General features: G+C 46.5%; 2 protein-coding genes and 1 long non-coding RNA gene across 9 annotated transcripts; 1 reads left to right on the top strand and 2 right to left on the bottom strand.

Annotated features, from left to right (window-relative positions):
• Positions 1 to 12,333: 12,333 nt before the first annotated feature.
• Cxxc5 (CXXC finger protein 5) lies at positions 12,334 to 46,477 on the bottom strand. Of its 4 annotated transcripts, none has more exons than XM_071612315.1 (3): positions 46,310 to 46,477; positions 14,740 to 15,840; positions 12,334 to 13,384 (listed from the first exon to the last, which is right to left on the bottom strand). In XM_071612315.1, exons 2-3 carry the CDS (start codon positions 15,679 to 15,681, stop codon positions 13,340 to 13,342), a joined length of 987 nt encoding a protein of 328 aa, XP_071468416.1. In that variant the 5' UTR covers positions 15,682 to 15,840; positions 46,310 to 46,477; the 3' UTR covers positions 12,334 to 13,339. The 4 variants fall into 4 exon arrangements, with proteins under 4 accessions (XP_071468416.1, XP_071468415.1, XP_027783642.1 ...); XM_071612314.1 differs by lacking the exon at positions 46,310 to 46,477 and adding an exon at positions 45,733 to 46,011; XM_027927841.3 differs by lacking the exon at positions 46,310 to 46,477 and adding an exon at positions 45,472 to 46,011.
• A 9,840-nt stretch (positions 46,478 to 56,317) lies between these two features.
• On the bottom strand, positions 56,318 to 121,524 carry Ube2d2 (ubiquitin conjugating enzyme E2 D2). 3 transcript variants are annotated; one of them, XM_027927556.2, is made up of 7 exons: positions 121,056 to 121,524; positions 82,028 to 82,091; positions 79,642 to 79,673; positions 79,484 to 79,561; positions 79,295 to 79,400; positions 70,310 to 70,403; positions 56,318 to 57,065 (listed from the first exon to the last, which is right to left on the bottom strand). In XM_027927556.2, exons 1-7 carry the CDS (start codon positions 121,077 to 121,079, stop codon positions 57,053 to 57,055), a joined length of 411 nt encoding a protein of 136 aa, XP_027783357.1. In that variant the 5' UTR covers positions 121,080 to 121,524; the 3' UTR covers positions 56,318 to 57,052. The 3 variants fall into 3 exon arrangements, with proteins under 3 accessions (XP_027783357.1, XP_027783356.1, XP_071468417.1); XM_027927555.2 differs by lacking the exon at positions 56,318 to 57,065 and adding an exon at positions 66,692 to 67,617 and having other exon boundaries at positions 121,056 to 121,521; XM_071612316.1 differs by lacking the exons at positions 56,318 to 57,065; positions 121,056 to 121,524 and adding exons at positions 66,692 to 67,617; positions 115,049 to 115,072.
• On the top strand, positions 94,896 to 96,760 carry LOC139705774 (uncharacterized). 2 transcript variants are annotated; one of them, XR_011707596.1, is made up of 2 exons: positions 94,896 to 95,240; positions 96,027 to 96,760. It is a non-coding gene; the product is annotated as an uncharacterized lncRNA (long non-coding RNA). The 2 variants fall into 2 exon arrangements; XR_011707595.1 differs by having other exon boundaries at positions 96,030 to 96,760.
• Positions 121,525 to 121,896: the final 372 nt, after the last annotated feature.

Below are 121,896 nucleotides of genomic sequence, written 5' to 3' on the forward strand. Positions count from 1 at the left end.
TACTGGGAATCAAACCCAGGGCCTTGTGCATGTGAGGCAAGCACTCTACCAACTGAGCTACATCCCTAGCCCTAAAAAAAAATATTTTAAAAAATAATAAAATAGGGTTGGGATTGTGGTTCAGTGTACAGCACTTACCTAGTACGTGGGAGGCACTGGGTTCAACCCTCAGCACCACATAAAAATAAATAAACAAAGTAAGGCATTGTGTCCTTCTACAACTAAAAAATAATTTAAAAAATAATAAAATAAAAAGGGCTGGGCATGTGGCTCAGAGGTTAGGTGCCCCTGGGTACCAAAAAAAAAAAAAAAAAGAAAGAAAGAAAGAGAAAGGTGTTATCCCAGGGACCCCCACAAGAGGCAGAATTTATGCCCACACCGATCCCCCCACTCTCTCCCCCAAGCTCTCCAGTGCCCATACAGGAGCATCCCCTCTGTTTACCTCTTGCAAAGACAAAACTGGGCTCCAGTGGACAGCCGGTTGCAGCCCTCACCCTCACCAAAAGTCCTTCACGCAGCCTCCACCCAGGGCCACCTCTCATAAGGATTTTTTTGCGGGGAGTGGTACCAGGAATTGAACTCAGGGGCACTTGATCACTGAGCCACATCCCCAGCCCTATTTTGTATTTTATTTAGAGACAGGGTCTCACTGAGTTGCATAAAGCCTTGCTTTTGCTGAGGCTGGCTTTGAACTCACGATCTTCCACCTCAGCCTCCCGAGTCACTGGGATTACAGGTCTGCACCACCGCGCCCAGGTCTCATAACTTTTAATACAAGGTAATAGCACCAAGTAGCGGGCATCAGCTTCATTTTTAATTATCTAATTTACATTTAATTTTCCCCACCAATGTGATGCAGTTTATTAATGTTTTACCTAAGACCATCCATTAATGGACTGAAAATATGTTCACAAAACTAATGAACATTTTTGGAGGCCCCTAGTTCAGAGTAGGGGACCCCATCTGGAGTCTCAGGCCCCTAGATCCAGCAGCCAACACAGTTCTCAGCACTATAATAATTAATAAACAAATGTTCCAGAATTCTCTCAGAGAATGCTTCTTTCCTGCCAGCCTTCAGAAATAACGATTACCCTGCCAGACATTTTATGGGAATATCACATTCATTTCTTATACCTATTCTAGAACCTACCCCTAGAGACAGGTATTTCCCCCCTAAGTGCTGGTAATTGAACCAGGGCCTCAAACATGCTAGGCAACTTCTGTACACTGAGCTACATTCCCAGCCTGACAAATACTATTAAACACCTGTTTCATAGGTGTGACTAGGGAGTATGACTCAAAGCCCAATCTCTGTCCTGCAGGATTGAGTAACCTCTTCAGAAAGTCCACATACTGGTCTTGCCAGTACCAAATCCAAACTTTGAGACATTGGGTCTGTGAACAAGGGTGCCCTGTGGTTTTCAAGATGTCTAGGGAAAAGAAAAAGATGTCTATGGGCATGGTGGCACATACTGTAATCCAGGTGACCTGGGAGGCTGAGGCAAGAAGATTGCAAATTGGAGGCCAGCCTTAGCAATTTAGTGAGAACCTAAACTACTTAGTGAGACCCTATCTCAAAAAAGGCGGGGGGGGGGGGGCAGGAAGCTGGGGATATAGCTTAGTGATATTGTACCCCTGAGTTCAATCCCTAAAAAAAAAAAAAAAAAAAAAAAAGATGTCAAGATGTCCCTGGGCTGGTAGAAAGAAGAATAGGAACCCAGTGACTAGGGATCCACAGTGGTAGATCACCAGACTTCCATATTCCCAGTGCCCAATGTGACTTCCATGGTAGATTTTCCCTGGTACTCCCAGGAGGGTCCCAGAAGTTGTGTGTGCTCCAGCTTTCCTCCACTGTCACCAAAATGAAGCTAGGTCTCCTTTAAAGCAGAGACAATGAACAACTTTCCAAGAAGGAAGAGAGGATTTGAAATCCAAACTGAAATCCTGAGCCCAGGGCTGGTAGTAAAAAGGCTTAGACCCAGGGCAATGGACAGTGTAGATTCCCCTTGACCACAGCTCCAAAGGCACAGGGTGAACCCTCAACCCAATGTCAGCCAGCACCAGGCAGACAGGCAGAATGCACACTCACCCCAGCCTTGGTCCAGCCCAGGCAGTTGGACAATACAGATATTCATTCTGTGCCTTGGCCAGGCCTTGCCTAAATGGACGGTGAGCCTCAGACTCCCTGATGAAGTGGGATTGTGAACCTTCACCTGGGCCTGGGCAAAGCCCCTGGCAGATAGGAAGAGTGGGTGATCCTCAACCAGACCCTGGTAGAAGTCACCGTGGACTCCCCACCACATCTCAGTCATGCTGGCAGAACCCAGAACTCAACTGAGATGTCATCAACTAGGCCCCTGTCCCACTATGGACACAAATCTACTTTTCTTTTCTTTTTTTTTTAGTTAGACATAATATCTTTATTTTATTTATTTATTTTTATGTGGTGCTGAGGATCGAACCCAGGGCCTCGCACGTGCTAGGCGAGCGTTCTGCTGCTGAGCCACAAACCCAGCCCACACAAATTTGCTTTTCAACAAATACTTAGAGGTTTCAGAAATACAACTGGCCACTTCTGGGCCAGAGGGCCTCCATGGAACCCAAAGGCTTGGATTATCATCCCTTGAGCCCCCTTACCTCTCTCTCCAGCCTCATTGTGCTCATCTGGAAAAAGGAGATTCTGACTCAATGAGCTGTCAGACTGCTGTGATAATGAAAGGTGATGGGGTAACCGGATTCTGGATTCTTAATCTTCCTCAGCCTCCCCTCTTTCCTGTATCTTCTTTATTATACAAAAAGGAAACAAAGGACCAGAGAAGTCAAAGGACTACCCCAAGAGCACACAGCAAATCGGGATCAAAGGTGAAAGTGGAGCCTAGATCTCTTAAAGTGACATAGAAGAGGAACTTTGGGAACCTCCATAGACCAAAGCATTGTGTGGTTAAGTGGCGCAGTCTGGTCCAGTGTGCGCCTGGGCATGTGTGTGTATGTGTGTGTGTCTGTTGCTTGGGGGGGGGGGGTGGTAGGCAGGGTGTTGGGAGAGCTGCTGCCACCGCCTCCCTGGTATTTTTAGAATGAGCTGAGCTCAGGGCTCTAAGCTCCCATCAGCAGTGAGGGAAATGGGAAGGTCCCCACCACTCTCCCTCCCCCCATCAGCCTGTAGCTGGGTTGAGAGAGAGTGGGCCTAGAAATGGAAAGGGACCCTAGGGACTGGGGACTGGCAGGCCCTGACCCCTTGCACCCTAGCCCACCCCATTGAGGTCATCCTTCCAATGGCCCCTTCCCGAGGGGGAATCCAAACTGGCAGAAACAGGCGCTCCCATCTGCCTGGCTACCATCAGCTTCCCTGCTAGGAGCTCCAGGCCAGCTCTCCTCTGCACCAGGTCAGAGCTGCAAGGTTCCCATGACAACGGATGACAGCAGCAGAGGCTGCTGGCCACTAGGTCAGGGGTGAGGGGGTGTGGGTGGAGGAGCAGGAAAAGAGAGGTGACCCAGCATGAGGGTGGAGGAAGAGCTAGAATGAAGGACCCCTAAATGATAGCCCCCTCCTGAGGCGTGAACCCCCGGGAGAGTCCTAGAACCGCGCCTGATTGATGCTACAAGGTACTCCAGGCACTGATTAGGAAAGCTGGGCGCGGAAGGGCTGGTTATGCTTTTGGTCATGAGCCATGAAGCCAGCTAGGGGTGGGGCTTAGAGATGGAGCAGCTGTGTTCTCAGTCTTCCTCAGCTTCCCCTCTTCCATGTAGCTCCCTTATTATACAAAAAGGAAACCAAGGACCAGAGAATTCCAAGGACTTCTAGAAAATGGAAATCCTAGTTCCCCTGCCTCCCAGCCCATATTCTTCTTCTTCTAGTTCAAGCTCCTAGACACTCATCTCCACCTCCAGGAATTGAAAGGGTCCTGAAGTCCTCCAACCAGCCTGGACATTCTGTAACTTGGATTCCCTATCCTATAATGAGTGGTCAAGGAAGGCCCCCAAACAGACAGGTCATTTCCTGTTAAGTCTAGTCCCCAAATTCCGGAATGTTTTGGTTCCCCTCCAAAGAGATATGGCTTGGGTCATGGCCTCTGGCTGACTCCCCACCTCAGCCCCAGGGGCCCAGAGTGGGATTGGGAAGTTGCCCCACAACCCTGGTTGACCAAAGGCTTCCTTCCAAATTTTAGCCCCTCCAAAGCTGTCCAGTTTGAGAACCATCATTGGTTTCCACTGTCCCCAAGATAAAATACACCCACTTATCCTAGACCTTGATATTGAGGCCTGTGGTCCTCTGAGCTTTCTCCAGTGTGGTGTCACTGCCTCAGAAGTACCAGTCCCCAAACCTTTTAGGAAAGTGGCATGGTCCTTCCTCCTCTAGGAAGCTCCTTGGGTCTTCCCACCCAGTCAGTCTCTTGCTTACTTACCATGGAGTATGAGCCTAGAGAGTTCACAAGATCTTTCACACAGGACCTCTTGTTCCAGCCTCATTGTGTCTCTGAGAAGTGACATCACTGACCTATGAGTGAACTGTCTGCGGGGGAGGGCAGCCTCTTGCAGAAGGTCATATAACTGGTGAGTGATGCCTGGCTCTAGACCCTCTTTTCTTCTGACCCTTCTTGGGGCACCCCCTCGACTTCCACTTGGAAGCTCCGGCCTGTGGCACTGTTCCTCAGATCCTCAAGCTCAGACCGAACAGTTCTTTCTCCAGTGCAACAGGCGTTGGCCTCCTCCCCCCGTGCATCTACTTATTCAACATGGTTGAGCACCTGACGCTTGCCAGCCAGGCAGGTCCCTTCCCCCAGTCCTCCTAGCTGGGAAGACAACAAGCAAACAGATGAGTTCACCCAGTGGGGTTCCAGCAGGGCTGTGAGGGGGCCTCTGGGGCACTGGGTACACAGAAGGCCTGTAGGCCCAGATTTACCATCAAGACAGACTCCGCCTCCCTTAGGTCCTGTCTGCCTTGTCCTCAACCCCACTTGCTGCAACCCATAAAGACTTATGAGGGGATAAGTGTCTGAGAAAGGCTTGTCTCCAGGCCCTGGACCCCGTGGCTGTAGCAGCCAGCACCCTCACTATTTCTGCCCAGGATCCCCTCTCTCTATTATTTCCCCAGGGCCCCCAGGACGGGCAGAGGGGGCTAGCTGAACAGCAAAATCATCAGGTCCATTACGCCTCTCTGAGCCCCCCATGTAAACACTTTGGATCCAGAAGGTTTCCTGCAGCAGCCCCCAGCCCTAGCTCTGCTTTGGGGCCAGTAGAGCCATGGGAGACCCAGGGCCACCAGGGCCCTCAAAATGTTGGCAGGCAGGCCAAGGTCAGGCCCTCCCCCTCCCAGGGCTGTTAAGCCAGATTGGAACAGGGGGAGGGAAAGAAACCACAGGATTGCTGCTTGCTCCTTAGGGTCCCTCAGGGCCACCAGGAAGGGAAGAGAAAATGAGAAAGAAACTCTGTCTGGGCCCCCAAATTCCTCCCACGAGTTAGACTGGGGGCTATGGGAGCAGGGCAGGTTCCTGACACGGGACCCAGAGCCCCTCCTGGGGATGGGGGTGTTGAGCCCTGGGCGCCCTCGTGATGAGGCCGACTGCAGGGCGATTAATCTTGTGAGGGCTGCGCGACAGCACCCCCTCAGCCTCCCATGGCCAACCCCGCCCGCGCTGCCCCAGGAGTTAATCTCCGCTCGGGGGACTTCTCAGCCGCTGTCACTGCTGCATTAATTCTGAGGCAGAGGGAGGCAGGAGGGAGGGAACGTGGTTGGGGGGTGGCGGTGAGTAGGTTCCTTGGGAAGGTTTTGTTATCAGCAGCTGGTGAAGAAGGGTCCCAAAGGGTGGGACCTGGGTCTCTTTCGAGGTCCAGCCCTAGAGGAGAGGTGGGGGGCATCCATATTACCCCCCTCAAACCATCAGAACCCTTGCACCCCTGGCCTCCAGCTCTGGTAGTCCACCAGCTGAGCCCCAAATGCAGTTTGCAGTTTTGACAGCAGATGTCTCTGCTATTATGATTTATCAAAACGCTTAAGGTAAATAATACACACATATTTATAAGGAAGGAGGGAATGGTAGAAGGGGAGGAACTGAATGGGTTAAGGGGACTTTGGGGGGCACCCCTGCCTGTTCTCTGTCCTCCCTACTCAGACCCAAAGGCTGACCCCAGCCTGGCCCTGGGATGACACTAAGCCTGCCCAGCTGCTAGCCTAGCTCCCAGGAGGGCAGAGTCAGACGGCCAGTGGCTGGACTTGTCTTGCTGGGCCCCCTGCCAGGCTTGGGAGGTGGCCACCTGGGGGAAGTGGCTGAGCCAGCTTCACACCTCAGCCATGTTTCCATGGCTTCACTGCGTCCCTGTTCCTGAGGGCTCCGTCACCTTACCAACGCGCAGCGGGCACTGCACTTGCCCTCGCCCTCGCAGCCACTCCCCCAGGGCCCCAGCAGCTGCTTGTGGATCCTATTGCTGCAGAGCCAAACCTCAGCCCCAGGGCTGCAGCTCCGGGCAGGCTGGGTGAGGGGCTGTGAGCCAGCGTGCGGGGCTCCAGGGAGGTGGAAGGGCAGGAGCTTGTGTAGACGCAGGCTGTGCCCACCGTGGGCCCCCAGAATACCCAAACCCTGTCACACTCGTCTACTTCCTCATCTCCTACCCTTCTGCCACACAGTGCTCTTTGTTTCCAGACCTTTCTGGACTAGAGAACGTTTGCTTAAAGAATTTATTGGGGCCAAGCCTGGTGGCCGCATGCCTGTAATCCCAGGGACTCAGGATTACAAATTCGAGGCCAGACTCTGCAATTTAGTGAGACCTTGTCTCAAAATGAAGGTGTCTGGGGACAATTCGGAGGTAGTGCCCCTGGGTTCAATTAATTCCCAGGACTGCAAAAAAAAAAAAAAATTATTGGGCATTCTGATTTGAAAAACAATATACAAGAAAAGGGGGAGACCCCAAAAGTCAGAAAATGCAGAAAAGTGTAAGGGCAGGGACATAGGTGGCATGTCAGGTAGGGTGGGGGAGTCCTTGCAGCCCACCCCCAAAGCATAACCAGGTGTTAAAGGCTAGCTTTGAAAAGCAGAGGATCCTAGCTAAGTGACCTTGCATGGGTCTCTCTACCTCTGAGCCTCAACTGTCTCATCTATAAAATGGGGATAACTGATCAATGCCCTCCTCACAAGGTTGTTGGGCATGTGTGAATCAACAGATTGACCCCATTTTTGGCCCACAGCCATAAGTTCTATGCCCTGGGAGGCAGGATATGATCAGCGCCTCTAACCAAGAACTCCTGGAGGTTCCAGGGGTTGGGAAGGGAGGCTTGTTGGGGGGGCTGGGGAACAAGCATGGAGCCCTGTTCATGCTACCAAGTGCTCTACCACAGAGCCCCAGCCTCAGCCGGAGGAGTCTGTATTTACTAAGTTTCTCTCACCTGTCATCAGCACCCCAATTAGAGTCAGAAATGCACAGGGGGGAAAAGGCCCAGAAAGAGGAGATGATGTTTATTTAGCCTACAGAGGCTTTCCACCCCTTCTGTGTGTGAGCTGCCAACACTTCCTTTACTGAGCCACAGGACCATGGGTTACCAAGGTGGTGCCCTCGATGGTCAGCCCTGTGATGGCAAGGGGGGCTCAGGGAAACCTGACACAGCAGGGGTCAGGAAGGTCTCGCGGTGCTACCTGAAGTGGGAGGAAGGCTGCCATAAGGACAAGATGGGGACAGGAAACAGAGGTGCATCTCATTGAGCATTGGAGGCTGGGGTAATGGCCACCTGAGCCCCCAGATGAGGTCCCACCGGCCCAGTGGCTTTGCACCCAGGCTAGAGCCCTGGAGGACCTGGCTCACCTCCCCTGGGCCGCCTTGTCTTCACGCCCTGCTGCCTGGAATCTGAGGCAGCCCTTGTTCTCCGGCAGGAGCGGAATTTAATGCCGCTCAGAGATGGCAGGTCGACAGGCGGAGAGAGATGAAAGTGTCCGCTCTGGCAGCCTGGCCAGCCTCAGGGGACCCTCTTATGCCCCCACTATCCTCCCCAGCAAGAAGAACCCTCAAGGCAGGTGTGGGCCTCCAGGGACAGGACTCGCTGTGAGGCTGTGTGACCTTGGGGGACAGCAAGTTCTCTCTGTGCCCCACTGATTCCCTGTCTGCAGGGCGTTTGGGTCAAGGTCTGTATTATCACCATGCTGGTGGCTGCCTGTTCCTCCCCCAACCTTGGCTGTCCCCAGCAGTGGCTTGTCAGCCCAGGGCTGTGGGCGGGCAATGAGGGGCTGGGGGGGGCTGTGCAGTGACCTCCATCTATCCATCTCTGGCACCTTGAGGGGTGGGAAGCTGGGGCTACATCGAGTCAGATGCAAATGGACTTGACTACATTCAAGCCGTGGCCATCACCATCTCCTCTGTGACAATGTGAGCTGGGCTGAATCTAGGAATGGAGACTGGACCCTCAAACCACAGTCCCCCAGGCCCACCAGCCTCATGTCCCTGCTGGGAAAGATGTGGGTCTTGGCACTAACTGAGGTGATCTTGTTGCTCTGCAAAACACGCTGGCAAGGGCTCTCTTCTACACCCCCTGGCTATGTTGTCCCTCTTTCCTGAGAACACAGAGGCAAGGGCATTTGGCCAAGATCATCCAGCAAAGACACACACACCAAACACACATGCACAAAATGCAGTGTTGACATGATGACCAAGAAATGAGGGGGAACCCATGTCCAGACTCCCATGCCCCCTCTGCATTCTCCTGGAAGGAGCTGCTCCTCCTCCCCTAGGAGCTGGGAGCCTGGGTTCTAATTAGGTCTCTGACACCATCTTGCTTATGGGCCAGTCACTTAATTTCTTGGACTTCAGTTTCTCATCTATAAAATGGGTAATAATCCCAGTACTGATGACTTCTTGGAATCAATGAAGTAAATTTACTTCGTAAACTGAAACTGTCCCAGACTAAAGTCTGTGCCTCCAACAAGCCTTGGGCCAAGGGGAAGTACCCTGACAAAGAGCCCAGTTCAAAGCCAACAATTACCCAGTGCAGCCACAGAAGCTGTCCTGCTTCCTTTTTCCTGCAGAGATCAACCATAGCAAGCTCAGAGCAGAGGTCCAAAGGCCCTGTCTGGAATCCTGAATCAGGCCCCAGAGGTCTCTGATAAGGGTGACTAGAGACTAGGTCAGGCCAGGCCTGGCTGCTGTGGTGGGGTAATGGGGAGGGGGTGCTGCCAGGCGATGGGCAGGCCAGGTTGAGGGAGGCCTTTGGCGGTCACAGAGAACAAAGAGGTTGGGGTTGCCAGGATTCTGTGTAGCTGAAGCAGGCGGTGATGGGTCTGGGAGAGGGGCCGCAGCAGCCGTGGGAACTGTGCCTGCTGCCCCCACGCCAGCTCCCCCATGTCGACTGCGCCTCAGGACCAGGCGAGGGGGCAGGCTGGGGATAAGAGAGACAGCCAGAGCCCTGCTCTCCCTCTAGAGTTGCAGGCTGTCAGGGCAGAGACCCAGGAAAGACAAGGAAGTTAAGACATGGCAACAGTGTCCCCATCACTGAGGATCACAGGTGCACACTGACATGGTGTCATGGCACACAGCCAGCATTATTTAGGTAGTATCACATGGTCAAACCGAGGTCACACTGACACAGAGAATCCATGTCAGTCTCAGGGCCACATCCATGAATGGTCTCATGGACACAGTGTTACACATTCATATAATAACCCAGTTTTGTCACAGGGCCACACAATGCCATACAACAATAATGCTGTAATCAATGTCACACATTTAGTTGTCCACCCTGGTAACACACTGGGTCTCTTATAGGATTGCGTCAAAGGATCACACAAGCAATGTCACAGAACATCCCAAAGTGTGGCCACTGGTGTCATATACTAACCTGTGGTCACAGGAGGTCCCATATCATAGTCTTCCACACAGTCACACACCCATTTTCACATCACACTTGATGCCAAGTATAACCACGTTGCTGTGTAAGACCTCAGGGGCTTTTCAGGGCTTCGTAGCATGTCTCCATCTCTTTTACACACACACAGGGTCCTCACAGGAGCTGGACTTAGGTCCAGAACATCCATACATCCAGCCTCTCAAACCCCCATTTTGCTGGGCACGGTGGTGCATGCCTGTGGTCCCACAGCTGGGGGGGCTAAGACAGGAGTAGGAGTATTGCGAGTTCAAAGCCAACCTCAGCAATGTGAGCCGCTAAGCAACTCAGTGAGACCCTGTCTCTGAATAAAATACAAAAATAGGCCTGGGGATGTGTCCCAGACCCCCCCACACCAAAAAAAGAAAAAAGAAAAAGGTCACTAGGAGGTCAGGCTCCCAGCTGCAGCAAAGGGGAATTGAGGAACCCTGGAGGGGATGGAAAAGGGCACACTACCCCCAGGGAAGTCTGCCTCTAAGTGCCTTGTGAGGCAGGGGAGCAGCGGGTAGGGTTTGTAGGCTTGCAAGATGGGGATGGAGTTGCCAGCTACAGAGAGGTGTGGAGCCAGGAGAGATGAGTGCCACACAGAGGTCAGAGGTGTCAAAAGATGAAGACACTCATGACACATAGAGCCAGAGACCATCAAGTTGGAGCTGCAGACAGAGGCAAAGGAAGCGGGGCGAGCTCGGCGGGCTGGGGCTGGGGCTAGGGCTGGGGAGGAAAGGCCTCAGCTGGCCACACCATGGAGGTGGGCGGCCTGGCTGGCTAGGGCGGCAGGGAGGATGCAGAGTCTGAGCAGAGGTGGGAGACGTTTTTGGAGAGGTTTAAGTAGTAAGAGCAGCTGCCATTGCCTGAGTGCTGACGGTGGTTTGTGTGATCTCAGTTTCCCCTCAGGCCACTTTCTGTGGGAGAGATGATTATTGTCCCCTTTCCCCGGATGAGGTAAATGAGTCCTCATCACATGTTCAGCCTCACAGCTATGTCCTCCTCCTGGCTTCCTCCAGACCCAGGAGGCAAGAGGTGGGAGAGGTGAGGGACTTTGAACTTTGGGTGACTAGGCTAGGAGGTGGGTCCATGCGACTCAACTGGGCCATGGGCTGGCACACCAAAAGCAGGGCCGGCTGAGTCACAGCACCCCCCCATCGGGACTGGCACCAGAGCCATCCACCCCACACCTGCAGGCGTGCCAATGAGGGCCAGCCGAGGCCATCTGCAGCCAGTGTGCTGCCAGCCCTGGTGGAGGCAGGCGGGGCCTCCAGCCAGCCCGGTGCCCCCTGCTGGCCGGGCTCCCCCTCCCACAGCCCTGGGGGTCCTCCCCACCCCCTTGAGATTCTGGAGGTGCTGCAGTCTGCCTGTGCTAAGGGTGAGGGTGCCCCCCAGCTGCCAACACCTCCCCCTACTCCCTGCTGGACACCCCCCTTAGGCAGAGCCGCCTGGAGAGATCACAGGCAGCCACATGAAAGGGAATTTTCCCAGGCAGAGATGCAGTTGAAAGCTGCCTCCCCGCCCCCGCCTGCCCCCGCTGTGCCAGGCCAGGCTGCTGAGCCCCTGGTGCTCCAAGGGAGCCTGTGACACCCGGGAAAAGGTTGGGGGTCAGCACCCCACCCCCCTGCTTTCTCCTTCCCGGAACAATGGCAGACAGCCCATTTCCCCCACCCTCACCACCCACTCAGCTTTAGAAGTTGCCCCTTCCTTTGTTCTGAAATCCCTCACCCACCTGAAGCAGGGTTTTAACATTGTCAGGAAGTCCTTCCTTAAGTCTAGCCTCCATCTCTGCCAGGCTCAAAAGCAGCTGGGTGAAAATAATGCTTTCCCCAGTGGATGGATAGGAAATATCTTTCAGGCTGGCCTCTGTGATATGTAGAGAAGGGCATGCAACTGCCACTCCTTCCTGTTCAGGCTAGAGCATGTGGCTTCCTAGACCCTGTGGCTGTGTGTGATGACTTCCCCAGAAGTCAAGTCTAGTAACTCTTAGGCCTGAAGAATGGAGGGAGGGGTCTCTGTGTGCTTGGATACAACCTGGCCACCGTGAACCGGGGCTCAGACTGGAGCAGTCTCCCGGGGAACAGAACAGTGGCTGGGGAAGTACTAGATCCCTGCCATGGCACAAGAAAGGAATGGGATCCCAAGAGGCAGCCCAGACCCCTCCCCAAGACTGCAGGTTGCTTTGCACCATGAGGCCTGATTAATCTAGGGGAAAAGAGAACATGGCTCCAGGTGAGTGAGGATCCTGGCGGCCCAGGTTCTGAGGTCCGGGATGTGAGCAGGCAGGTGGGGCGCTTCAGTATTAGCCCTTTCCAAGTGGAGGCCATTTCTGTCCTTTCTCCAGGCTGCTCCTTGATGGATCCAGAAGGCCTCTCTTACCAAAAGACCTCACTCTAAATATCCCTGGGCCACCCTTCTCCCCCCTCAAGATGGTCCCAGAAAGCCCCAAACCAGCCCCCCAAAACCAGAGAGCAAGAAGCCAGTGGTGCTTCAGTGACACAAACATGCATTCGTTTTATTCACAAAACAGCCTGGTTTCCTAAAACAATACAAACAGCATGTTCATCAGCAGGAAGCTGGCCATGGGCAGGGGGCCCCAGGCCGCAGGGGGCCCCCTGGGCACCCACCCCCACCGGCAGGGGACCACGCAAAGAAGCCCTTTCTTCTGCTGCTATTAGCGAAGCTGAAAAAAGGACTTATTTTCTCTAAGGGAAAGTAGCCAGGATTGGAAATATCAAGACACGGGCCCCCCCAGATCTCAGTGGATAAACAGACAGAACTTTCATCTTTCCAAAATCATCACGATTGGGGTGGGGGGATCCCGGTCAGGGACAGTGGGTGTAGCATGGCTGGCCTGGGCCTGGGGGTGGGGCGGTGCCCCCTCCCCGCAGCGAGCTCCCACCGACAGCTCTGCACACGTGGATGGATACAGAAGGGGCTTCTACACGGCGCCATCAACAATCTCTTTATAAACGTGAGTGGATTCTCCAGGCAAACTATGCACTATTTCATGATCGGAAAGAATCAAAGGAAGTTTAAATGAGGGTGGAGTTAAACTGTGCTAAATTACAGTAGTGCTTATTAGTAACTAGATTTCAAAAGGTTACAGAAAATTTACATTCTCTACACAAAAACGGCATCTCCTGCACAGACAACATCGACATCGACACAGGAAGGAGACTGATTGTCCATTCTTTGCCCAGGAAGTCTCGGTACTTTATAGATTCGTCTTTACCTCTTTGTTGTTGCTGTTGTTCTTCCGAAAAAGCAGTTAAATTTTTTTCTTTTCTTTTTTTTTTCTTTTTTATACTAGGGACGTGGAGATGTTAAAACGACAACAAAAAATATATATATAAAAACAGGAATGAAATCTGTGAGAGAATATTTTTGGTTCTAAAGACGGGTGCATCCGTTTGTCTTCGCCCGAATCCCTTGCCGGAGACCACGCGAGCAGTGACATTGCACGGAGAGGGCAGCTTTGGGTTCCCGCCGCCGTCACTGAAACCACCGGAAGGCGGCTCCCGTCGGAAGCATCACCTTCTGGCGGGGCGGGAGACAAAAACAAGGAGAGAGTTCAGTCAGGGTCCAGGTGGGCCAGGCGCAAGATGCTCCCCGTGGACGGCCTCATGGCGGAGGGGTAGGCCTGGAGTAAAGGCAGCCACCCCGCAGAGTTCCTGCTATCCTGGCCAGGCCAGGCCAGAGAAGGAGCTGTGACCGCTGGAGGGCCCAGAGCACCCTGAGGCCTCCCGAGCCACTGTGCCCAGGAACCCTCTTTCCATAGGAAAACCCCTTCCCCTGGCCCAAAGGCACCGAGCACCCGGTGGCCATGCCGAAATCTGGGGGCTGTGTCCATGTTTCTGTCAAATCAGCGTGTGCACTGGCTATGTACAGGGGGTGTCTGTCGCGCTCTGCTAGACTGTGCCGTGCATGTGGAACGGTGTGGGGAAAGAGGGTAACTGGTGGTCAACAAGCAGCTGTGTCTATAATGAGATATGAGGACCAGGCAGGTGTGCGTGCTTCTCTACACCGGACGAAAGTGGGTGCCTTTGTTTGCACATAGGCAAACACACCCATGAGGTCTGGGGCTGGAGGGGGTGGCCAGGGGCCATGGCCAGGATACCATTGTTGTTTTCTAACCATTCTGGAGATTTGCGTCAAGCCCACTGGTAGAGGGGCGGTGCCAGGGGCAGGGGACAGAGCAAGCTGAAAAGATGCTTTGTACCCAGGCCTGGCACTCCAGCTAGGTTGTCACGTCTGGGGGCACAGAGACAGGCCCTGCCACAGAGTGGAGAGAAAGCAGCATGGGAACTTCTATGCCTTCTCTAAACCCACCCCATGGTAGACAGGCCCTTGCTGACTTGCCTGTACTATATCCAGGCTCATGGCCACCCCAGCCCAGGCCCCAAAATCCGTGAACTCGGTGCACAGATTCAGGAATCTTCCAGGCCTCAGCGTAGGGCAGACTAGACTGGAGCTGCTCTACCCTTGGGAGACCTTGGGGGAAAGGCTGAGCTCTATGGGTACATGGGACAGAATCCCTCAAATGGGACAGGGGACAGTTCCAGAATCTCAGATCACGGACTGGATGCTGTAGGACATGTCTCAGAGAAACGGGACCTATATGGTAATGTCAATCCTTGACCCAGAGCCCAGGTGGGGCATCGGTATCCCAGTGCCTTGCAAACTACAGCCTGTTCAGGTTTCAGGATGTGGCTCTGACTTTTAGGGCAGTGAACTGGTTGGTGTCTTGAAGCCAGACCCCCAGGCCCCAGGACTGGCCGGGCCTTCCCCCAGACACTCGCCCAGGTAGGAAATTTGGGCTCCGGGGCTGGGGGATGGGTTTGGACTGCCAGACGGATCAAGAGCCCACACACCTCCCTCTAAGGAGCCGTTACCTCCAGAGCAGCGGAAGGCTTCTTTTTGAGTTCCTCACATTTTCTGAATTTGCAAATCTGATGGCCAGTCTTTCGGTTCCTACAACTGCTGCACTGCTCACAGTTGATGCGCCGCCGGCAGGGCGCACACATGCCGCAGCGTTTCCGCTTCTTCTTGCCCGAGCTGATGGCAGAGGCTAGCTCTCCCTGCATGGGGTACTCGGCCAGGCCGGCCATGTGCAGCGCGCTCTCGGCCAGGAACACACCTGCGGGGGTCATGATGAAGAGGCCCGGGTTGATGGGGAAAGCGCCCAGGTAGGGGAAGTCGGACTGGCCATTGAGGGCCTCGGCGCCCGCCACGGCCTCCATGTCGGGCAGGCCAGCGCCCGCCTCGCTCATCAGTGGTAGGTGCTCCTGCACCACGCGCTTCAGCATCTCCGTGGACTGCGCGAACTGCTGCAGCGTCAGCTGTCCCTCAGCTGCCAGCTCCGAGGCCCGCTCTGCCTTGCTCAGCAGGCTGGCCACAGCACCACTTTTGTGCTTTGAGGTAGGGTTGCTTTTGTCCACCGCCATGGCTGCCGCCAGGTCGTGACCATTGGCCAAGAGGGAGGCCGCGGCCGCAGCCGCCGCTGCCTTGTCAGCAGACTCCCCGCCCATCAGGCTGCCACTGCCACCACTGCCACCAAAGGAAGAGTAGTGGGAGAGGGGGCGGGAACGACGCAGACTCTTGTTCAGGGGTTCGCTGATGATGCCACTCTTGTTCCGACGCTCTGGGGGTGGTGTGTCATCTGCCACCGAGGCTGACGCAGCAGTTGCCACTGCCGCACCCTTTTCAGTTGCTCCTGCCTTTGGGCCACTGCCACTGCTGCTGGTGGTGGTGGTGGTACTGCTGCTGCTGCTGCTGCTGCTGCTGCTGCTACTACTGCCGCCGGCCTCTTGGGAGCCACCGCTGAGGCTCGACATGGTGGGGCCCAGGCCCGGACCCTGCTGCAGAGGGAGGCTGCCAACTGCTGGGGTTCACAGGCAAGTGTTTGGCCCTGCTGCCCACAAAGGAGGTGCCTGGTGGGCCCTGCTGCTCAGGGCCGGCACATGGTCAGATGTCCCCGTAGAAGAGTCTTTACTCTGTAGGGACAAGAGGATATAGGGTGAGAATAGCAACAAATCCCTCCTCCTTCAACTTCCCCACCATCACCACAGTAACAACCACCAGACTGATGAGGCATTTATTAAGTGCCAAGCCCACCTTGGTTAAGGAATTTTTTATTTGTACTACTTCAGTTAAGACTCAGAAGAACCCTGCAAAGTAGTGGCTGGTGATCCTCTATTTTACAGATGCGGAAAACAAGGTCTAAGAGTATTACTAGCCCAGGCTATGGATGGGGCTCAATGGCAGAGTGCTTGCCTAGCATGCATGGGACCCTGGGCTCCATCCCTAGCGCTGAAAAAGGAAAAAAAAAAATAATAATTACTAGCCCATGGACACATGGGTCTCAGGTGGCACAGTGCAGGCTCAGACCACAGCTCCAAGACATGGATTTGTCCTGCTTTGTTCTAGAACACCTGATAGAGACAGGCACTCCTTCCTTGCTGGGGTGGAAAAGAACTGGAGATACTTATTAACCTTGGAGGATTAGGGTCACTTCTACTTTCTAAACTTCCTTCCCTGGACCTTCCTAGGGAGAGGAGTGCTTAGGATTAGGGTCACTTCTACTTTCTAACCTTCCTTCCCTGGACCTTCCTAGGGAGAGGAGTGCTTAAAGGTATATACCAAAAAGTCTGGGAAGCTGCTCTTGGATTTTCGTTTGGAGATTTCTAATATACATCTGCTATTTCAAGGCTCTGACAAGTACTAGAGGAAAAGGAACCTGGTTGCTATGTATAAACCAGAGTCCCCAGAGTCTGCCAACAGAGTATAGAAACCTTCCTTTTCTTTCCTTCCTTCGTGTGTGGTGCACGCGTGTGAAATCACGAGTGTTCTACACTGAGCTACATCCTCAGCACTTTTTTATTTTTAGGTAACAGGGATTAAACCACAAGGGTGCTTAACCACTGAGCCATATCCCCAGCCCTTTTCTATTTTTTTTTTTTTAATTTTGAGACAGGGTCTTGGTAAATTGCTGAGATTGGTTTTGAACTTGTTGTCCTCCTGCCTCAGTCTCCTAAGCTGCTGGGACTATAGGCATGAGCCACTGTACCTGGCCACTTTTTATTTTTATTCAAGACAGGGTCTTACAAAGTTGTTAAGGGTCTTGCTAAGGTGCTAAGATTGGCCTCGAACTTGCAATCCTCCTGCCTCAGCCTCCTAAGTTGGTGGGAGGACACAGGCCAGGTTTAGAATCCTTATTTCAAGGAACATCTAACTTCCTACTAGAGAGCAGGCAGCACTGGACCAGAGGACAAGCCTTCCCCTGAGAGGGGGACAACATGCCTATGCATATACTTCTTCCTCAACTCCCAAACCACAGTCATTATCATCTCAGACTCTACTCTCATGTCTACTTGGGCCTCTGCTGTGCTCTGGCCTGGCTCCCAGATATGGTAGGGGCAGAGGCCTCACAAGATCTGTCAAGAGTCTGGCCTGGGTGAGGTCCACATGAGAACCCAGGGGTGGACTGCAGGCAGGAGGGGCCCCTGGCTGGGGCAGGCAGGAACCAAGGGCAGCTGTGACCCTAGAGAAGTGGAGCCACGTAAAAGCGTGTCCTTCAGCCGCTTCCACGGGTGCCCCTTCCCAAGAGAAGGCCTCTGCACGCGGGCTTCAAGGCTAAGGCATCTGAGCAGCCAGCCTCCACAGCTGGAAGGAACTGGCCCACATGGAGCAGGGTGGCAGTTTCCTCATCAGTTCTGGCTCTCTAGTGTCCCTTCTCTGCCTGCTTCTAAGTCAGCACCTGTCAGAAGAGGGGTGGGAGGACAGGGCCCAGCAGCTGGTGGCTCAGTGGGGAGGCACACATCTGGTAAACCCCGTCCTGTCCTGGGCTTGAAGGAGGGAACACATTGGATCTTTGTCCCCAGACAACCCTATCATCCCCCAGTCCAGCTGCCCCCGACACTCAGCCTGTCCCAGAAGATCATCTAGTCCTTGGCATTATAGAGGGGGAAATGGAGACCCTGAGCAGGCAGAGCCTGCCCCAAGACTGCCAACAAGTGACCACAAAGAGGGGCGAACATGGTCAAGGAAAAAGCTCCACAGTGAGGCAACGCACGCTGTCGTCAAGAGCCGCAAGTTCCTTGGCCCTCCCCAGCGACATGAGCCCACCAAGACTCCTCCCTAGTGAAGGCAGATGCCTGAGGAGGAAGAGCCAGGCAAGCTGGCAGAGTCCAAGACAGACCCAGGAGGGCCTGGCAGTGTCCTGGAGGGGCTAAGGGGTCAGAGGTCAGAAATGTAGTGAGAGCAAAAGGACCACATTATGTCCAAGGATCAATTTTTCAGCTCAAAGACTGGTGGCATCAGAGACCCTGGTTAGGGGTAGCAGACCAGGGCTAGTGGAGATGAGGGTGGTCACCACCGAGTCACCTCTCCTAGCTCCTGCTCATCTGAAAGGCCAACATGCCCTGGACCACACCCCAGCAGCTCCAGATACAGCAGAAGGGAAAAGGCAGGAGAAGGCAGGGTCTTCACGCTATAGAGGTAGGGCGGGGAGCACTCTGCACCCCGGCCCCTGCATGCGTCCCCCACTTCTGTGGCCTGCTGGCTGGTGGCAGAAATCAATAGCTGCATTAACGCTGCTCTTGCTCTGCTCGTTGGCTCCCTCCCTCCTCACAGCTCCAGAATCTGGCTCTGCGTGCGGGGCGGGCAGGTCAATTAGAAGTCAGCTCCCTTCAACAGCCGGCCCGCGGCCCGCGTTGGTTCAGGGCTGGCGCTCTGGCTGAGCCCCTGCTTTTGTCTCCATCCTGAGTCTCTCTTGGTGGGTACAAACTTTCTGTTCTGTTCATTGCTGGCCCCCTCTTAGAATTTCTCTGACCCTCTACTTTACTGTCCTTCCTCAGGGACCACCTGGCCTTAGCTCCCCAGTTCCTGGAACATGATCATGAGCTTGGGACAGAGAATGTGATGTTACTAAACAGGTGCTGCAGGAAGAACATTGGTGTGTCAGCTAGCTCCAGAAGCTGAAGGTAGGGGAGGATACACAAGGGGGACTGGCCCCAGGGGGTTAATTGTCCTCAAAACCCCAGAAAGGGCAGACAACTGCATTTAGTTTTCATGGCCTCTTCCTTACGCTTGTTCCAAATTTGCCCCTGAACCTGCTTATCTCCTTCAGACCTTGGGAAAAGCTGATGCCCTGGTCCCAGTGGACCCCTGATCACAGACCCCGTCTGCCCTACTCACAGAAGGGGAGGACATGGAAGCGACATTCTCCTAGGACCCAGCCTTCTACTACAGGGCACACAGCAACCTCTCCCAGGCCAGTAAGGGCCTGGCAGTGCCCAGGCAAGCAGGGGAGGAGCTGGGGCTGCGTTGAAGCGGAGCGGGAATGAGCGGGAGGGAAAGCTGGCGGGCAGGCGGGCGGCGGCGGGCGCATCCATCATCGGCCCTGCCAGGAACGCATCCAGCCCCCAAAAAGAAATACTGCGCCTGAGGAGGGACAACAAAGGGCTCCGTTTCATCAGCAATGCGGAGCCAGCGCCCCGCCGCCCCGCCAGCCGCGGTCAGCCCACAAAGGACCCCTTTGTCCATGCAGGAGCCGGGCGGGCGAGAGCTGGGACCAGGGGCTGACGGGCGGGGACAGAGCCTAGGGGGCAGGGGAACAAGTCATGGAGAGATGGGGACACAGGAGGACATAGCGGCAGAAGAACAGAGACAGGTGGTAGGGATAGAGAATGGAGAGACAGAGGTAGGTTTGAGAACAAGGGACCTGGTGAGGAGGGGGCAAGGGTCAAAGTTAGAGGACAAAGGGCAGATAGGGGACCAGAAACTGGGGTGATGGGGCTCAGAGAGATCTAGGGATCCAAGGTACCTAGTCTGAGCTCAGGTCTTCAGCGTCTGAGAGATCCACAGCCCTGAGAGTCCTAGACTCCAGGGGCACAAGGACCAAGAGAAGCAGTTGGACAAGTCTGCAGAAGGAGACCAGCTGAGACCCACCAGGCTTGGGGAGAAGAGAAGGAGACAGGAGGATAGAGGGCAGTAAGTTCTTGGCCACAGGGCCAACACCTTTTGTGGCTACACTGGGAAGAGAAAGTCCGAATAGGGTCACCCTGCTACAGGGGACGACTCCCTGCCTCTACCCTAGAAGGCACAGACCCTCTACTCCCGGATCCAGTGTCAACCAAAGTTGGCACTCCGGTTCCCTTAACTAATCCTATCAGCTTGCATTTATTGAGGACCTACTGTGTCCCAGTGTTCTTATGCTTCACATGTTAACGGAACCCAAGGAGAGAACTATTAACCAATTTCAGAGATGAGAAAACTAAGGCTCACTGAAGTTCAAGCAGTCTGCCCAAGGTCAAAGAGCTGGTGCCCAGTAGGGGCAGAGCTTGAGCCTGGAGCCCAAGTATTACTCACCCTGCTTTGTGACTGCCTTTGTTCTATTTGGGCAATTAACAAGAATGGCCCAGGGCAAGGTGACCCAGTTACCCAACACCCCCCCACCCCAGAACTGTTACCATGCCTGACCACCTCTCTGTGGTCAGGGGCGAGCTGTCACAGACCCCAGGGGAGTGCCCCCACCTGGGGGCTTGGAGATGCACAGGCAGGAACTCAGAATGCTAGACCAGCGACATCATAATGCCAGCAGGCAATGAGGTCACTGGAGGTAGTGGTGGTACCCTCGCTCCACCCTCAGCCCCAGAAGAGCTTCCCTTCACTCCTGTAGGGCTGGGTTCTGAACCCTACAGGCTGGGCAGCGCGGGGGAGGAGATCATATCCTGAGATGGGATGGGATGGCACTGTGTGCCCAGACATACATGTACACAGGTGGTCCACAGCTGGATGCTCCAGATGCTTGGCTGCACACAGACCCTCTACCACCTACCTGTTCCAGTGGCAGCCCTTGCCCTGTGATACTTGAGGGACAAAAGGACTCAGACTCTGGTCTTGCCCCCAGGAGTGCACGGGAGTTGGACTGGTGGCCACATGAGCCAGTGGGAAGCAAGAGCTGGAATGGGACAGAGCAGGGCAGGAGGCCTTCCTGGAGGAAGGGGCTGCCACAGAGGTTTCCAGAGAGGATGCCGCCTGAAAGCATCACTAAGAAGCAGGGAGGCAGGTGTGAGGTGTGGCCAGGAGCTTGAATGGGTCCCAACTGAACAGGGCCTTGAGACCAAGGGCATGATTTTTAAAAACAGCTTTATTGAAATATAGTTTACATACTATAAAATCTGCCCATTTTTAAGGGTGTAATTCGATACACCCTTATATATAAGATTTTGAGTACATTTTTTACTGTGCAATAGTCACCCTTTTCAAGTACAGGGCTTGTCCAAGACACCTACCCTCCTTGATTCCTTGCTAGCTGTACCAGTCTTCCAGGTCTTTCCTGCCTGCAGATGAAAGGCTTTCTGGAGGAGACTGCATTTGGGGACCCCAAGGCACTGGCCACCTGGATGATAGTAGGTGGGCTCTGCAAACCCACATGCCCTGGCACAAGTCAATTTCTACAGTTGCTGAGAGCCCCACCACAGCCCTCCACCCACTTTGGTGAAGTGGTCTCCTTGGTCTCCAAGGCGAGATGGACAGACAGATGGCATGCAGACCTGTGGTGGCAGGAAGCGCAGGCCACAGGCTACGATGGGTGAACTAAGCTGAGCAATGGTGTGTGCGTGTGTGTGTGCGCGCGCGCGCTCTGTCTCTGATCTCCATGATTCAGCCTGGGGAGTTTCCAGAGGGGAAAAAGCCCCACTCAAGTCCAGGAGAAACACCCTGTGACAGTGATCTTGGAGACAGAAACACAGCCCCAGCTGATACTATAACCCCAAGACCAACCGTCAAGGACAGAAAGGGCACTGTGGTCGCACTTCCTGGACTCTACCCTGACATCTGGCCTTCCTCTTAAACCCCTTCTCCTAGGGCAGGTGCCACCCCTTTCTTAGCCTGAAACAGGCTGAGACACAAGTTTCCAGAAAAACCGCAGGGGCATGTGGGCCTCTGTTCCTCTTCTAGAGCTCCCCAAAACAGTGGGCGAAGAGGCTCAGCCCATTCATGGAGTAGCACCCTAAAGCCCCAGGCAGCAGGTGTGCTCTTGACCTGGGTTCTAGGGAGTGGGACGATGAGGAGCCTAGGATGCCTCTGAAAGACAGAACCCTCCTCAACTAACACCTCCTTCAGGCCGGATTCTGAAGGCTTTAAAGGATTGGGCAAGTCTTTCCTTATTTTGTGACTTTGGCATACAGCCTTTGAATCCTGTTTCCTCATGTCACATAGGACCACAAGGGTCACAACTAACACACTCCTTCCTCTGTGCCAGACATCATGTATGCTTTACCTCACACCCACCCTCTGAAGGAAGAAATGGACTGCCCTGTTTAGAGCAGGAAATTTGATGAGCAGTTGTGATGTACATAAAATGCTACCCTGCCTACTGGTGACCCCTGGATCTTGGGGAGTGCTCTGTCCTTTGGAGTTCCTGTGTGAGGTGTATGTTTGTCTGCAGGGTGGGTGGCACCTTTCAACAGGAGTGGGTAGGAACTGGAGAGGTGTGGGTTTGTGGCCCTGCCCTTTCCCATCTGAAAAATATGAAGAATGGTTCTTTCCTGGGCAGGGGGTGGGGGTGGGGATAAAGGGGAATTGAACTCAGGGGCACTCAACCACTGAGCCACATCCCTAGCCCTATTTTGTGTTTTATTAGAGACAGGGTCTCACTGAGTTGCTTAGCTCCTTGCTGTTGCCGAGGTTGGCTTTGAACTCACCATCCTCCTGCCTCAGCCTCCCAAGCCACTGGGATTACAGACTTGCGTCACCAAACCTGGTAGAATGGTTCTTGCTCCTCAGCCCAAACTGCAGGAATCATGACCCCACAGGGTCCCATGGGGAAGGAGAGAGAGATACAGGGCGGGCGGGGGGAAAGATTCCAAATAGTGACTCCCCATCTACCCTCCGAGTCTCAGAAGGCCTGAATCAATGATATGACTTGCAGGTAGGGAGGCAGACCTGAAGAGAAGGGTTTTGAGCAAGTCACATGGTTTAGAATGAGCCCCAGATGATGCATAGCTTACTGGGGCAAGTGCGTGCTTCTCCAAAGGACATGACAATGGCAGGTCCGCTAAGAATGAGCACTCACTCTCTGCCAGGTCCTATGCATTTTACCAATGGATTCTCTCTATTTCCCTTTATTTGACTGTCATCATCCTCATTTTATAGATGAGGCAACTGAGGCTTAGGGAGATAAAGTTACTTAAGGTCACGAGGTCAGTAGGTGGCAGAGCCAGGACTTAAACCCAGGTCTGTGTTATTCCAGGGCCTGGCTCTCCAAGGACTCCAAGGAAAATGGTGAGAGGGATGTCAGCTGGAATATGAGGCCCAGTTCAGCTCTCAGCCTGGGGTTGCCCCGAAGTTCCCCATGGGTCTTCGGGGTGGTTCTCAGGCTTTGGGCAAATCACCTTAGGGCACTGTTGCAGCAAAGTCCTCAGCTGTGCCTCAAGGCCCAGGAAGACAGGGGAAGGGGCTCTGGGTGGGCCGGACAGGCCAGGCTGGGCCAGAGCTCCGGGCATTCCGGCGGCCTCCGCAGGAAGCAGAACGGGACGGAAACCGGCTCCTGCTGCCTCCCCCAGAATCCTGTGGGCAGCCCAGCCGGCTGCACAGAGGCCCTCTTTGTGCCTGCCCCAACCCGCCACCAGCGGCTGGCCCAGGGTTTTGAGTTTCCTGGGGGGTGGGGGCCCAGCCACCACTAAGCCTCCAGCTACCTCCCCCTCTTGGGGGCAGTCACAGCAGTCCACAGCTGGAGGAGGAAGTGAGTGGATGGACAGGGCTGCCCAGAGACCTTGGGGACCTGGGGTCTGCCCACATCCTATTTCCCCAACATTCACATATCTTAATCGGGGGTGATAGAACCCAAGCAGTCATCCACCTGAACCTGATGGCAGCCACCAAACCCATCATGACCCACTTGGACCCACCCCTCCATCCCACTGCTCTTGGGTCAGAGCAGTGTACATGAAGAGACTGGCCAGGTGCAGGGGGGGATGTACATCTGTCCCGCCACCATTTCCCACTTTCAGGACACAGAGGCACATCAAGTAGAGTCCTCAAGTTCATGTCCCAAATTTCAGGAGATAAAAGTCTCTTGAGTATATAACTGCATAATAAACAAGGGCACAGGGGCAGAGTGTGTGTTGTGAGAAGCAGCACTATGTATGTGTGTATGAGTGTATGGTGTGTCTGTCTGTCTGTATTTATTTGGCACTAGGGATTGAACCGGTACCATAGGGCTTAACCACTGAGCCCTTTTATATATTTTATTTAGAGACAGGGTCTCTCTGAGTTGTTTAGGGTCTTGCTAAGTTGCTGAGGCTGGCTTGGAACTCATGATCCTCCTGCCTCAGCCTCCTGAGCCGCTGGGATTCCAGATATGTGCCACCATGCCCGGAATGAGTATATTTAAACGTGTACTGGAAGATATGCCAGACAACTGCATGCTATGTATGTGTTTGGTGGACTGTGGCTGTGCCCAGGTGCATGTGTAGTTTCAGATGTCACCCTTGGTGGACTGGAGTGCACTGCTGTTCTCACAAGTTTTATATGCCAGCACAGGTGGAGGTGTCTGTGTGACCTCCCTGTGTGTAAGGTAGAGGTGTGTGCTGTTCACACCTGTGAATGTGTGCAGAATTGTGTGGTGTACAAGTAGATCAGTTTACATGGCAGGAGGATGTCTGTGCAGATCAACCTGCCTGCACCACGGGAACACCAGTGTGTGCACACTGAGCTGTCAGGGGCACTGGGACGGATGTGAGGCTGCAGCCTGACTGGGATGAGGATGGTAAGGACAGGAACTAGTGTCAGCTGCTAGGGCCCCTATGGAAACAGGAAGCTGCCCACAGGTGCACCTGTGCTGTGGTGGGGGCTGGGCTCTACCCAGGTTCAGTCTGTCCCTGTGAGAAACCCATGGTTCTACTAGCAGAGAACCTGTCTGGGCCATGAGGGAGGCACCTGTCTTGTCTGCTGTTCAAGGTCCAACAGCTCTGGCCTGAGCACAGAAAAAAAAAAAAACTGGAAAACAAAGCCCCCAGACCGCAGGCCGTCCCTGTAGAGGCATGGGGGAGGCAGCAAGAAGGGGAGGGAGGGAGGGGGGGAGGGAGGGAGGGAGGGAGGGAGGTGTCGCTGCAGCCCCGGAACACAAAAATAATGAGGCGAGAGGGGCCATGGGGCCGAGCCGGCTGGTTCCGGAGTCGCTATCTGACCTTGACAGATGCCACAGCTGGGCGCCTGGAGAGGAGCTGCCGCCACCGCCGCCACTGTACAGCAGACCCCCCCACCTCCCCTAGGCCAGGGTCGATGGAGGCTCAGGCAGGCCAGCCACTGGCAGCTCCCTACCAGGCATGAGCAAGGAGACCTCAGTGTGCCTCCCAGAAGCCAGGTGGAGAGGGAGAGAGAGGGTCTGGAGGCAATAGTGAGGCGGGAATGAGGTCTCCCGAGGGTGCCCTAGCCCTCAGGTGTGGCTGTGTGTGCGAGAAACCCACAGAGCTTGTCATTGTGCTTGTGTAGCTTTGCTGTGCTGCCAAGTACGTGTGGAGAAGGGAAGCAAAGTGTGAGTGTGGATGTGACAGAGACAAAGATTGTGCTGTGTGCATCTGTCCTTGGGGTCACACAGAACTAGAGGGACAGGCTAATGTTCCTAAAGTGGGTGTGGACACATCACTCAGGGGTGGTCAGTGATCACTACCCCACCCCCTTCCAGAGCTATAGCTGTCCTGGAGGGTGCAAACCACACTTGTGCTAGGGGTGGGGGGAGGACAAAGAGAGCCATAACAGCCCCCAAGTCCTGTCATTTGCAGATGGAGGAGAGGTACCCTACCACCCTTCCTAGCCAACCTCTCTCCCACTGTGGTAGACGTGTCCACACTGGGTAACAGGCACAGGGCTGGGCACGCCACTCTGGGGATGACAGCAAGGGGCCAGGGTGTGAGCTGCAGGAAGGGATGCTGGGCTGGAGGTGGATTAGCAATTCCGAGCACTGGCTGCATAATTAAAAAATCATTACGGAAGGCAGGCGGGCAGAGCCGAGTGTGAGCTCACGCTTGGAGCGGGCGGGGACACAGCCATGGTGCTCCCCCTCAACTGCTTCCCCGAGGAAAAATCCCACCTGCTAATATAATTATGGAAAAACACTAGCACGGAAATTCTGTTTCAGCAAACAACGGGCCTGAATGTCCAGGACCTGCCTGGCCCCCCATACAGCTAGCAGGCTGTCATTGGTATCCAGGGCTCACAGCAGGGAGGCAGGCCCTGTTGGGTCCAGATTCTGACCTCCACACCTCAGCACCTCCAGAGAGGAGAGGAAAGAGGTTGGGGTGACATATAAAGCCCAGCTCCCCAAGTCCCAAATCCAGGAGGAAACTGGTGGGTCTTGATAGTTTACAAATGGGGAAACTGAGACTAAGGAATCTGAATAAGGTCACTGATTGAGGTGAAGCTGAGCAGGCAGTGGATGCCATGAACCAATGCAACACCCAAGAGCTCAGCACTACCCTTCCCCTGTGGCCCAGCTTCCTTCTCATCAGCCACCCGCAGCCCCTTCTGCTCTGGCTGCTGATAAGCATCTCTCCCTGACTCTGAAGGGGACCGTGCACCCCAGCACCTCAGGAGCTGTGCTCCACCGTGGGGGTGTGCTGGATCCCAGGCTCCAGTTCAGACACAGGGCGTCCTGGGCTCATCTGGGTTAAGCCAGGCAAGCAGAGCTGGCTCCTGCCTGAGAAAGGCGGCCAGCTCTGGGGCACAGGCCCCAGAAGGGCAGGAACAGCCGCCATCACCTCGGGCCTGGAGCGGGCAGCGGGCGGCGCGGGGAGGGAGCTGGGCCTAATTAGTCGGCCTGGGACCCGGCGGGCGCCGGGCGGCAGACGCGGCGGCCGAGCCGCACAGGCACGTCCGAGGCCGGCCGGGAGGCGGCGGGAGCCGGGAGACTGTGGCGCCCCGAGACGCGGCGGGGCAGGCGGCCTGGGAAGGCCTGGGCCAAGGAGATTCCGCAGCGCGCAGGCCTGCCTCCCCTCACTCTCCGGTGCCACCAGGCGCAGCAATTAGAGGCTTTCAAAGTTTGTCCTTAATTGGTTTCATTTTTGCCTCATAAATGATTCATGGCCCCGGAGGTCTGGGAGGCGGAGGGAGTGGCAGGGGAAATTTGGGGAGGATTTCGCCTGGGGCCAGCCCCCCTACCTGGTTGGGGAGGGGCATGGCTCCAGCCCAGTGGATGAGAGGGACTGGGGAAGCCTTGGGCAGGTGGGACCCTGCAGCAAAAATAAAAACCCAGGCCTTTTTACAGCTAATTAGGCACTGCAACTTCTCTGCAGACCAAGAGCTGTGTCCAGGCCCAGCTACCACAGCTGCTGGGCCCTGGGAACATGAACAATAACGCAATGACAACAAAATAACAACGTCAGAAGTAATAATAACGGTGGCAAACACTCAGAGCTTTTACTAGGTCCAGGCACCAGCTAAGAACAACATAGGCATTATCTCTTCAGCCCCCCACCTCCCAGCACTAAAGGAAGAGGTACTTAAATCCCTGTTTTACAGATGAAGAAACTCAGGCTCAGAAAGATTTAAGGTCCCCCCAAACCCTGCCTTAAAAAAATATTTTTTAGTTGTGATGGACACAATTACCTTTATTTTTATGTGATGCTGAGCATCAAACCCTGTGCCTCACCTGTGCTAGGTGAGCAGGGAGAGCACCCTATCACTGAGCCACAACCCCAGCCCAAGTTCTGCCCTTTGACCCCTGCCTGATGTCAGAATCCCTCACTCCCCAAGGTCATGACAAGGATGAAAGTCTGGTATTAGGAACATAGCCTGTCAGGTGGGCCAGGGCCCCCAGGAAATCTAGGAATGGTAATTATTTCTTCAGGGAAGGCCCCAGAGGGCACCAAGTGGTCCCACAACCACCTAAGCCAACTTAGCTCTGCCCCTCAAATAGGCTGCATGACCTTGGCTGAACAATGTCTTCATGTGACCCATATGTAAGATGGAAACACACTTTTGAACAACCAACAATAAAAAATTTAAAAAAAAAAAAAAAAAGATGGAAACACACAGAAGTCCTATGACCAATGGGTCTGTCCAGTGCTAACCCTGCGCTGGGCACCGAGACAGAGAAGAAATTTCATGGAACTCACCTCAGGGACATACACAGAAGAATTTAACAATTTATGCAGAGAACCTTGAATATTCAGCCAGGGGGCTAACGGGATGGGGAAGGATGGGGACATAGAAGGGAGAGCTTCTTGGGGGAGGCGAAGTGGGCAAAGGAAGTTCCCTATTACCCCATACTCGGCCCACACAGGATGGTCAGGGTGTGGGTATGGCCACAAAGATTGGGGTCAGGCCTTGAAGAAACCCAGAACTATGGACACACCAGACAGATGTGAGATATGAAGTTCCCAGATCTGCCTACCCATAAAGGGTACTTTTTTCCCCTGAGGGTAGATGCTGGATAACTGACACCCTCCACCCAGGCCTGCTAGTTGTTTGTTCTTGGCTGCTTCGCAAACATCACCTCCTCTCAGATTCTTCAGTTCCTTGGTCCCAACCCCACGCATTCATTGAGTTCCCCTCCCAAACCCACTGGCCTCTCAGGCCCCATTTACAGCTCGGTCCCACATGGTTGGCTCCCTTCTCTCCCACCCAGCCCACCTCCACCACGCAGTGAAAAAGCCTGGTGCCAGGGCCAAACACTTCAAGTGGTTATGCCTCCCTGTACCCCACCATGGCTTCTGAATGGCTATGTGATCACCCCTACTTCTTAGATGAAGAAATGAGCCTCAATGAAAGGAACTGCCCAAGGTCACACAGCTTGGGGAACCCAGACCAACAATCTGGAGAACCCCTTGTTTCTCACCTTGGTGGCCTCCTAGGGATTTAGGACCCTGACCTGTCCCAGCCCTTCCCCTACCTGGAGAAAGTCTGCCCACACTCCTCCAGAAATAGGGACTTAGTTCAGCTGAAGCTTGTGGTCAGTGGTCCTGTGGGGAGTCCAGAGGAAGTGGGGGTCCACATGTACCCCAAGACCCTTGAGGTATGTTGCCTCCAGTCTCATCCCAGCTGGGTGTTGCTGAGAATTGGGTGTGGGAAGCCCCTACCTGTATACACAAAGGACAACAAATATGTTGGTGGGGGAGGGCAGTGGGAGGAGAAGGATACAAAATAAATACTGCTGGGGTGATGGATTGGAGGGGGCTGGCTATGTTCCATGATCCCCTCCTTAGGGAACAGTCAATTTTAAGGGCTCTATCACCCACTCTTTGAAGGGGGCTGCTTATGGGTTCCAAAGAGCTGGGGTGTTCATCCTTTGGGAAGAAGACTAAGCTTCATGCCCCTCCTACCTGATGCTGCTAGAGGACAGGTACAACAACCTGGGCATTTGCACAATGGGCACGGTAGTGTCCTTCCGGCCCTTTGTAAAAAGCTTTAAGAATAGGCTTAGCGGTTTTTCTTGAGAAAAGAAGTTTGAAAAAAATGGACAAAACATTCATTGGTCTATGTTGGCTGGGGGTACTTGAGACACTGTGATCCACGTACAGTGGAAGCTGACAATGGCTCGCCGGACACACAAACAAGTGGCTGAGATTCACCTTCAGTGAGTCTAGTCAATAAACCCTGTCTGTGTGCCCACTCTGGGCCAGGACACTGGTCTGCTCTTTGCTCCTCACTGTCCATCTACCTGTCTCAGGGCTGCCCAGCTGGGTCACTGGGGTCCCCCTCCCCAGCCTGCCCAGGAAGCCACATGTCTCCTGTGGGTCAGCACTGACGTCAACAAGACCAGCCGGGCGTGGAGCCCGCCACCTCCGGAACCACCAATTAATTAACTTTTTTCAAATTAATTTCCCAAGCAAAATTCCATAATTACATGTGTCTCCATCAGCCCAAGCTGGGCAGGCAAGAGGACCCCACATGAGGTAGAACATGGAATGAGGGGTGTCCAAGCTAGTCCTGGGACCAGGTTAGAGAGGCCACTGGGGATTTGGTTTCACTGTGGCAGTATGTTTACTTGGCTTCCTTATGGGGAGGGGGCCAAGAGGCCAGAGCCCTCAGCCAGTGAGCCAGAAGGCGAGGGACTCAGAGACCTGTGGCCTGCCCAGCTCATCCTGCTGCCCCCATCCTCCACCCCAGTGCCCCTAAACCACAACGGATTTTGGCATGGCCCAGTAGCAGTACATGCATTGCGAGGCTGAGGAGGCCGTGGCTGCGGCGTTCTAATTTCCCAAAGGGGCTGAGATTAATTAGCTCACACACAGGCGCAGAGAGGGAGAGGAGAGGGGGAGCAGGGGCGGGCAGCTTCAGGAGAAGAGCTGGCTGGCGCTCCCCCCTGCCCGCCCAGCAGGCAGTCAGGCGGCCTTGACAGCCTGGGTGCTCTGAAGGTCAGTGGCCAAGTCGGCTGAGCCAGCAGACTGGCACCGTCTCCTTCCCAGAATTCTCAAGACCAAGGCTGGAGGGACAGGAAGCTGGAGGACTGGGTGGGGGAGGGGCCCCACTGTCACTCTCATGGAGTCTAGCTAGGTGCTCTGTCCTCACCATCTTGCTCCACCCTCAGAGAAGTCCAAAGAGGTAGGCACCATTTCACAGATGAGGATGCTGAGGCTCAGACTGAGTGTGGCAGTGACTGGCTGAGGTCACACCCAAGTTGTAGACAATGAAGGTGAGCCTGAAATGCAGGTTGCCCAACTCTAGTGTCCACCCTGCTCCCATATTCCTGTGCCACAGTAGAAGCTCAGGACCTGGGGGGACCTGAGGAGTGAATGCCAGTCATGGGTTTGTGAGTGGGAAATGAACTTACCCCTGCCTCTGAGCATGTGTAGGGTGGACGCAGTCATTTCACAGATGAAGAGACTGAGACCAAAAAGGGGAAGTGATCTGACTGAGGTGAGGAGTAACCTCCAGCAAAGTCAACCTGGCTTGCGGACCTTTAGTGAGTCCCCCAGGGCCACATGGAGCTGGCGATTTTTGGCTAAGCAACAAGATTTGGGGGTGGAGGGGATCCACAGGCTGCTCCTGTGTACTGAAGAGGAAGTATACACTGAAGGGAACTTTCTCAACAATTGCCTGCAGGGTTTCCCAAAGAAAAGCAAGGAGCCCCCAGCAAGGTGGGGATGGGGGAGGTGTGTGACCCTGAGCAAACCCCTAGGTGGCTCTCCTAAGCCTAGCAATGGAGTTTCCCAGAACTTGTTTGCAGATCCTTGCAACCTCAAGGGGCAACAAGCTGCTCTCAGGGGCATTCCCTACCCTCAGCCCCCAAGTGAGACATTTCCCATGCTGAAGCCATAGCCAAAGGGGCTCACCCTTCCAAGGACTAAAGGCCCCAGCAGTCCCAAAGCCCTTGGGTTCAACTTGGGGAGTGCCTCCAGTAGACAGCAGAGAGTCCTAGGACAGTTAAAACGGGGGAGGGAAAAGGGCTGGCCCAACTATGAATATGACTCAGCATGTGTGATCACGCATGGTGGGGAGCCCCTCTTCTCATAGGCACAGGCTAAAGCCATGGAAGGGTCCATCTGGACTCCAAGAGTCAGGGTTCCTTTCCTTGCTCTGCAGTCTTCAGCCTAGGTGACTGCAGACAAGTTGCTGAACTTTGCTGAACTCATGTCTTGTGCGGTGAAATGCAGATGTCAGCCCTAACCCATCAAAGCCCTGGAGAAGATACATGCGAAACTCTTGGTTTTGGGTCAGCATGCAGTAGGTTCTCAACATACGATAGCTGTGTTATTTTTTATTGTCATCATCTGCCAGCATGAGTGTCAAGGACAGCTCAGGCCTGGAACATTAGATGACCTAGGTGGTAGCCCCAGTTCTGCCACTGCTCGAATTTAAGCTCAAAGCCAATCCCCTCATGACTATTTCCCCAGCCCCAATTCCAAGGACCCCCAGCCCTCTGCCCTGCAGGCCCATGGGGAGCTGATGAGCATATGGTAGGGTCTGACGGTTACGTATAAGGAGAGTAATACCAGCTGGCCAGATCTGTACCTGTACTTCCTCTTCTGGCCACAGGAAGAACCCACCTATACCTCCTGCGGCCCTTTCCTCCTACCTCCCCAGCCCCCAACCCATGCCTGCTCTAGTTGGCACTTCTTAGATCTTCCAGTCCCAACAGCCCTGCCACATGGGCAGGTGCCAAGCCCCTCACATTCTGCTAAGGCCCCATTTGCAACCTGGAAGTTTCTGCTCAAGTCCAACTTGTTGTGGCCTTGTTGTGTGTGCTAGGTTAGAGAACAGAAAAAGCCTTGGAACTAAGGTTGGCTCTTTCCCTTTTCTCCCATATTGTGAAGCCTCCAGGAATTTATCCAAGAGATAGGCTCCTCTATCCTGGGCCCAACCCATGCCCACCCAGCTTAGCCTCCTCATTCAATCAAGCACATGCAGCATTCCTATCAGACAACAGTCTTAGAGAAAGCTAAGATATTCTAAGTAAGCCAAGAAAAATTTCAGGCACAGGGTGTTGGACTCCCTGGAAGGTGTGACAAAGTAAGTACTGATGAGAATATACCCTATCATCTACTTTTGTTGTTTCTGTGGTGATGGGGATTGAACCTAGGACCTCACAAATACTAAGCATGCACTCTACCACCGAGCTACACCCCTAATCCTCACCATTTATTTTAGGTCCTACAGCTTTAAGACAGATGAGGTTTATATCTATTTTATAGGTGACAAAAGTGAGGTCAGAAAGGTTGGCAGGCTGGTTATAATTATACAGCAGGAAGTAACCAAGCCAGGCACCCAGGCCTGTCTAATTCAGGGTCCAGGGCTCAGGATGGCATCCAGTCTTGTTTTCCTTTGGATGCCTGGGTTCTCTTCTCTCCTTGACCACTGTCCAGGCCCTTAGGGAGGAGACCTCTAAAGCCAGAAGGTGGAAGTTTTCCTGGGCCCAGAATGATCTGCAGTCTGGGTATTAGGAAACAGTGTCCAAAGCCCTTAACAATCATGAAGCCATTCCATTAGACTCTTTCTCTCTTAGTTTCCAGTATATGGAAAATAGGCCTGCCTTCAGTTTTGTCCAGGCCAAGGAAAACATGTCCCAGCCTCAGTGGTGGGACAAAGGCTTAGAGACGCACTGAGGGTATCTCTCCAGCCCAGCAGCCCAGGATCTCCTCCTATTCGGGGCAGCACCACACCAATTTGCAAGGCTACAGACTAAGAAACAGGGATGTATTCTAAGTCTCAGGGTGATGGTTGAAAGGTGCGGGTGAGGGGCACTAGATAATCGGGGCCCTGGGAACCAAGGGGACAGAGAAAACCAAGTGGAGTAAGCAGGGAGGACAGACTCCTGGGACACAGTTCACTGGATCAGGGGCTGTTGTTCCTTTCCCAATCCCTGGCACCCCCCTCCCCATTTCTCACAGACCCCACCTTGAATGGGGAGAGCAACTGGCCACTGGGCACTCCTGGGGAAATCAGCTTCTCTGCTCTCTGCCCCATCTACCCAACTTACTCTGCTCAGGCCAGAGCTCCCCACTGGAGGGTAAGTAGGTCCCCTAGTAGGGCCACACCAGCCTGGTGATAGGGAAAAGCCCCTATCCAAACCTTACTGAATCAGATGACATCATGGCTGAGGGTCAGGCCTCTTTTGTGTGAGCCTTAACGGGGGAAGGGAGCCCTAACCACATCAGGTGGGAACATGTATAGGTGTGTGCACCAGGATCTGCTGTCAGTCCTCCTGGACTAACCCTATGGTCTCACCTGGGTATGAACTATGACCTCAGGACCACTAGCCCGAGCTGTGACAGGATGAAGTAGACATACAGCTGCCTTACTGGTGCAGGGTCTGAAAGGGCAAGTGTGGCCTCCTCCCAAGGGGCCCACCCCTGTGTAACCATGTATGTCTGTTTCCCTAGGTCTGTGCCAGTTACGCACACACCAGGGGCCAGGGTTGTAACAGTGAGTGTGCTTCTGAAGGGCCCACAACATATGTGACCAAGTCTGTGCCACACCATGTAGAATTAAGTGTGCTCTGTATGACCATGTCTGTCCTGTGTGGCCCTAAGTGTGCCACATGTGGGTGCGTGAGTGCGTGTTCTGCCTGCCAGGCCGCAGGGCCTCGCAGGGCTGCTGGGGATGGGGTGACTCACGTCTCCTGAGCTAATCCCGCCACCCGCCTGCCCAGCTCACCCTGCTCTGCTGGGCTCATGGCCGCCAGCGCAAGAGGTGTGGGGGGGGAGACGCGGGCAGACGCGGCAGGGAGGCTGGCTTGATAAATAACCTGCTGCTTCCCCAGACCTTTGCGAAGGGGAGGCTGCATCACAGAGCAGAGGGAGGGAGAAGCGGGGGAGGCAGCCCTGGCCCCCCAGGCTCCTGGCTGCCCTGGCCCCCACAGTCCAGGCTGCAGCTCCGGTTCCTGTTTCATCGAAACCTGAGCTGGGAAAAGCCTATCGGGTCATCTTGCCTGTCCCGCCGGCCGCCAGGCCCAGGCAAGCTGCCCCTCAGGGGACAAACCCGCAGCCTGGCCGCCCAGCCAGTGGGTGGTGGGTGGGGGGGAGGATATTTCTGTCCAGACTAAATGAAGCTCCAGGCCTGTGTGTGCACCCCCCAACAGCTGCTCCTAGAGGGGCCCCTCAGCTCTGCAGAACTAAATATAGCCCCCACCCCAGCAAACCCCAATGTTCACCTCTTCCCATTGGCCCCACCCACATGAGGGCGGAGGGAAGGTTAGGAGTCCACTGTTTGACCTCAGGGCAGTATATTCACCTCTGGGCTCTCAGCTGTGAAAAATCAAGTATTACTCAGCTCTGGGCCCCTGTCCTGTTTAATAGGATCTATTGGGAATAGACCACAAAGGCAACCAAGTTGGGGTCTTTGCATAAGGATAACAAGGGCTTAGGTCCTCTCTCCACAGCACTCCCACTGCTTTTAGGCTTATAAACATGACCCCCTCCATCCTGCTTGTTCCTTACCCAGCCGGGCAATACCAGGCTCCTCCAATCTGCCCCAGCCGGACCCTGGCCAGGAAACAAGTTGTGCCAGGCTTGGGGTGGGGTGGGGGCAGAGAAGACAGCTGCTATTTCCTGGAGGCCACAGTTGGGTACAACCCGGATTCTTGCCTGGCTCCACACTCCACCAGAGAGCTCTGGGCCCTTGACAAGGTGCCCCCTTCGGGTGTTAGCACCACCATCAGACCCCAGTCAGGATAGTTCCCACTCTCCTCACTGCCTTGGCACAGGCAGAAGAAGATGCCTAAAGGACTAGGTAGAAACAGTATCTCTGCAGGGTTCAACAGGCCTGCAGGCAGCCCCAGCTTCCCTCCTCCTGCCTGCCTGCCCACCCGGCTGCTTCCCCCAGCCCCACATGCACCAAATTCCCCACATGCCTGTCTGTCTCTGACAGCTCACGCAAATACTTGGCTGCGCGGGCACCCGCTGTTCTGAGCCCGCTGTGCCTCCTCCCCTGCCTTCCCGGGGGGCTCTGCAGTCGCAGCCAGAGATGGGAGGGGGCCAGAGACAAGAAGCTTGGTGGGCAGCAGCAGGGAAGCAAGGGCTGGAGGGACCAGCCTCAATTCCAAAGCACCACCTCAAGCCTGGGGGCCTGAGGGACCTGGGAGGCCACTGTGAGCCAACCCTGGCTGGGCAGCAGCTGCCAACGCCCCCGCTGCCCCCCGGAACCTCCCAGGAGGCTCTTCCGGAGGCCTCCCACTCGCCTGGGCCGAAGAAACAGCATCTGCCACCCCTGAGGTGGCAGCTCAGGACAGGGTGGAGGGTACCACGAGGCCCCAGGGGAAAGCTTTAAAATCTGGACTATGGCCGGGCCCCTCCTGGCAGCCCTGGCCCCCCACCACACAGCACGGGAGGTGTGTTCCAGCCCTCGGCAGTGTGAAGGGCACACCCGCCCAGCTGCCAGGCCTGGGATGTCTCCACGTGGACTGCGAGGAGCCTCCCACTGCTCTCTGTCCTGCTTGCCTAGTCCCTCTCCCAGGAGACCAGAGGAGGAAACGCTTCCTGAGAACAGCTGGGATTTTCCGCTGGACACTCCCTCGCTGGCCAGCTTCTTACCTCTCCTGTCACCCCTTCCACCCAATCCCATCCCATCCCATTTCTGGAGTCAAGGATTCCCCATTCCCCAGCATCCGGCACGTATCCAGGTACAGCACAGCCACTAAATGACTGACCTAGTGCAACAACATCCTCCATTTTGCAGATGGGTATACTGAAGTCAGGGGAGATCGCTGAGAGCTCTAAGCCTCACAATCTGGGATCTTCCTAAAAGAATGATTTGGGTCCTCTATCATTGGCTTCCCATAATTTCTGCCCAGGGAACAAGGTTGACTCCCCCAGGTTTCTTGGGGCACTAAGGTGACTCCAAGCAGGACTTCTCAGTATACGAGGGCCAAATGCTCTGTGGCTCTTCTGGACCACTCTTTAGACTCTCTACTGCCTAAAAGTGGCCCTGGAAAAGAATCCTAGTCTTATTGTTTCTATAACGCTAGTCTGTGGGACAAAACCTCTCCCCATTGCACAGATGGGGCTGCTGAGGCCCCCAGGGGAGGGGAGCTGCAGGCAGCCATGAGTCAGAGGGGGAGCTGGGAAGTCGCCCGGCCCTGCCGGCTGTCGCTGGGAGAAACAGCCCGCATTTCCTCCTCACACTGATGCCTCGGGAAGCGTGGGCAGCAGGCAGGCCGCAAGGAAGACCCCTCCTGTGCCTGCAGGCCAGGCCGTCCCTGAATCCCCTCACTGCCTGATGGCCCATAGTCCACCGTTGCAGGCAAAACTGGCATTTTTGTCTCAGGTTTTGTCCCAGGCTTGTGTCACCTGAGGGCTCCAGGCTCTATGACCTTAGGGAAGCTCCTCCCCACAGAGCATTACTGTCCCCTACCATCAAACAGAAGACTGAAACATGACGGACCATTCATACTTCCTTCCCACAGGAAAACCCATGGTTCTGTGATTCTAGAATCCCAACATGACAAGAGTCATGACTTGAAAATCCTTCCATTACAAGGAGTTTATGATTCCAGTCTCTTGTCACTAAAAATTCTAAACCACCAAGATCAGATAGCCCCAGGAAGAAAGAGGACCATGTCTACCCCTCCTACTGATGTAGGTCCAGTCAACCAATTGCTCATCTAGCTTTGGGGGAGGTGGGTCAGGCAGGAGAGGGGCTGGGTTTCTCCCATGGGGTCAACAGGAACTAACAAGAAGCTGCGGAGGGGCGGGGAGAGTCTGGGTCTGGGGAGGAGCCGGACTAGGCCAAGGGACAAGCCACCTCCTCCTGGCACACAAAACCACTGATGTCGCAGATGTCAGGAAACAAGCCTGCACCATAGCAGGAATGGGAGGCAGGGGGGCTTGACAGCCTGCATTCCCACCCTGTGGCTCAGAGAGAGGACTCTATGGGTCAGGTCAGGGCTGATCTCCCTGCTTCTCAGGTTCCAAGCCAAGCTCCACGCTTCACCTTCCTGTCTTCACCACCCACTACTTCCTCCTTCCAGCCACAGTCCCCTCACCTCCCATGCCAGCTGGCAGTCAGCCAAAACAAAGGCTCCCAAGCCCACTTGACAGATGAAAAATTGAGGTCCATGGAGAAGATAGGTCCTGCCTCACTGCCTCAGCAGACTGTTGGTCTCTAGCTGTGTCATTCAGCCCTGACCCTACTTCACTTCCCAGAATCCTCTATGGGCCAATGGGTGTCCACACAGCAGTCTGTTCACCAGCACATCCCACATGCCCATTTTCCTTGAGAATACTCATCCTCACATTGAGTTGTCTGGTCATTCATCAATTCATTCCTTTATTCACCCAACTAGCCAATCAGCCCATCTCCTTGCCTCATGTCAGGCCCACTGCCAGGGGTTAGGGTGCCACAAGGGGGAAGCAGAGCAAGGCTTGTGTTCACAAGCACTTAGGGAGTCTGTTCCATATGTAACCAGGTACCAGGGAAGATGCTGCAAACACCACATATATAGACCAACGCTGGCTGTCTTCATAGTGTTCGTACCCTGTCAAGGGCTCTGCCAGAACTCAATCCCACTTGTCAGTCACAAACTCTCCCAGCCTCAGTTTCCTCCTTTCTCTAAACAGATGTTAACAGCACCCAACTCACTGGACTACTGGGAGGACTAAAGGAGGCAAAGGTCAGAAACACAGAGGCTGCCCCTGCAAGGGCTTAGGATGGGCCAGCCATTGTCACTGCCATTGTTACAATATCTGATCCTAACAGTGATAATAGTTGGGGGCTGCAGCTCAGTACAGCAGCAGCGAAATATCTTCAGCACTTACTTGGTGCCAGGCACTGAGGGTACAGGAAGGAATCACTGCCACATCCCATTGCAAGGCTGGCAAGGAGCGGGCTCAAAATATCCCTGTAAGCATCTGATGAATGAGGGAATCAATGACAGGAGGCAAGGACCTGCCTCCAAGGAAGGAATAACCCAACATGTGTGTCCATGGGAAAGGGAGTCTTTCTGCATATGTATGTGCAAGCACTCAGCTGCGCACGCATGTGTGCTTGTGTGAGGAACCAAGGGGACCAGTGATACAAGGACACAGCCACTCAAGCTCTCCCCCTTCCCCAGTGATTGCAGCTGAGTTGAGGGGACTGTGGCAAGAGTAGGGACCAGGCCTGGTGAAGAGAAGCCTGGAAAGATGTTTTGCATAATTCTGGCCATCACATTACAGACCTAGGTTAGGCCCCTGAGTAGGGGTGCACAGGAGTGTAGGGGGGTAGTACTGGGTGCCAGGACTCTGTGCCCTCACTGTATACCCATACCAGCATGGGCCACATGAGTTTCTGCTGGCAGGCCAGGCAAATCGGAGGTCAGAGGAGGTCACAGGCAAGGGGGGAGCAGTGGGCCCAAGGGCTATGTGGGGTCTGCCAGACAGAGGAGGGCGGGCACAGGGCTCCCTGGGGGCCACCAGGCAGGCCTGGCTCTGCCCTGTTGGGGACAGCAGCTGGAGGGGAGTAAATATAGCGCGGGACGTCCCAGCCACATTCCTGGGAGGCCAGTGCAGCCGCCTGCTCACTGCTCCAAGCAGAGCAGCAGCCAGGGCTCAGAGTTGCCACTGCCCTCTTCCCAAACAAACAGAAAAATAAATAAAACCAGCTCTCACAGGGCGGCCAGCACAGCTGGGGGGAGGGGGCAGGAAGGGGTAGACCCAGGGGGCGAACAAGCAGGCAGACCAGTTGCCGAGGTTTCTGTTCCAGTGGGAAGGAGGCAGCCGACAAAAGAGGAAAATGGAGGAAAGGGGCAGAGGGACAGTCAGAGATGTCAGGGAAGGGGAGAGAATCCTATGAGAGATGGAGATCGAGAAAGGCAGGGAATGCAGCAGGGGCAGACGCAGTGGGGGATAGGCAGGCAGACAAAGGGGGCCATGTGGGCTGGGGCAGGGGGCTGGTTTGAAGGGCCATGAAATATTAAAAAGCCCAGGCTAGTGAGTGACAGAGGTCACAGAAAGCAGGAGACTAGCCAGGGAGTGCTAGGGGACCCTGAGGCAGAAGGCTGCCCCACCACCTCCATCACAGCCAGTCTCCCCAGCTCTCCTGCTATGAGTTCTCCTTGCTGTCTTTCCATTGAGAGAAGACAGGCTGAGGATGGGAGGGGCTGCAGGGGTCAGTGATGGGAGGGAGACCTTTGCAGTTCCCTTCCCTTGGGCTGATCTGGGCACAGCCAGCCTTCCACAGAGCTGCCAGCCACCCTAGCAAGAAAGCCAGGAGGCCTGTCAGCACAGCCACTGCCATGGGCGCCTCCTGGGAAAGGAGGGGCAGACGTTCAGCTTCCCCTTCCCAGAAAATAATCAGCCAAGCCACCAATTTTCAGAGACCTGCAGGGAAGGAAGGCTGTGCCTCACAGCTCAGCTGAGCCAGCAGGTCATCCCTGGGCCTCATTACCAGCCTCATGACCTTGGTCAGCCCCTGGTCCCAGAGCCCGTATCTTCACTAGTCCTATCCACCCCAGGCTTGGTGTGAGGAAAGAAAGGGCAGAGAACTTGCTGGGGCCAAGCATTTAATCCTCTCATGTGACCTCTAAGGTCAGCCCTCTGTCAGTCCCATTTTACAGATGAGGGAGAGAAACTCAGGCAAAGTGATAGAACTAAGGTACACACCTGTAATTAGCAAAATGGAGAAGAAATGCTAAGTGTGAGCCAAGTGCTTTTTCTCCTTCCTATTCACTGAAAGATTTGAAGTACTCATCACTATAAAAGCCAAATTTTATTGAATGTTAACTGGGAATGCACCTATGCGAACTTCCCTATGCTCACCAAAAATGGTCTTGTGAGGCAGCCATTCTTAACTACCCTGTTTCAGAGATAAAGAAACTCAGATTTGTAGAGATAACGCAACTTGCCAATAAATCATACATCCACTGAGACATTGGTGTGGCCAGGATTTGGAGCCAGGTCTGAAGGACTTCAGAGCTACTGCTCATACACACTTATCTGGGTGGGGCCAAGGGAGGGGATTAGAAGAACTAAGTAGGAGGGGAGCACAGTGGTCCTACTGGCTCCTAGAATGGACAACATGGAAAGGTCAAAAACAAGGTCACAACTGCTGTGCTTAGGGGTGGCCACCAACTGCTCTGGGATCAGGAGGTAGGCAGGGCCTACTGGAAACCAGGAAAGGATGTAGCCTAGGGACTTGACTAGAGTGACCTGTCTGGTCTACCCAGAGCCCCTATATTAAGTAACATGAGCCTTCTTCCCCAGAATGGGGATACTGAAGCTGGTCTAAAAAGGGCCAATAGAGCCCCATCATTTTGGTCCCTCAAATATAACCTGGACTCCAGGGTCCATGTACCAGGAATTTATTACCACCCCCCCTCCAGCCTCTAGTGCTGGTAGAAGGGGGGGGGGGTCAAGATCCCTCCTCTCTTCTAGTCACTGCTAGCCCAGAGGGAGGCCAGCATCAGAGGCAGGAAATGAAGAAGAATTTGTGATCTAATTGAGCTGGCGGGGGATTAGGCGGCAGAATGCAATTACAGGGGCTGGAGCTGGGCCAGGGGCACTGACACCCTGAGATGTGGCCTTGCCCAGGTAACTGGGCCCAGGCAGTATCCAGCTAGAGACACTGGACTCAGGGAGGGGGCGCAGGTGAGCAGCGGGTGGGGCCTGAGTGCCCTCCTCAGCATATAGAAGACTGCAGGATTCCAGGTTCATGTGATTCCCAGGAGCAACTTTTACTAGGAATTCTCCCCCAGGGGAATCGATGGCAGCCCCCAGACTCTCACATGAGGAGCAGGCAGATAGGTACACTCACTCTCACAGATTCTGCTCATGCATATACACGCCTGTGTTCATGCTCCCAGGTAAGCTCCACATAACCATGTTCACTTTCACAGGGGCAGACTTTCCAACCTGCACACACACAGCTGTGGCCCTTTGCAGCCACTGACTCCACCAAAGGGGGGGAACATAAAAAAACACCCATGACCTTAAAATCCTTTTATTCCCGTAATCACAGGCTGCCATCACCGTGGATACGCGCTGTCACCCCGGCCCCAGCCTGTCTCCCTCCATGGCTTCCAAAACTCCCAGCAGGCAGGCAGACGGGGAAGCTGCCCAGTTACTGGGGAGGGGGGGAGCCGGGTAGAAGAGATTTGATGCTACACACACACACACACACACACACACACACTCCCTCCCTCTCTCTCTCTCAGGGCCTCAAACAACCAGAAAGGAAGAGACAGAGGGGCAGAGAGAGATACTAAAAGAGAAAGGAACACATAGCTACCAGCTACTGAAGGCCCATACAGCTTAGATAGGCTTACTCCCAGATTTATAAGCATATACAAAACACACAAATACACACAACCACAACCAGACTCTGAAATTTTCAGGCACACACGTAGAGAAAATATACATTCCTAGATCCACAGAGACACATCCAATTTTCCAATTTACAATCTCAGACTCAGAAACATACATTGGGTTTACATGTATAATGCAGCTACACAAGCCCGCATCCACAGATCCATGCATGCTCAGACTCCTGAGACACACATTCAACACACCAATTTCTAGACATACACACACAACTTAGAAACATACATATCCTGAGTCATAAGCACACAGGCCATCCAGTCCCACAATGCAGACCAACTGACTAGTACCACACAGCCTCATCTGTCAGCTGACATTGCCTCTGGCTTTAGCAGGCAGGTGGAGGATTGGAGATTCCTGGGTCTTTGAGGGGGCAGTCCTTTCTCACTGCCTTCAGCCTGGATGGGTGGGCTCAGCACTGGGGGGAGTCAGAGAGAGTGAGGGGGAAGTAAGGGAAGCAGAAAAAAAACTTTAGTGGGATATTCTTGTTGGGCAGTAGCGCGTGAGTAACGGGGGAGGCTTTTTGTGGTCTGGTGAGTTCCAGCTATGAGTGAGAGTTTAACTATTAATACACTTAATCAAGAACACTTCACACACACACACACACACACACACACAACCACACACACAGAGCCAGGATGGGACCAGTAGGTGGGGGCAGGATTGGGAGAGCCCCAAGGGGAAAAAAATAAAAGGGAAAGCCCCAATCAGGGCCCCAGGAGGCGGGGAAGGGGGTGGAGCTTCTGCCCGGAAAAAGCCTACAGAGTTGGGGCAGTGATTCTGCACCCCCAGAAATACATAGTATGTATAACATTTACATATTAGGCTGATGAATGAATAAATTAACTACATATAAGCAGAGAACAATAATAACAACAATAAGTGAGCCTGCCCTATCCCTAGCCAATTAAAGTATGCTCCAGAGCATTATAGTTGGTAACTAATTCTGACTGGTCACCACGGGGCTCTAGCAGTAGGCCTGAGTCTGGCTCACCTATATTCTCCCAGACCTCTACCCCATTCTGTACCCTAAAAAGTCAACTGACCTCTGCCCAGCATATATCATTCGCTTCTTTCTGAGGGATACCCCCATCTCCATTCTACCCTCCCATGAAATAGGAGGTGGGGTCCTAAATTCCCAGATGTGGTTCTTTATCCAGATGCAACCCTGCCCCCAGACTCCTATGGGCCTCAGTTTCGCACATGCCAAATGGGTAAAAGACAGGCAAAAAGCTGAAAAGAGGCAAAAAGTTGAGGGTCATGGTGGAGCACATGGACAGACAGCAGGCTTGTGCCATCCTGGGCCCTGGATGCAGAACCCTTCCCAACAGTTCCCTCCCCTTCCCCCACGTAGCCTAACCCAGCCAGGCTGCGTGGACATTCCAGGCCTCACGTGATAAAGAGGAGGCCACTGGTCCTCGGATAAGTCAACAGGCTCTCTTGCACAGGAGAGATAGGAGGCCCAGGCCAGGGTCACCTGCTGAGCCGGGAAAACAACTGAGCCCAAACACACATAAATAAGCCACCAACAGTCAGTCAGTCAGCCAGCCAGTCAAAGCTCTGTCTTCTGCACGGGAACCTCTCTGCCTCCACCTTGGAAAGGAAAGTGGCATGGGGGAGAGGGAGGCTCAAGGCTGGCTAGAGGCTTCCCAAGAGTCCCAAGATGGGGAGGGGGGCTATATCAACCAAGCTCCCAGGGCTGACTGAAAATGCAGAGGCCAACCTCCCTCAGCTGTTCCCACCCCTTTCCAGGGGGGGTAAAAATCAGACTGTCAACCCCCTCTCCCTCCTCCCCAAGGGGAGAGAACAATTTCGTTCTGGGAGGGGGGTGACAGCTGCAGAGCGGGCCACTCCCCCCCCCAACAAGCTCCAGCTTGATTCTCATCTAGGGAAACTGCTAAATCAACACCATGCCGTTACGGGGAGGTAGCGCCCTATGTCTCCCCTCACGGATCTCAAAAACGGGATTGGAAGGTGCTTCAGGTTCTAGTTTCTGGGTTCCCAGCAGCAGTTGGAGGGGGGGGGGCTTTCGGGAGGAGGACAAGTCAATCTTAGGCAAGTAAGATCCCCAAAATATCTCATTTAAATGCTCCTAATTTCAGAGACGGAACCCCCCACCCCAGCGGCCAGGGGCAGCTGAGGTGGCGCCGGGCGTTCAAATCGCGCTCCAAACAGGTCCGCAGCGACTGTGTTTGCAGCCCCCGCCAGGCGGCCCCAGCGGAAAACTTGAAAGGGACTCTGTTTGCCGGCGGCCCTGGGGCGGCTCCGGCGGGGGCGAGGACCGAGGATCACACACGCCCCCCTCCCCAGAGCTTCCAGAGCAAACGCCAGGAGCGGGGTGGGGCTGGGCCCACTACAAAACCGAGGGCTGCAAACAGCGCCTGCGGCGCAGGGAAAGGCGGGGATCGGGAGGATGGTCCGATGACCCCCCTTTCTGCAGCCCCCAATCCAAAGATGCGACTCTTGGACCACCCAGGATCCTGGGGGCAAAGAGGGTGAAACTGCTGAATCTCAGACCCTCGTCGCAGGAGACTAGAGGGAGCAGGTCTTTCCGGATGAGTCACTACAGAACCCCCTCAAATCCACTGGTGCCTCCTTGCAGCCCATGGCACTAACCCAAACTCCGTGTACCCCTTCTGATTCTCGGGGAAGAGGAAAAAAAGAGAGGTTTTGCTCTCTCATTGGATGCTTCAGCTCTTCTGACAGGTCCCGAGATGGACCCCTATTTAAAAACTGGGGTCACTCACTTTCTGTCGATCCTACAAATAAACAAAGCCAGGCGCACCCCGCGCTCCCCGCCGGAAAACAGCCCATTCCGGGCGAGGACAACTTCCCCCAGTCAGAAAATTAACACATTCCTCTCGCGGCGGTTCAGCCCTTCGCTCCGGGGAAGCGAAGGGGAGGGGGGCTCGGGCAGAACTTCAGGGGTAAATTCGGAGCCAGAGCTGCACGGCAGGAGCCTGGGACGCATCCCCCTCCAACAGCCCTGCAGCTAGGGGAAAACCCCCATTCTCCCTCCCTGGCTTTGCACGCTATTTAGCCCACGCGGGGCTTGGGAGGCAGCCCGAAAGGCTCCCCATCGCTGTGGTGGGAGGGAGAGGCTGCGGGGCACGGTGGAAGTGGGGGTGATACTTTCACCGATTAAAAAAAAAAAAAAAGGTCAAACTTGATCAGCCCGCCAGGCACCCCGCGGGTAGCGGGGGCGAGGAGCTGGAGGGGAAATGCAGAAGTGGCCGCCGCCTCTTCCAAGAGGAGGGGGAGGCTCAGCCACGCATGGTCGAAGCCGCTCAGGGCAGTTACCATCGCCCCCAAACACAGGGTTGTGAGTGGGGTCTGCTGCGGGGAGTGCACGCCAGAGATCTCCAAGCAGTCACCCCCGCAGGCGGAGCGCCCGCCTAACACCAAGAGGTGAGGACCCCGGGGCGCCCGCCACCCCAGCGCCCACGATCTGGATTGGGAAGAGGACGGCACCTCTCAGGAAAAGCCCCAACCCCACTCCACGGCGCCCAGCCCGCCGTCCCCGACCCTAAAACCCCTCTTTTTGTCTGAACTCAGTGATCTGCGACCGAGCATACTGCAGCTTGGGGAGGCTTGGGTATAGAAGCGGCCACCAAACGATCACCGGCGCTAGGTCTCCCAGGCTTCGCGGATCCGCGGCTCAGGTTGCGGGAGCCCCCCGCCCCTCCCAAACACGGACCCCTCCTTCCCCGTCCCTAGCTTTCCGCACCTGAACTTCGGGGGAACCCGCGCAGCCAAACTTTCCGCCGACTTCCAGCGAACTCCGGCCCCGGCCGCGCACCGAGCCCCGGGGGAGGAGAGGGAGGTAGGCGGGGAAGGGGAGGGGGCCGGTCTGTGGGGGGGGTCGGGGGAGGGCCATGGCCCGACACCTACCGGCTCTCCGAGTCGTCCGAGCCGCCACCACCGCCGTCGCCGCGAGGCCGAGGGGGAGGGGCGGGGCGGGGAGCTGCGCTCCTCTCTGGGCACTGCCGCCGCGGTGCGCTCTGCTCCAGCCGCCCGCTGCGCCTGGGTCCGGAGCCGGAGTCGCGCCGCCGCGGCTGGCCCGAGGCGGGGAGGGGGGGGAGCCCGCAGCACCTGCCCCTCCTCCCCCTCCCCGCGGCCCAAATTAAAAAACAACAAAAAGCAACTAATCACCCCGGAGCCGAGCGCGGCGCGGCGGGCGGAGGGCTCAGCGTGCAGCGCCCGGACTCAGCAGGCGGCGCGCATGCTGGGCGCGGGCTGGGCAGGGCTGGGACGCAGGGTCGGGCTATTGGGTTATGAGGCTTCGCTGCTCTTCTTGCTCAGCTCAAACGCCTGCTTTCGCCGCCACCGCCGCCTCTGCTGCCGCCAGTGCCGCCGCCTCTACATCCCCGCTCAGGCTTCGCCGCCTCTGCCGCCGCCGCCGCCGCGCGCCCGCCCGGGCAGGAGCTCTGAACGCTGCCCGGGGGCTGCCGGCAAAACCTGGACCGGACTAGCCGCTCCCTCCCCCCCCCCTCCACCTCGGCTCCCCTCCCTCCTCCTGCCGCCTCCCTCCCAGCGCAGCTCTGGCCACTTGGACGCCGCAGGCTCTGAGCTGGAGCCGCAGCCGCTGCGCCTGGAGCTCCCTGCGCCGTGCCGAGGTCCGCCCAGGTTCAGCTTCCCCGCGCTCCCTGCTTCACCCTTCTTCCGCGCAACTTTACAAAAAAAAAAAAAAAGCCTCTCCCTTTTGTGATGCCTGGGCCTGGAAACGCACCTTCCGAGAAAACCCGCCGTCCTCTGCCCCCTGGTAAGCGGGGGAAGAAGCTACAAGGATCGAGAGAGTTAGACAGCACCTCCTCCCCTACTAGGTGTGCGTTGGGCTGGGGACTTTTGGCTCAGGGCTGTGGAACCCAGGCGCGTGTTCAAAGACCGTACCCTTCCCAGAGCGCCTTCCTGTAATTCAATAGACACTAGGTCCACTGGGAGAAAAGGGGCGGAATTTTTGTTCCCATTTCACAGGTGAGGAAACTGATCTGAGAAAGGACATTTTGTTTCTTGGGAGGCAGGTGCCAGCCCAACCTACTGAGCCCTGGGGTTAAGGTGACGACACTGTAATGGCTTGAGACTCAAGAGCCTACGAACTCTGAGCATGAAACAGCGCAGGGAACACAGCTGGGCTCAATAGATACTGGTTGAAAGAACGAAACCCCAGCTCTGGCAGAATAAACGTCCACCCAAAACATAGATTTGAGTGGGTATATCCTCGTCCTTATTCCAGTACCCTCACCACCCCTCGTCTGCCCGGTTTGGGCTAATCCTACAGCTGCAGGATGTCTTCTCAGGGACCTATAGAGCAAGGCCCTGACTTCTTCCTAATCCCAAACTGGAAGTTCTCAATTCTCAGGATTGGTGGGGGTGGGGTGGGCAATGCATTGGAGAAGTTGGCCTCCTTCTGGTTAAAAGTTACAGTTTGAGCTTGATTGGGGTCCAGATAACAGGGAGTTAACTGCAGCCAGGATGCCTCAGCCACAGGCCTCCCTCGGAGAAGCGAAACCTGCTCCCACCTTGCAGCTTCCTCTCTCCTTTTGTGCTATGTGGCAGTTTCCCAGCCAGGGCAAAGGCCATGGTCAGTGTCCCCCTGGAGTAGCAGCCCACAGCCACCTCTAAGCCTTCTAAGTGTGGATTTGAAGCTCAAACCAGTTGGGGGTGAGGGTGGTGTAAAAGGGCAGAACTCCTCTGGAATGTTTGCCTCTCCCACTCTGACATCCCAGGCCACAAGGAGTGACTCTTCCCAGTAATCAGGGATACCCCCCTCCCAGCCAGTTCCTTCCTTGGACAAATGCTGAAATGTTCTTCTTTAACTATTGTGTCAAAGAATGACTTCTTGCTGGGTGTGGTGGGCTTGTGATCCCAGCCACTGGGGAGGCTGAGGCAGGTGGATCAAAAGTTCAAGGCCAACCTCAGCAATTTAGGGAGACCCTGTGTCAAAATAAAATAAAGGCTGGCTAAGTAGTAGAGCACCACTGAGTTCAATTCCAAGTACCACCCCTCCCCCCCAAAAAATATATATATATCTCCCTTGGGTGAGGCATTTAGCCTCTCTCCACCTCTCCAGCAGGCTTCTTCAAAGATACCCCAAGTAAACATACCATGTGAGTAAAAATAAGGTTCTTGGTTTGGAAATACAATTTTAAGACAGTGTATACCCCTGAATGTTCACCCCTAACCTGCTTAAAGATATTCTGGGCCTCACCTTGAGAGGGTAGGCACTGTTTGTCACTGAGCATACAGGAAAAATGAAGCAGAATCACAGATCTAGATGCTCTAGGATGGCCTAGCAATTAATCCACTCCCATCTACCATTTCAGGGAAAGCAGAGGCACAAACTGTGAGGAAGGACCTGTTTCCTGGGAGTTAAAAGCAGGCCTCCGAGTTAGGACCCAAAAAGTGAAACTAACCTACAAACCCATGAAACCTGATATAAAGTGCAGAACCTGATTCTGTACACCTGAAAAAAAGCTTAATGCCAGGATCCATGGGAGGATGGTAGACAGTTACCCCATTAGGGAATTATTATTAATTATCCTTTTTTAAAAATTTATTTTTTTATTATTTCTTACATACATCACGATAGAGGAGTACATTATCCATTTTTTGAGATCCTTATTCCCACCTCCACCCAACTACAAAGGTGAAGGTCTACAGGCTACAGTGGAAGAAGACCAGGTGATCCCAATGGTGATGGTTTCCTCAGGGAAGCGATGATGACAATTACCTGTCCCAGATCAGAGGGTGAATCTTGTAGCCTTTTCCTTCTCCTGGAAATCAAGAACTGTGGAGACCCCGACCCTTACCTGTCCAACCCAGATGGGAACAAGGGAGGACAGGGCCAGAATATGGAAAATGTACTATGACAGGAAATGTCAAGTGCAAGCCATCCACATAGAACTCTCCATTATGGACGTTGAGACAAGCAGAGGACACTCAGGAAGGATGAGGTGGGGGCTTTTGCCCTTGTGGAAACCATTCTCACCTTATCCTCTTTCCCCAAGAAGAGAAGTCACTCTGACTTGCTACGCCTCTTCTACCTCCAAAAAGGAATGCTTGTCTCACATTGTTATTAAACTTTCTGCTGAGGTGTTTTTATTTTTTGGTACTGTGGATTGAATCCAGGTGCATTCAACCTGAGCCACATCCCCAGTCCTTTTTTTACTTTTTATTTTGAGACAGGGTCTTGCTAAGTGGCTGAGGTTAGCTTGGAACTGGCAATCTTCCTGCCTCAGCCTCCTGAGTCGATGGGATTAAAGGCCTGGGCCATCCACACTTGGCTGTCTGCTGACTTCTTTCAAGTAATCATTCAAACTTCAAGTCAGGATGCCAGTTCCTCAAGTCTCCAGCACCTATGAGGAGCAAGAGTCCTTGTACCCAGCTTCCCTGTCTTCTAGGGAGGAGTGCTGGTGTTGTGCTTCCTTCTTGTTCTCTTTTGCAGTGCTGGGCATGGAATATAGGGCCTTGCCCCAAGCACCCTACCACTGAGCTACCTCCCAGCTTGATAGTGCTCTCTTGAATCCTGCTGATAAAATTCATGTCTGGCATTTATAAAGCCTTACCCTACCTCAGTAGGTCATTGTGCTAAACAGTTAAGGTATATTATCTCATTAACTTCTTATATCATCTCCATTTTTCAGATGAGGAAAAAAGTGAGACTGCACTGATGTTGTTTTCTAACCCTGAGATTTGCTGTGCTCCTGAGGTTTCTCCCATATAGATCTGACCAGGAGTTCACCTGAATCAAATCCTGTAGTGCCTTCCCAGAGCGCACAGAATCAGCTCAAGCCCCTTACTCCCAAATTATTCCTTTCAGACACCATGGCCACCCTTCCCAAACCAGCCCTCTTCTCCTTTCAATTCCAGGTCTCTGCTGACCAACACCACTTAATATCAGCAGTCCTCTCAGACACTCCAAGGCCCTCTTGCAGATTTCCAGGACTTTACATGTGCTCATCCCTCTGCCTAGAAGAGCTCACCCCATAAACTCCATTGAAGACCAATAGCATATCACTTCCACTGGGAGCTTTTTGTGTCAATTCCAGCCTGAGTTTGGGCCATGCCTACATGGCCACCAGTAGCATTTGTACAAATTAGAAAAAGTCATCCACTTAGAGCATATATAGAAACCTATGCAAGAGGCCCATGGACTGCCCTTTAGCCTTCCTAGCTACCTTTGCTAGGTGCCTTTTTGAAGTGCATGCACTGCATAGCTGTACTCTGTGGCCTGCTTTGGGCCCCTTGTCCCCTCCTATGGCCACAGTGACCATACTGCAGAGAAATTTTTGTTTTGGTTCTGAGAATTGAACCCACAGGCACTCTACCATTGACCTACATCCCTAGTCCTTTTTATTTTGAGATAGGGCCTAACTAAATTGCCTAAGGCTGACCTGGAACTTGTAATCCTTCTATCTCTGCCTCCAAGAGTCACTGGGAAAACAGATGGGTGCCACCCCACCTGGCTAAAATAGCTTTTGTGTGTGTGTATGGCACTGGGTATTGAACTCAGGGCTTCATACATGCTACACAAATCCTCTACCACTGGGATATATCCCAACCCCCCAAAAGCTTATATTTGCTCCTCTATCTCCCTGTTCTCCACTACCACAACCCATGAAAATTCTTTGAGGCTACCAAACTGCCCTAGACCTGAAGCCTGGCTCTAGGTAGGTCAGATAATAACAATTATAGCCTACCTCTTTCTAAGCACTTACTATGTGTTGGGCACCATATTAATTGCTTTCTGTGCACATACTTATTTAATCCTCAGGCTGCATCACCTGTTCAATGTTACAATGTAGCAAAACCAGGATTTCAATCTATGCCTTGTCTGAGGCATTTTCTACAACTGCCATGTATCAGCTAGTGGCCAGGACTGATTAAACATCCAGTGACCAGAAATGCTGCAGAGAGGAGTCTTAAGAGTTACAGTCTCAAGGATGGAAGCAAGGGTGTTGGCATCCCTGCCTGCTAGGACAGGGTACAGGATAGTCTTCAATGGGGTCACAGTGGACAGTGATCTCAGTCAAAATTCCAATATGGGCAGAAGCAGGGAGGGGCTTAACTGCCCAGAACTTTGGGGTCTCAGCCTTCACAGCAACCACTGGACCTCAGGTTTCCCTCACCATTGACCCCATGATTTTTGAAGGGGCAAGAGAGCTGTGAAACTAAAAGGAATATTCAAAAAGCTCATAGGTCAGAGCTGGGTGTGGTGGGGCACACCTGCAATCCCAGCAGCTCAGGAGGCTGAGACAGGAGGATTGGGAGTTCAAAGCCAGCCTCAGCAACTTGGTGAGGAACTTAGCAACTCAGTGAGACCCTGTCTCTAAATAAAATATAAAAAAGGGCTGGGAATGTGGCTCAGTGGTTAAGCACCCTTGAGTTCAATCCTCAGTACCAGAAAACAAAACAACAATAATTAAAAAAAAAAAAAACCCTCATAGGTCTGTCTCCCAAGGGGTCCAGACTTGCCCATTTCTGAGCAATCAGTTTGATGGCTCATGCCTGGCCTTGACCTTATGTAAACAGAAGGGAAGGGAGTGGGGACAAAAGAGGGACTCCAGCCCCAACACACAAAGTCTGGGAAAGAGCAGAAATCATACTCCGCTCATCGTACATACACTTTCCCATGCCCAACCACAGTTACATGCATGCCATAGACAACCATAGATATAGCTTCACATCGTCTGCCAGGAACAAGGAACACAGTATGTACAGGGGGGAGAGGGAGTAAGGACAATCTGGCAGGGTATCATGCCCCTGACAGTAACCCTTGGCTTCTCTAGGCAAAATCATGGTTCGGCTGCCTGTGCTGTGGGAATGGGACTGAGTGCTCCCAGAGGTCAAAGCTGTAGCTCAAGCCCCACCCCACCCCCCTCATCATGAAGAGGGAAAGGCAAACATTGCTGAAGGGAGAGAAGGTAACTGAAGAGGAGGCCTTGGGGGAAGGAGAGGGCATGTTTCAAACCTGAAGGTCCTAGACCTGCGGGAGGATGCTTAGGCAGTGAGAAGCCAGCCTGGCCTGAAAGTGCTTTGCCTAAGGCCTGCAGGATGGGGTGAAGTATGGGGGAGGCCTGCTGAAGCTCTGCTGCCTCTCAGCTACCTGGCCCCAGGGGCTGGAGCACGGTTGTAAATGCTCTTCCCACCAGGATTTCCAAAAATGGACCAGAGTAGGGGCCCCAAACACCCAGTCCACCAACCCCTCCTCTGCCTTCCTCTTTAGACTCTACAAGATGGGGTGCTCAGGAAGAGCAAGGGGTGGGCCCCAGGATGAACTGCTCTTTGAACTGGTGGGACTGGTTCTGTGTCTAGCCGCCTGGGCAGTCACGGGTTGCCCGCTGGGCCAGGGAGGAGGGAGGCCTCAGGAAGGGGCCCCTCGTAAATCGTTAACTCCCAGAGCCGCCACTTCGTCCCCTGGGCTCCACCCCGCTCCATGACTCTGGCCTGAGTACCCCCCACACCAGAAGTCAAAAGTCAGAGGTCAGAGCCAGAGGTCTCAGCACCTGGGCAAGTCCTTCCCCCAACTATCAAAAGTAGGAGGGGGGGGGGCATTTCAAAGGGAATGGCCCTTCCCTCTAAATTCTGAGAGCTTCTCAATCTAATTTGCCCTCCTGTCTTGTGCTGTATCCCTGACCTTTGTTTCTCATAGGAAAGAGCCAGACATTGGGATGGGTGGGGGCCCTCTGGGGGAACCCCTGGGCAAGACTCAAGTCTCAGCAGATAATTATGCTTGTCCCACCCACTCCACCTGGGGTGTCACCAGGACTAGATAATGAATGGGGTGAGAAATAGACACTGCTCAGAACTGGGAGAGTATCCTCAACATCTTTCTAACCTGTTTCCTGGTGCTGGGGTCCTGAGGGTGAGGGGGGACAACAAAGGCTGCCTTCGTGGAGGAGTTATATTAAAACAATTTACCTACTTGGTAGGTAATCTGTTTAGCAACTCATTCCTATTTTGCTAATAAGGGGAAAAAAAAAAGGGAAGTAATTTACCCAGACTATGGCAGCTATATAGGAAGATGACCTGGATTTGGACCAGTTTTGTACTTGTGAGCTGAATCCTTGAAGGGGTTCAGCCCATCCCCTTCTCAAATTCTTAAGCAATAGGTGAGGAGACACCCTAATGGCTGGAGGGGCTGGACAAGCCCTCTCCCCAGTATAATACTGCTCGGGGCCCCATATAGGAGTAGGGAGATGGGGGGTTGTATGAGCAAGAGACTATCAATGTCCCCTACTGTGCCGCCTCTCTGGGAGCCCTTTCCCCAGCTTACATCCTCCACATGCTACTGCCAGGGAGGCTTAGCTGCTCCCCCCACCCCAGGAAGAATTCTTCAGACAGGCCAATGAGGGAGGATTGATGCTGCTGCCACCCTTTTCACTAGGGAGGCATCTCAGAAGCAGAGGAGACAGAAAAAAACAACATCAACTTTTAATCGAGATTGCAGATTCAGAAAAGATTCATAAGTGAAATGATTCCCTAAGGAAATATAAAAAGTTACTTACGGCATGACTAAATTAGGCATGCTTCAATCAGGGCTGTTGAGAAATCATTAAGATATACAAGATGATTTTTTAGATAAATGTGAGCTCTGTCAGGAGGACTGGCCATTGCTCCATCTAGAAGGCATGTGGTCCTAAACTGACCTGGCCTCCTATGTCACCATCTCCCCCACCGTGATCCAAAACTGAGGAAGAAGGGAAAGGCAGGGAGAACCCCCACCTGCCAGGTCCCAGGGGCCACTATCCAGGGACTCAGAAACTAGTAAGGGAGAGTGGAGCAGAAGGGACTGGTGTAGATAAAGCTTTTATTGTTGGAACTAATTTTCTCCTACTTTCCAACAGCATAATGGGGAGTGGCAGGGTGATAACTATCTCCCTCCCTTGAAAAACTAAAGGGACTCCCTCTTAATACCCCTGACCTATCTCCCTATTCTTTGGGTTAGTCTGAGGAAATGGGCACCCTATGTGGACACAGAGTTACTGGAATAAACTGGCAGGCCTTTGCCTGGGCATGAGAGGCTGGAGGGTACCAGATCATTCTCTTGGGTCACTCCCTACAGGGGAAACAGGCTATGAACCTCCCAGGTTAAGCTCTAGGATGATTGCTAGCTTTTGAAGACATTTTCTCCTCCTCATTGTAGCTACCTTCCTGTTCTCAGGTAGAAGGCTTACCTGAGGTCTAAACTTTCTCTCTTGCTATAGCCTGTGGGTGCGTTTCTTCCTCTTGCTTTCCTCAGGACTAGAATTTTCAGGGTGAGGCTGGGACATAAATGAAACATGGGTCCTTGGGACAGGATCCCTGATGCATATTGATCACCCACCCCTTCTTGCATTCCTGGGGCCCAAGACAGGGATAAGACCTTACCCATTCCCATGCCCTGCCCAGTGTCTGGCCCCCAGTTGGTGCTAAATGTTTACTATGGAGGGAGGCCATCAGAATATGGTTGGAACAAATTTTGTGTCTTGTGGTGGGGCTGCGTATGGGAGGCCAGTGCATGGTCAGGAATCTGTAGTGGCAGTGCCTGAACCCCCTTCCAGAGACCAGAGTAGCCCCCTCCTCCACTGCCAAATCATCAGAAAAGGGGAGAAACCTGAGCTGGATGGTGGTAGCCATGCTGCCTTGTGGGTGACCCGAACACGATCCTGGCCAGGCCGAGGCGCTATTTTAAACCTTAGCCCCAAGCGGTGCTTTAGCCCGCCAAGCCCATCTCTGGTTACAAAGCCACTGCCCACCTCCCCAGCCACTCCCTCCTCCTTACCCTGGGACCCCTAGGCTGGTACTGGGATCAGTGGGTGGTATGATATGGCACCAATCCTATCTCCCCAGCCTTGTCCACTTAGGCATCCTCATTTGTCCATCCACCCAGGCAATGGTTGACCTGTATTCTGATTGAGATTTCCCCATGGGTGAGAATTCTCTTCCCCAGGAATGAGGGCACACCCTGGCCTCAATGTTGGGCACTGTTTTTGCTAGGGCAGAGCATGCAGGCCAGGACAGGGCTGATGCTTTAGGAAGAAGGAAGTAGGTTAGACAGAAGTAGGGACTTCACAGCAGTAACACTGTACACCAGAGAGCTTTCCCTTCCCTGCCTGCCTGCGTGGGAAAAAGAGAATGACTCAAAGGAGTCCCCTCCCCAGTCCTCTGGTTCAAGGGCTGCAGATTAGGATACTTAGTACCTTTTATCCAACCCACATTATAGCAATAGCCTCCACTGGATATGAGTCCTGTCAGCCCCATCCCCACCCCAGCGGTGACCTAGAGGGAGGCAGCAGACATTGGCAGGGCATCAGGGGAAGGGAGGCGGCTAATCATCCATGCTGGTGGCCCAACTCAAGATGGCTGAACAGAAGGCCACCTGGGTAGCAAGTAGCCCAATGACCTCGTCTACCCCCCCCCACTTCCATGACTCGTAGTCTCAGCAGTGAGATGTTGGCATCAAGCCTGGCACAGCTGAGCAGTGACGCCAACAGCCCTGCCATCTCAAGCAAGCATGGTATGCTCCAACCTGGCAGTTAGAGTCAGGGGTATGAGATATTTCCCACACTTCTGGACTCGAGATAGCTGGGGACAAAGCTATTTTAGAAGATCCCTCCCCTGCTACTGCAGATCTTTGGCATCCCCATGGGGTCCTGGTTATCTCCTCCAGAGGGTTGGTCCTGAACTACAGAATCTCCCAGAGGATATCTGGCAATATCTGGAAACATTTTCTATCACACTGCTGCTACAGGCATCTAATGGTTAGAGACTGGAGGTATTAAACATACTACAATGTATAGGACAAAGAATAAAATGTCCTATGGCTCAAAGTGTCAGTAGTGCTGAGGTTTCAAGACCTGGGTTAAACCCTGGGAGGAACTTCCATGACTAATCTGGGAGCCTGGATGGAAATAGGAGGTATCCTCCACCTACCCACCCTCACCCACCCCCGGCCATCCACTTCTTCCATAAAGGGGCCAAGGTTCATCATCTCTCACCTTCTACAGGCAGAGAAGGCCTAATTCTGCCACTCTGGCTTCAAAGACCCCTTGTGGCCTTAGAAATGTGGTAAGTTGCCAGCCTGCCTATCTACCCACATGCCAGCCTCTGGATATATAAGAAAAAGTATGGACCTGGTAAAGCATTTCATTTGCAAATGGAGGGGGATTCACACATCAGACTTCCAGGCAAACCCTACAAAGCCCTCCCTGCACCAAGGATTCTGGGCCTTTGGAAAAGGGTGAAGGTTGCCCTGCTTCAAGCCCACCCCCAAAGGGCTGCCCCAGCCTAGAGATGGCTGGTTGGAAGCTCAGGCCTCCTCCCTCTCCTCCTTCCTCCACCCCCTCCCATTTCTATTTAGGAGGCAGCCATGGTGGCTCAGCTCCTGTCTCTGGTTTCCTAGGGAGCTCTGCTGAAGCAGCCCAGCCTCCGTGGGTCCATCTGTCAGGGAGGCTGTTCCGCCCCATCGATTGCTGTTCCCAGGGGGGCTGTGTTGCTCCAGGGACCCAATGTGGCCGCCAGATAGGAGGGAACCACACGGATAAGAGGCGGGGAGAGGGGCAGCTTGGCAGCAGGCAGAGCCAAGAGGGGCTGACACTGCAGTAAGAAGGCACAAAGCTAGATAGGCATGAGAATTGTAGAAAGCCAGGGGCAGTGAGGCAGCAGACTGGCTGTAATGACCTCTAAAGATGGTTGGCACTCTCAGGACTCAGTTTTGCCTTTGGACACACCAAGTTCCCACTTGCAAAGACAACAATAACAATAGCTGACATTTATTGAACAGGAACAATGTGCCTGGCACTGGGCCCGGCCTTCACACACCTCTGCTTTCACTTGAGGATCATACCCATTCAAAGCAGGTGCTGTTATTCTCTAGCAGAAAGACTCAGAGAGGCTGCAGCACTTGCCAGTAGCCACACAGAGGAGCTGCAGCTAGTCTTGGAGGCGTGTCAGCCTAGCCCAGCGGCTGTGCCCCAGCTCCAGACAGAAGTGAGCCAGGTCCGAGGGGGAGGAGGCAGTCTCGCCTGGCCAGAGGCCCTGCCCACCCTCCCCGCCTTCCCCGCGGAGCCGCCTCCTCCCCTGGGCTGCGTGACATCTGCCCCGCTTCCCGGCCCCAGACAGCTGCCCAGAGCCACGTCAGCACTTCCACCGGGGAGTCTGGAAACTGGCTCCGTCCCCTGTGTGTGGGGGGGTGGAGGGTGTTGAGGGGGAGGGGTTGCTGGTCCCCGACAGGATGGTTTTCAGAGAGTGAGTGACCCACTCAACTGAGCAAGGGATGGGGCCGCGTGACCTCAGGCAGCACACTTCTTCGGACCTCAGTTTCCCATGCTTGGGTGTGTACATGGTGGTGGAGGTTCTTTGGAAAGACATTCAGAAGAGAAGACAGTAGCATCCAGAGTGGACAAGAAGCAAATATTTCCACGTAGTCACAATTCTGGAGACACCGGGGCAGCCTGCGACCTTCACGGTACACTTGGGACCAACTGGTCATTTAGTGGGGGTCACTGGAATGAGAGGGAGGATGAGAAGGTCTGGCTGGGCCCAGGTCTCGCACACCGGCCGGCTGAGGCCAGAGATAACCAGCGCCTCCCGGAAAATCATTAGCATCTGTTTGGGTCAGCTACGCTGGCCCGCTGGCGCCTCTGTCAGCCGGAAGCGGCATGGCCCCCACCCTGTCACTTAGGCAGGCGCACCTATAGGGAGAAGCCACCCCAGACCAGACAGCTCAAACTCGTTTGGGGACAACATCCACCCACCCATCCTGGGAAATGGGCGGCCAGGCCAGCAATGAAGGGTCAGGCCGCGCCGTCGGGGGCTTCCTCCCAGGATGTGGGAGGTCCAGTCCGCGCTCCGGGCGATCCAGGCCGGCTCTTGGCGGCGCCCGTTGTGGCGGCAGCCCAGGGAGTGTGTGGAAATGACACCGCCAGGGCGGCGGAGATCCCCCCTCCTGACATTGGCTGGAAAGTGGAGCAGCTCGTCAGGGACAATCAATGGCGATCGATCGCCGCACGGTGCGGGCGGACAGCACGGGGGAGGGGCGGTGTGGCCGGCAGGAGTGGGGGCACTCGTGGCCGAGGTCAAAAAAACACAAGAGAACCACAAAAGGGCACTGCAGGGTCTTGCGGACACAATCTGTACAGGGAGATATCACTTGGGCCACCAACATCACAAAGGAGTCACACTCACCACAGTTACACAAGTCTCTGATAGAAGTCACAACACAACAGGACCAAGCACCTAGTTTGCAGGGACATACAACAGGGTCACAGGTATGTAATAATGACACAGGATTCAACATACAATCAGTCACGCTATAACACAACCAGTACACCACACAACAGGGCCTCACACCATCACAAGACACCCACCAAATCACCAGAACACAGAATAAGCCAAACACGCCACTAGTGGTCTCAATCACACAACTCTGCCTGCACAACAAAGCAAAAAAGTCACATACCCATATTATACATCGCCACTGTCTTAAAGAACACTGTCAGACTGGGTCTCACACTATACAACACAATGGGATTAAGAGCCCAAGGATAATATACAACAGGGGCACCTCCTGCTATGAGGTGCACCCCAGTAACTAAAATAAGGATAAAGTTTTCACACCCAACAAAAATACAATTGTGTTCCCCTCAACCTCACATGGCACAAGCACTGGGGCATAGGCAAAAGAGCATTAAACCCAAGGGTTCTCACAGGAATGATGCAAGTGAAGTGTTTAGCACAGGGCCAGGCACATGGTAAGCACTCAACACATAGGGGGTCTTGGGTTACACTATATATGGCTATAAATTACTAAGTCATACCTACATAATGCTGCAGGTACTTGGCATCACTTCCAGTTTGGTCCATTCCTCTCTGGAAACCAGATTCACCCCAGTGGCAAAACTAATTTTGCTATTACACATACCTGGGAAGCAACTCAAGTGTCACAAACACAATTCAGGCTATTGCACTCACTGGCATAGCAGGCCACATTTTCACTTCTCCCAATATACAGCCAACCCAGCCCAGACCCCCTTCCCCCAGGGCAGCAGTGTTTGCACAAGCAGCAGAGTGCCATGGCTCTGGCTCTTGGTGGGGAAACACTCCCAATCTATCACCAGGTGCAACTCAACTAGTGCATACTACTGGCCTACTTTCCTTCTACTCCCACAAGGTTGTGGAATATACAGCATTTCTCCCACAAGGGTCACCCACTCAGGATACCAGAGCCTCCAAAATAAGTTCCTCGGCTTTATCAAATTAAAGTCAGTCCCTCTGACAATTCCTTCATTTTCAACAAGAGAAACTGAGAGTCCTTGGGAAGGCCTTCCCCATTCCACATCTAAAGCAGGAACTGGCTGGACCCAGATCTCAGCATGTCCCCAATCCCCATTCCCAGGAGTGCATGTGAATGGAAGCAGGGCCAAGATCATTAGTCCTTCAGTGTACCCTGGAGTGGTTCCAGTGCAGGGACAGCTGGACTTGTAGCCCTCACTTCCTCCAGTTTAGATCTGGGCCCACCCAGGGGTTTCCAGGAATGTCTTGCAGCTGGGAGCTCCCCCTAAAGGTCTGGGCTAGACTCCCAACATTCCTTAGTTTTGCCTAGCTGTGTGACTCTGGTTAATTCCCTAACCTGTGTCTGGATGCCAATTCCTGCCCACTAAACCAAGACCCCTCCCCCCAGAGGGCATCCTTGACTAATGTGTGTGTGAGGAGGAATGGGTCCCTAAACTAGGATGGGGACAGCAAGGATGCTGACTCTAGGGTGCTACAATCAACCACTAACTTATCCCTCTCCTCAACCCTTCAGGAAAGACGGAGAAACAGGGGAGATCTGGTTTCCTTCCACAGCACCTCCAACTCCATGCCTAGAGGTGAATTCTCCCACTACCTTCCTTCCCAGCTTTTATTCACCAGGATGGGCAGCTATACACATGCCAGCCAAGCATGTCATTTGCCTACTACCCTATTCATAGGCAGACACTTTGCAGATCTTAGGGGATATGAGTTGTAGGCCCCAAAGGGCCCAGAGCCTATCCCAGGTCCCTGGATGTCCAAGAAGCTGGTCCAGCTCCAAGAGGAACAAACCTCTGGCTTTATCCAGGAGAGATATTCCACCATCCATGCCTGCCTACCCTCCCAGAACCCACAAACACTAATAGTCAAAAAAGTATTGCTTATGGACCAAGCACCAATTTTCTAGATGAGAAAAATCAAAAAGACAGAAAAATGATTTGCTTAAGATCATACAACTGAAAAGCCTTGGGCCTGTGGTTTAAACCCAGATCTGATTCCTGTTCTTCAGACTACTGACTTAGGTTCAGAACCTAAATACTAACCTGATTTATGCATAATCATTAAGGAATGTCCACCTTCACAATTCTCTCACAAGCTCCTGAACTCATACATATAACGCATGTGTGCACATACACACATGCTGCCCTATGCTATTCCAGGTCTGGAACCCGTCAGCCACATTCTCCGTGGCTTCCTCTGTAAGTTTCCACCCTGACCCTGACTTCCCACCCACTAGAACTTACATTTCTCCTGCAGCAGCCAGATAATCAGCCCCAGGGGCAGGCTTGGGGGCCAAGCTGCAAGCCCTACTGTGAGATGCTTAAGCATCTGTTCTATTGCCTGGGTCTGGCATAGTAGGAAGTCAAAGAGTTTTTCCCTTCAGCCAAACTAGACTGGAGAGTTTCCTCCTTACTCAAGGGACTTTCTTCCGTCCAGAGCTTCCTGCAAATCCCCTACATGGTTAGGAACTAGAGGACTTGAAGAGCTCCCATGACCTCCCTCCCTAGAATTTATCAGTAGGCAAAGCCCTGTGTTCCAGGCACCAACAGCCCCTAGGCAGCTTTCCCCATCTGGGGATAGTGTAGTTCTCACAGCTCTGCCTGGGTTGCAGCCACTTGGTGGGTTCAGCAAATCTGGAGATATTTGCATACCCAGATGGCCAAGCCTAGAATTTCAAAGAATTCCCCCTGAAGAGGCAGCTGGCTTCCGGGTGGTGGCCCTGGGGGCTCACAGCTGTTGGGCAGGAAGACTGGGGAGCCTGGGGGCCTTCCCCTGAACACTAGATTGAAATGCACAAGAATATTTCCCAGGCACTATCACCAGCCCTGCTTTTCTCCTCCTGTCTCCAGGCCTCCATCCTCAGGATCTAGAAAAACTATGTCATAGTTGCCTAGGCTAGGTAGAAAGGCAAGACTTGGGTTAGTCTGGTGTAGGCACAGGGACTGCCTGCTTCAGTAGGTACCAAAAATATGGATCCCCTTATTCATATGAAGCAATGGATAGGTCTTTGCTCCCATGTAACCTGCAGATAATGGCCCTGGCCTGGACAACATTTAGCCTGTTCACACACAGTCTACAACAGCCATAAGGAGGTAAGACAGAAGATAACAGCTTGCTACTACTGGTAGGCCTCTGGATGGAATATAAGTCACTAACCTGTTTTCCTCACTGTAAGGTTCTCTTAGAACATGACTGAACCAGGCACTGACTCATCTGGTTACTGACACATCAAACAAAAGCCAAGCCCAGAAGAAGTCTCCCCACCCCAACAAAAGCCCCTCTCAGGTTCTGTCCATGCAGATTCACTGACTGTACACTTTACAGCTGTTTAAAGCTATGGGTCATCATTGCCCTCTGCTGGCCACTCAGGCACTAGCATCCACTCAGAAACTAAGGCCACCTTCACTCCCCAACCTGGTAAATGGCACCTGTATTTACCTGATAAATCCACCTGCAGGCATTGAAATGTAACCACATCAGTTGTCACCTGAGTCAGGGCTGGACTGGGGGCAGAATGAGCAGAAACCACCTAGGGACCCAATGTGACAGGGCAATTCTCCCCCACCACCTCCAAATATAATATAAGTCTAAAACTTCAAAAGTGTCCTTTCTATGTGGCTTAGAGATTTGAATCCACCTGTGGAGAACCTGCCCCCTTACTCGTAATAATGCACCACAACCTCCCCAACCTCTTCTCAAATGCCCTCCTGGTGTTTCCTACAAAGGAGGACACAGCTGAACTGGAGCCATCTTTCCAAAAAGCTCAACTTTACTGGCAGGTCTGGGAAAGTCTTGGCTTCTAGAGATCCTTTAGTCACTCTGCAGCAGGAAGCCCTGAATGACCTCTAAAACAAGAATAGCTCCCCTCAACTCTATAAAACATCCTTGAGGTAATCACACTTTCAAAGATGGCCACACTTTCCCCCTGGCTTGAGGGGAAACTATCCAGATGAACCATACCAGTATTGTTCCTTGGGTTAGTTGGGGGAAGCTCCAGACACCCCTGCCCAATTTTTGTCAATTACTTTAAGCATACAAACTTCTCTTACCTCTGACACGGTATGGTGCTGGTTCTGGAGCCCAAATGTCTGATTGTATTTGTGGGCTTTTTCTAGAACCCTCCAAAGCCACCTCATTATCTATGGAAAACCTGAGAAAGCTGGCAATCTGGGGAATAGCTAGTCTTAGGGTTAACATAACTAAACCCTCCCATTTAAAAAAAATTTTTTTTTAAGTTGTTGATGGGCCTTTATTTTATTCACTTATTTATATGTGGTGCTGAGAATTGAACCCAGTGCCTCACACATGCAAGGCAAGTACTCTACCACTGAGACACAACCCCAGCCCCTCCCACTCACTTTTATTCCCTAGAGGCCCTGCAATTTGTGGGGGGGGGGGGGGGGATACCTGTAAAGATTCAAGATTTGTGGCTGGATCGTGCATGCCTGTAATCCCAGTGGTTCAAGAGGCCCTGGGTTCAATCTCCAGCACCCCCCCACACACACACACACACACACAAACAACTCACAAGGATTCAAGATTTATAAGTACTAGTCAGGCTCAGGGACATAAGCCTGTAATCGCAGTTACTAGGGAGGCTGAGGGAAGGAAATCACAAGTTCAAGGTTGGCCTAGACAACCTAGTGAGACCCTGTGTCAAAATGAAAACGACTGAGGATATAGCTCAGTAGTAAAGCTCTTGCCTAGCACGCACCAGGCCCTGGGTTCAATCCCCAGTACCTCCAAAAACAATGGGGGTGGTAGTCCTCTTAGGTTCAAATAGGAGAACATTGAGAATACCTATCTTAGGATAGACAGAAATGTGCCTGGGGAAATAGCCACTATTCCCCCTCAAATCTTAAGTCTGAAAGAGAACATGGTACATTCACCAAAGCTGCTGCTACTCTTCCTTGTATAGCAGCAGCATAGGACAACTAGCTTGGGCATTCAATTGTTTCTTCTTGTTTTTACAAAAGTGGTAAATCATTTGCCAGCCCCCTCCCCTTTTTTAAAGTACCAGGAATTGAACTCAGGGGTGCTTTACTACTGAACTACATACATCCCCAGTCCTTATTTTTTGAGACAAGGTCTCACTGAATTACTGAGACAGGCCTTAAATTTGCAATCCCCTTGCCTTATCCTTTAGTCGCTGATGAGCATCAACACGTCTGACAAGCATTTGCTTCCACAGTACAATGTAGGGCAATCAGGCATTCCAGCCCTGGAAAAGCCTATTCTACAAGTAGGCTTATATGCAAACAACACAAAACCACTTAATCAAAGAACATACATCTGCAGTCCTGGCAATTGAACCCATGCTAGGCAAGCATTCTGCCCCAAGTTACATTCCCAGCCCTGAAGATGGCTACTAAAACTGCTGTCTTAGGAAGATGGTATTCATAGTTTTTTAAAAATATATGTTAATTATAGATGGACACAATATCTTTGTTATTTTTATATGGTGCTGAGGATCAAACCCAGCATCTCACACGTGTGCTCTACCACTGAGCTACAACCCAAGCTCTTTTATGGTTTACATCTGCTAAGAGGCTGATTATATTATGCCTCTGACCAGATAAAGCCCCACAAATATTTAAAAAATAAAATTGGTCATTTTTTCTGATCTGGCCTCAACCACCCCAAGAGCAGTCACTGAGAAAAAGTAAAAGCTGGTTGGTAACAATATTATATAAGGCTAAAGGACTTAAAGGCTTTAAGTAAGTCTAAACCTTTCCACTTATATTGACTAAGAAAAATATAAGGGAACTATTTCATGAATATTAACCCTGACAATATGATCTCCTGAACAGTTTCCCTATTTCTTTCATTTTTTTCCCCCTATAGTACTGGGGATTGAACCTAGTGATGTTCTACCACTGAGATATATCTTCAGCTCTTTTTATTATTTTTAAAAAAATTTTAAGACAGGTCTTGCTAAGTTGCTCAGGGTGACCTCAAATTTGCAATCCTATTGCCTCAGCCTCCCAAGTACCTGCAATTGCAGGTGCACTCCACTGTGCCCAGCCGGTTTTCCTATTTTTCTAAGCTCAGCCCAGGAATCGATCTGGAAATATTAAGAGGTCCCTGAACATGTACCACTATACCAGCTTCAGCTAAGTAAAGTTACAGTGTCAGTTAAAGGCTTACGAAGACTTCTGTGAGGTAAAGAGAACTTAAGAGGAAGCCAATTTTCATCTGAGTATGTGCATAGCACAAAGATGGATTCTTAACACTAGTGACAAAATTTGCTGTAGGGGTAATAAAGATGCCTATTCCTGATTCAGAAGACCAGAAACAGAAGAGACTTCTTCTATTAAAACCTCATCACGGCATGTTAAGGAGAACTACAGAGCACACCAAGAAAAAGCCAGAATTTCACCTTAATTGCAGACAATGTTTATAAGCATTCTAACTGTACTTTAGAAATAACCCATTTCTGTTGGGCAGAGTGGCACAGGCCTATAATCCCAGCACCTTGGGATGCTGAAGCAGGACACTCAGAAGTTCAAAGCCAGCCTTAGCAATTTAGCAAGGCCCTAAGCAGCAACTTTGTGAGACCCTATCTCAAAATAAAAAATAAAAAGGGCTGGGTAATATAGCTCAATGGTTAAGTCCCTCCTGCCCCCATTCAATCCTTAGTACCAAAAAAAGCAGTATTCCATTTCTCCTGACAACCCAGCTAGGTTTCAAAGTAACTTGTTGAGGCAAAGAGGAATGACTTAGAAAGTAGAATATTGCAGCAGGTGGAAATGGAAAAGGAAAGCTTCTGTTTTTTAGCTATGTCAGTGCAGAGAAAGGTCCCCTTCTCTGCACTCCTTTCCTTCTCTACAGAATTTCCCACCATTCCCATCCCTATAGCCCTTCCAAGTCACTGTTCTAGGCAAAGTGTAGAAACCTGCAGGATAAACCAGGCAAGATGGCACATGCCTATAATCCAGGATATTGAGGCTAACGGAGACAAGTTTGAGGCCAGCCTCATCAACTTAGTGAGAACTTGTCTCAAAATGAAAAATAAAAAAGACTGGGAATATAGCTCAATAATAAAGCACCCCTGGGTTGAATATCCACTACAAAGAAAGAAAAACAAACAGGACAATGCTCCCTTTGACTGCTGACCAATAACAGCATGCAAATATCTGAAATGATTTAGTTTTACCAAAAGAAACTGATCCAACTCTAACTTGACAAAGTATTTCAACCTGTTTTTAAAGAAGCAAACAAAAGGAAACTCATACACTAACATTCCCTTGTAACTATTGCTTGAAGATAATCAAGGTTGCTGCAAACTAGCTTTAGAAAGCCACAGAGCAACAGGCTCCTAGATGAGAACCACCCTGAGTAACAATTTTTTTCTGAGTGGCAAAGGTGGCCTTCATTCTGGGCAAGGCACATGCACATGACTGAACCAAGTGTGTATAATTCTCAAATGAGCAAGACTAAATGAAATTTCACTCAAGAGCTTAATGTTGTTTGTGACCATCCAAACCTTTAATCTGGCACCTGCACACCAGGATGGCAGCTTTCATGTAGCACAAAAATACTTTACAGCACCCTTGTGAAAATATTCTCATTATGATCTAATAAGTGGTAATAAACGGGTTGCTTTTTACCACTAGATGAGAGGCAAATAAAGAAGGCTTTCAAGATCTATGCAGCTGACCCACAGTCAACAGCAGAGTTAATAGCAAGTCAAAAACTGATAAATTCTTCAGGCTAGGGATGTAGCTCAGTGACAGAGCACCTTCCTAGCATATGCCAAGTGTGCAAGGCCCTGGGCCTGATCCCCAAAACTGGACAAAAACAAACAAAAAAAAAACCCCACAACCCTCCTCAAAAAAAAAAAACCACAACCAAATTCCCACCTGCCCATGGTACTAAATAAGGTGATTTTAGGTTCAAATTCCATCCTCACTCCTTTCCCACACCTATTAATAGTTAAGCCTTTTCTACAAGGTTCAGGATGCTAATAAACACCCTTGAAATGCTTATAAGCAGCCATCCAAAGATGCAGAACTTAAAGAGGGTTTTAGGTTGTATCACAGGTAGGTTCTTTCTAAGATGGAGAAGTGACACTGAGAGATAAGACAAGGTGACCAAGTTTAAAACCAAAAGCAGTGGACATTTATTCCTCAATTTTTGTGCAAGAGTGTAAAGATGCATTTAAAGAACCTGATGGCTAGAGAGCATCATTCAAGGCCTTCAGGCTGGCCTGGTTTACATTTAAATTAGGAAAAGAAGGGGGGTGGGGAATGGTAATTTGCCTAGTTCACACACATGATGTTTCTGGCAGATACAGTTGTTTACAAGTTTCAAACTACATTTTACCAGAGTCAAGGGAAGACTTCAAAAAGCCACATATAGTACAATTTAAAATTGGATGAACATCCTACAAATGTTAGTGCAAAGTAATTATGTAGACGCTCCAATACAAGATTGTGCTCAGGTTTGGTCAAAGTTGCTCTTCTAAAATTACAATCACAGAGGATTAACTTACCAAATAGCATCGCCTTCGTGTTTTATGGCCTATGTACCAAGGGAATGTCACAAGGTTTTGGTGATGCAGCTTAGTTTCATTAATAAAGCAAATTTCTTATTTACTTTAACAGTCATGTTCCTGGAATGCTGCACATACGTTTCATGAAAACACTTTTAAGCTTATGCTTCTCTTTGTTCAATAAAACTGCTCAAGATGTCCTTTTTTCTAGGTAAACTGAAATTGTTTCATGATTTTGAAATGCAACCATTATCAATGAAAACATTTCAGGAGAGAAAGAAAATCCACCACTAATCTCAGCTAGACAAAGTTCTTAAAATCAAAAAGCCTATTCACACAAAATTATATGTAATGACTGTAGTAATCAGTTTATTACACAGATTAATCATTATTGAACGTACAAGCTCCAGAGGAGCAATTGGGTCTTTAAATATACACAAGTATTTCCATCAAATGAATTTTCACCCTTACATCCAAATAGACCTAAGCAGTTAAAAACATAAGAAAAATAAGAGCTATTAGCTATGTATTAACTGAGAAACCACATACAAACCAAAGAATATGGAGAAAGGGGCTGAAAGGACGAAGGTTGAAGGGGCAGGGAGATGTAAAAGAAGTTGGGAACAAAGCCCATCACACTTTATATACTAATAGCTCCAATCCATTTAAATGCTGACCAGTTAAACTTAGACCTTAAAATATAGGATGTGGGTAGAGTTTAATCTGGTTGGTCATAACCTTCTCACCTAAGTTGTAGGTCCTTCGGAATAAAATTAATACAGAAACAGCTACATGTTCTTCATTTCATAACTGTTTTGAGTTTAAATGGATTCCACTTAAAAACAATCTCCTACAGGTCAGTGGAGCTTTACCCCATCCAAGCATACACCGTGTACCACCCACCATTCCTCACACCTTGTAGTTATCCAAATTTAAGTCAATAAGGAGAATTTTTTAGTCTCACACCTAGGTTACGCCTGGAGAATTGGCTTGTCACACACACACTTCTCTGCTAGGAGGCAATGTTGGTACAGAAGTACAGTATTTCTAGTTTGTTGTTCCAAGTATGTACAACACGCAGCACTGCTGTATCAGGTAAACATGTGCACAGGGGAAGATGAGGCGTGGGCTCATAGAAAGCAGTCAAATGGAAATCAAAAGGACTTTCTCTTTCAGAGTTCCCCTATCTTTATTTGTAGAGGTTATCCAATAATTTCTTTAATTACATCGCATACTTCTGAGTCCATTCCCGAGCTATTCTGTTGTACCTGTACACACAAAGAGAAGCTTGGCTTAACATAGGTGAGGAGTCAGTTATTAAGCAACAGATTTTATTTATTATTCCATCTAATAACTTGAGGGAAATAACTTCTAGCAAAGCTACCTTATTTTAACCTTAATTTTTTTCTTTTTGATGATACTGGGAACTGAACCCAGGGACACTCTATCACTGAGTTACATCCCCAGTCCTTTTTATTTTATTATGAAACAGGGTCTCAGTTGCTGAGGCTGGCCTTAAATTTGCAATCCACCTACCTCAACCTCCCCAGTAGCTAGGATTACAGGTGTGTACAATCACACTGGGCTACCTCAAATTTATAATGAGCCTTTACTCAATGGTAACAGGAAAGACCTATAAAATGCACAATAATTTTCTGTAAATGATACTTATGGAGAATTTTACTTAAATTTTAGCATTTGCTGGCATGTACTTTTTGTAAACTTGATTGACCTATTTCAACGAAAGACCTTCAACTCTCTTTAATTCATTTATTTGAAGTTTTTAAAACTGGAATTCTACATTGTATGATTCTTCAAATCATATACTAACAGTTATTAAACTGACATCATGCTTTCATTTATATCAATAAAATAACTGGTTCTGAAAGAACTTAACTTTGCTTGACAAAATGTATGGGCTTACTACTCCAGAAAACATTCCAGTAGTTTGTAATTTTTATACTAAAAGAGAAATGTGGGGCTGGGGTTGTGGCTCAGTGGCAGAGCACTTGCCTAGCATGTATGAGGCACTGGGTTCGATCCTCAGCACCTCATATACATAAATAAATAAACAAATAAATAAATGGTACATCAACAACTAAATATATATATATATATATATATGGAGAGAGAGAGAGAGAGATAAGCAAGGCTAGGAATGGTGGCAAGTGCCTTTAGTCCCAGCTAATCAAAGGCTGAGGCAAGAGGACAGCTTGAGCCCAGGAGTTTAAGGCACCATAGGGAGACCTATCTGAAAACAAAAAAGCAAACAAAACCCAGCATGGTGGTGGATGCCTATAGTCCCAGCAGCTCAGGAAGCTGAGACAGAAGGATCACCAGTTCAAAACCAGCCTGAGCAAGAGTGAGGCACTAAGCAACTCACTGAGATCCTGTCTCTAAATAAAACATAAAACGGGGCTGGGGATGTGTCTCAGTGGTTGAGTATCGCTGAGTTCAATGTTCAATTCCTGGTAGCCGCCCAAGCAAAAAAAAAAAGGCAAACAAACACAAAATCCAGCGGGGGGGATGCAGAAAAGTTCTGGTAAACATTACTACCACAATAACTTAGGATCTGCCTTCTGGTAAGCATTCATGGCCACAATTCTAGGCAGTAGGCAAAATGGCTAGTTAAAAAAAAAAAAAAATTAAGGACAATCTAATTTTATTCTGAATGCAGCCAGAAACACAAGACTACAATTCTATTTGGACCTAAACACAAACAAAACTAAGAATCAAATGCTATTCCCGGTGTAGCTCCATAAAAAAAAAAAAAAACCCACAAAATACTATGTCTCTCTAATCCATCAAAATTCAATTAATTCTTTAATTATATATGTGTGTGTATGTATGTATGTATGTATGTGTGTGTGTGTATATATATACACACACACCTCTTTTTCTTTTTGGTACTGGAGATTGAACCCAGAATTGCTTGACCACTGAGCTACATCCCTAGTCCTTTTTATTTTGAGACAGGGTCTTACTAAAAGTTGCAAAGGGTCTCACTAAATTGCTGATCCTCCAACTTCTGATCCTCCTGCCTCAGCCTCCAAGTTGCTTGATTATAAGCATGTACTATCACACCCAGCCAATCCTTTATATTTTAACTTAAGAAAAATATCCATCTGCTTCCATCTAGTTCGTCCTACAATCCCACTGATTAATACATAAAACAAAATAGAAAGAACACTATCTGTTGATATTCTGACCACTCTTCAATAATTCACAGTATACAATTCTAAAGCATTTAAATTCTTTTTTTTTTAAGCTGTAGATGGACAAAATTTTTATTTTTATTTGTTTATTTTTATGTGGTGCTGAGGACTGAACCCAGGGCCTCACACATGGGAGGCAAGTACTCTACCACTGAACTACAACCCCAGCCCTCAAGTTTTGTTTTAAAAGAAATTTGGGGCTTTCATATTCCGTAGCGATAATTTGTTATTCTTCCTTTAGATTGGTAGAAATATCAATTTTCTTTCCCATTAATTTACAAATACCTATGCAAAACAAATGGGAACTTGATGCAAATTATTTTATATGTCAAAAACCAAACATAAGGGCTGGGGATGTGGCTCAAGCGGTAGCGCGCTCGCCTGGCATGTGTGTGGCTTCAATCATCAGCACCACATACAAAGATGTTGTGTCCGCTGAAAACTAAAAAATAAATATTAAAAAGTTCTAAAAAAAAACAACAAACTAAACATAAGATGTAAAGATGATGGAAAATGTATTGTAGTAAAGTTTATCTAAACAGGAAAAACGAAACAACTAGAGATAAAATCAGTATAATCTATTTATAATGATACTTAGTGCAAACACTCCTCTTTCTTGTTCACAGGAAAGTATATTAAGACTTCGTTTAAGATATTTGGCATATGTTCAGTCCTTAGACAAGAAAGCTTTGAGACAAACATTTCCATCCCACCATGATAGCTTTCCGTCTAGAGGAATACTTACTTTTCTCTATCTGTTTTGTAGATCCGAGCAATCTCAGGCACTAAAGGATCATCTGGATTGGGATCACACAACAGAGAACAGATGGACAAGAGTACTAGGAAGAAAAAATATACACATAAATATGTAAATTAATAGAGAATAAATGCAAAGAGCTAGCCAGGTGCATTTGCCCATGCATGTAAACCTACTCCAGAGGCTGAAGCAGGATTGTGAGTTCAAGGACAGCCTAGGCAACATAGTGAGCTATATCTTAAAGAGAAAGAAAGGGCTGGGGGTACAGCTCAGTGACTGAGTGCCCCCGGGTTCAATCCCTAGTACCAAAAAAGGGGGGGGGGGGGGTAGAACACATGCGATGGGTAGAAAAAAACACAAGAGAAAACTTCTAACAATTTAGGGATTGGGAATGTAGCTCAGTGGTCAACTGATAACACTGCCCCCCACACCAAAAACAGAACCTATATATAATGTAGTAACTAGAAACTTTGTAAATTCCATCTTTTTTCTTTTTCTTTTTTGCAGTGTTGGGGATTGAACCCAGGATTGTTTTGCCACTGAGCTACATCTTTGGCTCTGTTTTATTCTGTGACAAGGTTTTGCTAAGTTGCTTAGAGGCTCATTAAATGGCTGAGTCTGGCTTTGAACTTGTGATCCTAATGCCTCAGCCTCCCTAGTTGCTAGGATTATAGGAGTGTACCACTATGCCAGACCCTTTCTATTACTACCAGTAATCATCAGAGATTTTAAGTTGAAACAGCTGTCTGATTCATTAAAAAATTAAAATGAAGGCCGGGTGCAACAGCACACGCCTATAATCCCAGTGATTGTGAGTTCAAAGCCAACTTCAGCAAGGGTGAGGCACTAAGCAACTCAGTAAGACTTTGTCTCTAAATAAAATACAAAATAGGGCTGGGGATGTGGCTCAGTGGTTGAGTGCCCCTGAGTTCAATCCCCAGTACTCACCTCCCCAAATTAAAACAAACAACAGAAAATTTATGTTGAATGACAGACACCTTGGCCTCCCAGGTAAGAGTATCTGGCCCCTTTGATTCAGTGTCATAATTACCCCATGATGTAAGTAGCATAGACAGGACTGCTTTTATGCCTAAATTCCTAAAGAATCTGGCCCAGAGTTAATGATTAGAATGAAATTTAAAAACTCAGGTCTTGGGCTGGGAGTATAGCTCAGTGGTACAGCACTTGCCTAGCATGCACTAGGCCCTGTGTTCTATCCCCAGCACCACCAAAAGAATAAAAACCAAATTTAAAAAATCACTAAACAAAATAGGTCTTCCACAAATCTTAGACCAAGAACACTTGTCAGAACACATGAAGTTCAATTTTCAGAAGCCCAGACTCAAGAAAACATATGGCTTTCAAAATTACAAAGACAACCACATTACTGAATTCTCTTAAGCAAAAATGACAACTGTGAAATTCAACAATCACTGTTTTGTCAATGGCAGGTACCATTATCAGATACACTGGATTTATTTTTTAATATTGTTTTTAGTTGCTAGTGGACCTTTGTATAGATATATAAGTATTGAAAATCAAACCCAGTGCCTCACACATGCCAGGCAAGCATTCTACCACTGAGCTACAACTCCAACAGATTTGTTTCATTTTTAACTGAAAACAATTTAGTCCAAGTCAAGAACATGAAGGCGATAATTTGCTACCAAAGGGGATAGCCACACATATATAAATACAACACATACTTCTACTAAAGTCTTAAATTCTTTTCAGCAATGATTTAGATTTCATCTAAGCTATTTCCTCAGTGATAACCTGGGATGCATCAGATAAACCTTAATAGTATAATTTCTTCTATTTAAATATGTCATTAATTTATGCATTCCTTGTTGAATGCAAAAGGAGGGAACAGGTTATTGATAACATTAAGTAGTCTCTGACATAATGAAATAAATTCAAATTCTTTTATTCTGATGATATCAGAATTTATCTTACTTCTCTCTAGTATTCTGTGCCAAGACGCAATGACTTTGAGTACACTTTATTCCCAAAAGACCAAATTCAACAAGAAAAGGGTTTACTAATTTTCCTATCAATCTATTCTACAGAGATCAAGGGCTTCTGAGAGACAAAGAAAAAGTTGACATGCCCTTTTTATTGTTCAGTTTGGTAATAAAAAAAAAAAAAAAGCTATTTCCTTGCCTTATATAGCAAATAAAAAACATCAGGAAAGAATATTTTCTGACTCTTCATTTCCGTTGGGCACAATTCAGGTAGATGGTAGTCCTAAAACATCTTTTCTTCCCATCATGTACCATCACCTAATGCCCTCTTCAAGCATGGCACATTCTAATAGAATTTGGAAAGACTGCATGTATTTCCCGGAAATTACAAAAGGGAGTTATAGATTTTTGAATGTTCATGAAAGTGTTGACTATAAAAAGAAGAAATTTCAGTGGTCTATCAAATTAGCAAGAGTACCACTGGTTCTTTTTTCTTTCTTTCTTTTTTGATCAATGGACTTTTATTTTATTTATTTATATGCAGAGCTGAGAATCAAAACCCAGGGCCTTGCACATGCTAGGCAAGTGCTCTTCTACTGAGCCACAACCCCAGACCCTACCACTGATTCTTCACATAAAATCAGACATACTTCAAAATTAGTATGTGTTACAAATTCCCTTTAATTTTTCTTCTTCTTTTTCCAATGATACTAGAGATTAAACCCAAGGTTATACATGCCAGTCAAGCACTCCACCACAGAGCTAGCCCTAGCCCCTTCCCCTTCTTTTTTATTTTATTTTGAGACAGGGTCTTGTTACATTACCCAAGCTCGCCTATAATTTATCTTCTGCCTCTGCTTCCAGGTGGCTGGGATTAAAAATTTATGCCATCATGCACAGCCCTTTACTTATTCTTCTAGACAAATTTAAAAGGATAAATTTTAAAGAAGTAGCTTTTCTGACTTTCTTTCTAGGAAAGAGAAGCAGGATAGTGATTATCTGGACCTAATGAAAGGATTCTTAGTACACCACTTAGCTCTTTTAATTCAGGGAAAATTGATTTTGGCTTATAACCTACTGTATTTTCTTCTTCCATAACAAGAATAACTTCTACAACCTGCATAGGTTCCTCACTGATAATGAATAACTTTTACTTATATTTACACACATACATTTTCTGTATATTTAGGTTCCGAACATGTATCTTGAAAGTGGAGGGAAGCTGGGGATATGCTCATTGGTAGAGTGCATACTTACTATGTCAGACCCTGCATTCAATCCCCTGCACTAAGGTTTGGGGAAAGAAAAGGGGATTTGAGGTCAAAATTATTGTCCATTGAAAATGATCATAACCAGGCATGGTGGCACATACCTGTAAATCCTACCTACTCAGAAGGCTGAGAGAGAATTGCAAGTTTGAGGTCAGCCTGGACAACTCAGTGAGATCCAGTTTCAAAATGTAAAATATAAAGGACTGGAAGTGTAACTCAGTGGTAGAGCACCCGTGGGTTCAATTCCCAGTAATGGGGTGGAAGGAGGGGAAGCATATGTTAAAGTACAATTATTATCACACACAGGATTAAGGCCTTTCACAGAAATACTTGAACACACATTCAATTTATGAAAAGGGCTCAATGAAACATTAAAATCTATGATAGGTGACATATTCAACATAATGGCACTACAATTATCTTAAGAGATACCTATCCAGATAGAATATCAGTTAAATAAACTTCTAACAGTCCTTATAATTTACAATAGTGGGGCTGGAAGGGTGGTGGTGGGAGGAATCAACATTAGACATGAAAAAAGGAAGGGATTAAAAAAAATGATGACAACAATTTCAGCTATCTAGCTAACCCCTCAAACATACACATACTGCACACAATTCCACCTCTCTTGGTTCCATTATTAGATTTATATCTCTACTGCTCTTTAGCAAAGAAAGAGCAACCAAAAAAAACTTCACTGGGTTAGACAATGACAAAAACACATAATAAACACTTTCTCAAATAGCCCTTGAATTGAAAGAAAAGCCCACTTCTCTGAAGAAAAAAAAAAAAAAAACTATTTAATTCACAACTTGTAAAAATGTAGTTCTCTCTCAGTGGCTCAGGAGGTCGAGGCAAGAGGTTCATGAGTTAAATAAAGCCAGCCTCAGCAACTTAGCAAGACCCTGTCCCAAAATAAAATATAAAAAGGGCTGGAGGGGCTGGGGTTGTAGCTCAGTGGTAGAGCACTTGCTTCGCATGCGTGAGGCTCTGGGTTCGGTCCCCAGCACCACGTAAAAATAAACAAATAAAAAAAGAATAATAAAGATATTATGTCCATCTATAACTAAAAAAAACTTTTTTAAAAGGGGGGAGGGGCTGGGGATGTGGCTCAAGTGGTAGCGTGCTCGTCTAGCATGTGTGAGGCACTGGGTTTGATTCTCAGCACCACATAAAAATAAAATAAAGATATTGTGTCCACCTAAAACTAAAAAAAAAAAAGAAGGGCTAGAATGCCCCTGGTTCAATCTCCAGTACCAAAAATAAAATAAAAATATAAAGAAAAATGTGGTTCTCTGGGGTTTTTTGTTTTTATTTTTACTTAAGACTCCAGAAATTTTAATTTAATGCTGTAGAGTTTTGGTTTCCTTTAAAGAATTAATTTTAAGAGTATACAAATCTTATTAAATTATAACATGACAAACTTCTAATACTGTGACAACTGTGCTTTTGTCCCACTTTTGAAGTGTTTATAAGGAAAGAGTTGACTATACTTTTATTTCTTTAATCTTTATAATAACAATGAAAAAACCTATTAAGCATCCCTATTCTACAGATAAAAAAACTGAAACACAGAATTCTATGTCTCAAGTTTCATTCAATAAGAGGTAGCACTGCAATTTGACTCAGAATCTATGTTCTTTTCATTGTGCTAGGGATTCAACCCAGGGGACTTCCACATTGCTACACCCCCACCCCATTTTAAACATTTTTTATTTTAAGATGGTGTTTTGCTAATTGCTGAGGCTGGCCTCCAACTTGGGATCCTCCTGCCTCAGTCTCCAAGAGTTGCTGGGATTCTAGGTGTACACCACCATGCCTCTTGACTAGATTCACTGAAGAAATGGTATATTTGGGGCTTGGATTGTAGCTCGGTGGTAGAGCGTTTCCTAGCACACATCAGGCACTGGGATCATTCCTCAGCACCACATAAAAATAAATAAAGTAATGGTATTTTGTTCATGTACAACTTTTTAAAAAAGAAAGAGAGAGAGAGAGGGAGGGAGGGAGGGAGAGGGAAGGAAGGAAGGAAGGGAGGGAGGGAGGGAAAATTTTAATTTTTTCTGGTACTGGCCCTCTACCACTGATACAAGGTCTTGATAAACTGCCCAGGCTAGTCTCACTCCTCTGACTCAACCACATAGCAGGGATTACAGGAATGCTCCATTGTGCCCTGCAGAAATGGTAATTTTAAGTAGACAGAAAAAAAACTTTTCATATATCAAATTTTACTACCAAATGCAAAAACTTGGACTGTCTTATTTCTAACTATTTAAAACTTTATAAAAAAAAATTTTATAGTTGTAGATGGACAGAAAGCCTTTATTTAATTTGTATATGGTGCTAAGGATTGAACCCTAGCATGTGCGAGGCAAGTGCTCTGTCACTGAGCTACAACCCCAGCCCTTAAAACTTCTTAATATAACTCAAAGTATACAAATTTTCCCCATTTTGGGGGGGATACTGGGAATTCAACTCAGGGGTACTCAACCACTAAGCCACATCCCCAGCCCTATTTTTGTATTTTATTTAGAGATAAGGTCTTAATTGAGTCATTTAGAGCCTTGCTTTTTGCTGAGGATGGCTTTGAACTTGGCGGATCCTCCTGTCTCAGCCTCCTGAGCCACTGCGTCTGGCCCTTTTTGGCTTTTTTCCCACACAATATTTTTCCATTTCAAAAATTTTATTTATTTTCAGAGAGGGGTTGATGGGAATCAAACCCAGAACTGTGTGCATGTTAGGCAAACATTCTACTAATGACTTTAAGTGCCATACTTTTTTGGGGGGGCATACTAAGGATTGAGTACCAATAGTGTTCTATCTCTAAGCTACACTCCCAGTATTTATTTTATTTATCTTTTCCTAGTCTATTTTGAGACAGGGTTTCAACTAAGTTGCTGAGACTGGCCTTGAATTTGTGATCCTTCTGCCTAAGCCTCCAAAGATGCTGGGATTACAGGCACACACCACTGCCTGGCTAGTGTCATAACTTTTTAAAGGCTTTTTTTTTTTTTTCAGCACTAGGAATTGAACCCAGTGCCTCTCATATGGAAGGCAAGCACTCAGCCCCTAAATAAAAGTTACAAACCCAGCCTTTCATTTTGTTTTTTAGATAGGGACTTTCTATGTTGCCCAAGCTGGCATCGAACTTGTGAACTTCCTGCATCAGCCACCCAAGCAGCTGGGATTACAGATGTGCACCAGCATACCAGGCTACAATTGATCAGTACTCTTAAATGTATGTGCTAGAACTTATTTTATTTCTTCCTCTACTACTGCACCTGTATATAATCTCCAATTTTCAGAAATAACATCGCTGTCAGCCAGGTACCATGGCAGACAACTGAAATCCCAGAGGCTTGGGAGGCTGAGGCAGGAGGATGGCAAGTTCAAAGCCAGTCTCAGCAACTTGGCAAGTCCCTCATCAACTCAGTGAGACCCTGTCTCTAAATAAAATACAAAAAGGGGGGCGGGGGGGGCTGGGGATGTGGCTCAGTGGTTAAACACCCCTGGGTTCAATCCCAGGTACCAAACCAAACAAACAAAAAAAACAACCACATCACTGTCACAAATGTACTTCAATACAAAGCTTTTTTAAACATTTGCTATTGTTGTAATTACTGGATCAGGGGAATGAAAGTCTCTTAACATGTAACAGTGTACAATCTACCCTTCTACTGTATATAGTACTCATTACAATGTACATCATCAGCATTTAGTCTGTGTGTGGAAGGAAGGGTTACTGGAATTTAACCTAGGGGCCCTGTGTCACTGAGCTACATCCTCAGCCCCTATTTAAAATTTCAGGAAGATTCCAAGCTCAAGCCAAACTTCCCAACTTAGTGAGACCTGTCTCTAAATAAGGAATGAAGCTCAGTGGTAAAGAGTCCCTGGGTTCAATCCTCATTATCACTAAAAGAGAGGGAAGATGCTGGTGAAATGGTTTACTGGTGAAGATCGGGCTCAGGATGTATCTCAGTGGTAGAGTGTTGGCTTAGCATATGTAAGCGAAAAAAATGGGAACTTAAAAATTTTAAGTTGGGCTGAGGTTATATGACTCAGTGGCAGAGCACTTGCCTAGCACGTGTGAGGCACTAGGTTTGATCCTCAGCAGCACATAAAAATAAAGGTATTATGTCTACCTACAACTAAAAAAAAAATTTTTTTTTTTTTAAGTTTCCTTATTCTTTGGTTCTTTTTTGTGCATTTGTCTATTGGGACTGGGGTTGTTTGGGTTTGATTGGGTTGGTTTGTCTGTTTTTGCAGTGCTGAGGGTTGAACCCAGGGGCACTCTACAGAAGACAAATTCACTAAAGAAATGGTAAATTTTATTTTTTCTGGTACTGGAGATTGAATCCAGAGGCCCTTAACACTGAACTATAATCCCAGCCCTTTTTATTTTTTATTTTGAGACAAGAGTCTCACTGAGTTGCCTAGACTGGGCTTTCAATCCTTCTACCTCAACATCCCAAACTGCTAGAATTACATACAGCTGTGTGCCATTGCACATGGTGAGATATTTTTTTTTCCTCTTAAGTTCTTCACATTTTAAACATTAACCCATTTGATTTTCTTTTTTCTTTTAACTCTTTCATTTTCTTTTTTTCAACACTTTTCATATTAGATAATTGAGATCTAGGGCCGGGTGCACACTCGCCTGTTATCCCAGTGACTCAGGAGGCCAAGGCAGGAGGACTGCAATTTCAAAGCCAGCCTCAGCAACCCAGCCCTAAGCAATCTAGCAAGACATTATCTCAAAATTAAAAATAAAAAGCCTGGTGATGTAGCTCAGTGGTTAAGCACTCCTGGGTTCAATCTGTAATAGCCCCCCCGCCCAAAAGAAAGTTGAGATCTGACAAATCTTCCCTTTATTTATTTTTTTTTTTCGGGGGGATGGTGCAGGGATACTGGGATTGAACTCAAGGGCACATTACCACTGAATGACATCCCCAGCCCTAGTTTGTATTTTATTTAGAGACCAGGTCTCAGTGAGTTGCTTAGTTCCTCGATTTTGTTGAGGCTGGCTTTGAACTCCTGCCTCAGCCTCCAGAGTCACTAGGATTATAGGCATACACTGCCAGGCCTGGCTATAGTTTAGTTTTTAGTCTCTCAAATTGTTGAGATTATAGGCATACACTACTATGCTCAGCCAACCTAATCCAAAATAACATAATCAACAGACTAGTTACCATACCAAGGAATATTTAGGCTCAAAGCCCCAACCTTTTTCCATTGTCATGATGTCTATTTCAGACTAAGGGAGATTGTTCCTTTTAAAAGGAATATGAGCTGGGCGTGGTGTCCCATGCCTATAATCCCAGCAGTTTAGGAGGTGGAGGCAGGAGGTTCATGAGTTCAAAGTCAAGACTCAGCAACTTAGCGAGGTCCTAAGGAACCCAGTGAGACTTGTCTCTAAATAAAATACAAGATAGGGCTGGGGATGTGACCCCTGAGTTCAATTCCTGGTTACCACACCCCGCCAAAAAAGAATGAGTAATCTCTTCAAAAATAGATCATCTTTTTTTAAAAAAATTTATTTTTTAATTGTAGTTGGACACAATACCTTTGTTTTATTTTATTTATTTGTATGTGGTGCTATAGATAGAACCCAGGGCCTCGCACCTGCAAGGTGAGTGCTCTACTATTGAGCCACAACCCCAGGCCCCAAAATGGAAAGTCTTAAGGGGAAAAAAAAAAAAAAAAGTGTTTAGCTTGGTATCAAATATCCATTCCATTACCTTTTGAAATAGTTAGTGCTGGAGACCACTGTGACCGTAGAATATCGAGACAAATGCTGCCATTACTGTTAATATTTGGATGATAAATTCTTGTTGTAAATGCAACCTATAGAAAAAGGAAAATTTTTGTAAATTTGTTTAATAGTATCACACAGAGCACATTAAAAATAATTATCATATCCCAATTACCTTAGGTGGTTTGAAGGGATAATCTGTTGGGAAATGAATTGTCAAGAAAAATACTCCACCCTGATAGGGACTGTCATTCTGTTAATGATAAAGAAAAGTGGAATTAAAAGGAATAAATTACATAAACTATTTATTCTGAAATTAATCTCAATACTTACTGGCCCCATTATTGTAGCTTGCCAATGGAACACTGAAAAAGAACAAGAAAAAAATCACCATGTATCAATCTCCACATTGTACCTTATCAAGTAAGTCATCATTCCCCATCTAATCCATATTCATGTATAATCCATTCATCCTTCCTTTGTTTTCTTTCTTTCTCCCCTAACCCCTTCCTTCTTTCCTTCTGTACCAGGGATCAAATCCAGGGGTGCTTAATCACTGAGCTACATCCCCAGCCCTTTTTATTTTGAGATAAGATCTGGCTAGGTTATTTGGACTGGCCTAGAACTTATGATCCTCCTGCCTCAGCCTACTGGAGAGCTGGGATTAAAGGTTATATGCCACTGAGCCTGGCTAAGCCACTTTTTCAAATGAATGAAAAGAGCACACCATTGCAGGTATGTCATATGATATGGCAGAACGGCAAAAACTGGAATAAAAAATACTGAGAATGACTGCTAGGCATGGTGGTGCATGCCTACAATCCCAGTGGCTCAGGAGGCTAAGGCAGAAGGATTGAAAGTTCAAAGTTGGCCTCAGCAATCTAACAAGGCCCTATTCAATCAATCCCTGGTACCAAAACAAAAGAAAAACAAAAACAAAAAAAGAGAGAAGAATGTATCCACTTCAGAAATCTCTATGAGGCTCTTATTACTTTTTTCTAAGCTACTTTAAAATCTCTGACCTACTCCCTAGCCAGTTGTACTTAAATCATCTTGTATTGTTAAAGTGTGTGGTCTGCCCTGCTTGGTATTAAACACAGTAATTATTAATGCTGGACAGGTCAAAATTTAATAATGTAAATGAGATTTTCCACACATGTACATATTTAGTCTCATAATTTATTTTATTTATCTTTTTTATTTATTTTTATGTACTGCTCAGGATTGAACCCAATGCCTCACATGTGTGAGACAAGCACTCTACCAAGCTATAACCCTAGCCCCAGTCTCATAATTTATTTTATTTATTTATTTTTAAGTATTTTATTTTTATAGTTGGACACAATACCTTTATTTTATTTCTTTATTTTTATGTGGTGCTGAGGATCGAACCCAGGGCCTCACACGTGCATGCTAGGCGAGCGCTCTACAGCTGAGTCATAACCCCATACCCTCTCATAATTTGTAATTTATAATATCAGTTTTATCTTTAAAATAATCCTCATACTTAGTGATGCCCTAAGCAACTCCCTGGTACCAAAATCATCATTGTCATCATCATTATTTTCCTTTATAGTAAGGAAAGAGAAAAAAGAAATCAGGAAAAAAAAAAACATTCTTAATAAAATCAAGGAACTGGGGTAAATAGTTCAGCAATAGAGCGCTTGCCTGGCATATGTGAGGCACTAGGTTTGATCCCTAGCATCAGAGAAGACAAGATAATCTCATTCTCATACTCATTTCTGTTTTTTGTTGTTGTTGTTACTATTTTATTTTGGTACCAGGGACAGAATCCAGGGCACAACCACTGAGACACAATCCCCGCCAAGTTTTTTTAGGTGCTAAGTTCCTTAGGGTCTTTCTCTTTTTAAAAAAAATGTATACAATTTTCTTATACAAATGTTTCTGCCAATCACAATCATTTTTTTAATTGATAAACATTACCAATTTTTTGTGGATTTGTCTGATGTTACAAAACAGAGTCATTCAAATATCCTCCCTTCAAACAAAATTAGAAGATATAGGGGGAAAAGCTACATTGAATCATATTAGAAAAAAAAGGGAAATTATTACTCAACCTATATGGTAAGATCATTTAATAAATTATTTTAGATAGTAGTAAGCATGTAATTTAGACATTAAAAATATATTAGGAAAACCTGGCAAGGTGGTGAGCACCTGTAATCCCAGCAATTTGGGAGGCTGAGGTGAAAGAATCACAAATTCAAGGTCAGCATCAGCCACTTAGAGAAGTCCTAAGTAATGTGGTGAGACCCCTTCTCGAAATAAAAAATAAAAAGGGCTGGAGATGTGGCCAAGCATTTTAAGTGTTCCTGGGTTCAATTCTCCATACCAGAAAAAAAAAAAAAAAAGACTGTGGTAGGTAAAGCACTCTTGAGTTTCATCCCTGGTCCCAAAAAATAAATAAACAACTAGATGTAATTAATTAACTATTTTACCCCACAAAAATACACAGAAGGAATGAAGGAGGGGAGAGGAATAAACCAGAACAATGAAGATAATGCCTAGCACAGGGGGTTCAAAATATAATAGAAAATGACTGAATGGCTTCTTTCATTGGAAACTAAAAGTATACACTCCCTCCTTTCCTTAGCAAACTATCTCTTAAAACAAGATAACTTTAAGAGATTGTATAATACAGAGCTCCCCAGAGGCAGTGTTATGCTGTTTTACTCCATAATTCCTTTTAAATACTTACTATCATCTCCAACAGGACCTGCAGAACACTGTGCTGGAGGGTCCCTTGCCAGGTCATTTAATTCCTTAAGGAAAAAAAGAAAAGAAATGTATTCAACATAAATGTAACTACATCGTGACTAAATTTTCATTGTTACCAATATTCTGTCCTACTTACTGTTGAAGCTCTTAAGGATCATTCCTTCAAATGAGGATTAGATAGACAGTGAATTTTAAATTGAAGTTACTTTGGACTCTTAAATGCAACTGTATGCTTTTAAAAGTGAGAGGGTATACCTCAGAGGTAAGGATGCTTGCCTAGCAAGCCTAGACACCTGGGTTCAACCCCTAGCACTGAAAAAATAGAACAGTTTTAAAGTGCGGCATTTTTGCTTTGTTTAGAATTTAGTAGGTAAATATAGAACTAAGAGCTGGGCAAAGAGCTACATGCCTGTATTCACAGCAACTCTGAAGGCTGAGGCAGGAAGACTGAAAATCTGAGGCCATTCTGTCTCAAAGTAAAAAAATAAAAAGGCCTGGGGGGTAAGTTCAGTGCCCTTGGGTTCAAATAAATAAATAGATTAGATAGATAGATAGATAGATAGATAGGGGGTTGAGCTTGACATGGTGGCACATACTTGTAATCCCAGCTACTCTGGAGGCTGAGGCTGAAGGATCTCAAGAATAGCCTCAGCAAGTCTGCAAGACCCTATCTCAAAAATGTGAAAAATAAATAAAAGGACTGGGGATGTAGCTCAGTAGTAAAGTGCTCCCAGATTCAACCTCCAGAACTGCCCCCACCAAAAAAAAGAGGACTGACTGAAGTAATAAAACCCATCATAGCTGGGCGGTGCAGTGGTGCATGCCTATAATCCCAAGGGCTTAGGAAGCTAAGGCATAAGGTTCTCAAGTTCAAAGCTAGCCTCAGCAAAACCAAGGTGCCAAACAACTCAGTGAGACCCTATCTCTATATAAAATACAAAATAGGGCTGGGGGTGTGGTTCAGTGGTCACATGCCCCTGAATTCAATCCCTGGTCCATCTGTCCCCACTACACACACACACACACACCCCACCATAAAGCTTTATAGACTGATCTACTTAAGTAATGTTCTACAATCAGATGTAGCTCTTTAGCTGTTTTTGTTGTTTTAGTTTTTGGTATTGGGGATTGAACCCATAGGCACTTTACCAGTGAGCAACAACCCTTTTGATTTTTTAATTTTTAATTTCTAATTTTGAGACAGGGTCTTACTAAGTTGCTTAGGGACTTGCTAAAATGCTGAGGTTGGCCTCAAACTTCTGATCCTCCTGCCTCAGTATTCTAAGTGGCTAGGATTACAGATATGCACCTGGGTGCCCTTACTTCCTAGCTAAACTTGAGAACAGTTAACAGTGGGTATGCCTGAATAATTATAAGGCAGAAAATCATACTACTTTCCCTTGGCTTGGTTTTTTTCTTTTGTAATACCAGAATTGAACCCAGAGCAGGCACATGCTAAGCAACTCCTACCACTGAACCACATTCCCAGCCCTTTATTTATTTGTTTATTTATTGTGTGTGTGTATGTGTAGTATTGGGGACTGAACCCAGGGCCTTGCTAGACACTGTATACTTTCAGTACCCTTTGTTTTGGTTTCTGATTAAAACAAGTTCTGAAGAAAAACTAGTTTTAGAGTATACTTTACAAGAACAGCAGCAAAATCTAATATTTTTGAATGCTATAAACTATTTATAGACTTACCAATGTTTTATAAAAGTATGGTTTTAGTACTCCAAATATTATATACTAATTTGCAACATTTTTTTTTTCTGGTTTTGGTGTTTGGTTTTGAACAGTTTGGTTTTTTGTACTGGGGATTGAACCTAGAGGCATTTTACCATTGAACCACAACCCCAGCTCTTTTTTTAAATTTTAAGACAGGGTCTCACTAAGTTGCTTAGGGCCTTGCTAAATTGCTGGGGCTGGCTTTGAATTTGCCATCCTCCTGCAAATCCCAGGCCCCCAAATCACTGGGATTACAGGTGTACACCACAGCACCCAACACATATTTGTTTCTGAGAGTTGTCAGAGTTAAAGTTATTCAACCAGTCACTTTACTAAAACTATTATGCTCTTTACTCCTATGTGTAAACTTGGAGTACAAAGCATAAGTGGAGACAAGTCTTGGAAAGAAAAAAAAAAAAAAAAAAGGTGCTGAGACTTGAGATCTAAAACATTTCCTGAAGTATTTCAGTTTTTAGATTTTGCTTCCCTACAGATTTTCCACCCATTTCAAGAAGAAATATAATTACTGTATAATTCCCATTCCCAAATATTCCTTCAATATAAGTCAGTATAACTAAGAACTATGGCTTGATTTAAGACACTGACTGCTATAGCAATAGGCTACTATTAAAATATAATTTGAATTTAACAAGCTATTCTGAAGTCTTGCCATGTTCATTAAATGGAATTTCACTTCTGATTTAGCCTTAATCTTTTGCTCCTTTCAAACTGATTTACCTTTTTTTAATGCCAAATGATATCAAGGTTTGACCTCAAGAACTAAGATTTATCTAAGCTGAATTTACAATCCATCAGTACATTTCTTGAGTCAGTATGATACAATCAATTTTAAAAAACTTACTCAAATGTCGGTTAATATACATTTAATACACTCATTGAACACTTCTTTGGTTCAAAGGCAGATATGCATGATGCTAAGTAAAAGAAGCCAGACAAAAAAAGCTTACATACTGTATGATTCCATTTATTTGACATTCTAGAAAAGATAAAACTATAATGACAGAAAGCACATCACGTCAGGCAAGGTGGCACACACCTGTAATCCCAGCAACTTGGGAGGCTGAAGCAGGAGGATCATTGAGTTCAAAGCCAGCCTTAGGGGCTGGAGATATAGCTCAATGGTAGACCACTTGCCTATCATGCACAAGGCCCTGGGTTCAATCCACAGCACGATGACCACCACCACCACCCAAAAAAAAAAAAAGCTTCAGCAATTTAGTGAGGCTCTAAGCAACTTGTGGCTCAGTGGTTAAGAGCCTCTGGAGTTGATCCCTAGTAACCCCCCAAACAAACATAGATCAGTGTTTCCAGAAGTTGGAGATAAGAGTGAGAGTACTGGTTTCCCGCTAGGAAACTAAGAAATAAATGTTCTTCCCTACTCCAGAAAGAAGGGAACCAGGGAGGCCTTAAGGAACTTCAGACTAAGATATGCAACAAACTTTAAGGAGGGTTCTTGGGATTGAACCAGGGGCTTCGCCAAACGACCAGCTGGACTGGCTGCTGGACTGGCTGAAAGTCAGGCTGACCTTGGGTACCACCGTCTTTCTGTGGTTCTATCTCATCAAACAACATGATGAAGATGTTTTAGAGTATAAAAGAAGAAATTTGGGGGGAGTAAACTTTGGAGATACTAATATAGTTTGTTCCATATAATGATTATTGAAGATCTTCTGGATTCACCAATCTATTGAGTTTCAAATGTCAGAGAAAGTTATATGTGAATGTGAAGTCAAAATTTGTGTTTTGCTTGATTAAATGAAAATACTTCTATGTTCTGCAAATAATACATATTATGAAAACATGTAAAAAAACGTGTAAGGTACATTATTAGAAATTCTTTTTTTTTTTTTTTAATATTTATTTTTTAGTTATCGGCGGACACAACATCTTTGTATGTGGTGCTGAGGATCGAACCCGGGCCACACGCATGCCAGGCAAGCGCGCTACCGCTTGAGCCACATCCCAGCCCAGAAATTCTTAAATATGGAAGACACAATCTTATAACAAGGTCAGTGGTATTTTTAAAAATTCATAAAAGGACTTGTTCTAGGGGCTGGGGTTGTGGCTCAGTGGTCGAGTGCTCACCTAGCATGCATAAGGCGCACTGGGTTCGATCCTCAGAACCACATAAATGTAAAATAAAGATATTGTATCCACCTAAAACTAAAAAATAAATATAAAGAAAAAAAGAGTGAGTGTACTGAATACAAATGGACAGGAGGAAAATTTGGGGGTGATGGAAGTGTTCTGTATCATAATTTTGGAGAGTGAACAACTTACATATACTTATCAAAACTCAAACTGTATAATTAAAACTCTAACTTAAGGGGCTGAGGCTCAGCAGTTAGCACACTTGCCTGGCACGTGTAAGGCCCCGGATTCGATTCTCAGCACTGCATATAAATAAGTAAATAAAATAAAGGTCTATCAACAACTAAAAATTTTTTTAAAAAATTTTAGCTTAAAATTGTTGAACTCAACTTTGAGATACATATTACAAATGTAAAATTCAACATCTCGGAGCTGGGGTTGTGGCTCAGTGGCAGAGCGATCACCTAGCACACGTGAGGCACAGGGTTTGATCCTCAGCATCACATAAAAAATAAAATTTTGTGTTCACCTAAAACTAAAAAAAAAATTCAACATCTTGGGGCTGGGGTTGAGCGCTCATCTAGCATGTGTGAGGCATTGGGTTTGATCCTCAGCACCACATAAAAATAAAATAAAGGTATTGTGTCTACCTATAACTAAAAAATAAATATTTAAAAAAATTCAACATCTCAAAGTTGTTTATTTTTGTGGTACTGGCGATTGACTCCAGGGCCTTACATATACTAGGCAACTGTTCTGCCACTAATCTACATTTTCAGCCTTCAAGGTTGTTCACTTTTGCTGAGCACACCTATAATTCCAGCTCTTTAGGAGGCCAAGACTGAAGGACCTGAGGTTCAAAGCCAGCCTGGGCAACTTAGCCAGACCCTGTCTCAAAATAAAATAAAAAGCACTGGAGGTATAGCCCAGTGGTAGAGCATTCTAGGAAAACAACTTTTCTACAGAAAGAGCAATAGAGAAATGAAAGTATGTATAATTAGATTCTGGGAAAATGTGGGGGAAACCTGGGCATGGTGGCGCACGCCTGTAATCCCAGCGGTTTGGGAGGCTGTGACAGGAGGATTGCAAGTTCAAAGCCAGCCTCAGCAAAAGCAAGGCAGTGAGACCTGGTCTTTAAATAAAATACAAAATAGGGCTGGGGACGTGGCTCATGGTGGAGTGCCCCCGAGTTTAATCCCTGGTACCAAAAAACATTAAAAAATAAAAAATAAAGAAAAACATGGGGAAGTCAGTGAAGCCTGTCAGTTAAACTAGAAAATCCTCAAATTATAAAAAGATTTTACATTTTTAATTTCCTTGACAGCCTTTAAAAGTTAAAATAAGTATCATTTGGGGGAGCAAACTATGTATTTTAGCAAAAAATTTAAAAGAGTTCTTTGTCAGCAGGGCATGGTGATGTACACCTGAAATCCCAGCAGCTCAGGAGGCTGAGGCAGAAGGATCCCGAGTTCAGAGCCAGCTTCAGCAAAAGCAAGGTGCTAATAAACAACTCAGTGAGATCTTGTCTCTAAATAAAATACAAAACAGGGCTGGGGATATGGCTCTGTGGTCGCATGCCCCCAAGTTCAATCCCCATACCAAAAAAAAAAAAAATTGGTAAAGTACCCTTGGGTTTAATCTGCAGTATTGGGGGGAAAATTATTTCCTATATTAATCTTGTATATAGGTATATGGTAGAACTAAGATCTTTAAATAAAGACTATGAACTATAAATAATTTTGCTTCTCTCAAACTATCCTAAGTGTTTTTGTCTTAGTTCAAACAGCCCTGAACCTATACCAACTGTTTTAATTATTTTCAAGTAAAGTTTAACTTTCAATGAAACTTTTACACTTTTCCTACTATCTTTTTTGGTTCAGGAATGTGATTTCTAATGCAGAAATAAGCAAGACTAGTAATAATCCCTTGTTATTCCTTAATACCCACTTCCCAAATAATTATTCCTTATTTATTTGTGTGTGTGTACGTGTGCGCGCACATATGTATACAAACATTTTGCTGGGATTAAATTTTGGGCCTCACCCTAGGCACAAGGCCATTCCAGTGACTCAGGAGGCAGAGATAGGAGGATCAGAAGTTTGAGGCTGGCCTCAGGAAATTAGTGAGACCCTGTCTCAAAATAAAAAGTGGTAGTTCAGTGGTAGAGTGCCCCTGGGTCCAATCCCTAGTGTCTCTGTCTCTCACACACCACACACAACCAGGAAAGAAAGTTTCCTATATTTTTTAGAGGAAGGGATCCTGCAATCCTGCAAAGGATATGTAGATATCTTTTCATTTTATCTAAGTAGTAAAGCCATCTTGGGTAAAAATTAATGCCTCTTGCTTGCCCACCACCAAAAGACCAGGTCTCCCTATGTTACCCAAGCTGGCCTTGAATTCCTTGGAAGGGATCTTCCTGCTTCAGACTACCAAATAGCTGAGACTACAAGCATGCATCATCATGTCCAGCTTTTCTAGTTATTCCCCAATCTTAACCATCATGAAGCAACATAAATACAGTGCAGAAAAGGTTTGTTTTGCTCTTTTGGTCCTCACCTTATAGTCTAGAGTGAGAAGAACAAGATGTGAAACTAGGATGTTATAATTAGCTTGGTAGAAAACTGGTTTTAAAATGAAGTATTTTGGGGTGCTGAGCTACATCCCCAACCATTTTTATTTTATAGAGACAGTCTAAATTGCCCAGGTTGGCCTCCAACTTGCAGTCCTCCTGCCTCAGCATCCTGAATTGCTAGGCTTACAGGTGTGTGCCACCATACTTGACTAAAGACAGGTTTTAACAGTTTTGAACACTGCTAACAAATCAAGTATTTTTGGTGGTTCTTTTTCATGATATGAAAAGACTTAAAGAGTTTATGATTCACAGGATTATAACCTCAAATTCAGAAGAGATAATCTAGACCTATTCCCAAATTTTATAACAAAACAAAAACAAAAAGTATCTAACATAAGGGTAAGAATTTGGGTGTTTTATTATACCATGCTTCTTCAGTCTGGATCTAAAATATTCTAAATATGCAAGGTCTAAAACATTAGAAATTCACAAGTTTTAAATGTTTTAAGAAACTGTTTGCCCAGGAAATTAAGCTAAATCTCATTTAGAATTACTGACCTGCCAAGAACAAACTAGTAGTTCTCGAAACTGAGGTCCTGGGCACAACAACCTGGTCATCATAGGAAACTTATTAGAAATGCAAACTTTCCAGGCTCCATCCTACAACTACTGAGCAAAATAATCTTCAGCAATTTTTGCCATTCCTCCCCTTTGCCAAACCCAGGGGTGCTCTCTACCACTGAGCTACATCCCCAGCCCTTTTTATTTCTGAGACAGGGTCTTGCTAAATTACCTAGGTTAGCCTTGAATTTAATTTAACCTTAATTTAATTGTCTATTCCCAATTTATATGCCAATCTTATGTTTAAGTTACTATTTGAAAACAACTGCTAGCATATTTTAAATTACCATATGATATTAAATGTATATAATACTGTTAAGGAATAAAGTAACAGCTTGGAAGATACAAGCAATTCACATTTATCTGAGTTTGACAGAGAAATATGATTTTTGATAATATCAAATTATCTGGAGCCAACAGACTTAATCCCTTGGCACACTTAAATATTATTTCCTTTTTCTCTCTTAATAATGCTACTTTTTAGTGACAAATTGATGGAAAAGGATCTTTATGAATCTTTCTCTGAAATGACTATAAGAAGTGATACCCTTATCAGAAATAAGCCTATTCTTCCTTAAATAAATAATCCAAGTAAATCTTAAATACAGAAAATAAGCAACCTGAACCTACCACCCAGCTTTGTACAGTCTTTTTTTGAGGGGGGGGGGGGTGTACCAGGGATTGAACCCATTGAACCATATCCCCAGCCCTCAGCTTTGCCCAATCTTAATACTGCCACATTAACTCTGAATCTTTACAAAGTTCCCCATGTATACCATTCCATAAGTAATGATTAACCTAAATATAGTGTTTTTTATTCCCATGCAATCTTTTATACTTTTCTCTGTGTCCATAAACAATATAGCACTGTTTTCATATTCATTTATTTATTTTGCAATACTGAGGATTGAATCAGTGGCGCTCAACCACTGAGTTATGTCCCCAGCCCTTTTTATTTCTTTTTTTTTTAATTTTTAAACAAGGTCTCACTAAGTTCTGAGGTTGGCTTTGAATGTGCCATCCTTTTGCCTCAGCCTCCCAAATACAAGCCTACATCACTGCACATACAATTTTTAAATTTATATTTAGAAAGCCTTACATGGTTACATATATTTTCATACTTTGTTTTCCCCCTCAAAATATTGAGATATTTTCCCATGAAAATACACAGTAGACCTTGTTTATCCTTTTTTCATTGCTGTTTATTCTGCTACTCACAACAATAAAACCTTTCTTTAGTTTATGGATATTTACAGTTTATTTCCTATTTTTCATTATTAAAATGCTTTACTAAATATTCTCTTTTATTCATGAGTTTCTCAAGGTAAACACTAAGTAGAAAGAACTTCATCTTTTAAAATTACATTTCTAATTCTATAGCTATTGGTTTACAAAACAAATTATTTGCTATTTATCTCATTGAAATGTTTCCATTATTAAAGAGGAATTTGCTCTAAAACAGATCTTTCTTTCCCCCTCCTTTGTTGTACTGGGAATTGAACTCAGAGGTGCTATACCTGAAGGCGCTATATTCCCAGCCCTTATTATTGAGACAAGGTACTGCTAAATTGCCCAGGCTGGCCTTGAAGTTAGGATCCTCCTCTCTGGGATTATAGATATGCCCCCAATGCCCAGCTGGCTCTTATTTTCTCTCTTCCTTCCCTTTTTTGTTGTGTGTTTCTGAGGACTGAACCCAGGGGTGGTTTTCCATTGAACTACATTCTAGCTCTTTTTTTTTTTTTAAAGAGAGAAAGAATTTTTTTAATATTTATTTTTCAATTCTCGGCGGACACAACATCTTTGTTGGTATGTGGTGCTGAGGATCGAACCCGGGCCGCACGCATGCCGGGCGAGCGCGCTACCGCTTGAGCCACATCCCCAGCCCAACATTCTAGCTCTTTTAACAAATTACTTACTAAATTTATGAAAAATTCTAAATGAGATCAGCCTCAGCAACTTAGCAAGACCCTGTCTCAAAATAAAAAAAGTACGAAGGGCTGGGGTTGTAGCTCAGTCGTTGAGCTACAAAAGAACCAGTACAAAATAAATAAATAAATAAATAAAATAAAACCTGTTCTCAGGATGGGATTAAGGCTCAGTGGTAGAGAGCTTGCCAGCATGTGTAAGGCCCTAGGTTTGATCCTCAGCACCACATAAAGAAAAATAAAGGTATTGTGTCCATCTACAACCAAATTCTATATATATATATAAATTTATATATATATATATATATATATATATATATATATATATATGAATGAGAAAAAAAACCTAATAAATGAATAGTTCTACAAGAATACCACAGAGATTTTTATGTTGCAAATAATGAAAATTAAGCAGTCCGTGTGAAAGCATGAAAATGAAACTAAGGACTAGGCATGGAGGCACATGCCTGTGATCCAAGTAATTGGTGAAGATGGGGCAGGAGGATCACTGGTTTTATTTTGAGACCCTGTCTCAAAATAAAAATTCTACCATGGAGCTCAGTGGTAAAGCACTCCAGGTTCGATCCTCAATTCAAATATAAATAAATAACTTCCTTATATTCTTGCTTATAATCACTAGGGGTAATATGCAGAATTCAGGTTTTCTAAATGCTAATATACTTCAATATTTTTCATTATATGCTCGACATAACTTAAAGCAAATCAGTCAAACAGTCCACATCAGAGTTCTCATATCTATAAAATAAGGCCACTTTCTCAGTAGCAAACACTGGTAAGTCTCTACTACTCAGGAAGCTGAGGTGGGAGGGTCACAAGTTACAGACCACTCAAATAAAACCAGGACTGAGGGGCGGAGAGTTAGACTGAAAAGGAAATTTACACAGCATGGTTTATTTATAGGTCTTTAAGGGTCAAAGAAATTTGGAAAATGTTGTAATCTACATTCTTACACATTAGAATATTCAAGGTTCTAAAAAGGTTCTGCATATAGAAAACAGTTAGAACACAAAAGCAGCCTTTACTTCTTTCTTCCTTCTCCCCCTCAAGATTTGATTCTCACAAAATACATAATGTCTGAAATAAGTTTGAAAGAACCAAGAAAAATACTTTTATCCCAGACAAGAAATGTTACAGTTTCACGAATAAGTCTTTCAACATGACAGAGAAATCTGCACAATACAGCTAAACTGTCCAATAGTTATTCCTCATCTTCATTTTAGATCTATCCAAAAAACTACTTTGAAGTGTTTTAAGCAAATGTTTAAAGTAAGAAAAAGTTCAAGTTTAGTAGTTTTTCAGATATGGTTAATACAACATAATTACTTTTTTCCATTAAGTTTCATCCACAGCCCCTTTTAAAATTCTGAGACAGGATCTTGCTAAATTGCCAAGGCTGGCCTACAATTTAGGATTCTCCTGCCTCAGCTCCCAATTTTGCTGGGATTACAAGAGTGTACACACCCATTATAAATTCTTCTTTATTTTTTTTAAGTCTTCACATTTTTTTAAACTTTATTTTGTTTATTTAATTTGTTTACATGGTGCTGAGAATCGAAACCAGTGCGTCACACATGCTAGGCAAGCACTCTACCATTAAGCCACAACCCCAGCCCAATCATCATAAATTCTTTCCAAGGCAGATTACATGTATTATCTATGAATTTTCAGAGACTGGTTTTATTTTTATGTACTTATATTTATTTATAGGCAGTAGTGAAGATTTAACCCAAAAGATTTTTATCTCAAACTAAATCACCAATCCCCTGAAAATTGTTTTTTTACACTCACCCCTGACCTCAAGTATAAAACTAGGTCTACACATCAGAAGGTAAGGGAGAGCAATATGGAATCAGGAAGTCAGAGAATAATGAATATCACTTTGGCAAGCAGGAAAAATCTACCTTGAGAAAAGAAGTTTTAAAAAGTCAGTGAAGCTCCTATAGTCCTAGCTACTAAGGAGGCTGAAGCAAGAGAACAACTGAGTCTAGGAATTCTGAGATCAAGTCAGTGAGTTCAGACTTGTAAGATATTTCTCCCAAATAAATGACAGCTGACTTGATAAGACATCTGAATTTGCTTACCATGTTCTTGTTTGGTTTTGGTACTAAACCAAGAACACTTTATCCCAGTACTTTCTTTTTTAATTTTTTTTTTAAGTTGTAGGTAGACAATACTTTTACTTTATTTTTAATGTATTGCTGAGGATTGAACCCAGTGCCTCACATGTGAGGGGCAAGCACTGTACCACTGAGCTACAATCCTAGCCCCATATCCCAGTACTTTTTATTTATTTTTATTTTCTATTTTGAAACAGGTTCTCACTAAGTTGTGGAGGCTGTTCTTGGATTTGCAATTCTGAGCCACTGGGATTACAGACATACACCACCACACCCAGCAAATTTGCTTACCATTGTTTAAAGTCTCACAATGGAGAAATCTATATAAAACTGACAATGCACAACTGACCCAGTATGAAACAGATTTAAAGAAAAATATATTAAGCTACACCCAGATCTCTCCCAAAGACCCCAGTACTGGGGATCAAACCCAGGCCCCTGTGCATGCTAGGCAAGTGTTCTATCACTGAATTGCACCCCCAGTCACCCCTGGCCCAGATCATTTTTATCTAAATCCACAATAGCACATTTGTGATTTTAAAATACAGCACTAAACATTTCCAATTATAAAGATAGTGTTTATATATATGTGAACACGTTCTTAACTTTTTAGACCCCATAAATCACCTTCCTTTTCAAAGCTGCTACTTTATTCATTAACAGTATTATATACATTTAATATCATATATGGTACTCTACAGTTGTACTTCATGTTCAATTAACTATCAAAAGTTCACTTCTATACTCTCACCCTCTATTCCTTGAATGTTTAAATTATAAACTCTTTAAAGTGAGAGATAAGATATGTCACATTCTTCAGTACATTTCTCAAAGAGTGGAAAGAGAATAAGAAGCACTTAAATACCTAAATGAAAGGATTCTTAGCACAGTACCAAGCAGAATTGATACAACAAAAAGAATGATAAAGAGGAGCTGGAGCTCCGTGGTAGAGTACTTGCCCGGCATGTGTGAGGCACTGGGTTCAATTCTCAGCACCGTATATAAATAAACAAAATAAAGGTCAACTGAAAACTAAAAAATATTTTTTAAAAAAGGACAATAAAACATAAAACCAGGATTGCAGAATATAGCTCAGTTGGCAAAGTGCTTGCCTCATAAGCACAAAGCTCTGGGTTCAATTCCAGCACCACCAAAAAAACAAAACACATAAAAAACATTTCCAAAGGCCATGTGCAAAGCTGCATATGCAGTCTGTAATTACAGCTACTAGGGAGGCTAAGGCAGGAGAAGCACAAGTTCAAGGCCAGCATGAGCAATTTAGCCAGATCTGTCTCTAAAAAATATAAAGGGGTAGGGATATATAGCTCAGTGGTAACAGTAAAGTATTCCTGGGTTCAATCTCCAGTATGACAGTGGGGGTGGGACAATGTGAGGGGTATACTTCCAAGGACAAGTCCAATTTGCTCAGCCTAATCACCTATAGTGCCAGAAAACAAAGGCTATAGTGACATACAGAATACATTAAGATTTATTTATTGAACCTGAATGGAAAAGGCATTTGGGGCTAAGACCAGAAAAAAAACCAGGGGCAGTGCTACAAGTTTATAATCCCAGGCGGAGAATCCCTGACTGCCAAATTCTAGGCCAACCAACCTCAGCAACTTGGCAAGACCTGTCTCCAAAAAAAAAAGGTTTGGAAATGTAGCTCAGTGGCAAAGTATCCCTGGGTTCAATCCCCAGTTCCAAAAAAAAAGGGGGGGGACTGGAAAACACTAGAGAGAATGTTAGAGTCTGTAAACAAGTCAAAGTAACACCTGGAATTTTGCCAGGGGAATGTTAGAGTTCGTAAACAAGTCTGGATGGTGCCTGGCAAAATGTCAGAGGTAGTGGTTTGAGAAGTAACAAAAACAAGCCATTAACTGTGGAGATTCCTTATTGGTTGACTGATGTATCTAGTTTATGCTAATTAGATAAGCTGTGTGGAATGTATAAATACTGCTCCTGTCCTGCAATAAACGGCTCCTACTCCTGCTGTATCAACGTACACAAGTTATTCGTCACCCCCCGGTTATTTTGCTGCAGCCGAACGAACTGCGGCAGATGGTGGCCCGTTACGGGGAGCCCCGGGACACTCGGGGGTAAGTGACGAAAAAAGCTGCCCGTCCATAGATAGGACGGGAGCAATCTGCTCGTCCCTAGGCAGATAGGGCGAGAGGAAAAATGGCCATTTTAAGAAAATGGAGAAGATTGATACAGTATGTTTGTGTCTTGTTTTGTCTCAGTGTATTGTATTGTCTTTGTGATGAAAATATGGAAGGGGTGAGAAGTAAATTACTAAGGGAAGAAGGCACCCCAGTGGAACCAAGAATAGTAAGGGCATATGTTGATAAAAGCCCAGGAACTCTAGTCAGAAAGAAAAAGAAAGTTCAGAAGAAGAAGGATTATCAGGAAAAAAGTTGCAGCAAAAGGCTATTACTAAATACTTTTCGTTACCGGAGGGTGCGTGAAGCGGAGAGGCGGCTGCCGAGTGTGCAAGCCAGTCACAGTGCAGCAAGGATTTTCCAAGAGGCGGCGGCAACTGGCTCTTCCCGGCCTCCTGGCCGGGGAGCTGGCTCTTCCACTGCTGCGAGCCCAAATCTAGACCTGACCTGGAGGCACAGTCTCACAGGCTCTTGCTCCCTGTGCCCAGTAGCAGTTTGAGTCCGGGACCCTCCCCAGGGCGATCTGGGGCTACCCGGATGCTACAGCCAGCAGAAGACACTACTGGTGTCCCTGATGTTTGGTCATTTTCAATGCCAATAACTAAGCTACAATGGTTCTCCCACACCTGGAAGCTGATGAGTAATGAGCACTATTAATGCTTATTTCAAATGTAAAAAACCTTGACAAAATGTACTAAATTGTTCAGAAGGTTGTTTTCTTAGTAGAATGCTACAGGATTTTCTTTAGCCATCCGGAGTTCCTGCCTTCGTCCCAGTGCCGGTAAAGACCAAGGTGGAAGAATTTTCAGTGTTGCTGAAAACCGGACGAGACTTCAGCTGAGAAATGGACGAGACTTCGGATCAAGCTAGCTGCCTGCAGAACTTACCTGGACTGTGATTTAAGCTAGCTGCCTGCAGAACTTACCTGGACTGTGAACTTACCTGGACTGTGAGTTAATCTATTGAGACACTGCTTTACCTGGACTGAGATAACAAACTGTAATCTATAACAAATTGTAACTCGGTATCTTTGCTAACAGTGTCATTGCTGGTATAATTTTTCCAAGGGCTTCTTGCATGGAGCCATCAATTGGCTTGGTATTGTGGCATTTTGTATCCTCCCTTTCTGTTTGTAGCAGGTTATTTATGGTGTTTCTGTAAAAACCACTATGGTCGTTATTTAAATTAAACAAAAGGGGGAAATGTTAGAGTCTGTAAACAAGTCAAAGTAACACCTGGAATTTTGCCAGGGGAATGTTAGAGTTCGTAAACAAGTCTGGATGGTGCCTGGCAAAATGTCAGAGGGAGTGGTTTGAGAAGTAACAAAAACAAGCCATTAACTGTGGAGATTCCTTATTGGTTGACTGATGTATCTAGTTTATGCTAATTAGATAAGCTGTGTGGAATGTATAAATACTGCTCCTGTCCTGCAATAAACGGCTCCTACTCCTGCTGTATCAACGTACACAAGTTATTCGTCACCCCCCGGTTATTTTGCTGCAGCCGGACTGCGGCAAGAGAACACTAAATTTCTCCCTTTGAGCAGAAACCATTTAGATGGAAATGTTCTGCTATAATTAATGACAACATCTTCTTTTCATAATTTGTTTTAGTCTCCTTTTTTTTTTTTTTTTGGAGGGAGGGGAGTTCTAGGGCATGAACCCAGAGGTGCTTTACTATTGAGACCCATCTCCAAACCTTTTTATTTTTATTTTTTTAAAGAGAGAGAGAGAGAGAATTTTAATTTTTTTTTTTTTTTTTTTTTTTTTTTTTTTAGTTTTCAGCGGACACAACATCTTTTTTTTTTTTTAATTTGTATGTAGTGCTGAGGATCAAACCCGGGCCTCACACATGCCAGGCGAGCGCACTACCGCTTGAGCCACATCCCCAGCCCCTAAACCTTTTTATTTTAAGACTAGATCTCATAGCTGGGCACAGTGGTGCACACCTGTAAACCCAGCAATTTGAGAGACTGAGGCAGGAGGACTGCAAATTCAAGGCCAGTCTCTGCAATTTAACAAGGCCCTAAGCTACTTATCAAGACTGTCTCAAAATAAAAAAAATAAAAAAGGCTGGGGAAGTGGCTCAGTGGTAAAGTACCCCTGGGTTCAATCTGCAGTATCAACTTAAAAAAGACAGGGTCTCACTAAATTGCTTGGGGCCTCACCAAATTGCTGAGGCTGGCCTTGAATTTTCGATCCAATTGCTTCAGCCTCCCAAGTCACTGGGATTACAGTGCCACCCAGCTACTTATTTCTTTTGAGGTCTCATTATGTCACTCAGCTTATCTAAATTTCTGGCTCAAGTGATCCTTCCAGCTCAGCCTCCAAAGTAGCTGAGACACTGGCAATTATCACCATGCCTACTTTCCTCTGTTCATTATGAGGATTCAAGAACTTTTCCTAGGGCTGGGGGTGTAGCTTGGTGGTACAGCATATGCTTACCATGTATAAGGCCCCGGGTTTGATCCCCAACACCAATAAATAAATAAGTAAATAGACAAATAAATAAATCTTCCCTAGGCTTTATTTCACTTATTTGAATTCATAATTCAAAACTTTTTTCATTTATTAAAATTGACAAAAATCATATGCATCATTTACAAAATTATGTAAATATGTATACAATGTTGAATATAGCAATATTCAGCTAAAACACACACACAAATCTAACATACTTACGTTTTTGCAGCTAAGTTTTTTTGTGCTTATAAACACTCTCCTAGGGGCTGGTGTGGTGGCTCAGAGGCAGACTACTTGCCTAACACATGTGAAGCACTGGGTTTGATCCTTAGCACCACAAAAAAATAAAGGTATGTGTCCATTTACAACTAAAAAATATTTTAAAAAACACTCTCCTAGCAATTTTGAATATGTTGTTATTAATTATAGTTACCAGGTTGCACAATAGATCTCTTATTTATTCCCATCTAACCGAAACTGTATCCTTTGACCAACATTTCCCTAATCCTCAAACCCTGCTCAGGTAACCACCATTCTACTTGTAAGAGTTTGACTTTGATTCCACATAAAAGTGAGATAACATGATCATGTCTTTTTAGTGCATGGCTTATTTCACTTAACAATAATGTCCTCCAGATTCATCTACATTATTACAAAAAGGTTGTCCTTCTATTTAAGGCTTAATAATATCCCATTGTGTATAATACTTTTTCTTAATTCATTCATGTTTGGTTTGTGGAGGTTTTTTGTTTGTTTGTTTGTTTTTTGTGGTACTTGGGGATTGAACCCAGAGCCTTGTACATGTTAATAAGCAAGTGCTCTACCACTGAGCTACATCCCCACCCCAATTCACTGGCTTTTTAATTTCATCACTTTAGAACTCCAGGAACATACTGCCTGGAATACTCTTTCTCTATCCCTACACCTCCTCCAGATACCTTTGGGTTATATGTACACGTCGCCCTTAGGCATTCTCTGAAATTCCTTACCCCCATTTTTCTTTCTTTCTTTTTCCTGTAACTGCAGTTGAACCCAGGGGTGCTCTACATCCCCAAACCTTTTTATTTTTTGAGCCAGGGTCTCACTAAGTTGCTTAGGGACTTGCTAAATTGCCAAGGTCACTTGCCATCCTCCTGCCTCAGCCTCCTGAGTTGATGGGATGACAGGCATGTGCCACTGCATCTGGCCCATTTTTCATTAATTTCTCCTTAAATACTACAAAGAAGCAGAAGATACTCTTCCGACTTAGCATAGTTCATATTTCTGTTTTTGTTGGTACTGGGGATTAAATCCAAGGCCTTGGGCAAATTAGGCAAGCATTCTATCACTGAGCTACATACATACTTTTTATTGAGACAGGGAATCAGAGGTTGCCCAGGTTGGCCTCTGAGCTTTGTGTACTATTTAATGTCTCATGACCCAGTACCAAACAGGAACCTAACTTTAAAGCGACAGAATAATAGGGAACTCATAATAGAAGTAAGATGGCAATCTGATTCTCATTATACCCTGTAAAACTATGCCCCTCTCCCAAAGAACCTATGTGAACTATTTTTGTTAAGCAGCATATGGGTACTTAAGTGGTGTGATGTGCTGAAATATATAAAACTGTCAGAACTGTAAATCCTTGAAACAAAAAGTAATACTTCTCATGGACTTTCATCTTCATTCCTCCACAGTAAAGCCAGTAGTTTTCATTTCACAAATTTTCAATGACTATCAAGAGTTTCAAAGGATGGAACTGCTGGGCACAGTGGCACACATCTGTAATCCCAGCAACTCTGAAGGTAGGCCCTCAGCAATTGAGACCCTGTCTCCAAAGAAAAAATACAAAGGGCTGGGGATGTAGTTCATGGTAAAGTACCCCTAGATTCAATCCCAGTTATCAAATAAATAAATAAATACGTAATAAGAAATCTGACTATGGTTACATCATTCTTCCCACATATTGACAAACTGTATGGTACATGATGGGTAAAACAATAGTCAAGTAAGCTGTTAAACTGTACAATGGTAAACCAAGCACAGTGTACATTCCTGTCACCCCACTTGAGGCTAAGGCAGGAGAACCACAAGTTCTAGGCCAGCCCAGGAAACTTAGCAAGACACTGTCTCAAAAAATAAGGGGTTGGGATGAAACTCAGTGGTAAAGGGCCTGTGGGTTCAATTGCCAGTATCAATCACTAGAAGACTCATTGTATATCTGCAAAATTGTCTCACATAATGAATCAAAGGCACAAGAGTTTGTAATCCCAAGTATTTGACAGGCTAGGGGGCAGGATAATTGCAAATTCAAGTCCAGCCTGTGCAATTTAGCAAGACCCTATCTCAAAATAAGAAAATGGAGTGGGGGACATGGCTCATGGTAGAGCACTTGCCCAGCACACACAAGACCCTGGGTTCAATCTCTAGCACTGAAAAAGAACAAAACAAAACACCAACTAACAGAAAGAGGTCTTATCTCTCCCTGGAACATTTCAGTCTCCAAAACTAGACATTATTAACAAATGTGACTTGGTACATATGAAATAATGTTTTTAAAAATTATATTGTATGTAAGCTTAAAGATAGGAGTCCTTTGTCTACATTAAAAGCACCTGAGATAGTATCTAATCACCTTTCTTCTATACAGGAACAGAAGCAGTTAGTACAATCTTGGGGGATAGAGTACTTAGACAATAAGAAAATAGAACAGTTTGTTTTCCTGTGATGATGAAAATTCACACCCTGAAAGTACTGTCATGCTATCTGCAAGTGAAAGTGGAAGAGGCCAAACAGGAAATTCAAGTCTATAGCTAGGCTAGAGTACCAACCTGCATTGCCTGTTTCAAGAAAACATTTAGAAACCTCAGCTCTAGTAAGCAGTTTAATAAGGTGGGGAAAAAAAATACTAGGTCAATTTCTTTCATTAAATACAAAAATGGCATGCACAAACTTTTCATAGTATATTAATATTTTTTTTAAATTTACTTTTTGTGGTATTAATGATTAAACCCAGAACATTTTAGCACTAAGTCACATCCCTAGTCCTTTTTATTTTCTATTTTGAGACAGGGTCTCACTAAGTTGCTGAGGCTGACCTAGAACTTGGGATTCTCCCGCCTCAGCTCAAGTTGTTTGTTTTATAGGCATGTGCCACCACGCTTGGAAATCATTTATTTTTATAGTACAATGAAGGACAGTCAGGTGCTCCAGTTCTGGAAAAGGTTATTCTACAAATAACAACTTACATAGCCAGTTAAAAACAAACAACACAAAACCATTTAACTGAAAAAGAGTTTCTGTGATCATAAGTATGCCACCATGACCAGCTAAATTTACTTTTTGACATAAAATTGTATATATTTGAGTACCATGTGATGCTTCAATACATATTTATATTGTGTGATGTCCAAGACAGAGTAAACATATCTATCTTCTCAAACATTATTTCTATGTAGTAAGTAGTTTACAATATGATAGATATGATTAAGTTTTAGAGGATATTTAACTCATACAATCATTAGAGTGGTGCTACTTGAGGATTCCAAGAGCATTTTTGAGATCAATACAGAGGAGGCAGAAAGTAGAGAAGTTAAAATACTAGAAGTATAAAAATATTATGAATGAAGTCCTTCCCCCTAAAAACACAATCTAGTTAGTCTCAAGTTTCTTAACAAGTGTGTGCTATCAAGCCTATGACTCTTAAGTTTCAAAAGAAAAAGGCTGTAAAAGCATGAAATTCATCTGTTATTTAATTCGTTTACCTTTCTAACTTCTTTCCCTTAGTCTCTTAGCACTAGGCTAAACAAAGCAAATTTGGAAGTTATTCTGACAGGAAGCACCCCGCCCTCAAACTAGATAACTTCTCAAAACAATCACATTTTTCCCCTTCCATCTCCTTCTCTATTCCCGCCCACTATTCCCAAACAAATCTTGAGAAAAGAAGTTTTGTTGGATAAACATTTAGAAAAACATGTTAATTTAGGGCTAGAAATGTAGGAATGTAGCTCAGTGGTAGAGCACTCCCAGAGCATGTGTAAAGCCCTAGGTTCAATCCCAGCACCACAAAAAAATATTTAATTGTAGATGGACACGATACCTTTATTTTTATGTGGTTCTGAGGACCAAACCCAGTACCTCACATGTGCGAGTCAAGTTCTCTACCACTGAATCATAATGCCAGCCCTCAACTAGCTCATTTTTAATGACTCCATAGCAGCAAAAATTACATTAAAAAATAAATTTATGGCACATGAACCTTATCCAATAATTATGTTAAGAAAGCATTAAATATCTTGCCGGGCACAGTGGCACACACCTGTAATCCCAGCAGCTTGGGAGGCTGAGACAGGAGAATCAGCCTCAGCAACGGTGAGGTGGCTAAGCAACTTAGTGAGGCCCTGTGTCTAAATAAAATACAAAATAGGGCTAGGGATGTGGTTCAGTGGTTGAGTACCTCTAAGTTCAATCCTCAGTACCTCACCCCCGAAAAATAAACAAATAAAAATAAAACATTAAATATGTCCTGAAACACATAATCTTCAAAGACGGCTACAAACAATTTCTTCCCTTGTTATAAGCAGGGCCACTTCTCTTATCAGTAAATAGAGTCTACATCTCCTCCCTCTGAACCCAGGAACACGTTTTGTTTAACCAATCAAATGTAGCAAACATGAAATTACAATTACAGGTCCAGTATTTAGAACTTTACCAATTTTTTTCTTTTGCTCGATTACACATTTGATACAAAAATTATTGTCCATATTTTTTTTAAAAAATATTTATTTATTTTTTTTAGTTCTCGGCGGACACAACATCTTTGTTTGTATGTGGTGCTGAGGATCGAACCCGGGCCGCACGCATGCCAGGCGAGCGCGCTACCGCTTGAGCCACATCCCCAGCCCTGTCCATATTTTTAGATAACTACTGTGCACTTTTTAAAAATCCTCATCACACCAGGCATGGTGGATGGATGCCTTTGATCCCAGCATCTCGGGAAGCTGAGGCAGGAGAATGGCAAATTCAAAGCCAGTCTCAGCAACTTATTGAGGCCCTTTAGTGAGACCTTGGCCTGTCTCAAAATAAAAAATAAAAAGGGCTAGGGTGGTGACTCAATGGTTGAGTGCTCCTGGGTTTTTCTTTGGTATCAAATTAGTAAATAAATAAATAATAAAAAGTCTTATCTTGGTGTTTCTCAATCTTAGCACTACTGACATTTTGGGGCCAGATAATTCTTTGTTGTTCTTTCTATGTACTGTAGAATAGTTAGCAATTTCCCTTATACAGCCATCCCTCAGTATTCACCACGGGCAGCAGTGAGGAGAGAGGACCAATCCCCAGGGATACTGAAATCTGATGCTCAAGTCCCTTATACAAAATAACATAGTACTTGCATATACAAAATATAACCTAGCACATCCAACCCTGTCACAAAATAAACTGGGTGGTGCACACCTGTAATCTCAGTGGCTTGAGAAGCTGAGGCAGGAGGATCAATGAGTTCAAAGCCAGCCTCAGCAACTTACTGAGGCCCTAAGCAACTTAACAAGACCCTGTCTCAAAATAAAACATTAAAAGGGCTGGGGATGCGGCTCTGAGGTTAAATAACCCTGGGTTCAATTTCCGGTACCAAAAAAAATGAAGATTAACTGGGAGCTGTGGTGCATACCTATAATTTGAACTGCGAGGATGGTTACAAGTTCAAGGCCACCTGGGCAATTTAGTGACCCCCATCTTAAAATTTTAAAAAGTTAAAAAAAAATGAAATTAAAACAAAAGGCTGCGGGCCGGGGTTGTGGCTCAGTAGTAGAGTACTTGCCTAGCATGTGTGAGGTACTGGGTTCGATCCCTGGTACCACATAAAAATAAACAAACAAAATAAAGGTATCATGTCCATCTTTAATAACAAAAAAAAGGGCTGGGAAGGTGGTTCAGTAGTTGAGTGCCCCTGAGTTCAATGCCCAGAACCCCTAAAAAAAGTTTAAAAACAAACAAAAGGCTGGGGATGTAGCTCAGTGGCAAAGCACCCCTGGGTTCAATCCCCAATACCAGGAAAAATAAATAAAGCTGGGAATGTAGCCCAGCATGCATGAGGCCCTGGGTTCAAACCCCAGGTACTGCAAAAACAAACAAACAAAAAACACTTAAAACAATCCAACAAATGAAATTTTCTGAGAATGAAAAGACTTTAATTGAAAGGCTGGAAGATAAAATTGAGAAGACCTTCCAGAAAGTAGACAAAGACAAAGATGAAAATTACAAAGGGAGCATAGTAAGACTAGTGCAGATACTCTTCAAACTAAGCTATAGATTCTCAATTCAATCTCTATCAAAATTGCAACTATTTTTACAGGAAGTAAAAAAGCTGATGATAAAAATCATATGGAGTCAAGAGCAGTGGTGCACACCTGTAATCCCAGCAATTTGGGAAGCAGAGGTAGGAAGATCAGCCAGCCTCAGCAACTTAGCAAGGTCCTAAGTAATTTAGTAAGACCCTGTCTCAGAAAAAAACATAAAAAGTTAAGTGCTGGAGCTGTCAGCTCAGTGATAAATTGTACCTGAGTTAAATCCCCAGTACCCAAAAAATAAATAAAATAAAATTCACATGGAAATACAAAGGGCTCAAAGAACAGAAACAATCTGGAAAAGAATAAAGCTGGAGGACTCACTTATGGACTCAAAACAAAATGCAAATCTAAAGCATTTAAAACAGTATGGTAAGGCCAGGTGTTGTGGTGCATGCCTGTAATCCCAATGGTTTGGGAGGCTGAGGCAGGAGGATCCCTAGCTCAAAGCCAGCCTCAGCAAAAGCAAGGCATTAAGCAACTCAGTAAGACCCTGTCTCTAAATAAAATACAAAATCGGGCTGGGGGTATGACTCAGAGATCAAGTGCCCCTAAATTCAATCCCCAGTACTCCCAACTCCCCAAAGAAAAAGACAGTATGGTAGTGGCATATGAATATAAAGATCAGGGCTGGGTGATAACTTAGTGGTAGAGTGCTTGCCTAGAACATATGAGGCACTAGATTCAAGCCTCAGCACCACATAAAATAATAAAATAAAGGAACTGTGCCCATCTACAACTAAAACAAAACAAGATTACAGAGATCAATGGAATAAAATTGAAAGTCCAGAAATAAACCCAAACATCTGTAGTTTAATGGTTTTCAATGCCAAAACAATTCAACAGGGTTCAAAGAATAATCTTTTCAATAAATAATACTGGAACAACTGCATATTCACATATAAAAGACTAAATCTGGACCCCTATATTATTAAATTAAAAAATTATCTTAGAACGGACTAAAAATCATCCCCTCATATCCCCTGGGGAGGGAGGGAGGGAAGGAAGGAAGGAAGGAAGGAAGGAAGGAAGGAAGGAAGGAAGGAAACAATTGTCAGCAAAATGCAAAGAAAAATGAAAAAAAGAACCCTTGTGCATAACTGGTGGGAATGTAAAATGGTACAATCACTGTGAAAACAACATTGCAGATCCATGCAGGGACTGGAGGCATGCTCACTGATACTTTACCTACACACATGAGTCACTGGATCCAACCTCCAGCAACAGAAAAATTAAATTAAATTAAATGAGGGTTGATGAAGCATCCTGTTGGCAACTTCCTCTGAAATGGCTCAAGGAAAAAAAAAAAAAAACTCTTTATACTGTATTTGCAACTTTTGTGTAGGTTGAAAAACAGTGTGAAAAGGCCCAAAGGCTAGCCAGGCCTAGCAGCACATGCCCATAATACCAGTGACTTGAGTTGAGGCAAGAGTCTCATAAATTCAAGGCCAGCCTCAGCAACTTGGTGAGACCCTATAAAGGACTAGGGATGTCACTTAGTGGTAGGAGCCTCACCCGCCAGATTCAATACCCAGTACTGCTCCAAAAAAAAAAAGCAATTGAGTGATTGAGCTGGGCACAGTGTGGCACATGCCTGAAATCCCAGTGTCTTGGGAGGCTAAACCAGGAGGATCTACAGTTCAAGCCAGCCTCAGCAAAAAGTGAGGTGCTAAGCAACTCAGTGAGGACCTGTCACTAAATAAAATACAAGATAGGGCTGGGGATGTGGCTCAATGGCCTAATGCCCCTGAGTTCAATCCCCAGTATCTACCACCCCCCCCCCCCCGCCCAAAAAAAAAACCCTGAGTGATTAAACGCTCTCAGGTTGAGGTTGGGCATGAAGTTTAGTGGTACAGCACTTGCCCAGCATTGGGCTCAACCCTCAGTGGACTAAATATCCCATCTAAAAAATAGATACCCACATGCTTTAATTCCTGGGACCTACAAATGTCACCTTATTTGGAAAAAAATGGTATCTGCAGATATATATGAATCTTTAGATAAAAATCATCTTGTATCACCTGGGTGAACAAGTTTTTGGATTTGTTTGTTTTTTACAGTATTGGGAACTAAACCCAGGTACTTACCCATGCTAGACAAGTGTTCTACCACTGAGGTACATCCCCAGTCTTGGGCAAGTTTATTTACAACTGTCATATATAGGAGACAGGGCTGGGGATGTGGCTCAAGCCGTAGCGCGCTCACCTGGCATGCGTGCGGCCTGGGTTCGATCCTCAGCATCACATACAAACAAAGATGTTGTGTCTGCCAAAAACTAATAAATATTAAAAAATTCTCTCTCTCTCTCTTAAAAAAAAAAATATATATATATATATATATATACATATTATATATATACATATATATAGATATATGACAAAAGAAAAGATAAGACACACAGAGAAGGTGCTATAAAGATGGAAGAAGCAGTGACTGAAAGAGATGTGACCACAAAACAAGGAACCAAAGAATGCTGACAGTCACCAGAAGTTGGAAGAAACAAGGAATCATTCTCCCCTACAGCATTAAAAGGAATGTGACCCTGCTGACACACTGATTCAGACTGCTGTACTCCAAATCCAAGAGAGCACATTTCTATTGTTTTAAGACACCCACTTTGTGGTAATTTATTATGACAGCATGGAAAACTAATATGCATAGTATAAAGAAAAGCATACTTTACCTAAAGAAAAGCACTTACGTTAGTAGGTTATTTTTTAATCTTTTTGTTTCTCCCCCCCCACCCACTCCCCATACTGGGGATTGAACCCAGGAGCCCTCTATCACTGAGCTACATACAGACCCAGACCTTGTTATTTTTTATTTTCAAACAGGGTCTCCCTAAGTTGCTAAAACTGGCCTTGAACCTGGGATCCTCCTACCTCAGCTTCCAAGCCCCTAGAATTACAGGTATGCAACACTGTGTCAAGCTAGTGAGCTACTACTTTAAGAGATTAATTCCTATACTCTTTATCATTGATGCTTCTGTAAAAAACAAATTTGATTTCCAAGTTTTTACCTGACATAAGCCCTGTAGAAACTGACAAAGAAATGCTATCACTTTTTTGGAAGGATCCTCTATGGATGGTGAAGGAAGTCCTCAAATAACAGCTGACACCTCTATTACAAGGTAACATTTAAGAGAACTAGCCACACAATTCTAGACTATGAAACTTTCACATGTTATTAGAGGGCAGATGTAATTCAGTGGTAAACCCACATGCTAGCTACCTAGCATATCCAAGGTCCAGGGTTCAATATCCAGTATTGCAAAAGCAAAACAAAAAACAACAAACAAACAAAAACACTAAATAATGATTTTAAGAAGACTAACAGAAAAAAATTAAAATAAAAACAAAAGTAATAAAAAGCCTAACAGATCCAAGAAACCGCTTACTTCTGCAATGTCCTTTCAGTGCCCTCTACTGACAATGCCTAATATTTTGCTAAATGCAAAAGTGAAAGAGTCCAGCTCCTTACAATAGAGAAGGTTCTAAAGGCTGAATTTAAAGCTGAGTTAATATATAAGTGGCAGATACCTATCTTTTATCTGCTCCTTTTTATTCATTCATTTGTTTATTTTTGGTGTCAGGGATTGAACTCGGGGGCATTCCACCACTGAGCCACATCTCCAGCCCTATGTTGTATTTTATTTAGAGACAGGGTCTCACTTGAGTTGCTTAGTGTTTGCTTTTTGCTGAGACTGGCTTTGAACTCCGGGATCCTCCTGTCTCAGCCTCCCACTGCACCAGGAACTGCTCCTTTTTGTTGCTGGGTAATGCTACATTGTATGGATATCCTATATTCTGCTGTTATATTCATCTATTGATGGTTATTTGATTTGTTTCCAGATTGTGAAACAAACTGAATGGCCACATGTTATAAAAACAAAACTAAAAGCAACAAATAACCAAACAAAAAACAAAACAAAACAAGAACCTACACCTTTTGTGTAGTTCAAAGTACCAAGAATTATTCCTGTTAATATTTCCCACAGGCTTGTGGGATATATGACATTATCCCCCTTCTATACATAAGGAAACTGAGGCTTAAAAACATTAGTGAGATACCTGCCTAATGCCACAGGACTAGAAAATAACTCAGTAGGTATGTTGCTCCAAAATCCTCTTATCTTTTCCTACCACACCACTGGACTGGCATTCACTGAATACCTACCATGCATCAGGTATACTACAAAGAATAAAACGGAGATATTGTCCAGGAAAGCTAAGTCCAAAAGAGATAAAAATCATTCATGTACACATACTAAGAAACAATACTGGGGCTAGGGTTGTAGCTCAGTGGTAGAGCACTTGCCTAGGACATGTGAGGCACTGGGTTCAATCCTCAGCACCACATAAAAATAAATAAAAGAAAGATATCGTTAGTTCCATTTATTATAAAATCACAAGTAACTCTTTTCCTTCAACACAGATGGGTACTTGGGATTTATTTTTCTAAGTGGTAAGTGTATGTTAAACTGAAAAGGCTGGGACTTGGGTAAACTTCCCCAGTTGGAATTGGACTTTCTCATTACCAAGGAGTCTGTCTCAGAACCAATGTTTCCAATCCTCTGGTTGTTTCATTGTAAATTTAGAAGAAATTCAGGATCTGGGAAAAAAATCTCAAATAAGAAAATAGTTCTAATAATAAAAAAAAAAAAAAAGAAGAAGAAAAAAATGTATTGTGTCCATCTACAGAAGGAGGAGGAGGAGGAGGAGGGGGAGAAACAACAATTCTATGGTAGTACAAGCTTCTCAGAAGTCTCTAAGTTTGAATAAAGAATTTGGAAGGAGAGGAGTGTGGGGTGAGAAGACATTCTTTGTATAAGGGAAAGCACTCAAAAAGAACAAAATAAAATGACTGAGCAGGATCAATGAGAACTGTTTCAATTACAAAGTTTTTCCCATGGTAAACTACTATGTACTATAACAGTGAAGGCAGCAATAGTTTTTGTTCTAAATTTTATCCACTTTTAATACATACTTTTGTGTGTTTGTGTGTGTCTGTGTGTGTGGTGCTGGGGATTGAACCCAGGGCCTTGTGCATATGAGGCAAGCACTCTACCAACTGAGCTATATTCCTAGCCCAATACATATTCTTAAGCAATACTTTTTTTATTTTCAGCTTTAGAGCAATAATTTGCCTCAAGAAATCTGCACATCAAATAGCAAAAACAAATGATAAGCCCAGCCAGTGGCAGAAACTGTAATCCCAGGTACTGGGAAGGCTGAAGAGGCTTAGGCAAGAGGATCACAAATTCTAGGCCAGCCTAAGCAACTGTACCAGACCTGTCTCAAAAATTAAAAAAAAAAAAAAAAAACTATTTAAAGGCACTGGGGGTGTATCTCAGTAGTAGAACACTTGCCTAGCATGTATGAAGAGGTCCTGGGTAGTTGAACTCAAGTAACACACACACACGTGCAAATGATGCCAAACTTCTGTCTATCAATCTGCACAGAGATGCAATCTTTAACCACCAGCATTACTTTCTTCTTGACCACCAATGAACCACTGATCTACCCTATCTCTTGTCATAATTCCATGTATATTTGAGAAGTTATTTAATCAAAGCTCACCGTAATATTAAATATTTCTAGCATTCTAACATATTTCCCAAAGACTTATCGTTAGAATGAACAGGTTTTAAATGGAAAGCAGTCTCCTTTGATTCTTTAACCCAAGAAGTCAAATTATTTTTAAATAAACAAGCAAGAGTTAGCTGGGGCCGTAGCTGAGTGGCAGAGTGCTTGCCTAGCAAGTGTGAGGCACTATGTTCAATCCTCAGCACCACATAAAAACAAACAAATAAAGACTTTCTGTCCATTTACAACTACAAAAAATTAATAATTAGAAAAAAAAACATAAACAAAGCATAGTCTCTGGTTTTTAGAAAAAACTAGGTGACTTGTTCATGAAGGACAATTAATAATGTTGGTAAGCTGGGCATGGTGGCACATGTCTATAATCCCAGTGCCTAGGGAAGCTGAGGCAGGAGAATCACGAGTTCAAAGGCAGGCTCAATATCTTAGCAAAGTCCTGAGCAACTTGGAGAGATCATGTCTGAAAATAAAATATTAAAAGGGCTGGCGATGGGTTTGGAGTTGTAGCTCAGCGGTAGCACACTCCTCTAGTACGTGCAAGGCCCTGGGTTCGAGCCTCAGCACCACATAAAAGTAAAATAAAGGTACTGCATCCAACTACAACTAAAACAAAACATTTAGAAGTTGGGGGGGGCTGGTGATGTGGCTTATTGGTTAAGCACCCCAGTATTCAATCCTCAGTACCAAAAAGTGTTAGTGGTAGCTGAATTGCTACATAAGGCAAATAATAGTATAAAATAAGCAGTAGAGGCTAGGATTGTGGCTCAGGGGTAGAGTGCTCGTCTAGCACATGCGAGGCCCTGGGTTCGATCCTCAGCACCACATAAAAATAAATAAATAAAATAGTTTTCAGCGGACACAACACCTTTGTTTGTATGTGGTGCTGAGGATCGAAGCCGGGCCGCACGCATGCCAGGCGAGCACGCTACCGCTTGAGCCACATCCCCAGCCCCTTTATTTTATTTTTTATTCTGAGACAGGGTCTCCCTAAATTGCCCATACTGACCTAAAAAATTGCAATCCTCCTGCCTCAACCTTCTGAGTAGATGGGACAATAGGTTTAAGACAACACAACTGGCAGTGTGATGTCAAATTTAAAATATATATGAGTTAATTAAAAAATATTTAGCCTGATGCAGTAGCAAGTGCCTGTAATCCCAGGGACTAGGGAAGCTGAGGCAGGAAGATCAAAAATTCCAAAGCAGGGGCTGGGGTTGTAGCACAGTGGTAGAGTGCTGGCCTAGCATATGTGAGATGCTGGGTTCGATACTCAGCACCACATATAAATAAAATTAAAAGTCTAAAAAAATAAATCTTTTTTTAAAAAAGAAATGACACAATTAACACACACATATTAAAAATTTTTTTAAATTAAAAACAAAAAGGGGTGGAGAGGGGCTGAGGCTGTATCTCAGTGGCAGAGCACTTGCCTAGCATGTGTGAGGCACTGGGTTCGATCCTTATCACCACATACACATAAAAATAAAGGCATCTTTATAAACAAAGAGGGGGGGAATACCACCCCTTGGTTAAATCTCCAGATCCAAAAAAAAAATTTTTTTTTCATTTGCTGGAATTGGCAGTGTAGTCCAGTGGCAGAATGCTTGCCTAACATGCACCATTCCTTAGTTCATCCCCAGCACCACTAAACAAATTTGTTTATTTAGAAAGGGAAAACACCTTGGATAAATTTGGATGCTGAAGAAGACTAGTAGAACAGACACTGGAACTATAAAAGCAGACAATTTACTAGAGATCAAGGACATTTAAGAAAGAATAGGATAGAAAGTAATTGTTGGCAACAGGAAAAGTACAGTTTCTCTAGAAACAAGCAGGGAGAAAAACAATGATAAAGACAGTCAAATGTAGAGAAGCAGTGGCTCTACAGTCAAGACCTGCATCTGAATCCTGACTTTTTCTACCATAACCATATAACCTTGGACAAGTTTACTCCATGTCTCTGTTTCTCGTCTAACCCGAGGAAAGCAATTCTCATAGAACTGCTGAAAAGATTCAGTAATTCTTGATATACAGTTAATCTCTAAATATAGTAGCTGGAATTTTTTTTAATGCCTCCAAGGAAATCTAAAAGATTCACATAATAAAAGATTTCTATTTTCTCTGTAGAATAGATGCTTTGGTCATGATGAGATTAAAACTATGTTTAAGAAGGTAGGAGGGTGGTTCTTAATCTTTTGTAAAAATTTAAGAACGCATTTGAATTTCTTTTTTTTTTTTGGCAGTACTGGGGATGGAGCCCAGGAGTGCTCTACCTCTGAGCTATATCCCCAGCCCTTACTGTTTTTCAATTTTTTGAGCCATGGTCTTACCAAACTGCCTAGTTAGCCTCAAACTTGAGATCCTTCTGCCAGATCCTCTAAGTAGCTGGAATTACAAGTATGCACCACTGCACCCATTTTACACTGATGAAAAATATATAACGAGACTGGAGTTGTAGCTCAGTGGTAGAGCACTTGCCTCACATGCATGAGGCCCTGGGTTCGATCCTCAGCACCACATAAATACATTAAAAAAATAGATATTGTGTCCATCTACAACTAAAAAAATATTAAATATATATATATATATATATATATATATATATATGAATGAATGATAAAGAACATCCAAGTGTGTGATCATGGATATGCTCTTAATGTGACCCCCATTAACAATTCAAAGGAAAGCTTACAAAGATATTCAGATTCCAGGACATAATTTAATCCTAATTATGTCAGGCTAGTGGAGCACATCTGTAATCCCAGTGACTAGGGAAGTTGAAGTAGGATTGCATTCAAGGCCAGCCTTGACAACTCGGTGAGACCCTGTCTCAAAATATTAAGAGCTGGAGCTGGGGATGTAGCTCAGTGGTAAAGCACTTCTGGGTTCAATTCCCAATTTTTAAAAAAATTGTTTGAACAAAAGAAAAAAAAAATTGCTTCCTTTTGATTTATATCCTAACACCTACATAAAGGTATTACATGGCCTTCCAGAAAAGACATTGGATACAGTCAAGAAATCCAAATTTCTTTCCCTCTATACCACCCCTGTACCCAACGGGGACAGAACCCTGAAGCACTTAAACTGAGTCACATACCCTACTTTTTTTATTTTGAAACAAGGTCTCACTAAGTTGCCAAGGTTGGCCTCTAATTTGCAATTCTCCTATCTCAGCTTCCCAGATTGCTGGGATTACAGATGTACACCGCCATACCCAACAATAAATCCAGGTTCTGGATTCAGGCCTAGTCTTACCTAGCAAGTCACATGACCTTTTCAGATAGCAGCCCTGAGATATGCTGCAATACTTAACATTATGATTCTATTAGTTGAAATCTCACTTGACTTTGAACAGAAAAAAATGGTACTTTATTTCTCTCTGTTATAATTTAATATGATTTTGAAGATTAGCCTGGGAACCTAACCATCAAAACTTTATTTGTACAGGAAAAAAAAGTGTGCTCCTATATTTCCATGATGTGGGGGGCAGAGGATTCTGGAAGTATCAGGAATGAGTCAGGAATTCCTATCCTGGGAGCTGCCTGGGATATTTTAGCAGCCATTCCTTTTTGAACTATAATATCCAGAACTGGGCCTTATTAAAACCTCCTTAGTCAGCATTACAATAATACACAATCCCTGAGGATCTCTAAAGAAAAATCTTCATTAAGTTCTCCTCAAAGACAGTTCCCCGGGCTGGGGATGTGGCTCAAGCGGTAGCGCGCTCGCCTGGCATGCGTGCAGCCCGGGTTCGATACTCAGCACCACATACCAACAAAGATGTTGTGTCCACTGAGAACTAAAAATAAATTAATTAAAAAAAAAAAAAGACAGCTCCCCACCACCTCTGGTAGTGGGGACTAAACACAGGGGCACTTCACCACTGAGCAACATTCCTAACCCATTTTATTTTACTCTGAGATAGGGTCTTGCTAAGTTGCCCAGACTGGCCTCAAATTTGTGTTCTGCTTTAGCCTCTGGAGTAGCTGGAATTATAGGTATGTACCACAACACCTGGCTAATAATGGCTATTTAAATAGAAACCTAGTAGACCCAAAGAAAGTCTCTCAATTCAATGAAATGTTGCAAAGTAACGTTTCTATTTCCTCTTCTTTTTTAAAAATCATGCTGGGGGTCGAACTAGGGCCTTATCATGTATGCTAAACACTGGGTATAACACTGAGCTACATCCCCAGTGTTTTTTAAGAGATGAGATCTTTCAGTTACCCAGGCTGGCCTGAACTCCTTATCTCAAGTAATCTTCCTGCCTCAGCCTCTCAATAGAGCTAGGACTGTAGGTATGCACCACTGCCCCCTGGGAAGAAATCCTTTTCTAGTGGAAGGAGAAAAAAAATCTTCCCAGAATACTTATATACTCATCCTAAGAGCTGGGGTTGTATGGGGTTGGAGTTTAGTGACAGAGCACTTGCTTAGCATGTAGGAGGCCCTAGGTTCAAGCCCCAGCACCACCACCAAAAAAAAAAAAAAAGCTATTTTTTGGAATAAGGTACACCTACTTTCCAAGATAGAACTAATTTAAATAGCTTTCTTTTAGCCAACTACTTACTATGTTAAAGTTCCCAGCATTTCACAGGAATATTTGCTAATTTGTTTCATCGTTTTGATAGGAATTCATTTAGATGGAGCCCAGGAGGACCTTCCACCTGCTAGGTGAGAATACTCCCACTGAACTACATCCCAGCCCTCCTCTGATGATAGTAATATACAATCCAAATCTCTAGTATTTCTTCCACATGGTGCTAGAGATTCAGCCTAAGGCTTTGTGCATGCTAGGGGAGCACGCCACAACCCAAGCTACGTCCCCAGCCCCCAGTCAACTTTTAAGTAATATTTTAAAATTTATTACTGTTACAGTATTACAACTCCTTTCCCACATCCTTAGGAATCACACTTGAACCAGGTGCAATGAGACAATGACACACACCTATAATCCCAGCAACCCAGGAGGCAGGTGGATCTCAATATATATAAAGGGCTGGGGACATAGCTCAGTCTTAAGAGTGCCTCTTGAGTCAATCCCCAGTGCAAAAAAGAAAAAGAAGGAAAAATCATTACTCTGGTAACCTCTCAACCTCAAGATATTTTGAAAGTGTACCATCTACAAAAAGATGAGTAACAACATGAAACAGATCATAATGAAAAATAAGATGTATGGACTAGGGTTGTAGCTCAATGGTAGAGCACTTGCTTAGCACATGTGAGGCACTGAGTTCAATTCTCAGCACCAGATAAAAAATAAATAAAGGTATGATATCCATCTACAACTAAAATATATATTTAAAAAAAAAAAAGAATAAGATGGGGCTGGGGGTATAGCTCAGTACAGCACTTGCCTCACACATGTGAGGCCATGGGTTCAATCCTCAGCAACACAGAAATAATAAAAACAACTGGCTGGGGATGTGGCTAAAGCGGTAGCATGCTCGCCTGGCACGCGTGCGGCCCGGGTTCGATCCTTAGCACCACAAAGATGTTGTGTCCGCCGAAAACTAAAAAAAAAAAAAGAAATAATAAAAACAAAAATATTGTGTCCACCTACAACTAAAAAAAATATATATTTTTTAAAAAAAGGATAAGATATATACCTCTAAATGGGATTAAATCTATTAAATTGATGTTTCCTATAACCTCACACCACAATATAAAGCTAGGTGCAGTAGCAGGCACTTGTATTCCCAGCAACTGAGGAGGAAAATCATAGGTTCTAAGCCAGCCTGGGCAACTTTGTGAGATAGTCTCAAAATAAAAAAAGGGTGGGAGATGTAGCTCAGTATTAGAGTACTTGTCTAGCATGCCTTTCGCACTGGGTTCAATCCTCAGTACTAAAAAAGAGAAGAAAAAAAAAATTTGATTAGGTTGCCAAAAATCTGGACTTTCAGCTTCTCTTTCATGGGTAGGAAAAAAAGGAAGATCTGGCAACACTGGGCCCAAGGATCTTGGCAATGGCAACATTTGGAGGGAACAGGGTAGCAGCTGCCCTCATCTGACACAACACATGCATTTGCTAATTCTCTTCTTTCTTCTTGCTCACTTTGGTTACCTGCCTGGATTTCATAGTCATCAGAGTTTTAAATCTTTAGTTTTAAATCTTTAAATCTAAAAAATAAAATCTTAAACAAAAAACAGAATAGCATAATATATATTAGGTGATGTTTTAAAGCTAGTATACCAAATGTTAACTATAACTAGAAGTAGCAAGGGCACCATTAGGATATCTTTTTTTTTTTTTTAATAATTATTTTTTAGGTGTAGATGGACATAATACAATGCCTTTTTATTTTGATGTGGTGCTGAGGTTCCAACCCAGGTCCTACCCGTGCTAGGCGAGCGCTCTACCGCTGAGCCACAATCCCAGCCCCAAGGATATCTTTTAAATGTACATGACTCTATTACTATTAAAAAAGAAGCTTGTCAGATATGGTTACACATGCCTATAATCCCAGCAACTCAAGAGGCTGAGGCAGGAGGACTGCAAATTCAAGATGAGTCTCAACAGCTTAGAAAGGCCCTAAGCAACTTAGTGAGATCTTGTCTCAAAATAAAAGAGCTGGGGATGTGACTGACTCCGTGATAAAGCACCTCTGGGTTCAATCCCCAGCACCAATTAAAAAAAAAAAAAAAAAAAACTTTCAGTATCCAAAGTTTGGTCAATCTTCAAATCCTCAAAGATCAAGATACTGACCCTTTAACCTTCCTAAAAAATACAGAAATTAACTTTGTATGTCAGTATTATGGCACTTACAAAAGAACCTCTGGCATCTATATAGCAAAAGAAAAACAGGAAGCAAGTCAAAAAGGTCTCTGATCTTCCGGGGACCACACAATTCACATAACACATGAACCCTCTTCACTCAGAGCCTACTAGATCTTATTTTAGACACAATTTTAATAAGCTCCATGATCTGGTTTCTTAGCCCATAACAGATGAGATGCAGCCAACTGGAAAAGGGATGGGGGTGGTGCTTCAAGGCACTCAAAGCATCAAAATCAAAGCTGAAGACCTATATAGTCAGCAGAAAAACCTCAAAACATAGCAGACCAGAGCCATTTAGTATAGATACAAAAACCCCAGAGGATCTCAACCTTTGCCAGAACTACACTGTATATTCATAATAATCCTCTTTGATATATTCTGCTTAAAGCATAGGTCTGACAACCTTAAACTGTATCTCAAAATAAAGCCCTTCAAAAGCTTTTTCCAAAAAAGACATGGCATTTCCTCAGCACAGGGGAAAAAAAAAAGATTTGAAGACTGCCAAATTCAGATACAAATAGTGTCCCTCTGTCAAAGAAACAAGATACTAAATTCCTAAAAATGCCATGTCAAATGTGGTTTTTCTTAGAAAAATTTTATTGGGGGCTAGTGTTGTGGCTCAGCGGTAGAGTGCTCGTCTCGCACACGCGGGACCCTGGGTTCGATCCTCAGCACTGTGTAAAAAATAAATGAGTGAAATAAAGATATTGTGTCCAACTATAAAATAAATACTTAAAAAAAAAAAGAAAAATTTTATTGGAATCCAGATGCAATTCTTGACATCTAAAGTTGAAAAGGCATTTAAGGAGAATTATTATTTCAGAAAATTATAATTGAGAAGGTTCAAGACCAAGATCAATATAAAACAAGTATGTTACTGGCCATAGTGGCACATAACTGTAATCTGGAGGCTGAGACAGAAGATAACAAATTTGAGGCCAACCTAAGAAATTTAGCAAGGCCCTCAGCAAATTGGTGAGACCCTGTCTCTAAATAAAAAATAAAAAGGTCTGGGGATGTAACTCTGGTAAAGCACCCCTGAGTTCAAACCCCAGTATTAAAAGAAAAAAAAAAAAAAGATAAGCAAGTGTCTTGCAGATTCCATTAGAGATACACTACTAGGACTGAGGATAAGATGGGACTGACTGCTCTGCCATTCAGCCTAAAATGGGCATCATATGAAAAGTAAAAAAACTTAATTCCATCTTGTTTTCATAATCTTTGAATGGTATACCAGAAATAAATTTCATTTTTCTAATCTCTGGTCTCTGAGAAGTCAAGCCACACTTTGAAGAAGCCTTTAGTTAAAAACTAGGAAAAAAAGGAATAGCAATTTTAAAAGTTCAAGCATTGCCAAGGGTGGTGGTACATGCCTGTGATTTCAGTAACTTGGGAAGCTGAGGCAGAAGGACTGCAAGTTCAAGGCCATCCTCAGTAGTGAAGCCCTAAAACAACTTGGGTGAGAACCTGTCTCAAAAAAAAAAAAAAAGGGTCGGAGATGTGACTCAGTGGTTAAGCATCTGTGGTACCATTTAAAAAAAAAAAAAAAAAAATCAAGCTATCGTTTCATTTCTAAACTTGATTTTATTATAAAAAATTTATTCCTTAAAAATATGTAGTAACATGCCAGTATGATGGGGCACACCTATAATCCCAGAGACTCAGGAGACCAAGGCAGGAGGATTGCAAGTTTGAGGACAGCCTCAACAATTTATACAGACCCTGTGTTAAACTTAAAGGGGGGGGGGGGGGGAGAGGCTGCAGATGTATCTCAGTGGTAAAGTCTCCTAGATTCAATCCCCAGTACCAAAACTAAACTTTAAAAAAAAAAAAAAAAAAATGTAGCTGGGCCATGTGGCATATGCTTTCTGTAAACCCCAGGAACTGAGGAGGCTGATGCAGAAGGATCGCAAATTTTGTGGCCAGCCTTAACAACTTCGTGAGTCTCAAAATAAAAAGAGCTGGAGATGTAGCTCTATGACAAAGCTTTCTGGGTTCAATCCCCGGTATCAAAAAGAAAAAAAAAAAAAAAGATGTAGTAACTCAGAAGAAATCACATTACTGGGGGCAAGTAGCAAGTACAATTAGATTAAAATGTTATGTTTGTAATCAAAATGCTATTTTCAATCAATGTAGGGATTAAATGCTACAATTCTTGATCTGATAGTTATCACATAGTATACTCAGTTGTAGAAGAGCACAATCCTCTAATAGGTATAAACCAAGTGACATCTCCAAGTTGGTAACGTCCCAGTTAGACTCTAGAAGTACTTAGTAACTCCTAAACACCTCAAAAATACATATATTTTTTTACTTGGATGATTATCTCTCAATTGTGCTTCTGCACCTTAAATGACTCTACCAGAAGCCTTTACTTAAGGTTCACATTTTTTTAACAAATATCCTGCTTCATTTTAGTATAAGATTTATTGTCTAAAGTCTGCCATTTTTCATTTGTAAGAACTGAAGCCAAAAAAGTGGGTAAGAAGCTAAACTAACCTATAGTAGGTGATGGGACTCATTGTACTCATTTAAAGGTCTTGATTGATCAAGAATGAAGTGAGGACTAGCCAGAGAGTGCAGTTCCCGGTTATTCCAGAGGATAAGGTAGGAGAATCACAAATTCTAGGCCAGGTCAGGCAACTCAGCCAGACCCTGTCTCAAAATAAAAAAAGGGATGGTGATGTGGGCTGGGGTTATAGCTCAATGGTACAGCACTTGCCTAGCATGTGTGAGGCACTGGGTTCGATCCTCAGCACCACATAAAAATAAATTAAAAAAAGGTACCATTAAAAAAAAAAAAATCAAGCTATCATTTTTTAATTTCTAAATTTGATTTTATTATTAAAATTTATAAGGATATTTTGAAGAAAATCAATTCCTCAAAAATATGTAGTAACATGCCAGGTATGATGGGGCACACCTGTAATCCCAGAGACTCAGGAGACCAAGGCAGGAGGATTGCAAGTTTGAGGACAGCCTCAACAATTTAGACAGACCATCTACAATTTAAAAAAAAAAAAAAAAAAAAAATTTTAAAGCGGGGGAGAGGAGAGGATGTAGCTCAATGGCAAGTGGCCAGGGGTTCAACCTTCAGTACAGTAGCAACAAGAATGAAATGAGGATCAACTACTGAACTGAGGTGTTTAAACTGTCAATCTGCATCCTAACTTGGTTTAAGGCAAAGTAAAAAATGGTTCTCTTCCTCCTGCATTCCCACCACAGCGTTCAGAATGGATAATCCCAGGACCTACTTCTCACTAAGCAGCTAAAAGTTTAATTCAGCCAATCTGAGTAGCCAAGCAAAACACCTAACAAAAACCACCAATGGTGTCTCCCCACTTCCAAGAACAAAAAAATTACAGTAAGTGGCACTAAAAAAATTACAATAGCCAGGTGTGGTGGCACACGACTGAAATCCCATTGACTACTAAGGCTGAGGTAGAAGGGTTGCAAATTGGAAGACATCCTCGGCAATTTAAGGAGGTCCTAATGAACTTAGAAAGACTGTCTCACAGTAGTTAAATAAAGAGAAGTTGGAATGTGTCTCAGTAATAAGGCTCCCCTGGGTTCAATCCCCAGCGCCCCAAAAATAAAGTAAAATAAAAATAAAAGGCTACAATATTAGATAAAGAACCCTAAATTTTCAAGACAAGCCCACACTCTTGATGCAATTATTAGGAAAACCTCCTTATCCATAACTAAACGAATAACCTTTCATTTCGAAGAGCAAAGAAATTCTTTCTCGTCGAAAATCAAAAGGGTCTCCCTGAACATACAACACTGTGTTAAGTCTATTTTGTGAATAGACGGTGAAAGGCTTCTGTGTGTAATTTCTCCAGTGGTTTTCAATGTTCAGTTTTTGAACTGGCTCCTACCCTTGACAATTTAACAGTTTTTCTATCAGATCTAATCTTGCAAAACTGCAGTGATAGTTTCTGACTACATATGGCAACCTCAAGGAATAAAAGGCTTCTCCCTCTACTTCCCTCCTCCTTTCTAAGAGTCACATTTTTTTCCTTCTAAACTTCCTACTCTAGCACTTTCTGCTAGTCAGATGGACCGAAGTATACAGTCACCAAAGAGCTAAGTGAACTCAAGAAATAGTTGTGGATCGGGCAATACAGCTTCCTCCGCCGGCCCAAGAGAGGGTCCCTGAGCCCAGGCAGTTCTCAGAAGGGAGCCAGGGCGGAGACGGGTGGAGGAGCCCTTTCGAGCTCTGTCTATGGGGACTCCTAACGCCCTCGCACCACCCAACCCCTAGTTTAGCTGGACAATGCCTTGAAGCGCAGCCGTCCCGGGACGGAGAGACACCCGGGGACTCCACACCACGCGGGCCCGGCAAGGCAGACAGGAGGAACACTAGGAGTGGGAGCACCTCCGGCCTAAGCACGAGCCGCGCGCCGGGGCCTCCACGGGCGCCATCACTGGGAGTGGGGTGTGAAGGCCGCCCCGCGGGGCCAGCGCCGGCAGCGAGAACCAGAGGCCGCGAGCCCGGCGGAGGCGACGGCGGGAAGTGCAGGCCGCAGCCTGCTCAGGAGGCCCGCCCAGCGGCCCATCCCCGTAGTCGACCTCGGGACGCTTACCTTGTGGATTCTCTTCAGAGCCATGGTGGGAGGCGGTGGAGGTGGCAGCGGCCCCCGGGCCGGGGGCGGGGGAGGGGTGGGGAAGGGACGAGGGGGCCTAAGGCCGCCTCGGCGGTCGCGGGTCGGCCGGAGAAGATGGGGAGTTCGGGTGCGCGGGTCCGACAAGACAAGCTGAGGGCTGGGGCCCACTCAGCTTCTGGGCCTGCCGCAGCGGTCACCGCATCACCCGGCGGCGGCCCCTTTATGCGCTGCCGCCCCAGCCGCCGCCGCCGCCGCCGCCGTAGCTGCCTCTTCCTCCCAGTCTCAGAGCCTCCACAGCCGCCACGGATCCCTCCGCCGGGAGCAAGAGCCCGAGTCTCCGGCTCAGCAGGCGCCTCTCGGTCGGACAGCGAAAGGAACTGCCTGCCCTCCGGCCTGCTGCAGGTGGACCAAGGGACGCGCGGGCGGGCGGGCGGGCGGCGCCGCCGGGGTGGGGCCGCCAGAGCGCGGGGTGGGCCCAGGCCGAGGGGCAGGTCGGGAGGCGCGGGGATTGGCGGTCCAGCGAGGGAGGGCCGGGCCGCGCCGGCGGCGGAGGGATACGGTCCGCCCCTGTGAGTACCTTACGCACCGTCGCTGTCGCCGCCAGGGCCGCCACGGCCGAGGGGATGACGCCGCGAAGCGCTGAGAGGAGATCTCGCGAGAGTCGAGGAGCAGGCGGGTTCTGGATGCTCTGGCGCCAGGACCCTTTAGTTCCCAGCGCCTGGTGTCTTTCGTGCGTGTTGTCGAAGATAAAAAAATATTTAAAGGCACATGTTTTGCTTGTCGCTTTACCATCCCCGAACCAATCCCGGAAGGAGGCACT

Source organism: Marmota flaviventris, chromosome 5 (assembly GCF_047511675.1).
Source record: "Marmota flaviventris isolate mMarFla1 chromosome 5, mMarFla1.hap1, whole genome shotgun sequence".
NCBI classification, from domain to species: domain Eukaryota; kingdom Metazoa; phylum Chordata; class Mammalia; order Rodentia; family Sciuridae; genus Marmota; species Marmota flaviventris.

Bases quoted from the DNA above. Each gene is read 5' to 3' on its own strand.
- Cxxc5 (XM_071612315.1), bottom strand. From the start codon at position 15,681: ATGTCGAGCCTCAGCGGTGGCTCCCAAGAGGCCGGCGGCAGTAGTAGC. The intron at 13,385-14,739 runs GTAACGGCTCCT...CCGCCCCGCCAG, and splicing joins AGCCTTCCGCTGCTCTGGAG to AAGGTGATGCTTCCGACGGG.
- Ube2d2 (XM_027927555.2), bottom strand. From the start codon at position 121,079: ATGGCTCTGAAGAGAATCCACAAG. The intron at 79,674-82,027 runs GTAAGTATTTAA...GTTCTTTTTCAG, and splicing joins AGGTCCTGTTGGAGATGATA to TGTTCCATTGGCAAGCTACA. The intron at 79,401-79,483 runs GTAATTGGGATA...CTTTTTCTATAG, and splicing joins ATCCCTTCAAACCACCTAAG to GTTGCATTTACAACAAGAAT.